Here is a 144,179-nt window from a genome sequence, read left to right on the forward strand (position 1 = left end):
ATTCGGCGGAGAAGTCGGCAGATTCCCTCAAACCGAGCACCTCATTATCAGCAAAGGGGCAGCAGACTCTCACCCGTTGTCTGCTCTTGTTGTCTTGGGCCGTGGCTAAACCTTATTTGTTGTCATTTTACATTCATTGTGTGATACGCAGCCAGTTCGTTTTTCTGCGGAAATTCCAAAGGCTCTAGACTTCCTCTAATCTAAAAAATATTTGAATTCTTAAACATAACTTACAAAGCCTTGAGGGAGATTTATTTTTAATCAAGTCTCACCACTGCTATAAATCCACTTGTATGCTTTGTAAGATGACGTCACAATAAGGCAAAACTTCCAAATAGACCAATAACAGCAAACTTCATATGTTCATGATTATTATTATTATTATTTTAATATTAGTCCCCCCCCTTCCTTTCACCGAAGTCTGCCCACAAATGAGTCCTGCATCGTAATCGATGCACATGTGGTTAAATAAAAAGACATCATTCAACATCTAAAAAGCAAAAAAAAAAAAAGCAGTGATAAGGAGAGTAAAACACTTCAAAACATTCAATCAATAAACAAAACAGACATTTGTGAAGCTTATGAGGCGCTCACGCTTATTAAATATTCCCCTTCTCGCACATAATATCATAAATAGGACATACTTAAGAGCACTCTGATATTATTTTAACATGTGTCATCACTTCCTTTTAGCTTTTACTAATAACAGTGGTCAACTTCTTTTTTTTTTTTTTTTTTTTTCCTTTTGTAGCAGTTAACAATTCTAACGTTTGTCGTCCAAGAACGTCCAGGTGAAGAAGCATGTGGCTCAGTGCCAACTGTTAGATGTGTATGCCCCGTTTCCCAGTCATTGTAAACAGTTGTACGTTTGCTTAGTGAACCTATCCTCCGCTATTTAAGATCGCCATCTTGTGGCATCTTAGAGCATTACTGAAAGCTCAAAGTCTTGGCTAAATAGGAAAGTAGTAATTTGTGTCACAGAAGTATGCACTTCCTAACCGGATGTTAAACAAAAACTGTCTAACTTTTTTTTTTTAGATACGGACAAAATAGGTGCTTAAGTGCAAAATATCTGCTTTTAATATATTTCATTGCTTATAATACATTTCTCAATGCATGTAATAAAAAAATAAAAATAAAAAAAAAGGTCCACCATTCTAAGTTCCTAACCCAACAACAAAGGGTTTGAAGCAAACCACAAAATAACCACGTACTGTGATTTTTTTTTTCACCCCACAGTGCAAAGAAATCTCATGCATAAAATTGACCATTCAAGGCTGAACAACAAACCAACATTTTGACTTTTTTTTTTGTCTCAAACAAGCAATGAAAAAAGTTAAGTGCAAGGACTTTACTTTTTTCCCCCCTCACAAAAATCAACTCACTACTATGTTTGCCCTGCATATCATTCCAAGTCCGCAAAAAAATGATTAGGCCTACTCATGTTGTTGTATAAGACCTGATGTAATTGCAACTAAGCCTTTTCTGCCATCTAGTGGTGCAGGGTGATATTACAACTGAAAACTTCAGTGGACGCCTGTACATTTGTGATTCGTCACCTGCCGTTTCGCAAAATTCTATTTCCCCCTTTTTCAATTTTTTTTTTAAAATGTATTTATTTTTTTCGATTTCCTAGGATATGTCTTATATTTTTTTTAATTTAAATAAATTAATTATTATATTTTCTGTTTCACGTTCTTTGTGGAAAACATATGTTGAATCGTTATCAGTAGGTTTTCGCATAGTTTAAGGGTTTGCAAAAAAAAAAAAAAAAAAAAAGGAGTCAACCAATTGCCTGTCCCTAAAATCAATGCGTTTCCATATCCCCAATCTTCAGGCAACTCACTTGATAACACTTACCCGCCTTGTAATCACAAACCAACAATTGTTTACAAATATTTAGAACAGGGCAATTTAAATTTCTAAAAAAAAAAAAGTTGCTTCCAAGTTAAGATAGTATTTTTATCACTTGAACATCTTTTCACACAATAACAAAAATGTCCCGTAACGTTAAAAACTCTGGAATGCTTGGAAGTCCTTTTTAACACCAAAAAGCGTTGATACCTGAGTGTTAATTTTCACGCTTAATGTGCTGGACATGAACAGGACGACATCACTACATACAGTGGAGCGGTTCGAGTACTTAAATACCAAAGTACAAGGAGTAGTTATGCACTCTATATAAAAATGTGTGCAAAGCGTTGAATAATCCTCAATTTACTTTTGGCTTTTGTACAAAAATGACCATTTGAGCTACCTGATGGAACTTTCCAATGAAATCCGTGTGACCCAAAACCCTGACCACAACTGAGGATACAGATGGTTGTTCGTCTATACGTGGCCTCTGATTGGCTGCGGGCCAATCCAAGGTGTCAGCTGGGAATGCCTCCAGCTCACCCTCAACCCTAACGAGGACACATACTTGGAGAAAATGGATGGGTGAGGTTTTCGTCTGTCTAAAAGTCCGTTTCCGCCTCCTTCGCGTGTGAAAAAATAAACTGGCCTTCATTCTCACCGTCCTTCCTCAGATCGTCTCGCGAACCGTCGTCCACGGGGGCTGTGGAAAAGTTTCAGAAGATGCCGTACTCCCGCAGAGACCTGAGCAGCACCGTGTCCTTCACGTCGCTGAACACCCTGCGGATGTTGTCCGTGTCTGTGGCGCAGGTGTGGTGCGGGTACAAGCTTTTCACGTCCTCTTTGTTGTCCGGGTTGCTGTTCTGCTGCTGGTACAGCTTCTGGATGTATTTTTTGGCATCCTCCGGATCTTGTCTCCTACCTGGATGGAAGAGACTGTAAATTAAATACAACATACTCAAAAAAAAAGGTTATTTGTTAGGGGTGGGAATCTTTGAATGTCTCACGATTCGATTCAATTCCGATTTTTGGGTCTGCGATTCGATTTTTGATTCGGAGCGATTTTTGATTCAAAATGATTTGATTGACAATGATTTTTGCTTCAATCTATAGAAGAGCAAGGAATCGTAATGATCTACTCCGGTCTGACTCGCTAATGCTAATTAGCGCACTACTCAAAAGAACGGCTCCGCGCTGAAAAATCAAACAAACTTTTTGGGGAATAACTTGATCGTGACTTTTTCCTTCTACTCTCTAATGTGGCTACAACTTAAGAGTGTATTAGCCCGCGTGGAACCACACTGCCCCTCAGTGGGCAAACCGGGTACAACATGAACAGCGCTCCAAATAAAGGCACACACAGACAAAGGCAAGACAGTATAAAATAATTTAAATCAAATCGATTTTGGGACATTCAAAATCGATTCTGAATCGTACTAAATGAGAATCGCGATTCTTATGAGGATCGATTTTTGGGCACACCCTTAGTATTTGTGAAATTTCCAGATGAACCAAAAAATCTCAAGCAAAATGAAACTACGCACATTGTAATTGTCGCGCCGGGGCATGTCTGCCTGTTTGTGAACATGGCACACACACTGCGCCTCAGACTCGGTAAAAGCAGGTCTAACTTGTGACGTTGTTGCAAGTAAATTAAAAAAAAAAAAGCTGGCTATTTGTGACAACATTGCTCTTTCATAAATGCATTTTCACTTTCTTTTTTCTCTTCCTACTTTCCTTTCTTTTTCACTTTCATTCTCTTTTCCCCTCTGGCAGTGTAGTGCGACAGTAACGGTTGAACAGTGACTTATGTTCTAAAAACAAAACTGAATAATGACAATTATTACTGCTTTGGCTCCATCGCGTGGATAATGAGCCCCATGCTGCTTCACTGAGTCAAAACAAAGACATTATCATCTGATCATATGTAGCAGAGGTTCTCTCATACTATCTTAAAAAACAACAACAATGAATCGATCCTTTTGTGTGCATGTTGGACATATAGTACAACTGTCGTAACCCCTCCCTGCACACAGAACACACATTAGGGGATTTTTTTTTGGGGGGGGGGGGGGTCTATCTGTCAGCAGTTGCCATGGGCTACAGGAGGAAGAGGGGAAGTGTCAAGGCAGTGCTCTGCATGCAGACGTTGGCACCAGCAACAGAGGCCACATGTGACAAATATGTATGCCCCCCCCCCCCCCCCAAAAAAAAAACACCTGCAGGAAGTGAGTCATTTGAAGGCAAATTATAGAATGGACAAAAGATCTCCTAATTATGGTTCACTTTGGTGATGAAGAAAAGGGAATTGGAGCGTGGCACTTTGAAAATGACTTTTGTGACTGGATGTATGAGTCACACAATGAGGAGAGGGAAAAAAATAATGGATGAGAGTAAATCAACATGACAACCTGTAATATGGCGGCATCTGTCATGAACCCAAACTGAAATGGAAGGACGTAAGATCGGGGGGGGGTTCGACATTAAAAAGTGAAAATGTCCTCAAAGGGACACTTCTACTCAACGGCCTCATGTAGTTTTTAAAAACGGACACTTGGGCCAACTTATTCATAGATAAAATAGTTCAAGAGTATGTAAAAATAGTTCATTAGGAATTTTCAATATCACCTTTTTCAGACCAATACCAGTGCGAGTACCAGCACCAATACCACTTTTGATACCCCACCCCCATCATAATTTTTCCTTAAAAGTGCATGAAATTAGTAGCAATTTTCTATTCTTATAATTTCTCATTTATAGCTCCTGTTTATAAAAGAGCCACAAGAGGGCGGCTGAGTCCTGAGTATACCTTGAAATAAGGCCACATCTCAATACTGGCCCATCCCTAATAATAATAAATATAATAATTTCTTATTTTTTAAATGGCATTACCTATGCATGGTATCAATACGAAATATCCAAGTGCAGATATGACTTTTGTCCCCCTGGCGTTGCTATCGTCACGTTGGACACTGTAGTATCTGTGACTTTGAATGTGTGCTGCTTTAAGCGGCAGGGCCTGGTCTACTTTTTATGCGTGTATACTGTTACCGTTTTTTTCAATGAAGCGATTGAAAGTACACCAATTACTGTTACATTTAAAAAAAATCCTCCAAATGCAATGTAGCGATGGGTGTTCGTATAGAGTTTTTGTGGTAAAAACATTTTGTCTATAAAGCAAATTGTGGCATTAAATTGTCGACCTGAGGTGCTTACCCATGAAACCGGGGAAGTATTTCTTCAGGTCAGAGGTTAATATTTTGTCAGCCAGGATGTCAGTTTTATTGAGGAAGAGTATGATGGAGGTGCTGTGGAACCAGGGCGAATGGATGGTGGTGTAGAACAAAGCCAGGCTCTCCTCCATGCGGTTCTGAGGCACACACGCGCACACACATATGCAGATGAGAGGGAGTTTATGGAGGGAATATGGCTAGTGGATTAATAAGCCACTTCAAATGTGATCAGTTTTGACAAAAAAAAATTTGAATCTGCAGTAAATGACCCTATTTTTTTTTTTTAATCCCAACAGTGCACATGGGGTAGTTTGCGACAGGGAAAGTGTAGTAAATATGTCAATGAAACAGCGACACCTGCTGGCAGATGAGAGAAGTGATGCTCAGAAGAGTACTGAGTGGAGAAAAAAGTGATGAGCGGGCTGGGTGATTTGGAGAGTAGAATTACTTAGTGGTTGGAGATCTTGCAAGATTAGTATAGTTAACGAAAAGAAAAAAAATAATTCAAATTAAAATTGTAATGAAATTAAAATGAAAACGAGTGTTTTTAACAAAACAAACTAATTTAAATTTTAGGATCATAAAGCTAACCATAACTATAATCAAAGCGAAAATGTCTTGTTTGTCAACTAATTTCATACATGAACTTGCAGGGTTTATTTTAATTGTAACTTTTACTTATTTTTTAAATTTATTTTTGCACTCAACAGACAGCATATACTTATATACATAAACAAAAAAAAACCTGAGCATTATGCAAATTATTTTTTTAATAAAAACAAATCTGCTCCAAAAAAAAAAACTTAAAACTAACAGAATTTAAAAACACACACAAAACAAAACAAAAACTAACTACAATAAAAATGCTAACTATTACAGTATAACTATGCTAATGCTAAATCTGTATAAATAATGCTCAGCTGTTTTGGTCATCTCCAGTGCAAAATTGGTGAAGCTGTTAAAAATTGGTCTGCTTGTTCTGCTGCTTGATTCGTCGCCCGCACTTACAATGGTGTCCCTCTCCTCCAGGACCTGGTCGTACTCGCTGAGGGAGGCCAGGAAGATGAGCGAGGTGACGTTCTCGAAGCAGTGGATCCATTTCCGACGCTCCGACTTCTGACCGCCCACGTCCACGATCCTGCGGGTGAGGCACAAGAGGAAGAGACAAAAAAAATGAGGAAAAGCTTACGAGATGACTACTGATTATCCGGACTGAATTGCACAGGTAAAGTGCCTTCCCCCATGGCGGTAAAACACTTCAAATTTCTCCTCAACTCACTTCAACATAGTTCCTTAGACGGCACACAAAAAATAGTAGTTGGGATTAATTCATTAAAAAATCCTTTGCGATAAATATAGACTAATATAACTGCATCTTATTGAGTTAGTTGTGAAACTCTTCTTCTTGTATGTCTCTATGTGAATGTCTCTATTTATTATACTGCCCCCAGGTGGCCAAGGCTCGCATACCAGATGGATCTTTACATTTGATCTAATTACTGTTTGTTAATGTAAAAAACACATGAGACTTTTTAAATAGGTGGCTTGAACGTATTAATGACATTCCCATTCATTTCAAAAGAGAAACACGGTTTTAGATATGAATGTTTTGCATTACGAGCGTTGTCATGGAACGAATTAAACTCGTATCTCAAGGCAACCCTGTAATAGTCAGTGGGAGAACTGCGACTGCAAACCCACCTGAGTGTGATCTTGTTTATGGTGAAGGAATAGTCGTGGATGCCCGTGGTGGGGAATCGGACCCTCAGCACGTCCTGTTCTGTGGGGATGTAGTCTGGTTCTGCGATGCGGTCCAGTTGGCTCATGTAGCTGGAAGCACACAGATGGAAAAAAACAACAACAACATATCAGTAAAACCAGGAAACTGCGGCTACGTTATGGCCTACTTCCTGTGTGTGCAAAACAAACACAAGTGACGGAGGATGTGTGATGAATTAGCCGTGATTAAAAAGACGGGAAGGGAGCCGAGCCACTGTGTACAGACGGTGCCTTTTTATGATCACTGTTGTGGCACACACACACTGCTCGGTAAACAAAGAGACACGGGAGGCTAGTTGTGACTTTGTGTTTGATCAAAATTTCCATTGGAAAACCCCCAAAGTCACGTCATCTTTTCATATTTATATTTTTTTATTTTCATTAGAGACTGAATGTAGGCGGTGAAATGAGTCTGGAAGGAAACTACTTCCCTCTACTGGCCGGATTCCAAAATATGGACAAGCAGATAAATGTGTATATTTATTTTATTATGTGATGAGTCAACAAAATGTTTCGGTAAGATAATAAAATGAGACATACTGGAATTTCCTTTCAATTAAAAAAAAAAAAATAGTGTAAGCAGAGAATATACAGTTGCATTCCAGTAATTTAGAATAGGTACAGTAAGTTTATTTTAGAGCTGAAATAGGGAAATTTGTATCGACTCTTTAAAATACTCTTCAGAAGCGCAATTACTATTTAATTTCTGTTAAAAATTACTTTGATTATTGCTTTTTGTTGTGATGATAATAATGATGATGATTAACATGATTATTATTATTATTATTATTATTAGGGCTGCAGCTAACAATTATTTTAATAATTGATTATTCTGCCAATTAATTAATAATCAGATTTTTAAAAACATGATTAAATATTTTTAATTTCAACCCTTTAAAAACAGGACATTGAAAAAATGCACTACTGGTTTGGTCCATAACATGTCAGGAAAGGGAGAAAAAATGTTTTTACATTTAATGAAAGACATAAAATAAAATAAAATAAAAAATATTGGATTACATTTTCAAGAATGTTACACTAATCTCTCTAAACTCTAAAAAAAAAAAAGAAAAAAGAAGAAGCTGTATAACATAAAAAAATAAAATTAAACTCCATAAATAATGACTATAAAAAAAAACATGCCAGTTTTTTTTTATACTAGGACAATTTTTTGAGAAAATACAACTTTTAGAAATGTTTGCAAATGTTTTATTTTCATTCAACATAACTAAATCTGTCTTTTATTTATATATATATATATATATATATATATATATATATATATATATGTGTGTGTGTGTGTGTGTGCATATGTAACATGTGACTAAAAGTGACTAAAGGTATCCAAATTGCAGTGTTGGAATTTGTTCCTCATAATCGACGTGACAACCACAACCCACAGTTACAATATATCTGATAGTGACTTTTGCAATGCCTTAGTGACTATTTAAAAAAAAAAAAAAGACAATTATAATCAAACATTGCACTCACTACTCTGTGGAATCCAGGAGCTGGTACTCGCAGCGTCGGCTGTAGCAGACCCGCATGCCGGAGTCGGCCCAGAGGCGGCGGATGGCGTCCACGTAGTCTCGTTCCAGCTTGGTGATATGCACCGTGTCGACATTCTGGATCTTATTGGCGTAGAACTGCGGGATCGTGTCATTGAGAAGCGAGCACAAATGCGGCAAACAGTGAAAATCCCCGCCAAAACAGATAGCGGCAAAGCAGCAGATTGATGCCCTTGAGATATGAGTTCAATTTGTTCCATGGCCATGCTTGTGACTCAAAACACGAGCGCACCTCGTTATCTGGGTTGGAGTAGGGAATTCTGAGCGTGGTCATGGCTCCTGTCATGGCCTTGATGGCCGTGAAGATGTTCTGGAAGATGCATTTAGCAAATTCTTTCCTGTCATCCTCTGAGAAGCCCCGTCCGTGGATGATCCTCATCTGGCGGATGAAAGTGGTTTTCCCACTCTCGCCAGTTCCTGAGGAAGCAACAAATATGTGCTAATGTGCATTGTGCCTCATCTCAGATTCAATCTTTGATTAAAACTTTTAGATTTAAAGGGGAAGTCAACCCACTAGTCTAAACACAGCATTCTGGTTAAATCATGAGGAAAATCCAATCATTTTTATCCGGCCATTTTTTTCACTTGTTGCAGACTGATGATGACATCACAGTTGCTCAGGGCTCAGGTAACAACCAACGAGAGCTCACTTGTTTTCTGAGTTTGCTTAATGTGACTTTGGCAAGCTGAGCCATAATTGGTCGTTGCATGTGCCCTGAGCAATAGTGATGTCAGCAAACAAAATGGCCGCCACCTTAAATGTATTCCACTATTCCACAAACACAATATTAATTAGAATAACGTGTTTAGATTTGTGGGGTTACATAGAACATATTATTGTAAAGCAGTTTTTTTTTGGGGGGGGGGGGTTGACTTGACATAAAACAAAATTAAACTACATGAATTAATGATTATTTAAAAAAAAACATTCCTGTGAGAATATTTTTATCATATTAGTACTATTTTTCAAGAAAATACTACTTTTTAGATAAGGAAACCGCATTCTTCTAAAATTACAACTTTTTAAGTAAAAAATACAACTTTATTGTCATATAACTTAAAAAAAATTACTTTATAGCATATATCTTTTGTTATAAAAGTTTGAGCGTTCTAGTATGACTATTCCAGTAATAAACAATTTTATTAAAAAAAAAAATATATATATATTAGTTTTTGAGCAACATATATTTTTTTATTGTTGTTATATTTTGCCAATTTTTCTCAAAATTAAATTTCAGTTTTAGCATAAACAAAAGATTATTTTCATGATAAAAAAAATAATTATTCGCATGATATTGTGGCTAGTTGCTTCAAAAAATATATATAAACATAAAAAATAGATACATTTTTTAGCAAAACAACAACAAAGAAAGATCAAAAACTCAACTGTATTCTCATAAAATTTCCATTTTTACCTTTTTCATCGCCTGAAAATGACATCAATTGCCTGAAGGGCTCAGGTAATAGTAGTAGTCACGGTTCCACTGTTTTATGGGTTTGGTCATGTGATGTCATTTTTAGTAGACAGCAAGTGGCAAAAGGGCCAACCCATAAAATGGATAAAAACAGTTATTATTGTAAAGAAAATGTTTCCCCTTTAATTTATCTGAACAGATACTGTGAAGATAAAATAACCGAAAGTAACTTCAGGTTGCAGCCAGCCGACCAACCCTGGAATGTGTTGTTGCACTTGTGCCAGGGTGTGTCAAATTTCCCCCAAAAAACATGTAGTGTGATGTGTCACTATTAAACAACACGTCTCTCCAAACACGACATCACTATCTTTGTTGTGCACACATTACAAGCATAACTAAGTTGTGCATCAACTTAAATCACTTCAGTGTAAAACATTTTTGCGGATGAACAAGTTGTACAAGTCGGTATTACATCATTCAAAGTTAACCTTTATCAAAACGTTTCCTATTTTCAACATGTGGCAATTTCTCTCCCTCGCAATCGACCTAACAAGCGCCATCTGCAGGGATCTGCTCGTCATTGACTTCATTAACAGGACTAAATTTCACAGACAAGTTGGGCGAGATCTTCCTTCACGTATGCGTAAAAACGTAGTTGAGCAAAAATATTTGTTGGTGGCAGTAAATGGTTGCCTTTCAGTTCACCTTTTATAAACGTCCAGTGAATGAGTTAAATATTATATTTACATACTGACAAAAAAGAACAAGTGGAAGTAGTTGGGTGTTTTTTTTAACATTATCTGTTAAAAAATAAAAATAAAAAAATAAAAAGTCATGTATTTTGTCTATGAGCAAAGTTGAAAAAATCAATTAAAATTGAAAATCGATTTTTTTAAAAAATAAATAAATCCTGCATTGCTCAAGCCTTACTTAAAACAATGCCTGTACAAATCATATGTTTTATGGTGGTGAACAAATTAATTAGCTCATCTGAAGCTGTTAATCATCCACTTGTGCCCACTTGTTTCGTGTGATTATAACAATAAAACTCATTAATCATTCAAGGATCTAATCAACTATACAGTTGATTCTATAATAATGCTCAAGGGCAGACGCCTCGAATGCACAGAAGGTGACCCGCACTGTCATAAAGAGGGATATTTATGGCCAAAGCGGGCAAAGATGCGGCTGTTAATTTGTGCCTTATCTGCCGCCTATAAAGCCGGCAATCAATCTGGAAAGGAGGCCTGTAGGTTTGTGGGACTCTCCCTCTCCAGTCTGGTGACTTTTGCTTCGAAAGCGATCGCTTATCTGGACCATTCTTGACATACTCGCACGTGGACGACATACTTGGCATACTTCCCTTCCCCTGCTGGGCCGCCAAACAGGCCAGGCTACACGGCATGACGCGGGGGTGTTAAAACTCGTTTTCATCACAGGCAACACGGATGCCGGTAAGAAAACGGTGGCGACCGCATAAAAGGATCATTGCTAAGGGTTTGATCGCAAAGTGTATCATTACTGCGAAAATACTGCACGTGCATGTCTATTAAATAACTTTCACTAGCAATCAACTTTTAACTCACAAGAATATTGAACACAGCCATAGAAATGTAGAACAATAAATAAATAGAATAATCACACAATCACCGGAATGGCTGTGCTGCCGATTGAAAGTCGGCCAACGTGGGTTTTCTCACCAGTTTTGAATGGCTGCATCGCTTTGGCTATTAAGTGAGTAATGCTATCCGTGAGGCGTTATAATTGCAAGCTGTCGCTCCATGGCCTGCTGAAGAAGTTGGGTGGGAAAGTCGTGTTTTAAGTCACATTTTTCTTGTTCAATGCGCCGCCACTAGTCTAAACACGGCGTTCTGATTCATAAATTAAGCAGCAAAATCCATCACGGTTTTATCCCTCTCCTCTCAATTGGCGGCCATTTTGACCGACAACATTTCCTAATGTTAAACTCAATTGACTTCATCTTACTTCAACCAGCAATTCGCTTAAGAAAACAACCCAGCATTTTTCAGCGTGCATAAAATAACGCCATAATTTGCCACCTGTGACAGAACGAGTTGGCGTCACTCACCCAACAGGAGGATTTTGACCTGTCGCCGCTCCATCTGCTTCTGCTTCTTGAGTTGACGCGTGATCTCTTTGTTTATGTTGGCGTCCCTCTGCTCCTCCTCTGAGAGGCAGCACATGCAGATTTGCCGCCAAAAACCCCCGTCGCCCGCCATGGCTCCCAACACACCTGATATCAAACCAACCACATCGCAGAATTATTTGCACACACTGACTGAAGATTCATTTTATACATATATATATATATAGATTTTTTTTCTCCATAGGATTGAAAGCAAATTCTATAAAACCTTTATTGACTGTAACCCCCCTCATATTTCAATTAAAGCCGTAAAAATTGGTGTCAAGGAAGTATGTTGAAGTGATACTGCACATCTCGGCTTTCGATATTTGTATCTGTGTTGAAATGATCAAAAGCCTTTGCCGCATGTACTGCACATGAAATTATAATCACCTATAAGCCATTTATTTTCCATTTATTCAAAAGGACAGACTGGGGCGGACTGGCCCTGAAACCCCACCCCCCACCTCGACAAAATTTTCCCAGGCCAGATTTTGTTCCCAGTCCGTCCCTGGGGACAGCATTAACATGGAGGAATGCTAACCAGGGAGCGCTAGCATACCGATTTGGAGAAGCTAATTATTTTTCATCCAGAGAATAGTTTGATGCGCCAGCTACTCAACTCAACTTTATTTGTAAAGCACTTAAAACAATCATTACTGCAAGCACAGTGCTGAGCGTGGAGTAAAAATCAGTCATGCAAATAAAGACAGGATAGCATAAGAAGTTTACAGTAAATAAAATAAATATCAACAAATTGATAACACAACATACAGCAGACATAAAACACTGAAGCAATGTTACAATAATGATTTGTGGTGAACGTGTGGTGTTGGTGTTTAATTAGTCTCCGGCTAATCAGAAAAGAAAAAATCTGTAGGCCTACATGTATGCATTCATTTCAGTTGTTTTCATTAGCCAATTTAGCATTTTTTGTTACTCTGTTGTTCACAGTGAGCACAAAAATAAACCGAGCCAATGACAGCTAACTCTTTGTTTAAAATGTTGTTAAATATACAACATGCAACTTATTTACAGTATGAGAACTAAAAGAGGGAAATTAAACGCTTAAATTATCAAAACGGAAATTGTAATTGTTTAAGTGTCTTTAGCAACTCTACATAAGTACAGTACAGAGTATGAGTAGCCTACTTTTGCCACCCCTGGTGGTGTGTATAAATGACAGTTATATATCATTTTAATTTCGTACTAAACTACATAGGAGTTAAACCAATACATCTACTTTTAACTGAGTCTACCTTTATCTGAGGCTCTTGCTCTTTTCTTATTTAAACAAATATATCACTTCAAGACAGTGAGCATTTTTTTTTTGCCGCCTCTGGTATTGTATATAACCCCCCACCCAAAAAGTTTTTTCTTTCGTACTCCATCCATTCATTTTCTTAACCGCTTCCTCACTAGTATCGCGGCGGGTGCTGGAGCCTATCCCTGCTGGCTTGGGGCAGTAGGCGGGGTAGAGCCCGAACTGTTTGCCAGCTAGTTTATACTAAAACTCTGAAATAAATGAAATGTACTTATTATTGAATCAGTACTTGTAGGCCTACTTTCACCAGAGACTTTCTTTTATTTTAACGCAATCGAGCTTCTGTGAGTACTTTTGCCACCAGTGTGAGTAACATATCTGTTATTAGGGTAAACGAGTAAGTTTGTTATCAGTCAAAGTTACAGCTCAACCGTCACCAGAACGGACGAAACGAAACCCAATCCAATACCTTGAAGTGAGCTCAGTCCGTGCACTGTCCGAGTTCCAACGCTTCCTTCACTCGGTCCATTTCCCGGCAGATGCCCGGTGCGATGCACCTGCGGACAAAGTGCAGCTGAAGCGTCCGAACGGTGTCATTTATTTTGTCACGCACTAACCTGCTGCTCGGATAATAAGTCCACCTCGCACCTCGCCTACACAGGAATGTTCCGTGTCCACGGTCCGCGTAACGACCGGAATGCGCTCCAGGCGACGGCGCGGCAAGAACGCGACAGGAACGCGGCAAGGCGACCGCAGCGGCACCGGAAGACACGAGAGGGAGAGGGGAAGACTTCAAAATAATAGTATTGTTCAAACGCTACAGGAATGAGACTGCTCTTATGAACTTTTTCTCCTGTCCCGTCCCAATCCCGTGATTAAAGGTAAAGTTGGAATTGCGTGGCGGGGATCCTCAATAAAATTTTAAAACATACAGATTGAATGCCTACTTACTGCAAGTAAATCAAAACAATTTATTTGTGACCCTTATATACACAATATTTGTTTTGACAACTTGGCAGAACTAAAGAAATATAAAAATTCTTACAAAATGTGTTCTTTGGCTAACGATAACAATATAACAAAAATATTAATCAGCTAATGATAACAACGGAAGAAATACACTTTGCTGGTAGGTCCTTTTTTCAGATTAGACTGAAAAAAAGTTTTGTCAGAACTCAGAAGCTTGTGGTTTTTGGCATAAAAAATGATCAGAAAAAAAATACTTGATTACAAATGCCTGAAATATCTACTGAAGTACAGTAGTGTATTTGTACTTCTTAACCTCTCAGCACTGGTTGACAGGATGTAAACAAGAATGATTTAAGGGACCCCATTTGTTCTGCATCAACGTTTTCCTGTTGATCTATGAGATGGTTGCCAGTAATTAAATTTTGATCGTTTCCATGGATGGCCTAGAGCGGTGCATGTTTCCCCAAACAATACAGTACAGCTAAGGCACACCACCAAACTAAAAAGTTACAAAACGTGTTTTTACTGAAATAATTAAGATTTTAGTTTACTCACCAATGTATTTACTCAGTGGGAAATCTGAGCCTGTTTAGTTGAACACAAATTATTATTAGATAGATGAACAAAAACAAATAATTTCAACTATCAATTAAACTATCAAGCATGGCAGTACTTGATAGGAAGAACATAGGCAGCCAAGTATTATTTTGAAAGTCACAGAGCAGAAATCTATCACGTGTCTTTTGTCATCATTTTTATAAAATCTGTCTTTTGGATAAATTGTCACTACCTGCCGGAAAGTCTAGAATCTTCTTTGGCTCCGCTCCAGTTTCAAAATAAAGTATGAGGAAAAACGCAGTCACTCAGGGTCTGAATGGGTCACCAGATTTAGTCGTTCTTCACAAAAGTAGAAATATATGAGTATTAACAAGTCTGAGTTTACATCACATGTCAAAATGGCGGTCTAACTCGGTGAAATGACGCTCTACGCTCATTGAAAAGCATTGGACTGGATACTTGTAATTTGATTCGTGAGGATAAACGGTTATAGCATTGCAACATAGTTGCTACTTAGCATTAGCGTTAAGATAGCAGACTAAAATGCTAAGATATGAGTTGTTGGTTTTTGTTGTTATTGTCTTTGTTTTATATTTAATTTGGGATTTCATTTAACAGTTTGAAGCCACTTTTTTAGAGAATCGTTTACAATTCGCCAAAGTGCTGCATATTGTGAAGTGAGCTAAGTCAAAAATCGGCAAATTTTTGCAAACAAATTGAAAGTTGAGTCATTCGCAGCAATGTTAGCCCGTTACTTATTTTTAGTCCGTTATTTCAAACGTCTCATTTGAGGTTAAAAAAAAAATGTGAGGAAACCCTCTGAACTCAAGCGCCCATGCAGAAATCATGATGAAATCGGTGTTCATTTCGTGAGTCATCTGGCACAATGTTTTGAGAGCAGAGCGGGTATTTTGTAACTAGATGTCAATCTTTTTTTTTTTCTTCTTCTTCTTTTCTGGAGAGCTCAGTATTGTTCATTCGGTAATTTTACCGATTTGACATGTCATCATCATTGCTCTCTTTTTTTAATTTTGTATGTGGGTGACTATATGTATGTGCATGTGCGTGTGTGCGTGCGTGTGAGTGTGTATTCATTAGTTCACCTAAAACCTATTAAAAAATCCCATACCGTTCACCTAAACCGAACACTTCAGAACCCAGCCAGAGCCGTGAGGCCGTCAGGAGACCCGAGGAAGGACCAAAGGAAGGAAAGTGAAATCCACCACCCACCACCCACCGGGCCGCCAACCAGAGTCCTTCACCAACCCCAGAAATTCCAACAAATCAGGGAGACATCAAGAGACCAAAGGAGAGACTGAGGAAAGGAAGGAAGGAAGGACAGACGAAGCAGAGTGAGACCCACAGACACCAGCCTCCACCGATTCAACGACCAGAGGAAGAAGCAGATTGTGTCTGAGTTTCGATAGATGCTGGCGTGGTGGATCTGGCAGGCCACGGCAGTGCCAAGGGACAACCACCGGGCCCTGCAGCAAACCCAGGAGCAGGAGCGCCCCCCACCCCAACACGGCCCGCGCCCCCAATCCAACGCAGCAGGACGGGGCACTGCAGGCCCGCCAGCCCCCCCCATCCACCCCCAGCCGCCCCCAAACCCCCGGAACCCCCCCCACCACCAACAACAACCCTGTTACTGAGTTCGACTGACGAACTCTACCCCTACTAGATGTCAATCTTTTGTCGTCTTTGTGCCTGCAAGACCGGTCTGTCCGGGCCTTCGTAGCCTCACGTATACGGAGAACACCTGAGCTCTCGGTTGCCATGGAAACGAGGTTAGGTAACCGTGCAAGAAAGTTAGTAAAAGGGGGGTCAAGTGCATACGGCTGCAACACACAACAGATTGAATTTCTTCACAAAACTGTGACAGACTCACCAAGGGCTAAGGGATCCATTCTGGCACACAACTCATCTTTACAGTATTAAAACAGATGGCTATATTCCTTAATATGAAGACAATTGATGCTTGAAATGAAGTACACATGCCGGAATACGAGGGTGCGGCTTTCATGGCACAGAGAAAAGAAAGTAAAGAGTAAAAAGGGAAGGAAAAATGCAATGGGGAATTACAACACAGTGAGAGGGTGTGAGCTCCACTATAGGAGGAAATGATCCGGCTCATTCTCCCAGCATGCATCGGGGTGGAAGTTGTCTCGAGTTCCACCTGCGATGTGAATGAGCTGACTTTGATTCAGGAGGCTCTCCTCCCTTATCGTTCCCTGATGGATATTTACAGCCGAGCCACAGTGGCCGACAGTAATAAGAGAGGAGACTTTGTCCCCTGTGGGCTGCCTGCTGTGGGAAACAGGCAACGATCAATGATTAAACTGAATGGACTTGTAATATAAAATATCAAGCGCTCCGCTCAGATCTAATTAGTTTTAAAATCACATCTTTTTGACTTGACTCAGTTGAAGTTGTGACTACTCAGACAGATCGCATCGCGCCAATAAAAAATGATTCAATACATGGGGTGCGATAAGATGCGAAAACTGCTGCATCGGTTCAATTCCGCGTTTAAATGAATTCAATTCAAACAAATTGACATCAACGTCGAACTGATTTATTGCGATTGATAACTTTTTCATTGGGTTCAAGCTATATTGAGACCGATACATTACCTTGCATACCAATACTTTACAGGAGTCATTGACGGATAAGTTTGTCCGATGATGCCCTCTAAAAAAAAACAAAAAATTACCACGTGGTGCAACTAAAAACAAATAACCAATTTAGGACTTTTAGTTTGAGTTTGTATCATCCACAAGACAGTCAAGAACACATTACAGTCTCACAACTATGTATAAAAGTTACCCTTTTTAGCAATTGATTGTAGTGGCCACATTTGGACGTTATGACCTGAATTTTTTTTTAATATGATTTCCCGCCCCAACAAATATAATAATAATCATCATCATCATCATCATCATCATCATCATCATCATTTTACTTGTTTGGCTAGCTAGCATATTTTGATTTAAAGCTACTAAGCGAAGAAAATTTTATTTTGAATCACTACTGCCACCTGTGGCCAAAAAATGAAACTGCATTTTTTTCTTCTTCACATCACATACACAATGCGTGCACATGTAGTCACATCCTCAGACAGAGGGCGGGAAATTTGAACCCGAATTATGTCTGAAATCTATTGACCAGAGGCTTGCCGGAGTTCGCATTATAAACGGGGAGTGTTAATCTACTAATCAAAAAATGTTTCAGTCATAAATGGTCAAAAAAGGCTATTGTAAAAATTGTTACAAAGTGAGACCAACCATCATCTGGAATACATGTTAAAATTTGGTAGGAATTACACATTCAAGGTCTGAGGCCAGATCCGGAAACTGTCATATAAAGTCCACTTCATGTTTCTTGCTAAATTGATTTGTTCCTTTAATTTTGGTAGAAAAGCTGTACCAAATTTGTATCCCCCCCAACCCCACACCGCTACCTTTAATGTCTTTTTTTGTTTGTTTATCAAGTCAAGTAAATGTTACTTATGTTTTGCCAATTTACGATTTTTATTTATTTATCTCAAGACACTTAATACATTAAGTAGGACAAGAGCCACACCCCTAACCTGTGTATCCACCTGTTGCCATTCACACTACAGAATAATAAATTTGTGTTCAACTAAACAAACTCAGGATGCAGGAGTAAGTGCATTTTTAGTACAGTAAATCGAGAGATGTTCATTATTTCAGGGTTTGTTATTTTTTGGGTCATTTTTGTTTGGTGGTGTAGAATGATATTTTTCTATTGAAAAATATGTGCTCAATCAAAGTTGGGAAACACAAAAATGCAAATGTATTGTGTATTTCTGCCTTTATATCATCTTCAACACGTTTATAATTGTGAAGCTAAGTGAAGTTAAGTGGTATGTATCATCATGATACCATTGTAGTAATGCGTCATGATAGTATCTTGATTCATGACGTCGTATTGCAATTTGCTGCAGACAGTGCGTAGGAGTCTGAAAAATGACTTGAAGGCGATCATTTGAGTGTGTGACGTCATGGAGGGTGTGTGTCCTAATTGTATTTTTAACAAATGTCCACAAGGTGTCACTTGGGCTCAACAAAAGAATCTCTGTCGGTCTATCTGCTCTGTTTTAAAAAATGGATGGCTGGAATTCAGGTCTGAGATCAAAGCTTTCTTTGCACAATTGAGCATTTCAATGTTGAGATAAATGGCCTTTTTATATACCAGTATACATATTTTTTCACAAGCACCGAATACATTCTGGTCTTTTTTGCAATTATGTCTTTTTGAAGCATTCCTATTCTAACATATTAACATAACAGAGTAACATGTAAATATTTGCGTGTCCCGAACAAGTGTCAGAAAGGACTTTTACTTACTTTACATAGATTTTTAAACGTATTCACTGTCATACCTCAGCGCATTTTTAAAGCTTAACCCAAAACCAGTTAAACTGAACTGAAGTTGCACGAATGTCAGTTTATTCAGCATTGTGTCATCTGGTTTCTCACCTGCTACATTAGAATAGTAAACATAGCACCTTTTTTTTGTATTTATTTATTGCAACGTCACCTTTACTGGAAATGTGAGACACCTTGCCCCAGTCTTGTAATTTGTCACTAAAATAAAGAAAAGCTACTTCAAATATTGACACTAGCTGTCATGTTACCTGCGTATAAGTGTGCAGTCTTCAGTGGAGCATTTCAAAGTTGAACACAATCATTGCAAGTTGTTCTAATGTCAGTTTATTTCCCCCCAAAGTATATAGTGTAATCATGTACAGTAAATTAAACTCATCTAAGGATCAAACTATCAACAACATGACCAAAAGCACAATCCGTTAAATTTAGAGTTTTCAATTAACCTGACATGCATGTTTTGTTTTTAGGATATTGGAAATTGGAGGACGTATCCTAGTATTGACCTACAAGCACGGGAATATCATGCAAACTCCACAGACAAGTTTCGAACGCGCAACCTCAGGCAAACGTGCTTACAATGCATTAACAACTTTTTTTTCAATTAAGGCAATGTTGTCAGGCCTAAGTGTAATCATCCAGAAGAAGAAGCAAGTGTGAGTGCAGTGTGGCACACACCTCCAATAAGGAAGGAGAGGAAAAGGCGTCTTCTCACACAACCTTGCAACGTGACCTTCAACCTTTAATAAAGTCCGGCCTTCTCACGCTCGTGTGCTCTTTTCTCCATTGGCGCAAGGGTCTGTCAATCATTTAAATGACTTGTGACGTCACGGGGAGAGGAGTGGATGACGAGGAGGGGCGCTATTCCAACCAGGAAAAAAAAAACACCACCAGGAACGATGAATTTCCCAATTTGACTGTCAGTATTCAACACTTTGAGGGCTTTTTGGCCCCAGGAGAAAGCGTTTGGACATAGCGCGCTTCCGAGTGATGAAGTTCCTCTCGGCAGTCTGGGCTTTTTTCCCGCTGCAATTCCAGGGATGGCTAGCTCAAGCTAACGTAGCTCGCTAACTGGTTAGCTCATCAATTTAGCCATCCCTACTCCTCCATAACTTAACCCGTTATAATTTAAGTGTTTTATTTGTTTTATGTGCAAGTCGATTGTTTGCAGTAGTGAGCTCGTCGACGTGTACGTGCGGTAGATGGACGGGTTGACGGGCGGCGTTTGCTACCACTGCGCGGGCGTAAAGTGTCGGCGTCGGGGCGGCTAAGCTTGCGGGAGGGCTCCGACAAATGTGGCAGGGGCGGCCAGCAGTGTCCCGCTGTCTCCGGGACACGAGTGTTTAATAAAAATTGGCTTTAATTAGCGTGTGTGTGGTTAAGGTTTCACGACTGAGCAGCGGCGCGCGGAATGATTAAAAAGGTGTTGGCACACTGGGAATCTCATTTATTTTAACACCCCCGCGTTAGCTAGATGCTTCTATTTTTTTGCTACTAAGAAAATGTTCTTTTACACCTTCTAACACGTCGTTTCCCCCCGCGTGTCATTTTTTGGCAAGTCTTTTTTTCTTCTTCTTGCAAACTGCGAATTTGCATACGACTTAAGTCTTAAGCTGTCAAATATTTGTCACTGGCAACGAGTAGAGAAAGTAGCGAGATCCCATTCGACTGAACGGGATTCCATTAACTTGCGCTTGGCCGGCGCGACCCCCCCCCTTCGTCCGCCAGGGAGGGCTTTTCTGGCTCATGCGGTGATGACTCTTGACTCCATGATGGCTTGTTGCCTGAGTGAAGAGGCGAAGGAGTCCAAACGGATCAACTCTGAAATCGAGAAGCAACTGCGGCGGGACAAACGGGACGCCAGGAGGGAGCTAAAGCTGCTTCTGCTGGGTAAGCATAATCGTCTTTACACCGAGTAACAGAAAGATCCAAAATGGTGAAGTTTCATCATGTTGTGTCAGTGCACCTTGTGGTATGCATAACATTGTACCCGCTTGTCAATTTTACATGCTTTTGACTGGATTGTTAAATATGCAAAGTTGTGGAATGCTGTGGTGACACTCGCAACAGGAGATATTACAGCTGCTTGACCCCACATTATGGTCTACTAGTTCACACAGTTTGATCGGACATTTTATGGTTGGTCTCCAGAGTGTGTTGTGTACAATCATGATTGCTAGAAAATTGACAGTTTGAATAAGTACCGTAGTTGCTTATAATCAGACATGTACAATAAAGGAACGGGTTCAAGCCAGCATCGTTCAGACCTAGCTGAGCATGATCTGTGACTCTGAAACAGCTCCTTTTTCAGTTTTAATACCTGGAAATGGGCTGTGTGCTGGAAAAATGGCCTAGCCAAAATGGGGAAATGATTACCTGTGGATTTCGCAGCATGGGTTCTGTTAAAAACAACAACAACAACAAAAAAAAAGTAGTCCTGTCATAATAGAAATATATCTAGATTTTACCAAAGCCTTTGGTTGTCACATGTCAAAAATACTAGGGCTGAAGTTGAATGAATTTGGGTGAAAAATGTAATTGCTTTTGTCACCTGTCAATATGAGATTAATATTTTTCAACATTCTCTTCCCATGTGCGTGTATTTTTTTTTTCAACACAAGCAATACATTGATCTGTACTATTACAATGACAAAATCCGATTGATTATACATTCATTTTATGGTCTTATAGGTTAGGCTTATGCTTAAATAAAGGCAAATAAATAAACAGGGGTGCACGTATGCCGGTACAGTAGAGTACCGTGTAAAACTAAGATGCTTTTGCTTACTAAGCATAATGCACCTCGGTCAGCTCGACTTTGCTCCAGTCAAAATCAAGTCAGCTACCATGATTGCACACTAAAAAAAAAAAAAAAAAACGGCATGTAAGGCACTACTATCCAAGTATTAGTTCAGATTTTATTTTGACGTTGACCCTCGCGGCCCATCACATAGTAGTTTATGAACAACCGTTGTAGAAGGTGACTTATTATTATTTTTTAACCAGAAAGTGACTTGACTGAACTGACTGCCCGCAAAGGACTACCACAGATTTTCATTTGTGATCATTTGTGACTTTTGTTATCGGTTTCTGGTTCAGGTAAGCCATTTTAAGATTAAAAAGAAACACTTGCGCGTCCTAATGATAATAAGACCGTAACACTAACAAGTTTAACAACCTTCCTGCACTCTCCTTGGTATTTAATTATATTCAACACTGAATATAAAGTCCATCTTAGTTGTAAAATCTGCACAAATTGGCTGGATGGAAAAAATGTATAAAACTATTCATCCGGTGTCCTTCTGTCTTCTTTGAACTGTAAACGCATCAATATGTGCAGACGCTAATGAAACAAGACACACATCATAGCCTTCAATTAGCTGTCACTTTGTCTCGTTAAAGTTGGAGGACTAAAGACAGGCTTTGTTTGCGAACATGTGGTCACGCAGAGGATGCAACAGGCCTCTCGCACGCAGAGAAATTTCTGCATCGGTGTCCCAAATTCAAGAAGCGCTGACATTTTACTTTATTCGATCGTCGTCGTCTGTTTGACGTCGAATTCTTGTCACTTTCACTAATCTGCACAAGGCGTACTCAGTTACTGATTTTCATATGGTTGTTTTACATTCATGGCCTAAAAGTTTTTTTTTCGTACAAATATTTTCTGTAATTATGACTTTAGCATAGGTTAGTAATAGACTAGGGCACCTTCCGACTGGAGCGGTTCGCAGCCGAGTGTGAAGCGGTTGGGATGAGGATCAGCACCTCCAAATCCGAGACCATGGTCCTCAGTCGGAAAAGGGTGGAGTGCCCTCTCCGGGTCGGGGAGGAGGTCCTGCCCCAAGTGGAGGAGTTCAAGTATCTTGGGGTCTTGTTCACGAGTGAGGGTAGGTTAGAGCGGGAGATCGACAGGCGGATCGGTGCAGCGTCTGCAGTGATGCGGACGCTGTATCGGTCCATTGTGGTGAAGAAGGAGCTGAGCCGAAAGGCAAAGCTCTCGATTTACCGTTCGATCTACGATCCTACCCTCACCTATGGTCACGAGCTGTGGGTCGTGACCGAAAGAACAAGATCCCGGATACAAGCGGCCGAAATGAGTTTCCTCCGCAGGGTAGCCGGGCTCTCCCTTAGAGATAGGGTGAGAAGCTCGGTCATCTGAGAGGGACTCAGCGTCGAGTCGCTGCTCCTCCACGTTGAGAGGAACCAGTTGAGGTGGCTCGGGCATCTGGTTCGGATGCCTCCTGGACGCCTCCCTGGGGAGGTGTTCCGGGCATGTCCTACCGGCAGGAGGCCCCGGGGACGACCCAGGACACGCTGGAGAGACTATGTCTCTCGGCTGTCCTGGGAACGCCTTGGGGTCCCGTCGGATGAGCTGGCTGAAGTGGCTGGGGAGAGGGAAGTCTGGGCTTCCCTGCTAAAGCTGCTGCCCCCGCGACCCGACCCCGGATAAGCGGAAGAAGACGGACGGACGGACCTTCCGACTTGCGCACAAATTCCAGTTTTGTCGCCGCCATGGCAACGGAGCTCTGTCATTAATGGAAAAGCCCCTGTACTGCTTCAAGGTGTTATGGTAGACCTGGCAGAATTTCGAAAGAAGTTCAATTCCAATTGTTAATTTTACCTGGACAAAGCTATGATTTACAGATTGGTCAATAAGGAATTGTTCAGATCCTGACCTCTAAAGCGAATGAGGTTTGAGGGTGTCTGGATCATTCTAGTGTTTTATAATTGTAGCCTATGAATGAATAATCTGCTCTGTTACCGTTTTAGACTTGGGCTAAAATTATCTACCTGTTGCAGCCAAAATGGTGATGTCACTGTAGATCAGACCAACAGTGAACTGGCATAAAAGACCTTAATAAGTGTCGTCAGCAACTAAAAGGCATTTCACACAGTATGCTCACATGCGCTCTGTGGCTAAGTCTGAGCACGTGTATCATTCATCTTTCATGCACATCGTGTCGCTCAAACAGGTTGGTAGAAGTAGGTTAATGAGTGTTTGTTTTTAGGCAACGCCCAAGCATGTTGCATGAATGGAGCCAACCTGTGCCCATTATGGTCTTAAGTCTTCCAGTCAGCCCAGGAGGACGTATGCCATATTTACTATTTACTAGCATTTGTTTAGTGGGTCTGACAAACCTCCCAAAATTTGTAAGCGTTAGGTTTCATGTTTGGGTTATTTGGTGCCACGTGCTCTATTTGCATTCCCAAAAGTCTGCCGAGCCAGTCGGTCAAAAATGTTGTTTTCACAGCATGGTAAGAGGGTACGTTTGTAGTCGTGCACCGTTTGTCTGGCAGCTCTGTTGGTTGAGCAAACTCTTATTGACACACCCTGACTTTCAGCAAATATGTGTCAGACTGAGAGACCGCTAGCCTCGCTGGCTATTGCTTTTAATTGTATATGTACAGTGGATATTAAAAAAAAAAAAACTTTACAAACCTCTCTTCAAATGCCACTTTGTGATTAAAACAAACTAGACCAAAACAATAAATCGACAACTAATCGATTATCAAATTAATTGCTAATTATTTGTGATAATTGAGTATTTTTTTAGAGCCCTTGATCAAATTAAAATTGTCCGAATCCCCGTACCTTCAGCCTTTCAACAATATAGATTCTCAGATTTCTGTAGTCTCCCATTAAAGCAGGCTGATCATGTTAAAGTACCACTGATTGTCACACCCACCTAAGTGGAGTGAAATTCGTTCTCCGCCTTTGACCCATCCCCTGATGGAGCGGTGAGCAGCAGCAGCAAGGGGCCGCGCTCAGGTATCATTTGGTGATCTAACCCCCCAATTCCAACCCTTAATTCTGAGTGTCAAGCAGGGCGGCAATGGCTCCCATTTTTATAGTCTTTGGTATGACCCGGCCAGGGATTGAACCCACAACCTCCCAGTCTCAGGGCGGACGCTCTACCACTAGGCCAATGAGCTGCTCATCATGTTCGTCTCTCTCTTTGCCTCTGTTTCTCTCTCTCAAAATAAAGCATTTTTGCAACACCTGCTTCTACGTTGGAAAAATCATAATCACAATGAATTCACATTTCTGCACTGCACTCCTGTTTTTTTTTTTTTTTTTAATAAATAAAATGAATTGACAAAATAATCAACAGATTAATCAATTATGGAAATAATTGTTCATTCCAGCTTTTTAAAAAAATCAAGAAAAATCATCAAACAGCTAAGATTTATATGGCAACAATCAGGGGCACTTTGCTGACTCATTTAACTTAATTTAAGGTGATAAATTCATGCTGAACACATTCACATCCCAGGCACACACTTATGCAACCACATTAACTTCTTTATTTTGTGACAGGTTATAGATCACATTAATTGTGGGGGAAATTAATTTATATTGGTCTCTTTTGTTGTATCACAAAAAAACTGGCATTTGAACAGGGGTGTGTAGATTTTTATTTTTTTTTTATGTCCACTGTGGTTCATCCAAACCTCAGTTTATCACTGTGGTCATGGCTGATGACATGTTAGAATACCTTGCAAGTGTACCTTTTTGCACCTTCAAACTTGCACCTCATTGAAGTTGTTGCTCGTTTGAGAGATGTTGGAAATGTCCATAGGGAAACTCGAGTGGCTTTTGGATTAAACTGCAACCAAAATGGGATAAGTAATTTAATTGCAAGTTCTCAAGAAGGAAAAGTATGCAAGGAATTTTTTTTGGTGAAAACTGCATCCTGTGCTGTGCTCTCGCAATTCACACGCTCTGTAGCCTCTTTTACACAGAGATCGCACAAAATTGCCACGTCAGTCGCAGCGGAGGGCTTTTCACCAACTTTGCCTTTTACACAGAAGCCTGCGAAGTGGCACGTTGACACCGAAGTTCAGAATCCTGCAATCTGATAATTAGACAGATGACAAAGTCAGAATCTGGTGTGGCGTGCGTGTCAGAAAACATTTAATCATGATTCCGTTCCAAGTGTGGCAATTGTTGATTGTTTTTGAAAAGTAATGTCGCTAATGGTTGCAAATGTCTTTTTTTTTTTTTTTGGAAAAAAAACCAGACGTAATTAGATCACTCTTCTTTAACGGAGGGCTACCGAAATTTGATAAGATTTACTGTTGAGAGGCTGAAATCCAATGGATTTGGACTATTTGAAGTTTAACATGGTCTCTAAACAAGCAATCAATTATCAGAAAGAATTATCAACTTATTTGATGATTGATTAGTTGTCTATTCAGCAATTAATCCTTTCACCTATAATACAGGCAAGTAATTCCTTTCTTTTTTCCCCCTGCATATTGTCCCATCCTTAATCATTCTTTTTCCACTCTTAATTTATGATAGCCACAGTTCTTTATTTCCTCTTATTGCATCTGTCCCTTAAGGTTTTGTCTCTGCTGTCTTCCCGCCCTGCACGGTGGGAAGAGATTTGGGGGTGGAAAAGTTTCTCTCTTGTTCTTGGTCACGGTAACTTGGAAAATTCATTTGTTCACTCACGCCCCCTTCCTAAGCAAGTGTGAATCAGTAAATCGTTTTATAGTCATTTTTTTGGTGTTATATTCTATAGTCATAAGTTGAAGTGCTTTTTGCTCTGGACATTGTTTCATTCAAACGTTTTTTTTTGTAGATAACATCTTTCATTGTAGATGTAACACTATGGACTCCATACTGCAGACCTTCATTCAAAATTGAAAGGATTATGTCACGACCGGTCATAATGTATCACTTTATTTGCTGAAGTACCCCAAAAGTAGGATTTGTTTTCATTCTTGTCAACGGGGACTGGGGCAAATGTCCATGCTTCATGTAAGCATTGAATAACCAAAGGCAATTTTTGTTACAAAAAAGTTAATGAGTTTCTGGATGATCCTTGCATACTTGTGCTTGGCCTACAGGCTGTACACAAACCTGCCTAAAAAGCACTTTCTAATCCTGAATGTTCTTTTTTTTATTATTATGGTGACTAGTCCTGGATTCCTTCAGGCAGAAAGCAGGTTCACTTCCTAAAAGTGTCTCTGGAAAAGTTCCCGCGGGCAAAAAGGGCCACTTGACAGCCATTTAGTTCCTGTATAGTGAGAAAAGCCCCCAGCCAGGCTTGCTAGCACTGCGCTGGAGTGGATATCACTTCCTGTTCGATGCGCTTGAGGGGGGGAGTGTTAGGGAATCATTTACTCAGGGCAGCATTTTTGTCACATTTTGCACCTCCTCCCTCACCACTCTCTTTACTTTTCAACATGGATCCCTCACGCGGCGCTCCTGGTTATTGGTCCTCATGTAAATCATAACTAAAATGTCGGTTTTGCCCTCCAGCAAGCCCTGCCCAATGAATGGGACCCGTTTCAAGGTTTTCGTTTCCTGCGAGCTAATGCTTATTTCGTTGGCTGAATGAATAATGTAACAGTTGGTGGGAATTTTAAGATGCCAATGGGGATTTACTCAGCTGGATATTTAAAATGTAATTGTGTTGCACCTTATTCATGTTATCTACAGTAGTTTTGTGCTTGATTTTCACAGTGACATAGAGACAGAGACACATTTTTTGCCTTTTGAGCTTATTTAATTGCATGGGAATCAGGTTGTGTTTTTGTACAGTGTAACCTTTTAGGCTCAAACACAATTGGCTTGCTTTTTTGTACTAAAACTGTCACAATCATATAACCTTTTACATTTACTAACACTGTTCACAGGCGCTGTAGAACAAGTAGTCTAAAAACACGATATTCTCATTACTATTGTGTTGGCAGAATAAGAATTAAGCAGATTAATCTACAAATTTAATCAATCTCAGTGGGCTGCCATTTTGACATTATACCGCTCTCTGGTGTCGGCTGAAATTGATGTCAAAGTGCCCTCGGGCACGCATTGCGAACGTTACGGCTCACCTGTTTTCTGGGTTTGGTCACATGACGTTGGCAATGCGAGCCCGAGGGCACTTTGACATCAATTTCAGCCGACACCAGAGGGCGGTATAATGTCAAAATGGCAGTTCACCAAGATCAAAAAGGCATACAGTACATTGTACACTTGGTGACATAATGAATTTATGAATGAGTCTGTACTCTGTTGTCATGTGCATTACACTTTTTGACCTCCGTGTAAGTAAAGTATGGAGAGAAAGAAGAAAAAAAAAAAGCCTCGCATGTTTGCCTTGACTCCATGGAGACATGACGAAGCCCATCATCCAGTGTTGTCTGCCATGTATTTATGAGTCCGGAGCTGGGGTTGCCATGGGAACTAGCATGAACCCTAAGGAGTAGCTCCAGCGACTGTACAGTAGCTTGACCGTGAGAAATGCTTTTGCGGGCTTTTCCACTCGCGCACAGGAACAATGGGATCTGTTGAGCCGAGCTCGTCATGCCTGCAAGAGATTCTGTTTTTTTACGCGTTTGGGGATGGAGCTGCCAGGCAAGCAAGCTAGAAGAGCAACTAACTCTTTGACTGCCAAAAACGTTAAATAACGTTTAGTAAAATCCTATGGAGGAGTGCCAAAGACGTTAAAAGACGTTTTTTTTTCAAAACAGAGGTGAAACTAACCATTTTCTATTGTTGATTACTGAAAAACGGAATAAGGTAGAAACAAACTTTTTTTTCTGATGAAAGATGAGAGTCCAATCTTTCATTTGGTAGTATGTGTGTTTCCATAGTCCAAACACGTAATTTTCTGTGGACCTTGAAAGATCAGTCAAAAATGCTTAAATCGGCTGGCACTGGCGACATCCCGTTTCTGAAAACGTCTGGCAGTCAAAGAGTTAAGAGAAGGTTGATAGATGTTGTGAGGGAAGACGTGAGGGTGGTTGGCTTTTAGAGAGGAGGAAGCAGAAGATGGAAAAGGATGGCGCGCTAAGGCGACCCCTAATGGGATGAAAGGAAAACGTTCAGTTGTATGTTTCGTAGTTGTAGTTGGATGTTGTTTTATATTTACATTATGGGACAACGTTGTGTTTGACCCTTCAGGTTCCACTGTACTACTATGCATATATTTTCTTGTCTTTCCTATAAGTGCTTCATAATAAATAATCGCAGTAAAACAATGGTTATAACACTATTCCAGCAATCATATTAAGTGATAGTTTTTTTTTACAAATAAATGGATGATTTGTCACCTGCAAAATTGCCACGGCTCGGACCACTATGTCACTGTGCAGTCATTTGTGCACCCCATTCAACAAAAGCCACGCTTGACTCTTTTTCTTTCTTTTTTTCCCTGCAATTTCATGCACCCCCGTGGCCCCTCGCCGCACAGCGACCGTACTGTAGATTGTCAGCGTATACCTAAAGGCTCTTCTGTGGATAGATGATTATGTGTGTTATTCGTCTCCCGCCTACTGGTTTGGTTCAACGGGGTCATCAGAAGTAGTCTGAAAATAGTAGCACACGTGTACGCAAAGCTGCAAACATAGGTGATCTCACTTTCGTTGAAGACCATGTGAGAGTCCAAACAAATATTGATTGTTACTGTCATCGTTATTATCTGCACACATGCTCTTACAGGCTTAACCACTTTGGCTGGCCTACTTATCTGCACTTTTCTGTGGTAAATTGGACTGAAGCCTTATTATTAATGCACTATGTTTGTATGGAGCCTTTGTTTGGAGGTCTTTTACACACAATAATACCTACACATTATATCACATGCTTTTGTGCTGAATATTATAAAATCTATTTTTATCCAATTAATCAATGGTATATTACGTAGGCGTAGAGTGATTTTAAAAATATTTGATAGCAGCAGCCCTAGTTTTAATGAAGCAAGACTTAATTTTTTTTAATTTTTAATTTTTATTTTTTTGCTTTTGAGCCAATGTCTGTGGTGTCTAAATTACCCATTCCAGTAGGTTTCACTATTTAAATGTCAAAACAGTCCTTTAAGGAAGCTTGTCGTTTTACTTCGCTGGATGCGGTATCTAAAACAGCTGTAATGTTTTATAGATGCGTTGCTTCAGCAGCTCTCCACCCACAAACTAGCAGTGTAAACTCCAGTTTTATTTTTTTTAAGACTGTGTTACACAGACAGTTTGGCATAGAGGGCTTGGACCACTGCCTGAGGGCGTGATGGTGCAAATTCCTTCACAGTGGTGTGTGTACCCGCGCCAGGATGGAGGTGGGCCGCCGAGGTCAGCCTGTCGCTAAGTATGGCGGCGTTTTAACCGCACAAATTCACATGGCATCAAAAAAGAGAGCAGCTGTCTGACTCGCAGGGTCGGCTTACTTCTCACAGATCTTTATTGACTCAGATTTATATATATATTTCCATGTGTTGGTGTGTTATTTTCACTCATACTTCACAGCAGGAACAGTATTGTCAAAATGTTTCACATACGTAGCCTCCCTCATGGGTCTTGTTTCAGTGGTTTTCTTCTTCATCAGGTACTGGCGAGAGCGGCAAGAGCACGTTTATCAAGCAAATGCGAATCATCCACGGGTCAGGCTACACCGATGAGGACAAGAAGGGCTTCACCAAACTGGTCTACCAGAACATCTTCACGTCCATGCAGTCCATGATCCGTGCCACCGAAACCCTCAAGATTCCATACAAGTTCGACCAGAACAAAGTACGTACTGCGGAAAATTCTCACGTTTACTCGTTTGAAATTGGTGCCGGCCAATTGCAACCGTAGATAAAAGCAGCAAAAGTAGCAAAAAGATGTACTGTAATATGAGAGAAGTCAAAATCTTATAAGAATAATATTTTGAGAAGTTTTTTTACAAGTGAGAAAAGGTGTACAAGAATACTCTAAATTCTATGTATATACTTACCATTTTGTTAACACTATGTTAAAAAAAAGTGTCAATCAAATATTTACATTTTAATTTAGTTTGCATTGAGTCTTCGGTTACTTAATTTAAACCAAGGGCCGGCCACCTTTGTTATTTAATGTGATGTTGATGGTGGACCATAACCGAAGGTCCTCCAATCTAGCTGAGTGGTTCTATTAGAAATACTTGCATGAATAGATTTGTCCCTTTTTACCCCTCAGAACAATGCGCAGCTGGTGCGCGAGGTAGACGTGGAGATGGTAACGACGTTTGATCAGCCGTACATCGGCGCCATCAAGATGCTGTGGGCTGATCCTGGCATCCAGGAGGCCTATGACCGCAGGAGAGAGTACCAGCTCTCGGACTCCACCAAATAGTACGTCTGCTTCTTATAAAAAAACGTCTACTTGACAGGGAACTGAAGCCAAATAGTTTATTTTAAAAATACATTTTATGTGCCAGCTCTAGTCAAAAAGAGAATTAATTTTGCTGTATTTAAAGAAAAAAATGTTAATTAAAATGTATTTATTTATTTTGTGCATTTTTTGGTGCAGTTTATCTCATTAACTCTTTTACTCCCAAAAACGTATAAATATGTTCTATTTTAAATATTATCATGGTCTCAAAAACGTATTTATATGTTTTTTTAATGTTATTTTATGCTAGAGCATGAAGGCTTTGATGCAGCCTCTGAACTAAAGAGAACGCTTGAAGCAATGGTAGTTATTACAAAAACAGTCAGCAGGTGGCAGCAGAATATAAGAGATCAACCAGTGCCATGTTGAAAACGAGCACTTTTCCCCACAGTTTTAAACAGATTTGTGAATAATTATGAAACTTAGCTATATTTTAATGTTAATTGCTGCAAAACGGAAACAGATAGAAATATATTTTTTACCTGATAAATAAGAGACTCTAATCTTTCTATTGGTGGGTTCCATGTTTTTATAGCAATAGAACACAATATTTTGTGGACATTGCAAAATCAGTCAAAATCCAGTAATACAACTGGGAGTGAAGGGGGTTGCTTCAGTGTAAATGGCTGGCAGTGAGTTAAGTGGTATTTTTCTAAATTAAAAAAATAAATAAATTTAATGGTTTATTTCATTTAATAATAGGTTAGTTATAATTAGAACTAATAAAATGAACAAAAAAGGTTGTTTAAAAAAAAAAAAATTCTACATACCCATATTATTTATTTATTTATTTATTTTTTAACTTGGTTTATAAATGACATGTCTCATCAATCGATTTTAAAAATTAAATGTGGTAATTGAGCAGTAAAGTTTGCCCACCCATCCTTGTTTTGGACTGTTGCATGACACTCACCAGGCACTACATTATGTACACCTGTAGAATCTATTGAGCCTCCAACACAAGATCTCAGATCTACTTGAGACCAGATGTGAGAAACGGCTATCTGTGTGGTGCAGTTCAAAGTGCAACAACATTATTGAACATACAGGGTGTCCCAACACTCCAGAAGTATCATTAGGACAGATGCGAGGCCGTCAGCATTTGACAGCTTAAACTTTACAGTTTTTGTATGCAATCATTCCCTTGACCATGGCTTGCTAGATGACATTGTGGCAGTGTTGCAAAATCGCCACCTGGAAAAGTTTTTATGTCCTCGATTGCAGTTTAGCGCCATTTTGAGAAGCTTTATGGTCATCAGACTGCTGCAACGTGTAGTACAATTTACACTATTCATGGCGAGTTCTCAAAACGGGATCCCAGGGATAGAAAAACGTGTTACCAGGCGGCAATTTTTGCAACACTGCTCCAATGTCGATTGAAGGGCTTACAAAAGCGGAAACGTCTAAATCGTCAGATGCTGATGACCTCACAAAATTAGATAGGAAAAAAAAAGAGGTATACCTGATGTCGTGTGTGATGAGTCCGTATCCATGATGTGTGCCTCCTTGTCATATGTTCCTCCCCATCCACAGTTACCTTAGCGATTTAGAACGAATAGCGACGTCGGGGTACGTGCCCACCCAGCAGGATGTGCTGCGGGTTCGAGTGCCCACCACCGGCATCATTGAGTACCCATTTGACCTGGAGAATATAATCTTCAGGTACTGGTGGCCCGAGCGCTGCCCATGACGTCTCCGGTTGGCCTGGTCGTGAACCGCCGACACCGCTATCGCCACGAGCTAGCTTTGGGCTGCACATGAACACATCCCTGATGGTGACCTCCCAAAAGACTACAGCACTATGTAGTAGTAGTAGTATGTTAAGAGCTTGCCATGTTGTGTAGCAAATTGCTCATGTTAAAGTCAAGTAATAGCGTCACAGAATTCGTTAAGAGTGAAATTCTGTCTTTGGGAGCTGCCATCATGGATGAAGCTAAAATTCCTTTGGGGGGTCCTGGCACACAATTTCATCTAATCCCCTTGTGGTGCTCGAGAATGTTTCCTTTGGTTACATCTGAACTGATCCACTGTTTGGAGGGTTTGTGTGCTATATCTGCTCTTATGCTTCACTTTCTCTTTCCTCTCTGTCTTGTCTTTCGCTCTCCATCCTGTCTCCAGCTATCTTAGCGATCTGGATCGTATCGCTGAATCTTCCTATCTACCCACCCAACAGGATGTGCTTAGGGTTCGAATCCCAACCACTGGGATAATAGAATACCCTTTCGACTTGCAAAGCATCATTTTCAGGTAGATGTAAGAATTGCACCGCTTTGACTAACTTCAGCCCGCCCATGTTTCCATTTGATGTTCATACGGCATGTCATTTACACCTAGAGCATGCCTAACGTACCTCCTTAGAAGCCCATTACACTTCTCAATGTACTCTGGTGCCTTGACTTACGAATTGAATTTGTTCCAGGACAACAAAAGCAGTAGGGTGTATATATGCCTTTAAGGGGTGTGGCCTTTGAGTGATGACAGGAACATGGCCGGTCAATATTCTCTCATTTGTGTTCTCTTTATGTACTGTTCTGTTTGACTGTACCTTTCAATGAACGCAAACCAAAAATAATAATGAAGAAAGTGGCTCGTAACTTGCAAAGACTTGTTTGTTGGGGCACTCGTAAATCAAGGTACCACTGTATTGTGTACTTCACAATGTCCAATTTAACACAAGATTTGACAAAAGTCGCTTACACTTTTACCCATCCTTGAATGTTATTTCCTGTCCGGGACAGACCAATTCAATGGCGTTATTTCCTATGGAATTTATTTATTTAAAAAACTTTTTTTTGTTTCGATGAATATTATTTTCTGTCCAGACAAGACCAATTCAATCACATTATTTCCTATGGGATTTATTTATTTATTTATTTTACTTCATCATTACTACATCAAAATTATTGGGGTCGAAAAAAGACATTTCACTTCGTGTAGTGAATTTATGAGTTTCCCTTTTTGAATTGAAATACCGAAATAAATTGTTTCACGATATTCTAATTTATTGAGATGCAGATGTATTTGTTTTCTAAATATTCCCAAGATGTACAAAATGCAGTCATTTTCCACTTCATTTTTGTGCTTCTGTGGTCCACATCCTTTCAAGATTTGGCCCACAAACAGTCCAGCCACCAATCCATAGAACAGCTTCCATTTCTTCTCCTGCAAGAAAAGAGAAGCTAGAAATGGATGTAGCGAACAAGCAAGAGTGATTACAGTAGAGTGCAAATCAATAGGAAGCCATCATGTCAGCCTCCTCCTACGCTTGGCAAGGCTGGAAATAACTGCAATGTGGTTGCACTCGAGCTTCCCGGCCGCTCCGCTGCAGCGAAGCTGAGAGGCTGCACTCGGCCCGGCTGCCGCTGATGGTGACTCACTACACGCTCTCAATGGCTTCGCTTTTAGTGAAGAGGCCAAAAATAAAAACATGATTTGGGGAAGGGTTAGGGTTATGGTTACCTAGCTTAGTTCGGCTGTATTCACTGAAGCGCAATGATTGTTTTAGTTGCGTTAATGTGGAGCGTGTCGCCCGAAACGATAGATAGTAACAAACAAAACACATGTTGTGTACTCCAATGGCGGCCCCCCCGCCAACACTAACAAGGCGGCAGCCTTTCATAAACCGTCGTACTTCCTGCTCTTTTAATTTGCTTTGTAGATGTCATTTCGTTTGGCTCATCCAACATAGGAAGGAGAGTCTATCTTGCAAGTGGGTCACTCATTTCTCGTTAGAGGCTGCTTGCGTTTGCTGCTTCTGATTGATTTCCCTCTTTGTGATTTGTTTTTACCTGTTCAGTGTCAAATGACGATGGGACTCAAGTGAAATTCCCTTCCATGTTTGGTGGTCACAAGTGAGCAGTAGTCTATCCCAGCTGACTGGTCGAGAGGCTGGTTACACCCTGGACTGGTCACCAGCCAATCGCAGGGCACAAATAGACAATCTTTGACGCTTAGTTGGTAGTTAGAAGCCTTCACGTTACAAGCTTCTAACAACGGAAACTTTTTTTTAAATGGCTTACTTACTTTAACTAAAATCCCACCTCGCATTGTGGCCAAAGGTTGATTTGTACCCTTTGGTGCTGTAAATTGTTGTTGTGGCGTAAGGTAGCCTGCTTAACTACCACTACGTCACAACGGTCACACCTTCATTATCATTGACTACTGTTGTTATGCTTCCATTTCTTCTTCCACTTTATTTTTGGTGGTCGGCAACCACGACCACTGGCGGTAATGCATGACTACAACTTTTTTTTCTTCTCCATCTCTTCTTCTTCCTCTTCAGTTTCTCCTTCCATTTCTCCTTCTTCTTCCTCCTCCTCCATATCTTCTTCCATTACTACTACTTCAATATCTTCTTCTACTTCAGTTTCTCCTTCTACAATCTTTTGGTGGTTGCCAAATATGATTGGCAATGCCAGAAAGTCAAAAACAATTAGAAGACAGGGATTTGGGGTGCCAGTCCAAGCTCTAATTTCCAGCCATAAAAAAAAGTGTGACTTGTAGTCCAAAAGAACAGGGTAAGCTTTAAGCTTATCTTAAGGAAGTATTATGGATCAGCTACATTTAGTCATTCTTCAGATCATATACTTTTAGTGGTACCTTCTATTAATTCATAAAAATGGAAGAAACAAAGTGGTTAATATTTTTTTCCATGACTGTACATGGAACTAAAAAATACCAACGCCTTGATTCCGCAGATCTATTTGATTCTTTATGCATTTCTTCATTTATTTTTTTCCTTGTTTTATCTGATCTTAACACAGTAATCATCTACCGCTTGAGCCAAATCTTTTGAAGATGGGATGTCCTTGTGCAACTATCAATTGTCCTGCATGCAAAGCGCATAGCTGTCTTGATTTGACACACATCTTTGCTTGGTGGCTCCGGTGCCTCTTTTCCTCAACATTTTCAGTCAATAACATGTTTAAAACTCATGTGATTTGCTTGATTTGAGCCCTCAAGTTTCCTTTGATTGACAGCCTTCATGGTTTCATCAATGCATGCACTTCTGTATGTCATTACAGTTAAAAGGAACCCCAACTGCAATGCAAGTTTTCTCTTGCAGTTAAATTTTTCAAAAATCATTTCCAGTTTAATACATTTTGTAGAAACTTTATTTGGACGTACGCCGCCATTGTTTTTTACGTCGCAACGCATTCGGTGCGTATTGACGTAGAATGGCGGCTGGCTCTCTGCCGAGAAATGTGAAACGCCGATAAAGAAAGCGACGTAAATAAGAATGGCGGCGTACGTCCAAATAAAGTTTTTACAAAATGTATCAAATTGGAAATGATTTTTGAAAAATGAATTAATGTTAGTACCAACCAAATAAATAATATAGAGCAAACTTGTCATTACAGTCAGGGTTCCTTTGAACATATGTCAGGTATAGGGAAGCTTTCTTAACGTTGTTTTCTGCTGTTTGTTTGACACGTCCCGTTCAGGATGGTGGATGTCGGCGGCCAGCGGTCGGAGAGGAGGAAGTGGATCCACTGCTTTGAGAACGTTACCTCTATCATGTTTCTGGTGGCGCTCAGCGAGTACGACCAAGTTCTGGTGGAGTCGGACAACGAGGTGAGAAATGTCGCATAGACGTTCTAAACACGTACGTGTTGTACAATGCCCTAAAAGTTGTGTAATTTGAGGCCTTACACATCTGGCTTCTCAGCACAATATGAGCAATACAGTATAATTTAATGATTTTTTTCTAGGCAGATGGTGAGCTTTACTTTTTAATTTTTTTATTATACAGTAGTTAACTTCTCGTCAGACTTATATGACTGTTAGGAATATTAAAATTGTGACTTAAAACTTTGCCTGTTACAGAATGAGTAGTGTTCACTTTGTTGTGCCATATTTTCCTTTATACTTTCCTTCACAATTCCGTGACTTATTTGGATTAAAAAAAAATAAAAAAAATTCACATTGGCATTGACACCAGACAATTCTGGTGGTGTTGTTATTAAGGTGTTTCTGAATGACTGGGCAGTGTTTAGGCATCAAAGTGTGCAGGGATTAGCTGACTGTGTTGACAGCCCCGAGACAAAGGCCTCGACCTTTCACACCTGTCAAACCCTGGATGCTTTGGGTTTAAATCTCTTTGATTTAGTCGTATCGCCAGTTCTCATTTTGCAGTTTTGTATTCACATTAGTTACAGTTCTTGTGTGCACAATTATTTTAAATTTCCCAAATAGTTTGGTTTGAGTAAATTCCAAATGTTATTCAGTCCTAAAGTGAGAAACACGCATATTGATTTTGAACAGATTTAGACTCTTAACTGTTTTTTTCCTTGTATTGTGTTGTACTGATGTACTTCAGATGACCAAACACAGCACACCGCATACGATAAATGTGTTACCAAAATTGACCTGTGAAAGGCAACATTCATTACATTGTGGTGAATGACTTGTGCGACACATTATCTAAACACTCAAACAATTTGCTCCTCTTTTTGTGTCCGATAACAAAACCAACCGATTTCACATCCCAATCACGGAATAGGCAGCGAGGCAGACTTAAGTGTTTTTTCACACATGTGAAGAGTACATTTAAATAAATAATGTGTTGTGTGCTATTTTGGGTTCAAGTTAGTATTTTGTAGTTCTCTCACTCTCCAAACCTTTTCTGGGTTTTCAGAACCGCATGGAGGAGAGCAAAGCGCTGTTCAGGACAATCATCACATATCCTTGGTTTCAAAACTCCTCTGTCATCCTCTTCCTCAACAAGAGGGACCTGCTGGAGGAGAAGATCATGTACTCCCACCTGGTGGACTACTTTCCGGAGTTTGACGGTACTGCTTTTTATTTTATTTTTTATTTTTTTATAAAGTTTAAATGGCTGTTTAGTTTTAGGGACATGCCATTTACCTGATTACAGTTATCTGCTATTTTGGCCTGTGTCTGAATTACAAAAGCTAAAAGAATAGAAAAGCTTCCTGGTGACTATGCAGATGAAATTCGTATCCTATAGTGACGCCTTATGGCTAGAAGGGTGAACTACAATGAACTTTAAAAACTTTTTATTCTGTAAAAATGTAAAATATTTTTTTCGTAAGACTTTTGATAAATAAATTTAATTAGCATTTTTTTCAACATCCTCTTTCTATATATATATATATATATATATATATATATATATTTCTAAATTTATCTGTATTACAAAAAATATCACATTTATTATATACAGTATAAATGTTTTGGTCTTATATGTTAAAGTCAAATGAACTGTGTTTTAATATTAAACAGTTGATCTCAGTCAATGGGGTATATGCCACGGAGGTGGCGGGACTTCCGACTACCTGGTTTTCACACGTGAGCTTTGTTTCCGTTTTCTGTTTGCGATGTGTGGGCCGCGTCCCAGTTCACTTCCGCCTTTGTGCCCCTCGGTTGTGCGTTCCCATCGACGGGTGCGAGTGTCTGTCTCAGTTGTCCGAAGCATTTCAGAGAGTTGAGACGACGTCGCGGTGCGGAAGTCGGAAGTCCATGGAATCTACCCCATTAGTTGTTCATTGACAAAATACTTTAACTAGCAATGTTGTAAACATTCACAACGTCACAAAATTCAATTAAAACATGTATGACGTAAATATATAAAAATAAAATATATAGCCAACTAATCAAGTTATCAAGTTGTGGCGTGCTTTTTTTTGTGAGCGTGTTGTTTGTGTTTTTACCAGGCCCTCAGCGTGACCCGCTGGCAGGCCGCGAGTTCATCCTGAAAATGTTTGTGGACTTGAACCCGGACAGCGATAAGATCATCTACTCGCACTTCACGTGTGCCACCGACACCGAGAACATCCGCTTCGTCTTTGCCGCCGTTAAAGACACCATCCTGCAGCTCAACCTCAAAGAGTACAACCTGGTGTGAAGCCCCGTGTGACGCAAAGAGAGGAGAGAGAGAGAGCAAGCCACACAAAAACACACTTACGCGCATTCTATTATCCACTTTTAGAAACATCCACGTCTGCATGGAACACAGTCATCAGCTTCGCTCTACACTCGCTATCTCTTTTTTCGGGTCTCTTGTGTTGCTCATTACAGTGCGCACTCATCACGTGAACCTCCGTTGGGGGGGAATTCATGGTTGAAGCTAGTATATTATTATCAGCAGTGCTTTTGTGTCGCAAAGGTGGTCCATGTCAAAGACTTTCCGGTTCAAAGGGCTCTCTCCCTACTTGTGTACGCCGTGCATGCTGTTACACGACTAGAGTGTGCTCATTTTAAATAATATAATATCTTGTCGGTGTTTTAACAAAAGAATACCCTCCAATTCGGAGCGCACATGCTCTGTTGAATGTAAATAATTTTTTGCTTACACATAGATACTTTTGCCTACTTTGTAATTACAGGGGCTACACTCAAAAGGATTGTAACCCGCCACACACACACACTGCCCCCTTGGCGTTTTAAGTGTTAATACCCCTTTAAGAAGACAGCACTACCATCACCTTTTATTGCAAATCACTCCACTCTTGCATTGCCAAATTGACATCACATGTCCACTTTTCTTGTTGTTGTAAATATAAATATTTTGCCAGTATTCCTTTAGTGCAGGAGTGGGATCCGGTCTGCCATGCGGTTCTCTGGCGCTTGCTTAAATTTAGGAAGTGCGCCTGAGAGAGCAAGGGAGCTGTCGCTTTTATACATTTCTGTAAGTAGTGGTTTACTATGAATCTCAAAGGGTGGGGATTTCAGATGGTTAAATTCTGATCTTGTGGAGTCGATTTATTAGAATTTTAAAAAGTCCTCTGACCACATGCCAACTCAAATTGGGATTGAGATTTGTCTATCCATCAAGTTTTCACGATTTACCACCAAAGCAAATGTCACTAAATACTGATTAGTTGAACGCAAAGCTGATATTCCGTTGTATAAAGGGCAAAATGTTCATTGTATATTGTGCCATCTAGTGGTGAAACATTACATTACCGTGCCCGTGTCACTGTCGGTTGCTAGCCTAAATAGATGAATGTCATTTGTAGAATATAAATTCTGTAAAAAAAAAAATCATAGAATTGGATAATCTCCCTTGGGCATTGCATTGCGCTTGGGAATCACTGGTAAAAAGTATACATGGTTAAAATATAAGCAGTTTGATAAACCCTATAATAGGTTCCCCAATTTAAAGCAAAATAGCAGACTCACGACTTATTGTGAATCACAAACCCTACCTAAATATTTTGGTATGAATTATTGAGAATATACTCATGGTAAACGTGCTTGACAAATGTGCATTTTCACCAGGATATTTTTGCTTATTTAAAAAATAAAATCCAAACATGATGTTAGGTGGGCAAGCCCTCAAAATAGCAATTTGTTTGAATTAATGGTTCAAAACCAACAAACCTTAAGAGGGCCTTTCTTCCACCAACTCAAAACTTCAGAGCAACTATTAATTTAAAAAAAAAAATGCTTTAACTAATAATTTAATATTGCTTTTGCAAACCTTTTTGGGTTTCAATTACTTGTAAATCTTTGATATTCTCTGTCAGGCTCAGTCCCTCCACAAATAGCGGGCTTCACTGTACTCCCAAATCAATGTTTGTGGCATAACAATCTTCCTTTAAAGGGGGAGGTCAAGTCATCTTTTATTATTATTATTATTAGTCTTTTTATACAATATGTTCTATGTGCCCCCACTAGTCTAAACATGGCACTCTGATTAATACTGCATTTGTGGAGTATGAATTAGAACACCTCAACTGTTTTCTGGCTTTGGCCAACATGGCGTTCACAAGCTGAGCCCCTTGGTCACTGTGATGTCATTTTCCAGGGATGTGATTTTTCCGCTAATTCGCGGAATTTCGCTTTTTTTTTTTTTTATCTCCCCCCAAAAAAAAAAAATTCCGATTTTTTTTTTTTTTTTTAGTAGTTCATTGTGTATGCACATGACTCCGACAGATAACATCTTCTGCTATAACAAAGACATTTGTGGTATGCTCTAATATGAGTTACTTTTCATTTGGTCATGATACAATTATTTGTTCATGAAATTTGAACTCTTCAACATTATTTATGTGTTAACTTAGTAATCACATTAGTTAGATGTGATAGTTTTTAAAAGCAAAGGCAGTCCAATGTTTTTGAATGTGACTGATTTTGAGTTGACTAAAACTGCCATTTTATATGGGATAGTTCAATATACATTGGAAATTTATGCTGTTGTTTTGTCTATTTCTTTGTCATGTGAGTGCATTGAAAGTACTTAAAAACACGGAAAACCCATGAGCTCCGGGGCCCTGGACCTAGCTGGGTGCCAGCGGCCCCCAGACCCCCGGCTAAATTTTCAGATAATTTCACTTTGGTCAAATCACATCCCTGCATTTTCAGGCCAACAGCAAGTTGCTGTACATGGCAGCATATTCATAATTCATATTCCACAAACGCAGTATTAATCGGAATACCGTTTTTTAGACTAGTGGAGGTGCATAGAGCGTATTGTGCAGAAAATATTTGAGCTGATTTCCACTTTGACTTGTGATTGGCTTTCTTTGATTCTTCTAAAGGTGGAAGCGGCCTCCCCATGCACATCATTTCAATACATTCATCGGTGGTAGTAGTAGCAGTTCGGTAGTAGTAGTAGTTGTGCTTGTCAATTTTTGCATTCAATCGCATAGTTGTTGTTTTTTTCTGTGTTCAACTGGCACATTTGATCAACTACTATGAAGTGGTTGATTTGTTTTATTTGTCCATATGGGTCATGGATCTGTGGGATCTCCTCGGCGTCGAGCTCAAACGAGGAGACCGGCTTTTATACTGCTGTAAAATATTCAAGCTATTTTAACGGAGAAGACGTGTTTTATCTTTCTAACGTTTAACAGTCACTTTTTGAAAATGCTTGATGGTGGAAAAGGGAGCATTGGCTCCATTTTCGGGTTCACGCTTTATGCAAAAATCAGAAAATGACACAAAAAAAAAATCATAATAATAAATCAAAAACACGTCTAGTGGTTGAATATTTACTGTCAGAGCATTCTTGAACTTTTGTAATTTGAAAGCGGAATATGTTGACTGTTGGTACCAACACCATATCGTGTCTATTCATGTTGTACCCTTTCTTTCGAGCAGGGTTCCCCAAACGGACACTGGGGTCAGATATTTTCTTGCGTGTAATTTCTCGGAAAAGGGCTTTTTGATTCTTTGTGATGAATTCCTGCTCTGGTTCCGTGTACAGTATGTGGCAGTGTTGTATTTTAGTGATTGGGCTGGGAGGAAGCACCTTTCAAATTTGTCTCTTGAGTTGTTCCAGTTGAGGAAGCCCTGCTCTTTAATGCCATTCAGATGAGTTTGTCATCACTTTATCACAAGGGCTACTATTAGCAGCTGTGGTAGGTGACAGTGCTATGCGATTGAGGTGGTTGGGGGTCGGGGGGATGGGGGGGGGGGGGCATCTAAACCACAGATGCCTATACGTGACATTCCTGGTGGCTTTTTGTTGTCTTCACATTTTGCCTTTTTAGCAAGCATCTCAACTCTTTTCCCTTTTCCTCTTGTTCACTTTGCTGACATTTCATCACCGGCCGGCACAGTTGTTTTTGCGAAAGGATTCTCCTTTTAAAGGACTTTAATGCCCTTAGATTAAATCAAAAGAAAGATGCGGTGTCCCTCATTTTGCATAGCAATGTTTCCTCAACCTTTATTGAGCCAAGGCACATTTTACATTAAAAACAAAACAAAACCCAGTACTCGTCCAAATAAAAAATGTCTCAAAAATAAATTTACTGGAATAAATTGTGGTGATAGTAACCAAGCTTTTAATTGTTTTGCCTGTCACAAAGCTGGAATAGATTGTGGTAAATAAATATGGGACCATTTAAGTGAAATTGTTTAATAATTTGCTTTAGGACCGTGGTTGGGAAATCACTGTTGTAGCCTATAGCTAGCATTTCACTCAAATATTTCAAAGTACTTGTAATACGATTCTGATTCTGAACTGGAAGGACTAATCAAGAAAAACGGACATCCGTAGTGTGTTTTCATTTTCAAGCAAACTTTGTCCTGTCCCATTGACGCTTGTTCATTATGCCTTGGGTTTAAAAAATGTTTTTTTTTAAAGTATTGATTGAGATGTGAAGGTACTGATGGTGGCCATCGATATCTTGAAACGAATGAATCTGCTGCCCCTCACCAATTCCCCTTTCTTGATTGGGTTAGAGCACTGAAATGACTTGATGCTTTTTCTCTCTCAAAAGGCTTTTTTGCTTTTGCTTCAGCTCCCTTCTGACTAGCAATCATCATGTCCAATTGTTTTTGTAAGGCAGACACACTTTATCACATGTATATTTTGCAACCACTTAAGATTTTGTTTTTTTTGTTTTTCAATAACTTTTGTGTAGTGGTGTACAAATGGAAAGTAATGTATTTTTTTTAAGTATACCAAATGTAAATTTTGTACCATGAGTGTGCCAATCCCCTTTCTTTGTAAAGCCAGACTCTTGACTTAATACTTAAGTGCCAATGTTGTGAGATGGGGGAGGGAATCAGGGCCCGTGAATTTTCATGGTCCGCTTTTTAAAAAGAAACGCTAAACACTAAATATGTGATTGATTAACAATTGTATTCTTTATTTAAGATGATTGATCTGCTGTTTTTAACTGCATGTGTTTTTTGGGCAGGGAGGGTGACATGCTCATGCCAGCCATGCCCTCACGGGCAGGGTTGCGCTTATTATTGACTTGTTGATTTACAGTATTTTAGCCATATTTCTTCTTTTTTTTTTTTTTTGTATTTCAACCACTGTTGCCTGAACCTCATTTTAACATGAAAACAACTTTCATAGCCTTCTCCTTTTAATGTTTTCAATTGGAATAAAAAATATTCCTATACTCACCTCTATGGATTCCTTTGCTTTTTTTTTATTGTCTCCTCACACGCACTCTCCGATTCCATTCATTTGACCCTTCAAAACTTATACCAAAAAAAGCACAGGGATTATGTTGCATGATAAAATGGCAGCTGCTCAAGTGAAGTTGTACAAAAAAATCCCCCCCTCCCTTTTTTTTAATTGCCTTTGTTCTTGATACAAGAAATGCTATAGGTTTAAAAATATATATTTGTTTGAAATTGCCTACAAATTGTCTTCTCAATAAAATAGTTAGCTGTTTTACGCAATGTAAATTTAAGAAATAAAAATAATATAAAAAAAGGAAGGCAATATTGTTTAAGTGACCTGTATTAACTGCAAATAGTTTATCTGAATACTTGATTTGATGGAACCTTCAGTAGGATACTGAATAGCTGTAGCCCTACATTCAACCTCTCCGTTATATTGTATTTTTATTGTTGTTTTTTTTTAAACATTGCATCAGTTCCCTGTGATTATAACCTGCCAAATAAAATTGCCCCCCCCCCCAAAAAAAGAAGGTATTTATCATGTGATAGAATCTTGTCATTTACTGTAATAGCTATAGCTATTATATAAGCTAGCTATAGCTTATAAAAACTTTGTGTGTATATATATATATATATATATATATTTCACATGCAGCAAAGACAGCAACAGTTAAAAATATATATATATATATATAATTTTGTTGTTAGTTGTTTTTTTGCCCCTCGACATATCCACATGGAGGCGCCATTTGCTCAGACATGCGCAAAAGCAGCGCAGTACGATCGAGCTTTGTCATCATTCTAGATCTATGCTCGGTGTCGCTCTTTGCTTCTCTCCCCGGCTCTTCTAGCCAGTGTAGTTCTATGAGGGGCGTACAAGCACACAGCAGCTCGACGTCGTACGGAGAAGACAGACGCACAAGACTTCACATCCACAGCAAGGAGAGACGATACGACTTTTTGAGCAGCTTTTTCTTGGTCTTTTCTCGAGAAAGTTGTCAGTGGATATTTAGCGACACATCCAGGCAGCACTACTGTATTTTGTGGCTTATTTTCCTCTCGCGAGTTGGGACGTAAAAAACGCGATTGAACTAACCAGCAGACATTTTGTCATTCCCCCCCTCCCCACACACACACACACGTTTTTCACCCTGCAAACTTGTTCGACCTGGATCGTATTCCTAGATAGCCTTTTTGTATTTTGTATCTTATTTTTTTTTTAACTGACACCGAGTGAGTGTAAAGCGTAATTCCAAGTGTCCTCCCGAGCGATGAATCATTTTTGAGTGACAGCTTTTAGGGGAGGAAGAATTAGGGCTAGTTTAGCTTGGATGCTCGCTGGTTAGCTCCAACCACGTCGTCAAGACCAAACCAAAGTCAAAATTTGGATTTTTACTAGGGGGAGGGTGAATGTGTTTTGGAAAGGGGGGTTCTCGCAAGCTAGCTGTGAGCTAGACGCTGGACAGCTCCACTTGAAAGTCTTTTTTTTGGGGGGGTGGACAAAGGAAAAATATCAACACAAGGCTTTTTGGTTTTAGGGGGGAGAAGACAGCAACAAGGGACTGACATGATGTTTCCACAATCAAGACACTCAGTAAGTCATATTTTTTTTTATTTACTTGTGAACCTGCTATTTGGCTTTCTCAACAATGCATAATATTGCTTTTTTTTTTAAATAATCAAGATATAGCCAAACTTTCTATTCTCTAAGCATTGCTGTTGTTTGTGTTAAAATGCATGTGCAGTATATCATTTTATTTGAATGGATTTTTACTATTGGAAGCCCGAAATCTTGCGTTACCATAGTAACAGAGACTCCGTCCATAGCATGCACTCTACCATTGGCCAAGCGTAAGTGGGCTTGTACTATTTTCTCGGGTTGAAAATGAAAATTACACATTGAGGGTGAGGACAATTTTGCTTGAAATTGGGAGGCATGGTGGAATAGTGGTTTTCACTTCTGCCTCACAAGAGGTCCCGGGATTTCAACATTTCACAAGCATGCATGTTATGTTTATTGTCGACTCTAAATTGTCCGGAGCTTTGAATGTTTTTGTGAATTCTCGTTTGTCTACATGTGCCCTGTGATTGGCTGGCAACCAGTTGAAGGGTTACCCCGCATCGCACCTCAGTCGCTCTAGCTCACCTGTGAGTCTGTGACCCGAATGAGGACAAGTGCCACTCAGCATGGTGGACTATGTGTGAACACATCTACCCAGAGGTCCCAGGTTCAAATCTTGGTTCTGGCCATCCCGTTTGTATGTGGGGACCGGTCTTGAGGACAAGTGCTGTAGAAAATGTATGGATGAATATATGGGTTTGAGTGGAGAAGAGGAGGGTCTCCTCAGACAGAAAAAAAAAAAAGTTCGACATCGCTAGACTGGATGGTGGTTGTATTACTCTGCCTGCTAAATGTTATCTTGCTTGACAGTTCAACAGTTGTAAACAAGGCAATACTCTCACCAACTATGCCAACCAATATGTTCTCCGTGCCCATAGACCACATTGATATTGACCTACATTTTACCAGTGTCACTTTGACGTGTTAGTAGCACCACGACAAATATACAGATACACTACATTAGTAATTCAAAATGTAATTCTAAGCATCTAAATTTGTATCTCTGTTTATCGGTAAACCATTTTTTCTCCTACGTTAGGGGGTGAAAAGGTGTTATTTACTAAAAGTCAACCTAAAGAAAAATCCATTTGATTATTTGAGCCACAGGATTAAAAATGAGAGTCAGGAATGAAAAGTGTCGATCTGATCTATTCTAATCTGCCATTGGCCCTCAAAGCACCTGTTAGCGTCACCGTTGGTGTCATTGTCACCCCTGTGTGCATCCTTCTGCCACCTCTCCTCTCACACAGGCTTGTAGATGAGCGGCATGCGTGACATTCATATAGATAAGCGTGTCCAGATAAGTCAGACTTTTTCATACAGGCCAGCCAGGCATCATTTCATCACCTCTTTATGAAACTCTGGCTTTTGGACTGATGTTTATAGGGGAAGAAATGCCTCAAAAGTCACTTGGAGGTCAAATCAAATGAGATGGAAGTCAAGTCACACATTTTCTTTATAATTATATGTTCTATGTGCCTGCACTAGTCATGGTATTCTGATTAATTTTGTGGAATATGAATGAAGCAGAAAAATCCACCTGTTTTTTTCCCCATCTAATGGGGTGGCCATTTTGCCACTTTTGTCTTAACGCTGCATTCAAGGAAGGTGGGAAATCAGATTAACTCTTTGACTGCCAGACGTTTTCAGAAAAGGGATGCCGTGGGTGCCAGCCGATTTAAGCATTTTGACTGATCTTTCAAGGTCCACGGAAAATTATGTGTTTGGACTATGGAAACACACATACTACCAAATGAAAGATTGGACTCTCATCTTTCATCAGAAGAAAAAGTTTGTTTCTACCTTATTCCGTTTTTCAGTAATCAACAATAAAAAATGGTTAGTTTCACCTCTGTTTTGAAACAAACGTCTTTTAACGTCTTTGGCACTCCTCCCTAGGATTTTACTAAACGTTATTTAACGTTTTTGGCAGTCAAAGAGTTTATCCCACTCGGATTATCCGAGTTCCGACCTCAAAGCGTTCCAGGCAAATGTAAACAAAGATGGCTGATTCCGAGGTAGTTTTTTTTCTGGTTAACCCAGTCATTCTAAATCACGTTGTGTTTTCGTGAAGCTATGTCAAATATCTATAGTAACAAGAAATAAATATCTGTTTAAAATCTTGTAAATTATGTTTTGCCATTTTCAATCTGTCTCTCCGTGGGGGTCGCAATTTTCGAGTCTTCCAAGTTCAAAGGCGCGTTCCTGTGCACACTTCACAAGTTGGAAAAGTCCGACTTCCCACTTTCCTCGAATGCAGCTTCAGGGCTCAGCTTGTGAACCTGACCAAACCAAGAAAACAGGTGAGCCATGATTGGCCGTTACCTGAGCCCTTAGACACTGTGACGTCATTTTCAGTAGTTCAGCCAGCATAAAACAAATCAGCTAGCATGGGTTGTTGCTTTTTCTTGAGCTTTTTCTCACACTTATTCCACAAAATGGAGCTCTTCCATTTCAGACGTGTATCCAAAAAGATGGTTATGTCATCATGGATGCAGTCACACAAGATGACAATCCTCTTTTTTTTTTTTTCCTCAATGAATTTAGTTTAGTAATCGGCTCTAGTCGCAGGTTACGGGCACAGTTCATTGGATTAATAGTGGTGAGGATGGAAAAAGCCTCTTTTGATGCCTGACCCACTTGATAGCATTTGGCATATTGTTGGCTTTTTTTTTTTTACTTGATTAATCCTAATGCAGCTTCAACAAAGCTGCTTGTGGCATGCAAGTCAAGTGGGGGAAAAAAAGTGCCAAATTTAAAGGATAGCGAGACAAAATCCACACACTAGAGGTTAAAGGACTAAACTATTTTTGGAGTTGACTACAATCTGTTGACAGTCAAGTCAAAGTCGACGAATCAATGACGTCATTTATATTTTTTTCCACTTGCCGGTCTCTTTTGGTTTCCCATGGCGGGACGGGACGTCAAAGGCAGCCCCCGAAAAACTGCTCACAATTGCCACCAATTTGGTCGCATTTGTGAGCTGTTTTTTAAACACGTGATTGGAGATTAGTCGACTTCTAGCTTTAAACATTGAAGTGGAGTAGTGAAGTTGACACACACACACACACACACACACACACACATGCTCAGGTCTGATGTAGTAGTGGGAGGTTCAGGGGCATTATGAAGCCCACTTGAATTAACAGAGCAGCCCCCCAGCCTTTCCTCTAAAACCTCCGGCTGTGTGTGTGTTGGAGGGGGTCTTAATCCTGGTGGTCCCCTGTCTCGCCCATTAAATAACCCCCCCCCCAACCCTCCCCTCCAAATTTGTGTACAAAGTGTGTGTGCGCAACCCTAGCTGTGTTTATTTGCATCTAGTGGAAATTGATCATTCTTGCAAGGACACACACGCACACACATTTTTAACAGCCTCAAGGGTCTTATCTTCTTTTTGTATGTGTGGGGGGAAATTGAATGCAGGGGGCTTGACACACGCGGGCCAGCAGATGTCTGGGTCATTAAGGTTAGGCCAGCTGATTAGCATGACAAACGTGCACCTCCCCACCCACCGGGGGGGCTTGCTTTTGACTAGCCAAGTTGACGACATGGGTCACAGGTGATGTTGATTTTTGTCGAGGATGGCTTGAATGGGAGGGGCGTCTCCGCTTCGGACTCAATTAGAACAACAACACATGAATGCACACAGAGACACCCGGGCCTCTACTTCTGTAGACGGCGCACGTGCACTCGGCGTAAAAACTCGCGCAGCTTCGTTTTTGTGTTTGGGGCAAGTCTAGTTTACTATGTTTGGGGAATTTGGCAGACTGCGCTGTGCCAGGCGGGTGTTCTGGTGGGCCGAGGGCGTTTTCTTTACACATCGCAGGCACACCTGACAGTTTGGTGACAGAAAATAGACTCGATTTTAGACCAGCTAGGAGCAGGTCTAAATTGTGGCGCAAATGGTGTATTGTGACTTGTTTGATAAAGGAGCGAGCAGACACATTTTGTCATCGCATCTCATTCATCAATAGCTCTCGTTGAACCCTTTGAATCATTGTAGAAATAAATTAATGCTACATCATTATTAGGGATTGAAGAGGTTAAATTTATTCCTCTTTTGCGTGTTCCAAGAATATGAAGACAGATTTTTAATGTAAGAAAAAACACCTTTGCAAGATGATTTATTAAAACAGAGATCTCTGGACATCGTGACAGACTCCGAACATCGCGTAACAGGTGGAATTTCAGAGTGCCGAATGTGTCTCTTCCGCGTTTAAAATGGCTTCTTATAGTTAAACAGACCGCCTCTCTTTCATTTGTAGACAAAACATACTCTCTGGGTACTTTTCCGTGAGCGATGGTGCAAACAGAGTCAGGGGTGTGTGTGTGTGTGTTAGAAGCAGATTCTGTTCTCAAGGACCAAATGTTTTTTTCGCACAGAACACTGAGAAGGAATTTTTTTTAGACCAAACAATATGTTCCATCTTAGTTTAAGGTCAAATTATACTGAGTTCAACACTATTTCACCCACTTTACACATCTACAAAACACTTCAACATGGTTAATATTTAACATTATGTAACGATAATGCCAATATCTATCTATTTACAGAGCAATTAATAATGGCGGTGGTTACACACGGACATGAATGAATGGGGTGGAATGTGGTCTCAAACTTTAAAAAAACAAAACAAAGATAATCATTCTGCTCACATGGAGGACACGAACTTCCAAAGATTTGCCCAATTTTAAATTCAAGTCTTTAACCAATTAACCGATTATCAATTAATTTGATAGTTGATTAGCTGTTGATGAATAATTGCACCTCTAAAATATCAGCATTTTTGTGCGATTAAAGTCCCTTCCTCTTTGCTAATTCACCAAAAGGGCCGTGACTCATAAACAAAAGCAGACACTATCGCCGTTCTCTCGCTTTATGAACGTTTGCGCCGCATGCATTTGCATGTTGATGTCGCGGGAAGGTGGTGAAGCAAATTCATAAGCAATTGGCAGCATTTATATTTGCGCAACGGCCTTTTGTTGTTCATTGCACGGCAAAATGTCCTGAATTTAAACGGTTTATCATTTGCGTTGGCATTCGAGTGCTCATTGAGTGTGTGTTCGTGTGGACCTACTGCATCAGCATTCAGCAGCTTGTTCCCTGTGGCGTAGCGCGGCTGTGTATGTATGTGTGTGTGTGTGTGTGTGTGTGGGGGGGGGGGGGGGGGGTCGAGGGAAGTAGATTGGCGGCGGCGGTGCGTCGAGCTAACCCTTCACCGCTGCAGAACGGTGCGCCGGGCAGGAACAAAGCTCTCCACAGGGGTTGCTTGATTGGCCCAGCTGGGCCTCAACCTCGTCAGAAACACCCCCAGCCCCCCCCCCCCCCGACCTCTGCCTCGGCACAGTACACAAGGCCGTACCCGTACCGCATCGCAGCAGACAAGAGAATTAGCTGCTCTGTTTGTCCGCGCTAAGGCCCCAACTGGAACAATGTGTTGCTTCATCCCCGTGATCCCTTTCAGGCTCCGCCAGGATTCACAGCAAGGCAATGACAAGCCCACTTTTGTTTGTCGACTTCCTGTCTTGGTGTAATTCAGAATACACAATGACGGGTATAGTGTAGGCTGCGACATGTGATCGAATAATAATGTCTTTTGGTGGCTCATTGTTCAGTTATTTTTGCGCACTATGTTCCAAGTAACTATCAATAATTACACAGGAAATAGCCCTCCATCTTGGGTTCCAGGTTCGCAGTCAGGCTAGTTTGCGGATTTTTTTATTTTTTGGGGTACAGATAATAACTTAATTTTTGTCTAACTCTGTTTATTTCCAATGTCTAGCACTAGATAGTGGCACTCCTATTTAGTTTTTGATCACAAAAAAAAAACAGGAAGTACTGTATTTCAGCACAGCCCAGTTTTTGTGGAAAATTATTAAACATGTCATCTGCTGTAATCCTGCTTTTTACACCTACAGAACAAACAGCTGTAGGTCATTTTATGATGTACATCTTTGGCCGTGATTATTGATGTATATTGTGGGATAAGTTTGATAGTTGGCGGGGGGTGGCGTTTTTTTTTGGGGGGGGGGGGGGTTGATTACTGTTAAGGCATTGCCAGTTCATTGATTAGTACACTGTCCCACTCACTGTTTGTACAATTTATATTTTTGTGTTATCCATTACTCTTGGTCTCTCTCAAAAGATTATGTGTTTAAATGTGTTTGTATTATTTTAAAAGTGTGATTTATAACGTAATTACCGGAAATGCTATAGAAACATGTCTAGTGAGTATTTAAATAGTGTACACGTATTTACATACATACGACTGAGAAAGGATTACTGTAATAATTGTGAAAGCAGATGCCATGTTAGTCAGTACTGAAGATCTTGTATACTGCAGTTCATGCATTTGCTTTGTACAATCTCTCCCCTTTCTTGCTAGAACTAAACTTTAAAGACAGCACTTGGTGTTTTACTGCAGTAAAGTGGGGCCTTGAGATACAATTGACCAGATTTAGGAGTTTTTAACCCTGGAGAACCCAATAACCCCTTTCCTCTTTGGAAAATTATGAATTATACATTAAATGACTGCTATAAATTCACTGAACACCAAAATATATGTTTTTTCAATTTTAACCCTTTATTCCCTAATTTAGGATTAGGGCGAAATTTGACCCTTTTGGGATTTAGGGGTATCATTTCAAAAAATCTGAATAACAAAAACTGTCAGTAAACTATTTCGAATTTAAGAAAATAATCAATCAAATACACAGTTACTTTAAACAATATAATTTTTTTTGTTTTATTTGTTGCATTTTAGAACTGGATTTTGAATGTACAAACACACTTTGGCCAATGGAAACAAGAACACAGGGACAAAATCACTGCTGGAAAAAAAAAAGGTCTTTGTCATTTGAGTAGCAGAATTTATAGGGGCCAGATTTGACCCCGTGGGTTCTCCAGGGTTAAAGATGAGTTGTTCAGATGTTTTGGTATTTTTTGCTTCAATTTCGGAGCAATGATTTTGTAAATGATTACTGTATAATGGCAGTGAATTGAACTCACTTTTAACTATTTTAAAAAGAACCAGAATAATAGTTTTTGACTAGCATTGAGTTGAGCACTTCATGGTATTTGTCCAAAAATTGGAAACATTGGTTGACACACACCTGTTGATCTTGGCCAATGCAACCTTGCATAAAGTTTCTGGATCTTAATGAGATTATTCTTGGTTGAATTAAGGTAGAGGATGAAGAGTTTTTATTATGATAAAAGCACACTTTTTTTACAGCCTTTAATGCGTAAATAAGCCGGCATGCTGGATTAGTGATTAAGAAGTCTGCCTCTTAGAACTGTGAAATAAGTGTTTTAGGTTCCTGTGTGAAGTTAATTTGTTATCTGACTGCATGCTTGGTTGGATTTTTCACCCACCCGCGTTCCAAAAACATGCCGTTATTTTCTTGAAGACTTTAAATTGACTATACCGTAGGTGAAAATGTTTGTGTGGATTCTGGTTTTGTCTGAATTGACTGGTGACCAGTGCAGGTTGCACCTGTGACTCTAACAACAACAAAAAAAAACTGACCAATCACTTTCAAGGTCATGGGGTCAGTCTTTGACAGAAATTTGTTGAGGGTGGCTGCCAAGTACGTCAAAACCAAAAGAAACATTAAAGGAGCTGCAAGAATTTCTGGCAAGTACTCTGGCTGTGTTGTGACATCAATCGTGGGGTGGCAAGATAGAAGCCTTCTTATGCAAAAAAAAAAAAAAAGGATCCAACTGCCTATCCATCCATTTATCTATCTATCGTCTTCTCTATCACCACTTTGCTGCAAACTTAGAGACTAATCTTCTGCACCCCCCCCCCCCCCCCCCCCTTGCCTTTCCTCCCCTGCGGGTTGTTGTGAGTAATAACCTTGCTTTTTACAAGCAGACATCAATCATCTGCACAACCATACGGGTGTAATCTTAACCCTTACACCCCCACCCCCACCACCACCAATCCCCCCTCCACGCGTCTGGCTTTAATCTCAGACATGCTCTCCAAACCGTTGGCCCGGTCCTGCCTCACCATTTTACCCCCTCACTTTTGACAAATTGCCCATTTCCCTCGGCTTTGCAAACTCTGCACTCTTTTCCTGTGTGTGTGTGTGTGTGTGTGTGTGTGTGTGTGTATGTGTGTGCAGGTTGAGCTATTAAATGCCTCCCTACAGCCACCTTGTCGCTTCTGTGTGTGCGCGTGTTTGTGTACGTGTATGCGCACACATTTTTTTTTGTGCATCCGTGTCTCCGGGGCAGCATGCCATGAGTGTCATGTTTGTGTGTGTTTTTACCGCACGCTTGGCTGGCCTTGCACGCGGGGTCAAGATAGTTTCGCCGAGCTGTGCCAAGTCTGTGTTTGCAAGGGCACCTCACTCCAAGTGATAAAAGTAGAATAATCCTCTTTAAAGCATCTTAACGAGGTCAACTCTGTCGGGCTGCGAGGGGAGGAGGTGTGTGCGGGGGGAGGGGTGTGTGAAAGGAGGGGGGGGGGGGATTGGGCTAAGCCTTGGCTTGGTCCGTGAGAGATAATAATCAAAATCAAATTCCTGGCCCAAACAGGATTAGGCTCTCTCTGCGCTCCAAAGCCCCTGTCCAGAGCGGCTGAAGACACAATCCTTTACCTCAGCTTTAACGCGCACACACACACACAGACACACACACACACATATTTTCACACAAATACAGGCATACTTGAAGCAGCTGTGTTGACCCGGGTCCTTTGTTCTTTGCTATTTCTATGTTGTGATTAGGCTCCAGCTATTCTGTAGTAGATGGATTTACACTGATGATCTAAGTTAAGTGCCCAATTTGGATTTAGTGTGATTTCAAATCGCCACTTTGTGAACTTCTGAGGTAGTAGCAGAGGCAGAAAAAAAAATACCTTTTCACCCTGCACTTGGTATTCTTGTGTTGTAATGAATGACCGTGCTTAAAGTAGGGCTCTGGACTATGTTTTTGCACTGGTGCACCCAACTTATTTTCTTGAGTACACCATCAGAAAAGTTTGGTGCACCAAAATTTTGGACCGCATCGTATTCAACACCACAGTTTTACAAAAACGTCTATATTTTAGACTGTATTGACTGGTCAATGATTAACAACCTGACCAAACAAAGTATTTTAAGTACAATTCCACAAGACACGTAACTTATTTAAATCCCGTATGCATAAGTGTAGCGTCTCAAAAAAACCTCACAAACAAATACTGAGTGCATTCATTTAAGTCTAAGGCTACGTTCACACTGTAGGCAAATGCGACCCGGATTAAAAAAATCTGCCCAAATGTGACCTTTATATAACTTTTATGTCAGTCTGAACAGCTCAATTTCGAATTTTTTTTCATATCCGACCTGGGGTCACTTTCATATGTGGCTCTAGATCCGATACGTATTCTAATTTTTGCAACGCGATCGCAGTCTGAATGGCCAGGTTGCATATATCCGACCTCTACGTCATCAAAAGTCGAATATGCGTTCCGCGGCGTCCGCGCGATCTGGGACATTATGGGGCTGAGGTTGCAATTAATAGGTAATGTGAACGCTAAAAAAAAATCGAATTTCACCCAAAAATCGGAATTGAGCATTAAGACCTGCAGTGTGAACGTAGCCCAATTTAACTTGCTAGCGGGCTCATTGTTTAAATAAGACATATAAATAAATAAAAAGTTTTATCTAACTGATTGTGACATAATTGAGATGCAAGGCCTGAGGGTCGAAAGCTGCCTAACACGTCAAAGCCGCGGAACTCCTTAATTTCTGTATCTATTCAGTAGTCATGTTTAGGGGTGTTCCATATCATACCTTCTACGATTTTACCGGTGTATTTTCTGGGGTGGTAAAAATGTGAAATATCGCGAAATTAACGTGATGACGTAATACGTAACATCATACGTCGCGTCTATTAGGACGTACATGTGTCGCTCGCTGCTGCATAAAAACAAGTGTCGGAAGCGTGTGAGTTCTGTCTGCTACCTTCGTCGTGTGTTTGTTTGTTTACAAAGAGGTAGCCGGCTGCTAAGCTAACGTGCTCTTGACGAGACGGCGTGCGCGTGGATGTTGCGCAGCGGCGTAAACATGTATAATTGCGTTATTCACACCTGCTAGTAATGTCTACAAGCAATCACGGCATTTTCTCGCTCCCTTATTGACCAATCAGAGACTTTCACGGCAAAATAACGCTCATAGGAGGGTTGCCGGTTATGGCAAAAATAACCACTGCCTAAACAATCGCAGGGGAAAAGATTTTTCAACAATACACTTGCCTGTGATGTACAGAGCATGACGCCAGAGACTGGCTGCTACTCTTTTCTTTTTCTTTTTTTTTTTGCCTCTACAACACAATGCTCAACCACACAGGAGAAAATAATGGACTTTTTTGACTCGTGCAATTTGCAACTGTTTTCTTTGTATTTACTAAGTAAATGTGCTTGATGTGCTTTCATCAGTTAGACCTCGCAGGGTAAACACTACCTTGCCTGTTTTTATTTCTATTTAATTCCATTACGGTTGCTTATATTTGCACTTTGTTTATATTTCAAATGTGGGGAAAAAAGGTGGCTTAAATATTATGCTGCAATAAACGTTCAATTATTCCAAAGTAACAATCACAAATCTATTGTTCAGTAATTATTACCAATACCATCACCGCAGATTTTTTTTTTCTTCTTTTCCAGGAAAGCTTAGTATTGTTCATTCGATTTGACATCATCATTGCTCTCCTTTTTTTTTTTATTAAAAAAAAAATAATAATTTTTTTTTATACATATATATATTTTTTTGTATGTGGGTGAATATGTGCGTGCGTGCGTGCGAGCGTGTGTGTATTCATCAGTTCACCTAAAGCCTATTAAAAAAAATCCCATACTAATAATATAATATAATAATAAATTGCCAAATGCAGAAACATCAATGTAAGTTATCAGTCACCGCAGATTTCTTTCAAATATCGTGATATAAGTTTTAGGCCATATCACCCACCCCTAGTCATGTTTGCAAGTGTTACATCGAGGCAACTGGTTATTTATTTTAACAAAGTTAAACCATACTTTTATTCAGTCAGCGTACAACATGCTACGTTGTGAAAGCAACATTGATGATAACATCGATGGCGAGAGAGATCGCCCACCCCTACTCATGACTAAAATTTACCATTAAAAAAAACTGATTAATTCCAGGAACAGCGCATGCAAGGTAACCCTGGGTAATAAACCACATGCTCCTTCACCTTAAAGACCTTTTTTTCCCTCCTTCCTGATCACATGTTCTGGTGAATTTCCATTGCAATCGTTACCAGTTTAAGTGCGGATTCACTATTTAGTTGGAATAAACACAAATAAAGTTGTCTGACTAATACTAGATTAAACATTGATCTGCTTTGTGATCACTCAAGCAAATACTCTTGGATAAGTATTGTTTTTTTGACCTCTGTATATATTCTGACAGCATGTTTGCCCTCCATCTTCCACATTCAAGTTGGAGTCTTTTGACGGACGCGAGTGGATCGAGCCGAGTCGTCCTTGACTGGACTGTTGCTATGGCGCCCAACAAAACAGCCATGTAGCTCACAAACACAACACGGCGGCCAACTATTAGTCACTCCCGCGTAGATCTTCTGCAGTCCTTTTAAAGAGTGGGAGTGAGATAACATCCAGTCATTAGCCAGGGCTTACAATTCCAACGCTACGTCCCTGCAAAACACGCACACACACACACACACACACACACACACACACACGCCAAGTAAGATGTAAACAGCCAGGCAGTGCTCCAGGAAATACGATCCACACACTCCCACTACCCTTAGGCAGGATTTATACGGAGGAGGATGTTTTCCAATGTATCCTGCTGCTACTCTGCTTGTGTGTGTGCCCTAATCTCCTTCCATTCTCTTTGGTAACTGCTCTGTGGTGTAAAAACAACGTTTCGCAGTAGATTTCACACGGATGAGGCAAGGGTGAAGAGGCAAGGAGAGGGTGTGTGTGTGTGTGTGTGTGTGTGTGTGTGTGTGTGTGTGTGTGTGTGTGTGTTTGTTTGTGTGTGTGTGTCTGCCTTGAGTTGGGGTTCAGGTGGTACGGGAAGGAAGGCGGGGCAGTAATTTCCTGAAACGACGAATCCCATTTATTCGCTGAAGACTGTCTCAATTGCCTCGCCGGCGCACAAAGCTTTTTAATGCTTTAATTACGTCTCAAAGGAGCGGGGCAGAATCGAATTAGAGGTTGTCCTACATTTAAAGTGGTGCGTGCGTGTGTGTGTGTGTGTGTGTGTGTGTGTGTGTGTGTGTGTGTGTGTGTGTGTGTGTGTGTGTGTGTGTGTGTGTGTGTGTGTGTGTGCGCGCGTGCGCGTGTCCACATGCGCTATGCAAATTGAGCATGCAAGGGAGAGGCTGTGTGGGCTGTATGACTCATAGCAATGAATATTTGTGCCTCATACATACATGCATGCCCCCCCCCCTTCCCAAAAAAAACCAACAACACACATCCACACCATGTATCCTTGTCACACATTCACACACAGACCGCTGGATGTTGGCGTCCACGGTGCTCACCATACAAGCCAGCCAGCCACACTCTTTCCCTGCACAAACACAATTTTGGCACCCGACGCATGCAAGCCACCTTTTCGGTCACAGCAGATGGCACATGTCGCTGTACTACGGCAGTCTTTCATTCACATTATGGACGTCCATCTGCTGTTGGGCAACCCATAGAGCACCTTGTTTTGGCCGGTGGCGCCGTGTCACATAGACAGCTTCCAGTGTTTTCTATGACTGCAAGGTGACGGCCAGTTTATTCATCGACCCCTTCGGCTGCCATCTTACAAGTTGACGTCTCATTGATTATTATGGGACTGCTGAAAGCAGCACATATTACTCTCCATCCTAGAAAATCCCCAGATTTTTCCGCAAAAATGCGGCCCGTACCATAGATCGCACCGGGACAAATGAGGTATCAAACGATGCGGCTCGATCTGACTCGGTGCGGCATTACTTTTCTAGGAATTCCGAGTTACCATGGCGACGCAATTCCTAAAAAACTCCCAAAAAAGTCCCATAGGAAATGAATGGAGAAAGGGGGAACAAATTACAGATCAAGCACATTTTTCCAAGACACGCTGCACGCGCATACGTTAACCGACCGATATGAATTTTAGCTCATTTTGTAGCAATTTTTCCCATCTTTAGCTCAGTGTCGAAATTTATTTTAAGGAACGAAAGCTCTCCCCCCAGTGCGGGTTCAAAGACAGTGAGTGAAATAGCCTTCTATTACACTCAGTTGAGCAATTAGACTTAGAGTGGTGGGAACCAAAAAATCTATTTCCAAAAGTCAAAAGTTTCACTTCAACTTGTCACCATGGCCACAATCTTTGCTCACTAGACATCAAATTCTCACATTTTGTAGAGACAAGTCTCTTCTTTCAGACAAACTAACTTTTATTTAGCTAAGGTGTCATTTAGTACCTTTATTTCCACTTTAAGCGAGGAGAATGCGGACTCTCTCGCCTATCTCTTCCATGTTAAATTCAGGCGCCTTTCGCTCTTCATTTCTGATAAATCATAAGTTTTCAACCTTCTCTCATTTGGTCATTTTTCATCCGATTAAAAAAAATGAGAACATGCTCGTGTTCCCCAAACCCTTGCCGTTCTAACCAACCATTTCTTGAATCTGTATCTTGAACCGTTAAGTCGTGAGAGGTTTTTGTTCCAGGTGTGTGTCTCTCATACAATATCAAAGGAATGTGGGTGCGTGACGTCTCCAAGTCAAATGTGTGTGCGTGAAAGTGCATTTTTCTTAAAGGGACAGTGAGATACTTTTAGTTGATGTTGATTATGGTTAACTTCCACATTTCTTGACCGATTCCAGTCGTTTAAATTTTAAACTGTTCAGCTAATTTACAAGAGTCAGCAGTCCCATTCAAAATTTCCGCGGGAATTATTCTAGTTTTAAATAGTATAGTGAAACCCATTCTTTGTTGTTGTTTTTTAGGTCAACCAAATCGCTTTTTTGACGGCTTTTAAAATCCATCCATCCATCATGGTCCTTAGTAGGATCCCGGGGTAATTTGAGTCTATTTCAGATGATTGTAAAGACATTTACATTGCATTCATCCAACGCCGGGTTTACATGTAGCCTTGTATTGTGATTCAAATGAAACCGAAAGACCAAACAGAAAGAAAATGCTCCATAGAAACACCTCTATCGGGAAAAAAAAGGCTGAATCTGAATGGAATTTCATTCAGTGTCATTGGGGTGGATATTCCTTTCGCGGAGCCCAAAAAAAAAGTCATGTCAACATTTCAGTTGAATTAGCCAAGCTGTGTCTGGTCTGCATAGGTTTGGTCTCGATGTAAATGTGTAGTGGCAAAATGGCAGCATTCTACCGGAGTTCTTCTGCAATGGGAGAAATAGTTTTTACTTGTCACCGATTCCAAGTTGTTCTTTTTGTAGTTCCTTCACCACATTTGAACCGCGTACACTAGAAAAATCGTGCTAAATTGTAAAGATTTGGCTTGTTGACTTGACAAGGTCAAATCTGGACCAATCGTTTCACTTGGCAACATGAACATTTACAGGCATGTTGATTATGAGTAGATTTACAAAAGGCACATGAAGCCTGCCATTTTGGTTCGAAGCGGTCATTTTAGTGGCCAATTTGGCCATTTCTGAGGGTCTTTCAAACGCAATCTGATCCTAGAATTTTGAAATTTTGAAACAAAAAAAAATTGCAAGGAAGCATTTTCATATAGTTTGTGGGTGGGGCATGGCAGTGAAAATTCATCAAGGTTATGAAATGTCTACAAAAATGTCCTGATGGTCTCATTCCCTTCAAACTCGGTACGCTCCGTATGTCGGACCTCCCAACATTTGCGTGCAACAGGAAAGTCTACCTGAGGCTGTTGTCTGCAAACACATGGAAAAATGCGGTTGCACACACTGTGCTACACTAGGAGGAAACAAGATCTGGGGCAGCGACTCCAGCCTTGGGCTCCGGGGCCAACCTGTATGCAAGCACACATCACAAACACGCACACACACACACACGCGCTATGCAAAAGCCAAGCGGTGCAGGGAGCAGTTATCGCAGCGTGATGTGCGAGGCTGCCTGCAGCTAAGTGCCTTGTGTTGACACATGCTCAACGTGGCACGGCACCAAATAGCCGCGGTGCTGTTTGATGAGTTTGTTCCTCGCCAGTACGGACCAGAGCGATATTAGAAAAGCTTATTTGGCTTTACAGTCAGCGTCTCTAAGCAACAGCTTGATTTTTTTTTTCTCTGTGTTTGCGAACTGTTATTTCTGTATGTAATGCCAGCTTCTCCTTTGACAGTGAAATGCCTGATGTTGCAGTTGTAGCGTACTACGATTCCAAGTTTAATATATGATCAGATGGCGATATGCGTGTTAATGAGTGTACATGTTAGCTCGTTGTCCAAATTTATCTTTGAATGTGATGTTCCAAGTAGCTGTTAAATGCCACTCCTAGTAGAAGATAACTGCCAAACTAAACAAAACAGAGAATTAAACAAGTGCACAGCTTTGCCTTAAAAAAGTCTGTTTAGCTTAATGCTAACAAAGAATCCAAAATGGCATCAACGGTTTAAAGAACACGCATGTAGACGGATGATATAACAATACTCATACGAATTATTGTTAATATTTTTTTGAGTCAGTTATGAAGCACTGAATTATACTGCCTCCTGGTGGGCATTGTGCACACTTGAAAAGGAGCAACACAATGGCCATTAAATTGAAGCAAGAAATGTGGCAAAAATCGATTAATTCTTGACACTTTGTTTTAATTTTGTAATTAAAAAAACAGGTGCCCTGAGTCAGAAAAGCTTGCATGCTAGCAGCACTACAATTTCCCATCGTCTGTCTCGCAGTGAAATACAAGAAAACCACAACTCTCGACGTTTTCCAGCATTATCACACCATTTTACAGACATATTGAACAACACGACAGCAAGGCTGTTTGTGTACTCGCTGCCTTTTGTGTAAAGTTATTTACCGTATTTAAACGTTTGTCTTGTTGAGGCAAGCAGGGACGTATTTGTGTGACTTGCAGTCATTCTCGCTCCCGTGAAAGCTACGGCGCCCTATTTTCTAAGGGGCCAGAAGACAAGTCAGTCCTAATAGTGGCGTGCCAGTTTTAGTGGGAAAATGTCACCTCCCACGTGAGCCATTACTGCACACTACTGAGGAATAATGAGATTTTGCCCCTTGTTGGGTTTACACAAGCAGGCCATGTACAAAATTGGCTGCGGTGAAAATGCGGACAGATTTACAATGACAACAAACGACATCAGTCAAGCGTGGTGAAAGACTTATTGTTCTTGGTTGCTATATGAGGCTTGAACAAACTGCTTTGGACATGACATGAAGGCTAGCTGGTGCGCGTTTGTATCCAAAGTGGCGCTCGGGGGAACATTTATAGTTAATACAGCTGCCCCCCTGTGTGATTAAGGGTGTATTTGTACTTGCTGTGCCGGATTTAGGGGTGATTCCACCTCCCTTGCCTGCCCCCCAATCACCTGTCAACAGTGCATTTAGATGTGCCGTCACTGTATTAAACAACATTGCAATATGATTTTGGGTTGTTTAACACCTTAAAACAGCTTTCTCAAATCGTATGTCTCCATCTTTTCCAGCCTCCCAATTTTTGTGTGTTTTAATAAGGAAACTTTCATTTTAGTAGGGGTGTTAGAAAAAAAATCGATCCGGCAATATATCGCAATATTACAGCGTGCAATTCTCGAATCGATTCGATATGCGGCCGAATCGATTTTTAAACATACATTTTTTTATGGGAATATTCAACAAAACGTCTTAAGTAGGGTTAGGATTCACACATTAAGCATGGAAGAATGTTATATTAATGGAACATTAAACCTTAATATTTTTAATTCAGTGCTGTTCAAACATGAAACAGACTGCAACCTGTTTGTTAAAGTTATAAGCCTGAATTTTCAGATAAATAAATACATTTTCATACAAATCTTACAGTGTACATGTACAAGTTAACTGATTCGTATTTTCTAAATTTGAGGTAAAAAAATCGCAATAATCAATTTATAGATTCGTATCGGGATTAATCGGTATCGAATCGAATCGTGACCTATGAATGGTGATACGAATCGAATCGGCAGGTACGAGGCAATTCACACCGCTAAATTTTTGTACTTTTAGTTTAGTCTAGTTTAGTCTCTATTTCAACGTGCAACTAAAATGAAAAGATAATGAAAGAAAACACCTTCAGAAGAAAATAAAATACATATGAATATGTGAAGGGAAGGAAAGAAAATGTAAAATGAAAATGTCAATCCATTATCATTATCTCTCATCTAATCGCAGCTGACTCTAAGTGAAAGGCGGGTTACAACCTAAATTGGTCGCCAGCCAATCGCAGGGCACAAGTAGACAAACTATTAATATTTCAAGTTGCTAAGTGCAGTTCTAAACACAATAAGTCCCTTGCTCACGTTTTTGGCAGCATTTTTCTCTATTTATCGCTGCCTGGTCTGTGTGTGCGTCGCAATTCTGTGCTTAAATGTGTAATTGGATGTGGTCCACATTGGCTCGTGCTTTCTTTTGCTGATCACTGGCCTGAAACCTCCAATTGAAAAAGCGCTCTATCTCTCGCTTGTGTTTTTAATTATTTTTTTCCCTCTCGGGCCGTCACTCCCGCCTGCTTTTTCACGCTGCTCTTCCTCCCTTGGCAGGCTTCATCGCAGCAGCTGAAATTCACAACGTCCGACTCCTGTGACAGGATCAAGGACGAGTTCCAGTTCCTCCAAGCACAATACCACAGGTGAGACGACATGAAAACAAGAGTTAAAAGCGGCTACAAATGACCTGGCCTGCTTCTAATTTAATCTGCCGCTATAGTGCCGGCCTATTTCCAAGGCATGGTATCATTGAAATTGCCATGATTGATTGCTTTTCAGAATTGTTACTTATGTGCTGCATTGGGAATGGAATGCCTGTGATAATGTCTTAGTGAAGCAGCATGTGGCTCATTATCCAAGATTGTTTGGCACGCTACGGTCTAACTAACTGATCGCAATTGCATGTTTGTAATTTGGCATTTTATTCCACTATTTTCTGAATGGTTTGTAGTGAAGGGATGGCACAAAGTTGAGCATGTTTAGCAAAAGCTACGGCATACATTTCAAGTCATATGTGTGCTTGCTGCACGGCAATGAGACCTTCCTATCATGTAATCGCAGCTACCTAGCGGCACAACCTGTTATTTTATGTCCAAGGAAGGGAATTTACTATTTGAGGATGCAATATAATTGATTCCTCCCTTTCACCTTTCTTTGAAGTCATGCTACCTTTTCGGTTAACTAATCTCCCCATTACGGTGAAAGAAGTCTCCCCCAGAGCGGCAGTTCTGAAAGATGAGACATGGGCTTTCTCTTTGTGAGGGTTGACGTCCTTCCTGGTTTGTTCTCGTGTATATTTGCATCTAGGAAAGAGAGATGAAAGCCTGGCATATTTCCAGCTTGAAGACGATCCCTTTTTCTTCGTTTGGTTTGCAGAGCTTTGCGACGTATCACTAACATCGTGCATGTTTTTTTTCTACTATTTTTTTTTGTTCATTCCTTCAACGGTGAGCAGCAGAATTTAGCCCCTGTCAGAGAGCCAAAGCACAGTTGAAAGAAAACCGTTTTTTTTTTGTGCCTGTTGACTTGGGAGAGGATTTTAAAATAAGGGAGTCACAGTGGAAGCTTTGTAGTGAGACGCTGTATGTTGTGGAAGCTTTTAAAAGGCAAATGTACAACAGGCGTTCCCCTGGGTATAGTGGCAGCCATTGAATTGTCGCCGTCTTCCTTCTTCCTCCGCCTCCTCCTCCTCCTAATTCCCCTCTCCCTCAGTCCCATGCATAAATAGATCAGGGAATACATCAATCAAAATAAAGATGACAGCGCAAGCGATTTAGAGGCGGAAGAATCGGCAATAAAACTCCATCAAAGTGTCTTTGGAGAGCAGCAGTGCATGCCCGCCGGCTGATGAGCGCCAATCGCAGGAGGCGCACAGCCAATGCCAGGTAGACTGGCAGCAGGGGGGGGGGGGGGGCTTGTTGTCATGACAACGCACCACAAAGCCTACAAATATACACATGGAAAGCAGGAAGTGGATGTGATGCTTCTCAGCCGGAACATGACATTGACGTTTGCTACAACTCTAGAATACAGAGAACGATACCTGGTATCGGTACTCGCTCATCCATAGTTGATGTTCCACAGAGAAATTCATGAATAGGTGAATTTTATGGTTGACTGTGGGATAAACATTATCAAGAAATGATATGAATATGAAGTGACGCTAACTTTGCAACTGGTGGCGAAATAGTAAAAAGTACGGATTTTTTTAATCATAATTAATCACATGACTTCAATAGTTAACTCACGATTAATCGCAAATTTTATATCTGTTCTAAATGTACAATAAGTACTCTTAACATTAAAGTGGAAAAGATGTTAGTTAGAAATATGGCTGCAACTTTTAGTCATTGATACAGTAATTTCATAATAAATCATAACATTGAGTTACAATTTAAAAAGATTGTGAGTGTGATATTGATTTGTGTTAAGGTAATATTTCTGCCACTAGATGGCATAAATGCATTTGTAAGACGTTGGTGACAGCTTACTGTGCATTTTTTTTTTCATATTAGAAGCTATGTAATCGTTAACATGAAGTAACTTGTGAAATTCTGTACATTTTTAAAATGATAAAATACAACTTGACCCCAGTCTCCGCAAATATACAGTATGTATTTTTATTCAATTCATTACTGATAAATTTTGACGTAGACATGTCTTCTGCGTTGCAACTGGAATTCCCCCAGTACAGGTTTTCCAAGTAAGGGGCGGTCATTAAAAAAATTTTGTGGCGTTAAAGGAACTTTAAATCAGGGATCCTTAACCATTGGGCCGTGGCCCAACCTTGGGCCGCAAGCGCCATCTAGTGGGCCGCAAAATAATTTCCGTTTTGTAACTCTGGGCCGCGACGGCCGCAGGCTTCGTTCGTACACATGTAGCAGTTTTTTTTTTTAACCAAATATTTTCTCCAAAAAACAATCTGTAATATTACCCATTAGTATTATACTAAATTCATTCATAATCCTCTTCACGCAATCGACGACGCTGTTCCAAAATTAGAAAGAGCGTCGCGGAACCTCCTTTGAATGAGCTGCTCTTGACGCTCGCAAATATCTTGCATCTAATAACGCCAAAAATATGCAGGGAAGTAATGCTGCACGTCAGAATGTCATGTTTTCCAGGTTTTGTCAAACATTCAGCCCTCGTCATTTTTGTCCAATGGGAGCACAGATTGTCACGCGGGTCGACGTGATTACACAATATAGTGAACCGCACCAAACAAACAAAAAAGAATAGACGAATGGACGCTGCAATTAATTTCTGGTAAAGATGTTAGGCTGCTTTTTTTTTTTTCTAAGAAGTTGATTCCGACGGTGTCAGTGTTTACACAAAAATGACCACATTGTATCATGTTATTTGATAATGATTTTATAAACCTTAACTAGATTGAATTTAGTTATTAAATACAAACGATAATAAGTCAACATAAATCATAATTTCTGAATGGGCCCCGGGGTCACTTTTTACAGGAAGGGTTAGGCCCCAAGGTAAAAAAAGGTTCCACTGCTTTAAATTAACTCAAAATGAACCCACTAATTTCGGCACCCCTAGTAAAAAGTGATGGAGTGCACATGAGAAATGTGACAGCATTAGCTTCGTGTGGCTTTGTGACACAGCCCGTGTTATCTGTCACGCAGCTTTCATTGCCGCAGACAGCATCAATGTACACAGAGCATCAAGCAGGTTTTAGATCTATCTGCCATGTGTCTGTGCATATCTTTACAACATCCCAGTCTTATCCATCCTCGCATGGGATCACACCTTGTCAGACCGGCGTGCCGGCACCGGCTCTTTCAATCAAACGCACGCGGGTGATTTTTCTTTCCCCCTGTCGTGTTCATTTTACCATCTGGCTGACTTGTTGACGTGTCCTCCTTTTTGTCCCGTCGCCTCGCGTGTCATCACGGCTGACGTGATTACAGCTAATGGCCTGTGCTATATTTAGACTTGCCTGCTTTCTGGTTGAGAAGTAGACGTTTTAGCACGGTGGTTTTCCCGCTGGATTCTGCTTGTGATTTCGGGAAGGTCAGGATGAGAACAGTAATGATGGTCAAGATGGCCGACAAGGGGGTGGTGCTGATGAAAATGACAGTGACGAGGGATGAAGTGACCGCTGCTGACTCTGCTCGACTTGTTTCCTCCGCAGCCTGAAGCTCGAATGTGACAAGCTGGCCAGTGAGAAGTCGGAGATGCAGCGTCATTACATCATGGTGAGTAAAGGCGACCCTTTTTTTTTTTTCAAGACGCAGCATGTGTTTGTTATTCAAGGTTATTTTTTAGCACCCTGTTCCAAATAAGTGTAAACTGTAAACGAGGTGGCTCATGTTTTGTATGAATTTGACCAAACTTTATTGACAAAGTTACATGGGTCACGAACCTGCTACCCATGATTTAATATCCACATTAACTCTTTGACTGCCAAAAACGTTAAATAACGTTTAGTAAAATCCTATGGAGGAGTGCCAAAGACGTTAAAAGACGTTTGTTTCAAAACAGAGGTGAAACTAACCATTTCCTATTGTTGATTACTGAAAAACGGAATAAGGTAGAAACAAACTTTTTTTTTCTGATGAAAGATGAGAGTCCAATCTTTCATTTGGTAGTATGTGTGTTTCCATAGTCCAAACACATAATTTTCTGTGGACCTTGAAAGATCAGTCAAAATGCTTAAATCGGCTGGCACCCACGGCATCCCTTTTCTGAAAACGTCTGGCAGTCAAAGAGTTAAACTAAAATAAAGTAAATCCACAATAATTCTCTTTCATATGTGAAAAACAAAAATATTGTCATGTCTAGCCATAACATGGACATATACTGTACATAAACAAATAATCTAGGGCACAGAATACAAACATAATTCAAAAAGCCTCTTGCCAAGATATTGTGTGCGTGATTGATGATCAATAAAATAGACGATGATAGGACACCCAATAAAAGCATTACAGTGTTCAGTTATTACCCATGCTGCCAAGCGCATAACATGTGCCAGGATTAATAGTTAGTATGTAAGCATGAGCAGGGGAAGAAGCGATTAGATTTGCACTTGGCATAAATAAAACGGTGGTTAGCACATCTGCCTCACAGTCAGCAGATAGCTCGTGCTTGTGTGGGATCTCTCCAGGCTTCCTCCCACATTTCAAAAACATGCGTGTTAGGTTTATCAAAGACAGTAAATTGTCCATGTGTTTGTGTGCATTGTCTTGCAAATTACGGGTAACTGCGATATCATTGGCATATTTCTCAAACGATGACGATTTGTGGTTGATTGGGGGGGAAATGTAATTAGCACACATTTGTTCAATACAATGACCTAATTTGTCTTTTTTTTCTTAGATTTTATTTATTAAACTCATTCGCTGCTTACAAAGCAGTTCTCCGCATACTGTATTGCCAGCCATAGAGTATTTTGACTTCGAGACCCACAGACTGTTGTTTTTGAACGTGTCAAAAGATAGGGTGGAATCTCTTCTTTTACTTAAGTTTGTCTACCTTTTTAGTTTTTTTTTTTAGTAATCAGCAATAAAACATGGGTTTGTTCCACCAAAAACGCCATTTTCTGACAAAAAGTGGAAAAAAATGTTGAAAAGAACATAGACTTAACACTAATAGTTTTTGCTTCTGACATCTCAAATTTATAAAAACACAACTTTTGCTAGCATATTTTATTTCCACACGACACATCCTTTCTACGACCTACCATTACAAATGCTCCGTTTTATACTCTACATCTACACTTTTTTTCTTCTATTCAAAAACTGTGCTGAGCTCAAATTCAAAATCGATATAACGCCACCATTTACAGAGATCGTTTGGTCATTAGTATTACAGTGATTTACAAACAGAGGTGGCAAATCCAGGTCCCGAATGTAAAATACCTGGCCAGAATTTGGCTTTAGCCCCTGGCGCTAGCTAGCTAGCTCTCTAGCAGGTAAACAAGCACCACGGGAGCTAGCTAGGGAGCTAGCTAGCTAAGACCTGGGGCTTAGCTAGCTCGGGAGCTAACTTAGTTAGCTAGCTAAGACCTGGGGCTAAAGCCAAACTGTGGCAGGGTTTTTACTTTCTGGACCTGGATTTGCCACCTCTGTTTACAAACCTGAATTTCACAGATAAACTGGGCGAGACCCTCTTTGACGCAGACTCGTTAACAATTTACTTGATGAATATATTTGTTGTTGGCAGGAAATCAGTTGGATTTCAGTCGACAAATATCAACATCCATGACAGTCAATGAGTTAGTTAGAAAGTACAAGGGATCCTCGGTTCAGGTCGGAGAACACGTCATAATCTGCCACTAAAATAGGCTAACGCGGTAGTCAACTCACAGTTAGCATAACACCTCTAAGCCATAAATAATACAACATCCATCGACCACCAATATAACAAGCAATAGCATATCCTAATATAGAAAATGCGTCCCACCCTGAATGGCTCCGACAAAAATGGCGCAGTGTTTGTCCAGCTTGAGCGTGTGTTTTGCCAGTCTAATAATCAGTTGATCCAACGAGCTAATCGCCCAATCCCCCAAAAAACAAGACCTCGGTTGAAATGGAGCACACGATAATCCTATAAATGCTGGCAGCCCTTTGTCTCCTCTGTGCTCCCTAAACAACCCCCCTCCGTCCTTTTTGTCTCCACACATACATGTTCACGCACACACACAAACACGCGCACACGCACACACACACACACACACACACGCCCCACCTCGGGCTAATCTCATTGTTGCTGGCAATGTAGCCCTGTGATGTTTTGCCTCTAATTGATCCTCTGACTGGCTTTAATCTCATCTAATCTATGCCACCACACCGCTCCCTCCATCATGAGACACACACACACACACACACACACACACACACACACACACACACACGCACTTTGAGGCTTTCCTTCTGTCTGCACTCACTGAGCTGTACACACACATAGGAAGTCAAACGCAAAATTATGTAAACACGTGTTATTTAGCAAAAGGTCATGTTTCTTTTTTGGTTTTTGTTTTGCCTAAAGCCAATGTGACTTTTTAATATCACGTGCTTGCCCAAATTAAACTTGACTCAATATGCAACTGGCACTGCAATCACTCACCAACTGCTAATATGCTCTTATCACAATGCATTTGCTTGAGTAAATCCTATTTTTATCACAAAACTGGCATTTATCCAACAATAGTTTATTTATTCATAGTTTTTTTTCTAAATCTTCTCCTTGCGCCCCTAAAATTTGAGGTTAGGTCCTGTCAGTAGTGCCTTATCACCTAAAGGAACATGTTTTGTCTACTCTACATTGTATTCAGCGGAAATGTACAAAATAATGCTTACAGCCTCCTTTTCAATCACTTCTGCTAGCAAGCCTGGCCTTGTATCCACGCACACACACACACGCACACACACGCACACACACAACCTTCTCTAATAGCATATCAGGTTGCCCCCGCTCCCCCGGTCGGCAGCACCTCCATTTCCCAAGCGCTGTAATTACTTTAGGGAGCTTCCACATGTGCTCGTGTGCTACACTGAAAAGCACAGACAAAATGTGGGTGCGTGAGATGTGTATGTGTGTGAGATTGAACAGTACAACTGAGTGTGTGCGTGTGTGTGTGTGTGTGTGTGTGTTTGGTGTGTGTGTATTTGTTTTGGAGTCTCAGAGCCGGTCCCTCCTGCAGACTGAGTGAGTGATTAACTGGGTTTACGCCTAGAGGGTGGCCTTCTCATTAACACTCAACACACACATACACGCACACAAACAAAACACGAGCGCATTGTCTATTGTCGCTCCTTTTCTTTTTCACTTCCTGTTTGCTGTTTGCATCCGCTCGTTTTACCAAATTGTTGCCAGAATGTTGGCTGCTTAAATGATAATGACGTGGACGTTAGTTTAGACGACGTCTCAAAATGGATGTTTTTGCATCGCGTCATCAAGAAAAAATATTTTTTTGCCTCCTCACATATACGCCGGACCAAATGACCTAATTTAAGACTTTTTCAAACTATGAACCACCTCTTGGCCGATTTTTTTTATTTTTTATTTTTTTTGGGGGGGGGGGGGGGAGCAGCACAATGTCCATAGGGTTGAAACATAAATATGAGCTGACACTATTTAATTTTTACATTGTATTTAATTGTGCTTTATTTAATTTTTTCACTCTTGCAATACTATGGATTGCTATTTTTTCTCAATAAAACACATTCAAAAAATGTTGCTAGTGTTTTTTACGGGGCTGGAACATATTAATGTCCTTTCTATTCATTTCAATGATGAAGGATGACTTGAGATCAGCGTGTTTTGAGTTACGTGTGCTCATGGCATGAATTAACCTCATAAGTACCACCGCATTTCAAAATGCGTTTGACGCTATGCTAACAGAAGTGTCTGTCTGTCTCTTCTTATTTCCATCTAGTACTATGAGATGTCCTACGGGCTCAACATTGAGATGCACAAACAGGTGAGCCATTGCTTCTGCTAACATCATCTTGGTTAGTATGCAATGCTGCTTTTGCATACAGATAGATCAGAGTAACCGCTAACAAAGGCGAGACTACCTCCCTCATTTGTATCCAACCACCAACATTGTACACTGACAAAAAAAAAATCATCATACAAGTGTCTACTTGTGCAAGTTTGCTTTATAAGCACAACAGTCACTTTTTTAAGATTTTTTTTTTTTTTTTGGCATATTTCCCCCGCCAAATGTTTCTAAATTGTACAAGCTTTCCAGAAGAGAAAGGCTAAGAAAATCTTTGTAACAGGAAACAGAGGTTTGAGGTGCTGAGCTGATACATCAGCTGTTTTGGCTGAATCTGCGGGAGTCATTCATGCTTTGGCTGCAGGAGGGAGAAGAGCGATCATGGACCTCATCCACTCTCTCAAAACACACACGCACATACACACGCTATTGTGATTGACGACACAAACTGGCAGGCGTGAGGAGAACCATGTAGGCTTTGACTTATGGACACATGCCACGAACCTGATTTAAACCCTTTCACATGCATCCGGGTCGAATGTACAGAGCTGTCAGGCATTATTTTTTATATATCGTCGCTGCCCTGTGAAAAACACTTATGTCCATTTATTTTATTTTATTTTTCACGTTTTTGGTATGTCTGCTTTCACCCCCCCCCCCCCCAAATGTAAAAAAGAAAAAGAAAAAAAGACACAAATGTACATAAGTATTTTTTTCAGGACGACGACGATATGTATCATTTACATAAGGAAATAATCGCATATTAAATCACAATGGAGGGAGGAGGGGGGGAATCAGCATGTCTTGCTGCATACATTTATTTTTGGCTATGTCGTGTATGTGCACATGAGTATATTGCAGATATCGGTGTGTCAGTGTATGCGCGTGTGTGTGATTTCTTTGTGTGAGTGGATGCAGAGAGGCGCTAGTTCCATTAGAGAGTTGAAATGGAAGGGGATGTGTGGAAACGAGCACGGAGGAGCGTTCATGTCGAGGCCCATTGTGCGCCAACACTCCGCACCCCCATCGTCACCTCTGACTCGATTTCCTCTCGTTCGTTCCCTCTTCACCGTCCTCCATTCAAGAAAGGATTCTCTCCTTTCTGGCCGTACGCTCTCGTCTTCCTTTCACGCCTCTGCTTTCTTTTTCCGCTCGTCACAAGGCCAAGTCAAAAGGTTGAGCTGGAAGTGCTCTTACTGTTCCATCCCATTTCTAGAAGATCTACTTGGAAATCTGATTTGTGCCATGACATGAAATGAAAAGCACATGCAATGGGTCACAAACCTTCCATATTTCAAAACAGCCGCTTTTATGAAACAATAGAAATGGAAATATTCAGTTCTAGGTTTTGCGCAATGCACGTGGGTAGGAATGTAACGACAAAGGCGATATCACAATAAAATTGCCATAAAATCATCGTCGTCATGTCACGATATTAAAGCAGCACATCTGTTAAAGAGGCGAGGTTGTATACCATTTGTGCAGCTCTAGCACCCTCTGATGGCTAGTTTATTAGTGCGGTTAAATTTTAATTAGGAATGTTTTGGCCACTGCGGCGATTATCAGTCCTATAAATCAGTCATACTAGCAAATATTTTTCAAAAAATTATTGCTTTTGGCCCTCTTCCGAACACAAAATTGTGAACTACATGAGCCATGATTGCGCCACTGAGCCAGTAGGAGCACATGACAATGACATGGCCAAGCCTATTTCTCAGTCACTGCTGTTATGTACAAAAACACTTTTTCCCACCCCCAATATGACCTTTAAAAAAAAAAAAGTATTTATTTATATGTTGACTTTTTACACCGCATTGTGAGCTTTATTATATCGCCAACCTCCCCACAATATCGTTGCAATGATCATATTGTGAGGTTTGGATATCGTTCCATCCCGACATGTGGGTAGCATGTCAGCCTCACAGTTCTAAGATTCGGTGTTCCAATCTTGGCTCAGGCCTGAAAATGTTGAAATTAGCACACAAAATATTACAGAAGCCTTGACAATGTAAATTGTTAGCCCAATAGCATAATTGACATCAAGTCACAATATGAATACAAATAATACCAATACGCTTATTGAAAATATGTTTTTTCTTTGTGTGTATATTCTCAGTCATCCCTGTCATGGTTAACTGGATTTCTCTTGTTTTTTGTGTGTGTTTTGTCCTTGTCCTTTTAAAAATGATTTATAGCAATTATGCTAATAGGCTAGCAAATTGGCTGGATTATAGAACGGAACAGGCCGTACATAGCCATATATATATATATATATATATATTTCAGTTGATATATGTATATATATCAACTGAAATCAATTCCGTTTTCCACCATATTCAAATTTTTTGAGCTGCACCATCAGTCGTTGCAAGTGCGTGTTGTAGTTAACGTGAATATACTTGAACATGTGTTCATTTTTTATCCCCCTTGTGAACAGCTGCCGACATCTTTACAGTCGGGGCTTGTTTAAATTGGCATAAAAAAGCAGCAAAGGAGTCTCCGAACGGAATTAACAATCCTTGAAGCGACGTGTCCGTCCAGCATTCGACGTCCACTTTTCTTTTTCCCCGACACACACGATATTCCCGCTGTCAGTGAGACGAGGCGCCGAAACAACACTTGAAGTCTGCCAGAGAACAACGAGCAGAGAAAGGGAGGGACGGGAGAACAAAGCTCGGGAAGATGACAGGGAGCGCAGATAAAAGCGGCAGGAAAAGTGGAATATTTGTTAGCGTGCGGCAAGTCCCACAAAGACGTTTTCAAGATGCGTGTGTGTGTGTGAGCCAAGCAGAGCGCCTGATTGGAGACGGGAGTCGTGCTCTGCATGCCTAATGACTGCTACTCTCGCCTCATCTCGCCACCGATTACGCTCTAACACCATTAGCGCTCATTTGCATATCTCGCTCGGATTGGGTGATTAGCAGCCAAATGTGATAATAGACCCGTGTGAGAGGACGATAGCAGGGATTGTGCACAATTAGTGTGTGCGTGCGTGGGTGTGCAAGAGGGAGAGTTTGAGAAGGTCATACCTGCTGTTGCTCATACGAATGAGCATGTCCTTGGAATCACAAAATGGTTGTTTTCGTGTCTCGAGGGTTTAAGGTTAAATCCCGGGATAGCTTCTGTTTTTTTCCCCTGCTTTTCAACACATCCAATGAAAAGACCAACAACAACATTATGGGTTGCTTATACAGAGCGTTTCAGTCTAAAAATGTGTTAAAAGCAATGTGGCTTTGGACAGATAGCACAGTGGACTTGTGGTTAGCACGTCTATCTCGCATTTATGAGGTTCTGGTTCAAATCTCAGTTTTCCACGTGCTTGCGTGTGTTTTCTCCAGGTACTTCATTTTCCAAAAACATGCAGGTTAGGCTCATTAAAGACTCCATATTGTCCATAGGTGTGAGTGGGAATGCTTGTTTATAAGTAAATTATATGTGATCCTGTGATTGACTGGCCACCATTTTACCATGAAAGAAATATGACTTTTCTTTCTAAAACTATAGACCCCTTATTTTGAAAATATGACTTTATCAATTTAAATCTTGAAAAATGTGGTCTTTCATCTGGAAGAAAAAATTGTAATCTGATCTCTTTATCTGGAGAAAAAATCTATCTTGAAAAAAAATGTTCATTTGAAAAAATAAGAATGATCTGAAAACAATATTATGTTTTTTGTCCTGAAAAATATGACCGAAGACAATTATGACAATATTATGATGATTTTATCTAGAAAAATACAGCTTTTTATTTTGGGAAAAACTGAAACTATTTATCTTTCAAAAAAAATTCCAATCTTGAAATATCCATCCATCCATCCATTCTCTGAGCCGCTTATCCACACCAGGGTCGCAGGCATGCTGGAACCTGTCCCAGCTGTTGTTGGGTAAGAGGCGGGGCACACCCTTAACTGGTTGCCAGCCAATCGCAGTGCTCTAAATATTTTGAAAAAATATGTCTTGATGTCTTGAAATAATGCATTTTTTTTTTATCTTGAAAGAATATAACGTTTTTGACAAAAATAAATCTGGCTTATCTTAAAAATAAGACTTCTTGAAAATAAGACTTCTTGAAAAAAAAAATACTTTTTATCTTGAAAAATATAGAACTTTCTATTTTGAAAATGTTTTAGCTTGGGGAAAAAATGTGTTTTTTAATTCCAAATCTCAGGGAAATACGACTTTCCTTGTTGCAAGCAGCTAGCGTGAGAAGCTAGCATAGCAGTCTACTGTCTGTCTACCCCAACACGTGTTTCCTCATGCACGACTCGAGTCCACAGAAAATCCAAATGACATTTCACAAAGACTTGGTCAAGCTGAGGCTCTGTAAGAGGAATAAAATTATTTTGTCCTCTTTGCGTGTTCCAAAAATGAAGATAGATTTAATGTAAGAAAAATACACCTTTGCAAAAATGATTTTTAATCAATCAGAGATCTCTGGACAGATATCAGCCTCTAATTCATCACTTAAACAGGTGGGATTCAGAGCGTCAAATGTAGTTCTTCCGCATGTACAATGGTTTCTTATAGTTAAAAAGACCTCCTCTCTTTCATTTGTAGACAAAACATACTCTCTGGGTATTTTTCCATGAGCTATGGCGAAAACAGAGTCAGGTGTGGGTGTTCAAAACAGATTCTGTTCTCAAGGACCAAATGTGTTTTCGCACAAAACGCTGAGAAGGAACTTTTTTAGACTAAATAGTATGTCCCAGTTTAAGGTCAGATTATACCGAGATCAACACCATCTGCTCTGCACAGGACACAAAACATTTCGACAAGGTTAATATAAAGAATTAAAATGTTAATAGTGTGTAACAATGGTTGATATATGAAATGGAGTATTAAAAATGTTATAATATCTATCAGCTCTCAAGTCAACAGGAATGGGAAGAAAAACAGGAAGTAGAAACGAATGCGATCCGATAAAATGTTTCGGTGAAGCAACATGTGGCTCATTACTCAAGGATATTTTGTCACCAGAGCTCCGAGCATTTGCTCTGTAAAATCTTCTCAAAAACACAATTCTTGGTGTTTCCTTCCTGTATAATATAGTAGAGTGGTTGTCTTTTAACAATAACATCTCCCCTTTTTCTCCACAGGCTGAGATTGTGAAGAGATTAAACGGGATCTGCGCACAAGTCCTCCCATACCTGTCTCAGGAGGTACACGGAAAAACACGCACGCACGCACACACAAATGACCCTCAAGCCGAGACCTTTCATATCCGGGAGTGAGATCACTCTCATTCCCACTTCGTTACTGCTACACCACACTGACCCCTTCCCTCGGTGTTCCCAGTTTCCCACCTCCACCTACCGTACATGTGTGTGTCATAATAAATAACTGTGTGCTTCAGATAAGACGTGTTCTTATCTATGTGGCCACCAGGGGGGGTTGACCATCACCATTACTTCACACCGTGTGTGCGTGTGCGTGTGCGTGTGCGTGCGTGAATAGCTGAAAGGTGTCAGGATCTATGTTTGGAAGGTCGATATTGATCTAACCCGTCCTCCCCTCTTTTCTTTCATTGTGTCTCTCCATTTAACACCCCACCCCACCCCCACCCCCTTGTGCAGCACCAGCAGCAGGTCCTGGCAGCCATCGAGAGGGCCAAGCAGGTCACCCCCCCAGAGATGAACTCCATCATAAGGGTACGATAATCCGGCACGCCCTGTGGCCTTAATGACTGCTTGGTCATTGCTGTGATAGTGCATATTATTGTCATTTGTATTCCAAGTGTTAATTGTTGGTTAAATGTTTGAGGGTGCGATGCCCATTTGGCTTAAAATTTCCTGGCTATTGAACAATTAGGCTTCTATTAAGATTTTTTTTCTCTCGCAAAAATTTGACTGTGTTCTCTCGAGGTAGTCTAATATTACAATTTTTTACAACATATGATTATATAGTTGTAAGGTTAGAGATTTTTCTCGAACCAGTATGACTTGGTTGTTTTTTTAAGACCCTTTCTTACAAAATATCACCTTTTACCTAATGTGTTGTTATATTAACACTTACTTTTTGTCTTGAAAAATTCAACTTTATTCATACCATTCCATTATATCATTCCATCTTTTTTCCCTAAAAATATAAATATAAGTATATACTCAGAATATTTAGACTAACTGCAAATATCTTAATTTTTTTCTCATAATATACTCTCTTTATCTAAAATTTTTATTCCCATTGTGTTCCTGCTTTTTACTTCAAACAATGAATTTATTCACAAATTTTCTTTAAAAAATTAATTAATTAATTAATAATAATAATTATTATTATTATTATTATATATTATTCTAAAAAAATATTTAATGTATTTATTTTGTATTCATTTTATTGCTTTATTTATTTATTTTTTAATATTTATTTTTAATATATTATTTCAATTTCTTTCCTTGGAAGAAAAAAAATCAGACTTCATTAGGCCCATTCGTCTTCTGTGGCTTTTGGTGTCTGCTACACTTTGATGCATTATTTAAGAACGCAACGCGTGCGAGGATTTGCATGCACACACAAATTGTCAGTCAGCATGTATTGGCACTCTGTTCAGATGTTTGTTTGTTTTTCTTCTGCGCAATGTTTTTGACAGGAAGACTGCTTTTTGTTGTAAATCCCGTATCGTATTTTTATAAAAAATATTATTATTAAAAATATGATATACATAATATTTATTATTAGTATTATTAATTAAGCAAGTAATTAATAAAAAATAAAAAACGCCCTATTGCCCTGCCCTGTTCGCAAGCCTTCCTTCTTGTACTATTCTGAATGATCCATTAACGGCGTAGCGTCATGGGAGATGGCGTTCGAGCCCGTTCCTGGGCGTACTGACTGAGTCTAAGTGGCGTGCTTATGTGTTGTGTGTAGCAGCAGCTCCAGGCCCACCAGCTGTCTCAGCTCCAGGGCCTGGCACTGCCCATGACCCCACTGCCGCTGGGCCTGAGCCAGCCCAGCCTTCCCGCCGTCACCACCTCCTCCGGTCTCTTCTCGCTCTCCTCCCTGCTGGCCTCCCAGGCACAGCTGGCCAAGGAGGAGAAGGCCTCGCGCGAGGCCGCCGACAGCCACCGTGAGGAGGACGGCGACAAGTCTGACTAAGCGGTGCACCCCTCAACCCCCTCCGTCCCCGCGCCCAGGCCCCCCTCTATCTATCTATTCCTCTGTCTCTCTCTTGAGGTTTCAATGTGGAGACTCCCGTCTTCCGCTCTTCTTCACGGAGACAAAATGGGCCCCTGAGCTTCTTACCAGACTCCGACTTTCTTCATATTTTCATGTCTCTTTTTTATTGAATGTTTTAATGATGCCGCTTCATGCTCTTTATTCCTCCTTCCTTTTCTTCTTTTCTCCTCCTGCCTCTTTTCTTCTTTCTACCCACTGTTTGTCACGACTGACTGCGTTCAAGGCTGCTGGGAAGTAGGAAATTGCTCCTTTTGAGACATTCCACTGGAAAGTAAATAAACAATGAGCAGGCATTTTAATGGCTTAATCAATCCTTGAATTGATTAATGATGTCTTGAAGTGAGTACAAATGGTATGCACTCTGGATTCCATTCCTAAAACATGCATGTTAGCTTCATTCAAGACTCTAAATTTCATTCTACTACATTGCGATGTCGATTTCAGTTTGCTTAGTTGTTCAAACGTACTTTTCGTGCAGAACAACTTGTGATAAAAGCTAATGTTCATTATAATCAATACATCTCATTCATATAATCAAATTCATGTTTTATCTGTGGTCGGAAATGTGACTTTTCCCCAGTTTGCTTGAACGCAGCGGTCATGGTAAACAACAGTACTTGTTTGTCTGGCCTACCAAACACACTTGCAGTAATTTCTGGACTATAAGCCGCTACTTTTTTCACTTGCACGCGACCCTGCGGCTAATACAAAGGTGCAGCTTATCCATCAGATCACAAGGAGGCGTACTATAAAGGAAGCGCAAGAGCGTCAGGCAGAGCAAAACAAACCAAGTGAGCCCAAATACAGTAGGAGAGACAGAATGAGAGCAGGGACAATTTGCGCCCTCATTATGGAAAAGAAAGTAGCGGGAACCCGGTGTGGTAACATAAAAGCACCTGCGGCTTACAGTCAGGTGCGGCTTTTATGTGTAACAAAGTCGAATATTCCCCAAATTTAGCCAGCGTGGCTTATTGTCAGGTGCGCCTTATAGTCCAGAAATTACTCTTAAGTATCCTATAAACAATTTTTTTTCTGAGAAGATTGCATGTGTCTGCAACATTTGAACTCCATTGGTAACCAAAACAGCAGCACCTACAGAAGCATGTAAACGACCGCGGAGTCAAAATGGGTTGTGTGTGTAACTGTTTCAATTTGTAGACGCTATTGTCCACCCAGACGGACTTTAAAAAGGAAAAGAGTGGGCCTATTTGAAGTTGGTTGCTAATCCAAACAATGGCACCTAGAGTCCAGACCTTAAATTAAAACGTACAAAGGAGTATTAGGGTCACACTGGGGATACGATGAGAATAGCATTTTTTCAACTTAAACTAAATTAAACTTTAAGATTATAGATTTGTTCTCATTTTCATAATATTGCAACTTTTTTTGTACAATTATTATTGGAAAATTGCTTAATTCTTATACTTTTGTGTAAAAAAAAAAATAATAATATACTGTAATTTTGTTCTCATAATACTATCACTTTTTTCTCAAAAAAATATCCAACTTTTTTCGAGAGAATGGCAAACAGCCATTCTCGTAGTTTTATGACTTTTCTCAAACAAAAAAAAGATTTACTGCACTGTCTTAATAATTTAACTTTTTTCTTCAAAAGATCTGATTTATTATCTTGAAATAGCCTACGTCTCTGTTGTCACATAACATAATATACATAATATATATGAAAGACTTTTTTTCTTTAAATTTTTCAACTTTTTACAATAATCTTATCCAAAAAATAACTTTATTCGAATATTTCATCTTTTAAAATAAAATTAGATAATAATTTTTAAAAAGTAATAAAACTTTCTATAAGGAAAAAAAAGCACTTTTTAATCCTCCCTAAAGTATGGCATAACCTGATTTTATTTTTTTTTATCTCTCTCAGAAACAGCCAACAGTTTTTCCCACTTTCCGACATCGCTCTGGTCAGGTGATTTGTTCTTTTCAGTGTGGCCTTAATACCCCTGGGTGGCAACTGAAAGCGCCTCATTAAACCTGTGTGTATGTTGTGTGCGTGTGTTAGACAGCAGGGGGTCTTGTGTGTATTTGCTGCCCAAACCACAAGGCGGCAAGAAGACACGCATACGTTCCCCCTTGTGTGAGCGTGCGTTTATATACGTACAACTATAGCTTATCAGAAGAATCCGTTTGTCTGCTTGTGAATGCAGCGCATCATCCTGCCTCTTTTTCATGCTGTGCTCATTGTAGTGATGCCACACACACACACGTACACACACACACACACACACGCACACACACACACACGCCAATGCATGATTCACAGGGGATGCAAATTTGATTTTTTGATATTTTTTTTTTAAGGGAGCTTTTTTTGTGATTGTTGTTTTTTTCTGTGTTGAATATTCGGTATATTTTAGTGGCGTTACTGCCTGCCATATAATGAAATCAAAACCTCAGCTGTTGTTAAAAAAATGTATCCCACAAATGATGGTCATAAATAATAATAAACATATTTTTTCATACATTTAGTGTGGCTCTCCTGATAGGACAAACCCTGATGTATTAGTTCACATAGCCGGAGGTGATGACCTCAGCGTACACTTGGACATGCATAGAAAGCTTTATGTGTACATACAGTATATTCGGGTTGGTTTCTACTGTTTGGGGTGGGTGACCTTTGCCCCTTTTTCCTTTTCCCTCTTGTTCATCCCGCGACTTTCTAGCTCATAGCGTGAAGCATTGTAAGCTTTGTAAGGTCTTTGTTTGTTTTTTAAAATACTTATTTTGTGTATAATGTAAAACCTGAAAGTGGAAATGTTTTGTGTCCTACATCATATCTACATTTAAACAACAACAACATCAAAAAAAAAAAAAAAACTATCAAAAGTACAGCAGACATTTATGTGAAAAAAATATGAAATGTTGTGCAGTAAGGAAGGACTTCTGGTGCCTTACAAATAAAGTCAATCAAATCATAACCGGACTCGCTTGCGTTTTCTCTCACTTTGACCGGCACATTTCCTCAAATAGAAGCAATTTGAGATAATTTATAGTCATTATGATGTAATGTGATGGTTGATTTGAAGTTGATTAATTAAAGATGTCAATGAGCATTAAGTGCAAATATGTCAGTTCAAAGTCGTTAGAACAACAACATACACGTAACATTTTTTGTTTCACTCAAAAGGCCTGTTTTCTTTCAAATATTAATTGCCAGCACAAATATTATATTTAACAAGTGTGCTATTTTTGTTCAGTATATGTACTACTCCTATTTTGGTTAGTAACAAAACGCATAAATTATTTAAATCTGAAATTACAATACTATGTCATGGGTGTTTTACATCAAGCTCCGTCAACATACTGTATGAATTACTGAAGTGCTTGTTGTTCCCTGTACTTCCACTAGGAGGAGATGTTGTTTCACCTCAAGCGTCCTGAAAGGTAACGCATTCTCACACACATGTCTGCCACTGAAGAAGGCTGCTCTTTTCTCAGCCACGTGTGACCGCACCAACGTGGCCGATTGACCTGTTCACACCCGCTTCTGACGCTCTAGCAGGGTTTATTTACCCTTTTACAATACAGTGTTTTGCTCCACCCCTTTGCAACGTAACTGACAACAAAGTTGTAATGAGGGGAAATTTAAAGAACTGCATTCACGTTTTAACAAGTGTAGAAAAAAAGTCACCACTGTATTAAATAAATGAAAATGTCGTAAATTTAAAAAAAAAAAACTGCATTATTTTGGGCTGATACTGTATTGTACAGAGCAAATGCATAGCTTGCTTTATAGGGCTTTACTGTTGTTCAATTCTATATATATATATATATATATATATATATATATATTCTATCTATAAAAAAAAACTATCTTGAAAAAAAACGGACTTAACATGTCCTTTTTACAAAAAACTTTTTTTTTTATTTCTTAGAGAAAATACTATTCTTTATGGATTAAAATATGACTGTCACCTCAAAATACATCTAAAAAAATTTAAATGTACGAAAACTTTTTATCCTGAAAATATCTGAATTTTTATCAAAGAATACAACTTCTATGTAGAAAAATGCCACTTTTAATTTTATCTTTAAAACGTTTTTGACTATTGTCTTGAAAAAAATTACAGTCTCACAATATGATATTACAACTTGTTTATTTGGATAAACAAAAGGATCTATGAAAAATGACTCCGAATAGAGAAAAAAGAACACTTTTCATCTTGAAAATAAAGGATTTTAAAACACTTTTTAAAGAATTCCACTTTATCTTCGAAAAATGTTGACTGTTATGATCTTTCTATGTGCAAAACTATTGATATATTTTTGTATCTATATTTCTGCCTTATATTTTCTTTTCTTTATTTGTTTGTCTATTTATCTAAAAAGAAAAATATTCTCTCATATTACAATTTTTAAAATGGAAATGTTTATTTGGGGGGAAAAATTCTCTGCGCTGAGAAAAAAAGTGTACTATTTATTTACTAGTAACTATTGTTTTAAAAAAAATCACTCACTACATTACAGCTTTTTTTCTCAGAAATATGAGGGTTTTTTAAATCTGGAAAAATATATATATATTTTAATTTTATTTATGTTTTTTTTTCACTTTTTTGAACAACTGCCTTAAGAAAAATATTCTCATGTTACAATTTTTTTGTTGGAATTTTTTATTTAGAAAAAAATATTATGTGACTTTATCTAAAAATCTTTAAAAAACAACAAAAAGAAAGTTGAGTCTCGACTGCTGTGTAAAAAATTCCCCTATTTTGACAATTTATTTCTTGAAAGGAAATAAAAGCCCAACTATAACTATTGCCATAATATAATCTCTATATCTTAATTATTGCACAACTTATTTTGCTATGGCAGCTGCTGTCAGACTTACTCAACTTAACATGAGCACAACCACCCAATTGTTGACTTGGAACGAAGCGAGTGCCCCAAAAACAACCTTGAGTAACGAACCACTTGCTGCTTCACCACATCTGATCAACCTGTTCATGATTTAAACCGAAAAGAGCACGGAACGAATGCACATGATTTAGTGCACAATGAGAAGCCGAGAGAGCGAGAGAATCGTGTTGATTAATCATGATTGACTCATTCAGCGCGCACTCGTCTTCCATCCCTCCATCCTCGCGCGTTCCTTGATTACCGAGACCCGCTCCATCTCTCCGTCCATCCTTCCATCGTCACTCTCTCGCTCTGTCGCTCACCGCGCTGTGTGACTTTCCTCCCCTGGTGGGTGCGTGTCACTCTCATCCCCTTCATCCATCCATCCATCCATCATCCCTCCATCTCTATATGATGTCATGTAACATCCTTCCTTCTTTCTTTCTTTCTTTCCTGACGGCTTGTCACTCCCTCCCTCACTCCATCACTCGCACATGATTCGTCTTTGTCACCTCATAGCTTCCCTCCGTGCTTTTTTTTTTGCCCTCCCGACGATGCGTTCGAGGCCATCTGTCGTTGTCCATTATCCAGTACGCTTGTGTATGTGTTCTTGTCTTTATATCGAACTCAGCCCTTTTACACGTTTATCGTGTGGACGTTTGTCTTTACATGGACATTTTTAGCTTCTTTCGCCACGTCGGATTTTATTTGTACTCTATGTGCTTGTGTGTGTGTGTGTGTGTGTATCTGTGTACTTGTTTTTATATCTTTGTGTGGCACAAACCTTGACATCTACACGGTCACTGCATGGCCTTTTTTATTTGGTCCACACCAGGAAAATGCGAGGATGAGCTCCTTGTTTGATTGTATGTGCGCGCGTGCGTGCGTGTCGGCCTCAGCTGGAGCAGCAGTCAGTGTTGACACAGCTCGTCTAATGCGGATGCTCCCGCTAATGCATCATGGGAAAGCGTCCTCTTGGCCTGCTTTTCTAATCTCCCAGTCTGTGCTCTCTGTACATATCCCCATAGCAGTGTGTGTGTGTGTGTGTGTGTGAGAGAGTGTGTGAAGCAGCTGCTTCTCTGCAGTGAAATATTTTTCTCTCTCTCTCTCTCTCTCTCTCTCTCTCTCTCTGCCCTCAACCGACCTTCTTCTTCCTCACTCTCGCCCTCCTCCCATTGTCACATTTTCATCTCCTTTAGATCTCTCTCGCAGTAACTCAAATCACTTAACAAGCTTTCTTTATTATTTTTTTGTTCGCAAAGAGAATTACACCATGTGTACTGTGTAGCAACTTAATGCTAATGCTAGCACATAGTGTGAAGCGCCATATGGGATAACGATGAGCATCGACAGTATGTTTGTGATATTTGAACACAGACACACATGTAGACCGGCAAGACAGTCATATATTCTTTATCCTCCAAGAAGAATGGTTACTGTAGGTGGTTTCCCATCCACCTATTTTTATTCGAATTTTCAAGGATTGCGAAAAATAAACTGAATGGAAACGTCAGAAATTCGAAAAAAGGCCCAAAATTCGCATAAAAAGTTTTTACGCTTTGAGGAAAAAAAAGAAAAATAGAAAATGCTCATTTTGGCGATGGGAAAAGGTTTTGCGAATAAGCAACTATAAGACCGGATATACGTCACACGCATTTTCACAAAATTTGCAACTTGTGACTGCTTAGGAATTGTCACGTCTTCCTGTATTTCTATTTTAAACTGCCTCCAGAATGATGGCCAACAATGAGCACCACTGTGAATTATTTTTCGTTTTTATTTAATTGTGTAGTCACTGTATGTTTCTCTTTCCGCCACTGCTTCTAATGGCTGGTGTGTAGCCTGCGTGTTTGCGCGTGGTTTGCCATGTTAGCCAGCAGCCTCTGATACTTCCTGCCTGTCACTTGCAATCCCCGTGACACAGACGCACACAAACACGCACGCACGTGAGCATGCTATTCAATTTTACATCACACAGCCTGCACACTGGACTACTTTCAGTCTATTTAATCAAGCTAAGTTTTTTTTTCTCTTATTTTATCATACTGCGAGTCTTGTTTATTTATTCATGTATTTATGTATGTATTTATTTATTTATCTATTAAAATTTTAAGTCTTATTTTTTCTTGCATATTAAAAACCTTTTTTTTTAATAAAAAAAATAAAGACTTAAGTTTTTTATCGTATTAAAATCTTTTATTTTTAAGATAATATAAAATAGTGTATTTTCCCAATACAAAAATATTTTTACAAGATTAAAAAGCCTTATTTTTTCTTGCCTATTAAAAAAACTATATTTAAAAACAAATAGGAAAGACTTTTAAGTTTTTTTAACTGTACTAAAATATTTTATTTTTAAGATAATATAAAATTGTGTATTTTCCCAATATAAAAATATTTTTACAAGATTAAAAAGCCTTATTTTTTCTTGCCTATTAAAAAAATTATATTTTAAAAAAAATAGGAAAGACTTAAGTTTTTTTACTGTATTAAAATATTTTAGTTTTAAGATAATATAAAATTGTGTATTTTCCCAAGAAAAAAATATTTTTACAAGATTAAAGAGCCTTATTTTTTCTTGCCTTTTAAAAAAAATGATTCCCCTCCCAAAATTAAGAAAGACTAAGGTTTTTTTTACTGTATTAAAATCTTAAATTTTTAAGATAAAATAAAATAGTGTATTTTTCCAAGATATATTTTTTTTACAAGATTAAAAAGCATTTAAAAATAATTTTTTTAACAAAATAAAAAAGTCAATTTATTTTCAAGATTTTTTTTATATTACCAACATAAACAGTGGGGTTTTTTTCAAGATAAAAGTTATCCCCCCCCCCCCCCTCCAAAAAAAAAGGTGGGTATATTTGTCCAGATAAAAGTGCTTTTTTCAAGACAGAAAACATATTTTCCAAGAAAATTGCTTTGTTTTTTTTGTTTTTTCAAGATAAAATCTAATTTTCTTCAATATGTCTTAATTTTTTCCATTTTATTTGATTATTTATTTAATTTTTAAAGTATATTTTTGGGCTCTATAGCCTTTAATTGACACAGACAGCTGAAGAGTTGATAGGAAATTGGAGCGAAAGGAATGACCTGCAGGGAATGACCTGCAGAAAGGATCGAACTACAAATAGTTTCTTTCCCCAACATAACATAAAAGCCTTATTTTTCATGGAAGGCGCTTTGCATTTTTTCAAAAATTTCTGTATTGATATGATTTTTCTGTATTGAGAGAAAACCCATAAATCAACACAGAACCCCAAAATTTTGAGGCAGACATGCAAACCCATAACCTCGCATATTGAGCCATTAAATCCCATTCATATCCGAAATACGCTTTCAAAAAAATCATTTCCGCTGTCAGTGGACTTGGAATGTTACAACCAAAGTGCCACAGACACACACGCTTTGAGGGCTGGTGCTGAGGGTGGCCAAGTTCAGGCCGATTTTCTCCACCAAGGTCAAGGCCCGCCTCTTTTGCAAGACTGAGACCGTGTTGTTTGTGTTTCATCATCACGATGTTCATCACTTATTCATACGCACTGCACGGCCTTAATCCATCATCGTCAGCCCAAGTGTGAAAACACCTCGGGGCGAACAGTCGTAACCAGGCCTCAATCTCCTTGGAGTTACTTATCAACATTTATTCTTTATCCTCTGTGAAGAACACGACATATTTGCGCTGTACCGATAAGCTGAGAGGAGTTGAAACCTCTCAACAGCTGTTTATATATCGGTCTGTCTTATACTGCCCCCAGGTGGTGAAGACTGGAACATATTAATGACATTTCCGTTCAATTTAATGGTCAACTTGTATCTCAAGGCGCTACTATTCCAGATATAAAAGTTTGCATAGTAGACATGAAATAGCCAATTTTCCATCTCCCTCCACGTGCGCCGTTTTGCGGTTTCCGTGCGGCCGCCTCCCACTGACTTTCGGCGAGTTCCGCCTTGCTCGCTTGTCTGTCTGCCGCGTAATTGAGGCGCTCGCCCGCTGTCTCGATAGCGTGATGGAGCACCCGCCGTCATTTATCATCCCGTAATTGCAACGTGCGGAAAGCTTGGTCAGTCATCAAGGCCCCAAATGATGAATGCGATGACTCATGGGAGACTATTAGCGCAGGTGGTGGGGGGTGGGGGGGGGGGGTTGTATATATATTGTTAATACATGCTTGATAGAATTTTTAGATGTGCGATGTTCATCTTTCTGATGACGCGCCGTCCTCAGTGACGCCGATGGAAAAAAGTGACATTGAGTGAGCGACGTCATCGCGCGTGTGTGTGTGTGTTGGTTCATGCGTCGAACTGTTCCTCGGATGTCATCAGGCATCAGCGTGTTCCACACTCAGCGCTACGGAGTGACTTGCTGGCTCGCTCGCCCCGCCCCGCCCGCCTCCATCCATCACTTTACTCACTTTGCACGTTCTTCCTGCGTTTGCTTGCAGCGGTTTGCGACGAATACGTCGGCTTCATCGCGCATCTGAAAACATGCGAGGCGGCTCGTCAGGGAAGTCGCATCTACAATTGGACATTGGTGTGAGTGAGTCCTCCTCTTCCTCCGTCCATCATCCAACCATCCATTCATTCTTTCCATTCATCCATCCATCCGTTCTGTCCAGCAACCGTTCTTTCCATCCTAACCATCATTCTTTCATCATCATCTATCCATCCATTCACACATTATTTCCATCATCCATCCATCATTCATCCATCCGTTCTTTCCTTCATCCATTCTTTCCATCCATTCTTACCATCATCAATCCATCCACCCATTCTTTCCATCCAACTATCATCCATCCATCCATTCTTTCCATCCATCCATCATCCATCCATCCATTCTTTCCATCATCCATCCAACCATCATCCATCCATCCAGTTTCCCATCATCCATCCAACCATGCATCCGTTCTTTCCATCCATCCATTCTTACCATCATCCATTTTTCAAAAAGTATTTCACTCATTCTTTCCATCCATCATCCCTCCATCCATCCATCTGTTTTTTCCATCCATCCTTCCATCCGTTCTTTCCATCCATCCATCCTTACCATCATCCATTTTTCAAAAAGTATTTCATTCATTCTTTTCATACATACATCCCTCCATCCATCCATCCATTTTTTCCATCCATCCTTCCATCCGTTCTTTCCATCCATCCATCCTTACCATCATCCATTTTTCAAAAAGTATTTCATTCATTCTTTTCATACATACATCCCTCCATCCATCCATCCGTTTTTTCCATCCATCCTTCCATCCGTTCTTTTCATCATCCATTCTGTCATCCATCCTACGATCCTTCCATCCATCCATCCTTCGATCCTTCCATCTATCATCCATCCATCCGTTCTTTCCATCATCCATCCATCCTTCCTTACCATCATCCAGACATCCATCTATTTTTCCATCATCCATCCATCCATCCATCCTTACCATCATCCATCATCCTTTTTTTTAATTCTTTCATTCATTCTTTCCATCCATCCATCATCCACCCATCCGTTCTTTCCATCATCCATTCCTTCATCCATCCATCCATCCATCCTTCGATCCTTCCATCTATCATCCATCCATCCGTTCTTTCCATCATCCATCCATCCTTCCTTACCATCATCCAGACATCCATCTATTTTTCCATCATCCATCCATCCATCCTTACCATCATCCATCATCCTTTTTTTTTAAATTCTTTCATTCATTTTTTCCATCCATCCATCATCCACCCATCCGTTCTTTCCATCATCCATTCCTCCATCCATCCTTTGATCCTTCCATCTATCATCCATCCATCCGTTCTTTCCTCCTTTTTTTAAATTCTTTCATTCATTCCTTCCATCCTTCCATCCACCCATCCGTTCTTTCCATCCTTCCATCCTTCCATCTATCATCCATCCATCCGTTCTTTCCATCATCCATCCTTACCATCATCCATCTATCTATTTTTCCATCATCCATCCATCCCATACCATGATCCATCATCCTTTTTTCAAAAAATATTCCATTCATTCTTTCCATCTATCCATCCATCCATCATCAAGGATCTCTATAATGTCCATCACTGTAACCCCCCCCCCCCCCCCTCTTCCTGGTGAACCATCCAATGGACTGGTCCCCAATCAATCATAAAGCACATAGAGTGAGACAGACGACCATTCACACTCACAATCGCACCATTACTGTGCATGAACTGAACCCAACTCAGTTCACTTCATGGACCGTTTCCCTCCCCCTCCCCCTCCCCCTCCCCCTCCCCCTCCTCCTCCCCCTCCCTAAAATAAAAATCAAAGCAACACAAGCGCGGTGAAAGTCTCTGCTGCCGACATCTGCGCTTTCTCTTCAGCATCCCATATTATCGACACACCTTCGAAGTGTGTGTGCGCGTCCCTGCGTGCAGCTGAGCGAGTGTGTGTGGGTGCCCTCACTAAGGCCAGCAGTTGAACATCAACATATCCCCTGATGATTCTCCCAAACATGGCATCATGAATTTTTCAACACTGACATCCGCCATCTGCACCTAGGCCAACACACACACACACACACACACACACACGTGTGCCACGCATGTTCTGGGCATTATTCCTCACGCGCATCTGCTCTGTTTCCGGCGCTCTCACCTCTCTCTCATCCTCTCTCAGCGCACCTGCTTGTAAGAAGCCCTGCTGCTACAGTATTACACTTACATAATGCATTCATTCACCGGGTGTCTTCAAATGGACAATAAGACAGAAATAGAGAGCGGAAAGAAAGCTTTGGGGCAAAAACCTCAACCTGGATATAAACTGTAATTTATCCTAGAGCCGAGACTTGTGCAAAATTGAGCACTGCTCGCAAAAGTTTTCACCACAAGCTTCACTAGTTCATCCATTAAAACCAATGAAATTGCGATTATGGTTCAGTATTGTTGTAAATCACAATATTTCAATACTGCATATGCCGCACTCTAAAAAACAGTTGGGTCAAAAATAACCCAAATTGGGTCAAAAAGGGACTGAGCTAAATGTTTGGGTTAATCATATAAACCAAAAAGTTGGGTCAAATGAATAACACACAAAAAAACAACCCCAAAAATTGGGTCATCCTTTTGACCCACATTTTTGGTTTACATGCATAACCTTAAAACTAGGGTTGGTCTAAAAAAAAAAAAAAGTTGTTTAGAAGGTTATTCATTTGACCAACTTTTTGATTTACTAAATAAATAAATAATCCAAAGCATTAGGTCGACTCCCCTGAAATGGATTTGTTTATGGGTTATTCATTTGACCCAACTTTATATATATATATATATATATATATATATATATATATATATAAATAAATAAACCAAAAATATTGGATATGTCCCTTTTTGACCCAATTTGGGTTATTTTTGACAACATTTATTTTTCTCACGCATAACCAAAAAAAGTTGTGTTAAAAAAAAAAGAAATTGTTTGATAGGTTATTCATTTGAACCGACTTTTAAGTTTTAAATAAATAAACCAAACAATCCCTTTTTGACTCAATTAGGGTTATATTTGACCCAACTGTTTTTAGAGTGTGTATTTTTATGACTTGCTTCATTGTTAAAAGAAATGCTTACAGCTTAAAAAAATTCCAAATTAGACTAACAGTGAAAAATATTGGCCTTTTTAGCACACTGACTAAAAATTCAGTCAGCCTCGTACCTTGACTGTGGCAACCCAATTGAATGTAGCACCTTGCCTGAAACTTCCAAATGACCCTAAAACCGAAATCTAGGCCTTCAAGCCAACCTTGGAACCAAAGTAGCCATGTCAAGAAACCTAGAACCGAGACCCATCGTCACCCCCATCAAACCAGCATGATTACGTTCACCCTCAAAGGTCCCATTGTCGTTTTCCCACTATGTGGAAAAACACTATTGATTAAAGAGGAAAGGCTAATGTATATTTTATTGTAAATGTGTGTGCGTGTAGCTCACTCCCAAGCAGTGAGTGCATTTTCTGCAGCCTTCCTCACTTCCAATTAGTCGCACAACTGCCTTGTGCCAAGTTGGCTGATAACCACTTTGCGTATTCCAAGCCTGGGTGCCCTGCCACACACACAAACACACGCACACACACACACACTACAGCAGTACTTGGTGTACACATGATGTGATATCACTGGTATGTGTGTCATGTTCTCACACCCTTATTTGCATACTGTACGCATGGATACAAATGCATACTTCCAAATCCATCTTTCATGTTGTATACAGTTTACAAAATGGCTGACTATACTCATTTTGCACTGCTAACTCCACATAGGAAGGCCAGAGCCCGGATTCGAACCCCCAACCCCAGACTAACCACTGATAGTTAGCTAAGTTGATGAATTGAGTGGGCTACTCGCTGCGGCCCCACCACTCATCTTTCTTTACATTCCCGCGTGTCGGGGCAGGACAGTGAGTGATGTCGACGTCATTGTGCCGGCTCACCTCATTTCCTCGACTGTCGGATCTTGTTAAAGCTCGTTAATACCGTGACGAAGTCACTGGCACTTCTTTTGACTCACATGAGGACATCAGACAAAACTTCATTCTATTAGCTTTTTATGTTGTGTTAGCACTAGCCTTGATGCAAATGATACTTTTTAGAGTTCTGTAAAAACAATGGAAAATACCAACAGCTGTCTTTGTAGTTTGTGTCGTAGAAGGCGGAGCATGAAAACTTTCAACCAAATCAGTTAATTTCATCTAACAAAAGTCCACTAGCTTAACGTAAAGACAAGCTAATGGAAAATTAGCATAGCTGTTACGGTAAAAAAAGAAAACAACTAAAGACACGTGGCAGCTACCCATATAAACATATTATACAACAGAAAATAATCAAAGATTGTATATTTTAAACAACAACTTCATCTAACGAAAGTCCACTAGCTTAACGTAAAGACAAGCTAATGGAAAATTAGCATAGCTGTTACGGTAAAAAAATTCAAACAACTAAAGACACGTGGCAGCTACCCATACATATTATACAACAGAAAATAATTCAACATTGAATATTTTAAACAACAACTTAATCTAACGAAAGTCCACTAACTTAACGTAAAGACAAGATAATAGAAATGAGCGTAGCTGTTATGTTAAAAATGTTCAAACAACTAAAGACACGTGTCAGCTACCCATACAAACATATTATACAACAAAAAAAGAATTAAACATTATATATTTTAAACAAAAACTTCATCTAACGAAAGTCCACTAGCTTAACGTAAAGACAAGCTAATGGAAATTAGCGTAGCTGTTATGGTAAAAAAAATAAAATAAACAACTAAAAACACGTGGCAGCAACCCATACAAAAATATTATAAAACAGAAAAGAATTAAACATTGTATATTTTAAACAACAACTTCATCTAACGAAAGTCCACTAGCTTAACGTAAAGACAAGCTAATGGAAATTAGCGTAGCTGTTATGGTAAAAAAAAAAATAAACAACTAAAGACAGGTGGCAGCTACCCATACAAACATATTATACAACAGAAAATAATCAAAGATTGTATATTTTAAACATCAACTTCCTTTAACGAAAGTCCACTAACTTAACCTAAAGACAAGCTAATGGAAAATTAGCATAGCTGTTACGGTAAAAAAAGAAAACAACTAAAGACACGTGGCAGCTCCCCATACAAACATATTTTACAACAGAAAATAATCAAACATTGTATATTTTAAACAACAACTTCATCTAACAAAAGTCCACTAGCTTAACGTAAAGACAAGTTAATGGAAATTAGCGTAGCTGTTATGGTAAAAAAAATTAAAAAATCAAACAACTAAAGACAGGTGGCAGCTACCCATACAAACATATTATACAACAGAAAATAATCAAACATTGTATATTTTAAACAACTTCCACTAACGTCCACTAGCCTAATGCTAACCTACAATGTGAAACGTCATTGACGGGCGAAACGGAAACTAGCATAGATGTTACCAATATTCCCTAAAGATAGTCAGCCAAAACACATTCATTCCAGATGATTCCTTGTATCAAAGCTCCAATAGCATTAATAATAAATCCAGCAAACACGTCAGCACATGAATATCATAGGAGTCAAACAATATGAAAATATGTCAATGTCAAACTTAGTGCACGCACACACGCAAGTGACACAGTTCCTTCCTGCTGCCGGGGAGCAGGAAATAAGTTGGATGGAGCTAATTCTGGCACGCCCGTTCCTGCACATGTCCCACATATACGGCGTTCGTGTCAAAACATCACACAAAGAAAAAACACGCAAAGTAAAAACACACACACTCAAGCACACGTCGTTAAAACGTTTGCGCTGCAGGCTTGCGAGATCAGATTTGTTTGTTGGCATGAAGGGAAAGGCAACACCCGTCTCCCGCCTTCATTCAAGACATACCGAAGAAATTGTTGTGGGCACTGTTACGATAAATGACGAAAGTGAAAAACTAGATTGTAAAAAGTTATTTATGATTTCACATATTCATTTTTTTTTTCCATCCACAGCTGTTCACATAACAAAACCACCTGCTTTCTTATTTTTGTGCTTGCTATATGACGCTCTAAGATGTCACAAGATGGCGCCACATGCCTGGCAAATTGACAATTGGTGTCAAGGAAGTATTGTTGAAGTATTACATAAAGCAAAAGTCGTATATGTATACTCCCAAATGTTTAACAAAATGATATAATTTCATCTAACAAAATCCAATAAATTAATGCTAACATATAAAGTGAAAGCCTTAGACAAGCTAATGGAAATTAGCATGCATGGTAAGAGTAATTACAAACCCTCAAAGTGACATAAGAACTTTATGGAGCAGCAACACATACAAGCAGAGTTTACAAGAAAAATGTCATTTTTCTTTTTTCAGTTTTTTTTTTCATTCCCCTACAAGCAATCCTGTTTTTTGTGTTATAATAGTAAACGTAAACGTGCGCCCCCTGCAGGTATGGAGGCTTACAAGACAATATTGCAGCGTTTTTGCGTTACTTGAGAGCCACCGGATCAATTTTGCATCGGTCGGCTGATTGTTGGAGTAAAATGCTGTAATCTATTTTTATTGATCACCAATCAGACACGCCGTTCCTTGACAAATGGCTTTTTGATTGCTATTTGTTGAATTCAATGGATGTAGCGTCTGTGCTGTTTATGGTAGCGCTGCGAAAATCATTTTTATTTTTCGGACTGACGTCATGCGTGTTTTTAAAGTTGAGAAGCGTGCACGATAAATATTTATGTGCGGGCACTTTCTCAACATTACAGTTTGGAAACAATTTCTCATTCAGTAGCAGCAAATAGAAAGTATTATTCTTCTTGCTGCATGTTTTATATTTACCTTGAAAATCCTGGTAACAAACTTTGACAATTTGTTGTGTATTCATCGAAAAGACACAGACAATGGGTACTGATATAATTTTAAAAAATCATTAAATTGCACAATTCCATTATTATCTTTTCTATTATTGTGAAGGGAAGCAAGCAATTATAAATTGCACTTTATTATTATTATTATTACTATTTTTACTGAGCACATGATCTTGAATTTGTTTTATTCAGTATATAGCATCAAAAAATATATAATTTAGGTTCAAGAAATTATAATAATAAACTGACAAAATTGAAAACAACAATTATTTCTTTGATATAAACTAACAAAATGAAAACAATTATTCATTTAGAAAAATTCCCATTATTATCTTTTCAGTTATTGTGAAAGGAAGCAAGTAATTATAAATTTCATTGCACTTTTTTATTATTATTATTATTACTATTTTTTACAGAGCACATGATCTTGAATTTGTTTTATTCAGTACATAGCATAAAAAAAATAAGCTTCAAGAAATTATAATAATAAACTAACAAAATTAAAAACAACAATTATTTATTTAATACAAACTAACAAAATGAAAACAATTATTCATGTAATCAATTATGTAAAACAGCTATATTAGTTGTAAAGTCTGTGATTCAATACGAGTTATTTTTCTTGGCCACTTTTGTCTTAAATCTTTCCAAATATAAACCAAACTGGCAAGGTGTGTTTGCTTACTACCTCTTTATGTGTGCTCTTTAGGGGGTTGAATTTAACGCCGGGATTTAGTGAGCGTTTACGTAGCGTGACTGACAGTCCAGCGTGCTCGTGCGTGTGTTTTGTGCGCGCTCGTTTGCGCGCGCGCTTGTGTGTGAGCGCGCACGAGCAGAATAATTGGAACTTCAATGCCCACAATCCCCACTAGACTCCTCAACCCTCCCCTCCCTTCTCTCTCCCCTCCGCGCAAATTCGACAGCCGTCTCCTCCCTCCCATTGGTCAGTGCCCGATGCGACGTTGGGACCCAACGTGGGGCTCCAGCGAAAATGACTGGCTCAGCTTGGTCCAATCGGCGCGCGAGTAGAGAATCCGGCCGGCTGAGTTTTTAAGGTGGAACCGGGTGATAGACGCAGTCCTGTGAACAGTCGAAATTGAGACGTAAGAGGACTGGAATGAGTCTTCCCGCGCTTTTTGGAGCTTGTTGTTGCTGGATCAGGAAGTGGAAAGCAGTGCTGCGCGCCTCATGACAAATGACCTACTCTAAATGTTATCTTTTCTTTTTCTCGAAGTGAATATGTAGTTATTTACATTTTTTATCAGTAAATATCTGCGGAATACAACCCACCATCATCTCCAAACAGAAGGTGCCCTTTAATATTGAATTTACTAACCACAAACCTATGCTCAAACATTTAATGCAATTGACACTACTCATATAATAGTGACTTTGAAGGATGTTTTTAAGATTAAGACCCTTTTTATTGGCATGTACAAGTTATATTTGAGCTATCACAGCGAATTCATGCAATTAATCAACCACCATTTTGATTGGGGTCCTTTCATGTCAGCTTAATTATAATAAAAAAAAAAAGTAGGGTTTCACATCTGACAATCTGAAAGAAAATTAAAGACTATATGTAAATATATAATATATATATATGTGTATAATTTTACTGTCTGTCTACATGTGATCAACTATCCATTGTTTAAAGGGTTATAATAACAGCATGATACTGATGCTATTTGTTAGCCTGTTGTTGGTGTTTTGCATTGTGTGTTAGCATTAGGCTAAACGGAAGCAAAACTTTTCAATACAAGTCCATTTTTTTTGCAGTATTATTTTTGAGTTGACTTATATGTGTTTGTAAATGTCTTGTGGACAAGTGGTGGGAGGGGTTAGTTTTCTCTAGCTACTCTGACTTACTCCCACATTTCAAAAAACATGCATGGCGGGTTAACTTGAAGACAGAAAATTGTCCACAGGTGTGAAAGTGTGCTCACCACTCTCCTGGGGTATCAGCTGGGATAGTGACCCAAATGACGATAAGCAGTATAAAAAAAAATGAATGGGCGGATGTTTTTGTATTGTATTTGAATTGCATTCCAGTGTATTGTTGTGGAGAAGCATGGGAACTGTTGGGTTAGTGCGATAGTATGTGTGTTTGTGTGTTATCTGGCAAGGAAGTCGGTCTGCAGGCTCAATACAATTTCTATACAAAGTAAGACAGACTGGGGCAGAATGATGTGTTTATTTTCACTGATATCAACGGTAAATCTAATATCTGGTTTATGGGTCAGAGTCTTTCTCAAGGTTCTGCTCATTGTTTTCTTGTCTACTGTCTGACAGATACACAGACGCAACGGGAGGACAAAGTCAACTTTTTTTGCGATTGGGGGTAAGTTAGCATTAAGCTAGCAGACTTTCCTCAGACGGTACACAAAATGTAAATTTTTTTGTCTTATGTTCAGCTGTAGAATAAACAACAACTGGGAGTGTAAATAAACAGCTTGACCCAAGCACTTGAGCACCTTTTTTTTTTTTTACTAATTGTCTGCTTGTTGTGAAGTTCGCTGCCACCGTCACAAGCTAACGCACATTTTTGCTAGCAACAAAAAAATCCAACAAACGATGGCTTATATCTGAAAAATTTTCCAAGTTGAGTCACTTGTAAGATGATGAACTAAAGCAGTTTGCCAAAATAGCATTTAATCCAACATTGTGGTAACCGGGGTTGTGTTGGATAATGAAGGCTTGTTCCATTAACTCATTCACTGCCATTGACGGCTATAGACGTCAAAAATTCATTTGAACTATTTCCATTAGTTTCACATTTTTTCCACTTATTTAAACACGAGTATGAAAACCTAGAAAAAAATTATTGTATATTTAGAACGGATATAAAATGTGTGATTAATTGTGAGTTAACTAGTGAAGTCATGTGATTGATTACAATTACAAATTTTAATCGCCCGATGCCCCTAATTAAAAAAAGAAAAGATTATTAACTCATTCACTGCCACTGACGGCTATAGACGTCAAAAATCATTTGAACTATTTCTATTAGTTTAACATTTTTTTCCACTTTCGTTAACAAGAGTATGAAAATTTCGGGGCGTCAGGCGATTCAAATTTTTTATCGTAATTAATCGCATGACTTCACTAGTTAACTCACAATTAATCCCAAATTTTATATCTGTTCTAAATGTACAATTAAAAAAAAAAAAAGGTTTTCATACTCTTGTTAACAAAAGTATAAAAATAAAAAAAACAAATAAAAATAGTTCAAATGATTTTTTGACGTCTTTAGCCGTCAATGGCAGTGAATGAGTTAAAAATGAGGGGCGTCAGACGATTAACATTTTTAATTATAATTAATCACATGACTTCAATAGTCACTCACAATTAATCACAAATTTGATATCTGTTCTAAATGTACAATAAAACAATTCTAGGTTTTCATACTCTTGTTAACATAAGTGGAGAAAATGTGAAACTAATTGAAATAGTTCAAATGAATTTTTTACGTCTATAGCCGTCAATGGTAAATGAATGAGTTAACTTTGCTCTTAGCAACACAAGAAGTCAAACTTGAATTTAGGGTTGCACAAGGAGGCGTTCCCAAGAGTCGTTTGTTAATGCCCCGCATTGTTTAATGGGACGTCACCATAATTAACACTTTGGGGGCTGCCCTTTGGCTGACCCCTCTTGTTATCAAATGCCTTACTGGAAAGCCCGCGCCCTCATGCCAAGACGGGCTGCGTCCAATTCAACAGTGCGGGATTAATGTCTGTTTGATCAAGTTCAAAGGCAGAGCTGCCCCAGATCAAGTCATTATGGAGCGGGCCAAAAAGACGTCTGGGTCGGCCGGGCTGGTGCTCTCAACATGGAAAGACTTTAAATAACGCGACTTAACGGGCCGTCCTGCAAATAGCTTGTGCAAAGGAGGCAACAGGCGAGCCAGAAACAGAAAGGCAGATGTTTTTTTGAACAGTCCTGGCGTGGGGTATTTGCGGCGTGTTGCCGTGTTAATCCCCTTCGTGTTTGAGGTAGTGATTCTTGACGACGTGTGGGTGGAAGGCTTCGTTGCGTCATATGTGACACCTGCCATAGTTTGATTGCTTGTACTTGATCTGGATTTTTTTTTTTTTTTTAGAGGTATACTTTCTTGCTACTACTTTAGTGCTCTTCTTTGACAATAAAGCACCTAACAAGGTTTCAACCTGTGCCTAACACATGATCTCACTATTTGGTAAAATACTATACTACTACTAATAGAAGAAAGATGAGAAGAGTGTTTTTTTTTTTAAACAAAAAAAATGCACTTGTGAGCCATTTTGGGCAATTGTGACTAAAGCCCTTTTCACACTGCACTCGCTCAGTGTGAAAGAGTACCACGGCAACGCGAAATGAGGCTGCCAGCGTGCCCATATTCGGAAGTGCAACCTACCAGGAAATAAAAAAGGAGATTTTGCCGCTGACTGCACCTTGACTTCATTGTTGGAAAAAAAAAGAAGAAAAAAGTCCAGATATTTGCTCAGTTCCCTCCACCGGCGGCGCCTCTCCAATTGGACGCCGCTCTTGAATAGAACCTTTTTCAATTTGAGGTGCTTTCCCATCAAGTCCTCTTGCTGCCCTGCAATGCTCCACTCTGTGGTCCTGGCCCCTCACCACATACACGATGAATGGGTTTGACGTTGGCGCGCTGCTCCCTGCTAAGTACAGTGTGAAAAGGGCTTTAGACATTTAAACTGGCCTGACCGTCGAGTCACCTTTTACTCATTCACTGCCATTGACGACTAGACGTCAAAAATTAATGTGAACTATTTCTATTAGTTTAACAATTTTTCATTTAATTAAATTTTTTATGAAAACCATTTTTTTTTATTGTACATTAATAACAGATATAAAATTATCATGCGATTAATCACGATTAAACGGCCCTTATTTTTAAATACTTTTTTTTTTGTATTTAATCACAAATTTTATATCTGTTCTAAATTTACAATAAAAAAAATTTTTCCTGGGTTTTCATGCTCTTGTTAGCAAAAGTGGATTTCTTTTTAAACTAATAGAAATAGTTAAAATTAATTTTTGACGTCTATAGCCGTCAATGGCAGTGAATGAGTTCATGTTGGACCCTACTTTATTTTTATTTATTTTTTAATACTTAACCTGCTTCTACAAAGATTCTAGAATGGTGACAGTTTGACTCTAATTGAATTTCTTTCTATGGAAAGTAGGATTCCAATCATGTACTAAATAGTGTCATTTTTCAGAGCCGTGTCCATGTTTCGTGTATGTCACACGAGCAGGTATGCACAACGTTATCTCTACGAGTAACGTTGTGAGTAATAATCCTGATTGATAGCTGTCACGAATCGCGGCATGAATGTCGGAGCGTTTTGTTTGGGGGGGGGGGGAATCTCCATTCCTTATCAGTCCTCGTGCATGACTGATCGCTCTGTATGTGTGTGTGTGTGTGTGTGTCGCTCCCTCTCCTTCTATCTTTTCAGTTCCACCTTAAGAGCAGCTTTAGCAGCCTGTCCTGTTTGTGTTGAAGCCAACAGGCACAATAAATATATTACAGTCTAGGGCTTGCTGCTGAAAAGCCCGCTGGATCCTCCACTGACCTGCTCTTCTTTCCTGTTTTCCCGCTTTCTCTGTTTTTTATTTATTTATTTATTTTCCACCACCCCCCCCACCCATCATATTTAAAAAAAAAAAAAAAAACTCACTTCCTCCTCATCCCTCCTCTTTCTTTCCGCAGCAGCGCGCGAAGCCCAAGCGGAGGAGGAAGATCATCCATCTGCGTGTTTATGTTTCTGTCAGTGGACGGCCGGGTGAAGAAGGGGCACCGGGAGATGTGAGAAGCACGAGGGGGGGAGACCAAAGAAGAAGAAGAAGAAGAAGAAGAAGAAGAGAGGATGTAATTGTCATGTCACTATGTCCGGACCTTGACTGATCACAGCAGGAGGAAGACCGATAAGAGGAGCGCGTGGAAACGAAGTCTTGTGTGTTTTCGCTACAGTGTTGGACGGACCCGCATTGGATTGACTTTGCAAGGAGAAGAAGAAGAAGAAGAAGAAGAAGTGGAGTGTGAGCCAGTGGAGGGCAGAGAAGTGGAGGGCCAGGGGACTAACCTGGCCATCAAACGGACTGGAAGCCTTTCCTCTCCTGGGATCATGTACCCTCAGGGCAGGCATCCGGTAAGTCAATCCCCAATCTTCTGCTTCTCATTTCTTCAACCGCACTTTCGGTTTTGTGTTGGAGAACTCTTGTAAGCGTACGTGCTCCTCACTACTTTGTCTGTCAGGTGGTCTCGTCTCTTATTTAATTGGCGGCTACATCCTCACATATCCAATGTCACTTGTGTAAAAAGCCTGCTATGACATCCTTGGCTTGTCAGGCTGTTTAATTTAATTTAATTTAATTTAATTTAATTTAATTTAATTTAATTTAATTTAATTTAATATTATTACAATTATTATTTTTTGTTTTTTTTGTATTTTTTTGGTATTTTTATTTTATTTATTTTATATTTTTGTTTCATGGAACTGCCAGAGGTTAAACATAAAGTGAGATAAAGGTTAAATATGCAGGGACTAATAATAATAAATATATATTTTTTTTTTTTTTTACTGCCTAGAGGGCTTCAGCTCAGTGCGGCATTTTATTTTTTTTTTCTTCTCATGGCCCGCTTGCTATAATCAGATTTATTTGTCATTCTCCATGTCTGTGCTACAAATAGGTCAGTGGCCACTTTGCTGTGTGAGCCTGCAGACTGACTTCAGCGCCAGATAACACACACACACACACACACACATTCTGACTATCACACGGAATTATGAATGACATTTCACAAGAGTCAGTCATGAGGAATCAATTATGTGCGCACAGAGAATGCTAATAAGAGCCAAAGAGAGAGGAAGTGAAAAAGTAACAAAAGCAGAATGTAAAAGAGAGCAGGAATGAAAATGGAGGGGAGGGCGAGTGGGAGCATCCCTCCTCCTCCTCCAACGCTCGCTCAAGATGACTTTGTGATAAAGTTGGACCCCAACAAATCGGTGGCCGCCGTCTGACCCCCCACACACACACTCCCACGCCACCATCCATCCTCTGCCAGCAAATCTTTATTTCTGGTGCGGCAATGAAATGTGATCCATGACGAGGTGCGAGCGTACCAAACATCACGTGTGCGCTTGTTTTGTGTCTGCACTGCACAAGTTGTGAATAATAGCAGCAAGTAGGAAAAAAAAAAAGCCGAACATCCTTATTTTAGCTTTTATTTTAATTTGTGAACACCGCATATTCAATTTAAATCACACCTTGAAGAAAAAAAAAAAGCTCAGTCTGTTCTAAAAGAAATGAAAATCTTAGTATTTTACTGTAGTGACTAAAATACAGTTTGTGGATGCTGAGCACAGTGGCCTAGTGGTTAGCATTTCTGCCTCACAGTTCTGAGTTTCTGGAGTCGAATCTCAGATCAGGCATTCCTGTATGGAGTTTGCATGTTCTTATCTTGTTTTGATGAAAATGTTTTATTTTCATCAAATATTGTTCTTATGCACAAAAGCGTAAACTTTTTTTTTTTTAACATAGCATGAGTTCACCTTAAATATAATTTTTTTTCCGACCAACACTTTGTCATTAGTGACGTTTTAACAGCCAACTGCTCGTTATTTCAGTTATGTGGTGTCTCATTCTGAACACTAGGGGGCACTATGTAAAAGGAGTTACATAATAAGATTAAGAAGAAATACGAGACGAGTCCTCATCCATTTTGCAAGACGTATTTTGCAGTCTGCAGCATCGGTGCGTGCAATCGAAGCATTTTTTTTTTCCGAGTACAGACATACACGTACGCATCCCTCAAAGTCAATTCCGATAGACTCCCGCTCACCTTTGACCTTAATGAGGCCGATTTGACTAACATTGCTGAAATCTGAAAAATTATTTTATACTGTCTTGCCTTTGTTTGTGTGTGCCTTTATTGGGAGCGCTGTTTATGTTGTACTCGATTTGGCCACTGAGGGGCAGTGTGGTTCCACACGGTCTAGTTGTAGCCACATTAGAGAGTAGAAGGAAAAAGTCACGATCAAGTTATTCCAATAAAAGTAGTTTTTTTTTGCAGCGTGGAGCCAATTTTTGGAGTGATAAAAGTGGCGCGAGTAGCTCGCTAATTAGCATTAGCGAGTCAGACTGGAGGAGATCATTACGATTCCTTGCCCTTCTATAGATTGAAGCAAAAAGTCATTGTCAATCAAATTATTTTGAATAAAAAATCGTCCTTAATCAAAAATCGATTCTGAATCGAATCGCAGACCCAAAAATCGGAATCGAATCGTTAGACATTCAAAGATTCCCACCCCTAGTAAATATATAATCCAACATTTTGAACCGCTTTCCTGTTTGTAAAGGTGTAACACATTTGGTCATATTATTTTCTCCATACTTTGATTCGGAATGTGCATTTATGCAGATGGAAATAAGAGGCGTTTTATAAGGATTTTCAACCCCACTCCCTTTTTCGCAACCCGCTGATATTATTCCGAACACGACTGCAGTTCATCCTGTTTCTTATTTAGCCGATCTTCCTCTCCAAGTGCAGCTGCAATATTCATTTCCTGTTGTTTCCGTCTCATGCAAATGCGCCACCTAAGTGCACGTGCAGGCAAGGTCTGCGAACGACCGCGTTCAACACTGTAAAGTTTGACAATTCAGCAAAAGTTCACTGAAGGCCGGATGGGGTAGGATCCAGTTGACACCCCCCCCCCCCCCCTGACCCTGATGACAGAAAGCACTACAGAAAATGGAGGAATGAATCCATTTTGATTGTAAGACCCTGCGACAGATTCATTCGATTTCAATAGTTTTGGACAGGACAGATTTCGGAAGTTAACCTTGGTGTAAAACAACAGACGACCGTTGTTACAAGTCGGTGCGTCCTTGCATAAAAATCTGCTTCCCCACCAAAGTGGATGTGACTTTTCGGTTGTCCCTGCAGAAGTCATAAAGAATTTCTTTTCTAGATCAAATGGCAAAAGGCAGGATGACTTTTTAATGATTTAATTCAGACTCTATTATATGATAGGCTGCTGGGTGGATATTGATGACGTGTTCGATTTTGCGTAATTGGTTCCACTGGATGTTTGTGTTTCCACACGTGTGCGCGTCTTTTCATGTTTTATGTGTGCCAGTGTCGGACTTATTTTGTGTGTTTTGTCCTTATATGAAAGTGTCGAAGTATGCGTTTCATCACAATAAATGGCGTCACGGCCCGACTTTAATTATCGAGTAGATTTGCTTGTGGCAAGAAAACACACACGCACACACACACACGTGCAACATTAATGAGGAGCAGGCATTCATGAATGTGTGTTGAATTTTGTGAGTTTTATGAACAAGCAAGTGCGCCAGCTGCTTTTTCTTTGGCTTTTTTCTCCATGCAAACACAGAATGATGACAGTGTGGCGATAACCATAGAGCAGGAAATTGGCCTTATTGTGACGTAGGAAAGTTGCTAGTTGCCTGGTATGTTATTACAGGGATGATAAAGTGACTTCATTTTGAAAGAAATTTATAGAAACATACAGTACGGTAGCAAAATTACTGTCAGTATTAGGGACGTTGGATGGACATTTTTTTTTCAGACCGATACTGTGTTTATAGTCACCGATACCAAGTGCCGATACCACCAGTACTTTTTATACAAAAAAATAAATATTTTTGAACTATGAATCCTAATATAGCATTTTCCCCCTTAAAATTATTATTAATAAATTATGATAAAAAAAATTATAAATTAACTCATTCACTGCCATTGACGCCTATAGACATCCAAAATTAATTTGAACTATTTCTATTAGTTTAACATTTTTTTCCCCACTTTTGTTAACAAGAGTATGAAAACCTAGAACATTTTTTTACTGTACATTTAGAACAGATGTAAAATGTGTGATTAATCGTGAGTTAACTAGTGAAGTCATGTGATTAATTACAATTAGAAAAAAAAAATCACCTGATGTCCCTAATAAAAAGAAAAAAGAAGAAAAGATTATTAAAAATTAGGGGTGCCAGACGATTAAATTTTTTAATTGTAATTAATCGCATGACTTTAATAGTTAACTCACAATTAATCACACATTTTTTATTTGTTCTAAAAAAAAGTCTAGGTTTTCATACTCTTGTTAACAAAAGTGGGAACAAAAATGTGAAACTAATAGAAATAGTTCAAATGAATTTTTGATGTCTATAGCCGTCAAATACATTTCCAGACTAGCCCGCTCTGTTCGAACCAACATAACCCAACGTGATCCAACGTTGTGATGAAAGTGCGCCTGAAATTCCAACATATCCGTCCTTCAGTCCAAAAAGCAGCGAGCTGCAGACGCTCAACACTTGCCATTTCTCATCTATTCATGTGTCTTTTGCCACTAAATATTTCATCAGCCAATGATTATTTCATGCTCTATCTGAATGTGTCTCTGCTTGTCTCTGAGACGGCCTCATACAAAATGAAGAGCGAGGGGTAAAGAATGACGGTGTGGAAGGGGAGGAAGATGCCTTCCTGCGCAGGCATGCCCGCTAACACCAGAGGCTAAACGGCGGGAGGGAGGGAAGATGGGAAGACAGATCGAATTATTTCTTACCCAATCACTCGCAGATGAGATGAGCCTCTGTTCCGCACTTGAGCTCGCATTTCTAATGGTGGAAGAAAGAAAAAAACTGATTTGAGCAGAAGTTCAGTGTTACAAAAGACAATGTTTTCAGGCAGAATGTCAGCTACCAGATGGATAATATATATATATATATATATATATATATATATATATATATATATATAATAAATTATTAATTATTTTTTACATATATTTTTTAATAAAATATTTTTAAATGGATTAATGATTAAATTAAAATAAATAAATATAAAAAAAACTGTCAGAATCTAAATGTTTAAATCGTCAGAATAAGACGAAAACGTTGTTTTTTTTTATACCGAGAAATTTCCAAAAAGTGACCATAAAATGTCCAAAAGGGAAGAGGAAAAGCAGAAAATTTGCAGAAAATGTCCATGAAAATACCCCAAAATTTATATATAAATAAATAAAAAAGGCAGAAAAGAAAATGTTCAAAAAGTAGCAATGAAATGTGCAAAATCAAAATAAGAATTCCTGAAAATTACCCATCCCCCCCCAAAAAAAAGCTGAAAATTTATAGCAAAAAGGTATATAAAATGTCTAAAAAAGGACGAAGAGATGCAGAAAATTACCCTAACATGTCCCTAAAATTGCCCAAAATATCAGAGAATTGAATTTAAAAAAAAGGCAGTAAAAAAAAAAAAGGTTCAAAAACAAGAATTCCGGAAAATTATCCTAAAATGTCTACAAAATTTTCAAAAATGTCCGAAAATTGTTAGCAAAAAGGCAGTAAAAAAGTCAAAAATAGCCATAGAATGTCCAAAAAAGGAAGAAGCGATGCAGAAAATGACCCTAATGTGTCCATAAAATTGCCAAAAATCACCAATATTTGACAGTAAGGCAGAAAAGTATGACAAATCATACACACAAAAAACAAAAGCAAAAATCAGCTGACATCAACACTGCGACAGTCCGGCCATTTTCAAAACTTTTTGACTTGCTGTCAGCTTTTTATTTCCAATCAGCCCATTAGCAGTCATATATAACAGCAGAAACAGGTGACAGGTGATATCCATGGCGGGCTCCGAGCTCCGCCTCCATCCTGTTATGTGATGGAGTCAAAACAGGCCTCCACTTCCTCCCCCACCCTCCTCTTGTTTACCTCTCCCCCCTCTCCGCTCGCCATAGATAATCCTCCCTAATTCCCTGCTTTGCTTGTGCCAGCTCGTCCAAATTGTGATTGACTGCTGTCCCGCATGGTGTGTGTACGTGTGTGTGTGTGTGTGTATGGATGGCTGGGTTGGGTGTTAAACCCCTCCCCCTCCCTTCTTTCACATCTACCTCCGAGATTAACAGGATCAGTTTTTGGTATCTGATTCTCTATAATGGCTGCATCTCTCTCTCTCTCTCTCTCTCTCTCTCTCCGCACACACACTCACGTCAGACGAGAGGCTGTTTTTTTTTTTTCCCTCGGCCCTTGGTGACAGCCTATCGAACCCCCAAACAGTCTGCGTGGCCATCTGTCACGGCGCAGGAGAGACCCGACACACTCGCGCGCTCAACTTCAACAACAAATGTTTGCCGTGGCCTACATACGCCGCGGACGCCTCCATTTTTGTCAATGTCGCACATGTTTTCCTTCCCCTCGGGTTCCTTTTAACTCACTTCAACTTTGCTTAAATGACCTCCAGCAAGCATTTTTCGCTGTAGAGACAGAAAATAATGTTTAAAAAAAAAAGCCACAGAGAAATCATTGTGTTCAAGTTTGGCTCACTGAGTGAATGGCAACATAAGATGGCCGCCGTGCATCCCTCACACACACAACAAGTTAGCGTACTTTTTGCCCGCGCTCGGCTCACTTTAGCTGGCTCAGCTCGACTCTGCGGATTAATTACTGGGGGGGAAGCCCGCACATCTCTGACCTCCGCCGTCGGACTAATTGAAATGGAATTGAGTTGTGCTTGTCTAGACTAATGAAGCTCGCCACTGAAACCGCCAATCTTTTCGCGTTGGTTGCGGGCAGCTCTTGCCTTGAGGGCGTAATAAACCCTCGCGTCGTGCCGATGGGTTCGAATGGACGGATTTGTACTTGGTCTTCGCGAGTGATTTGCTTATTTTATGTCAATTCATTTGAAGGGGCATGAAATTAAACTTTTAAAGGTAGATGTATTATCGAGTTGCAAAAGTGTGAACCCTAACCCTAAGTAAGACGTTTTGTTGAATATTCCCATAAAAAATTGATGCTTAAAAATCGATATTGAATCGATTCGAGAATTGCGCGCTGTAATATCGCGATATATTGCCGAATCGTTTTTTTTAACACCCCTAATATTTCTATATATATATATATACATTTTTATTTTCACTTTTAGTCATTTATTTAGTCAGTTATTTATTTAGAATTTTGACAGTTTTGGTCCTCCATATTATATTACATACAATTTGTTAAAATTATTTAAAAACTGTACTTTAATTATGAAAAAAAAACTGTGTTTTTACGAGAAAGTAATTCTCTGTTATTTCACAGTATTTTTCTGGTGCCCAAGCTGCCAGAAAATTATTATTTTTATTACTTTTTTAAATAATTTTTTTTATTACTTTAAAAAAAAAATTGAATACTTTTTAAAAATTTTTTTTTTTTTACTTTTTTTTAATTATTTTTTTTACAGTGTGCACCACGTTATCTATTGCGAACCAGTACAAGAACTGCATCCAAAATGTATCCGTAGTAGTTTACAGTAACTTTCTCAACCGACTTCATTTCCCTATTTCTATATCGGGGCGGGGTTTCTCAGTGGTTGAGTGGTCGTCTCCCATCCGAAAGGTTGTGGGTTCGATCCTCCCCCCTGGTGACCATGTCAAAGTGACACTGAACCCCGATTTGCTCCCAGTGGACCTGGCAAGGCAGCAGTCAACCAGTGTGTGTGAATAGGTGAATGTGAGGCCTAATATAAAATTATTTATTTTGTATCTGACCTTACGCACAAGACGGGAAAAACTGGACAAGGCATTTTAGATGGGCAGTGTGACCCCCCTCGCACCCTCCATCCTCCATGAACGCACAGAATATGGATGCTAATTTTGGGAAACGGCATCTAAAAGACCCCGTGTTGTCGTGACAAATGTGGAGGACGACGGCCGGTCCCCGGAGAGCCGTTTTGTTCTCTTGCTCCTTGTTTAGCTTTTAGCAGGTGCCTTGATTTGCCTGTAAGTTATTCTAATGACGTTACCTCCCGTCGCAGCTCTTTGTAGGCTCGAATACATTAGCGCGCCGCCAAGAAAGTGGGGAGGATGCTAATGCGGGAGAGCGTGAGGGAGGGCAAAGAAGAGGGAAGGAGGAAGGAGTCATTAGCGGAGGACGGCGCTTTATGATGTGTGGGAAGAGGAAGTGACCTTTCCTCACTTTCATCTTGGCGCTCTCCCGCGCGCGCTAACGCACACGCGCCAGAGGGTACGGGCCGCGCACGTACACTTACTGTGTTTTATCGAGTCACACGCGTGCGTGCACAGCTCAACGTCTGTCTGTCATCCTGTCTTCACGTCTGTCCCTTCTCTCCCGTCCGTCAAGGTCCCCTTGCAACCTGGCCAGTCTTTCAAGTTCACCGTCCTGGAAACTCTGGACCGCATCAAGGAGGAATTCCAGTTCCTCCAGGCTCAGTATCACAGGTATGGAAGCATGTGAAAAAAAAATCAACTGCTAAATTATACATGAGGTCGTAGTAAAAAAAATCTAGGTTTTCATATTCTTGTTAACAAAAGTGGGAAAAAAATGTTAAACTAATAGAAATAGTTCAAATGAATTTTTGACGTTTATAGCCGTCAATGGCAGTGAATCATTAAAAAAATAAAATAAAAGATTATTAAAAATTCGGGGGCGTCAGGCAATTAAAGTTTATAATCGTAATGAATCACTTGATTCACTAGTTGACTCGCGATTAATCACAAATTTCATATCTGTTCTAAATGTACAATAAAAAAAATTCTAGGTTTCATACAATTGTTAACAAAAGTGGAAACGATTTTTCAACTAATAGAAATAGTTCAAATGAATTTTTGACGTTTGTAGCCGTCAATGGCAGTGAATGAGTTAAGAGGGATGGTCTTTGGTCTTTCACTTCATCACATTTCTCTACACTCTAAAAACAGTTGGGTCAAAAACAACCCAACTATGGGTCAAAAATGGGCCGATCCTCTACTGACCCAACTTTGAGTCATGAAATGGGTCTTTTCGTGCAAAACAACTCATAAATATTGGTCAGATCATTTACTTGGGTCAAAAAATGGGGTCATTTTGTATGGTCCATAATTGGTCCCGATTCCTCACGAATGTCGGCAGACTGCTATTAACCGTCTCATTTGCATATCCTTGCGTGTCCTTGTTGCAGCCTCAAGCTGGAGTGTGAGAAGCTGGCCAGCGAGAAGACCGAGATGCAGCGGCACTACATCATGGTGAGTCGACTCTTAGGAACGTTCTTACCGCAGTTAAATGCATTACACATGGTGGCTTTAACTGCTCGTCCACTAGATGGCAGAAGGTCCAATGAACCTGTTTGTCTTCGAATTCCCGTTCAGAAAGCAGAATAGCCAAATTTCTGAGTGAACCATTAAAAAAGGTGATCAATGGTTGCCGTGATGAAAAGATCTGAGCTGGCTCCCCCCACCCCCACTGTTTTTTTTTTTCTACTCGTCTAGCAGCCTGAGCTCCTCTTTGTCGGCGTCTATGTGCGACTAAAGGCTCACATGTATTGTAAGCCTTTGTCTGTGGTGCAAAATCCACGCAGAGCCGAGCACAATTTCATATGCGCGGCGTCTGCAAAGCTGCTCGCCTTTCATAAACCTGGGAGGGCAGGCCCGGATCAGGACTTTAAGCTGGATTGATAGATACGCAGATGGAAAGGCAAGAATGGAAGCATGTACAAATAAATGCAGGGTGAGAAACAAATAATCCAGACATAAAAAATATATGGCAGTAAAATCCCTCGGTTTTCTAGAGAGCTTGTCCTCATTATCTCATTTATGGTTATGATACCTTGAAAAAAACGCCTGGTATCAGCCCGATACGATACCTGGTATCGGCACTCTTCCCTATTATTAACTCATTCACTACATTTAGGACAGATATAAAATGTGTGATTAATCGTGAGTTAACTAGTGAAGTCATGCGATGAATTACGATGAAAATTTTTCATCGCCCGACGCCCCTAATTTTTATTAATTTTTTCTCTTTTTTTTAATCGCGTCAGGCGATTACATTTTGTTAATTGTAATTAGTTGCATGACTTCACTAGTTAACTCCCGATTAATCACAAATTTTATATCTGTTCTAAATGGACAATATTTTTTTTCTAGGTTTTCATACTCTTGTTAACAAAAGTGTGGAAAAATGTTAAACTAAGAAATAGTTCAAATTATTTTTTGACATCTATAGCCATCATTGGCAGGGAATGAGTTAATGATGACCACCTTGCACAATAGAAATTTATAAATAAAACTCAGTTTAATGCCAAGAAATTTTAAACAACTTTATAAATATAAATAAGTTTTTGGGACACTTAAAACATTTAAAATAGAACGTATTTTAAAGTTTTTGGGGAGTAAATGAGTTAATTGTCAAAAAATATAAATTTCTCAAAAACTAGAGCCAATTAAAAGAAACAGATGCAACCCAAAATTGATTTTTAACCATTAAAATATTATTTTTAAATAATAAAATTAAATATATATATATATTTTGAACTCATTCACTGCCATTGACTGCTATAGACTATTTCTATTAGTTTAAAAAGAAATCCACTTTTGCTAACAAGAGTATGAAAACCTAGAAAAAAAAATATTGTACATTTAAAGCAGAAATAAAATGTGTGATTAATCATGAGTTAACTATTGAGGCCATGCGATTAATTACAATTAAACATTTTAATCACCTGACGCGACTTAAAAATTATAAAAAATTCGGGGCATGACTTCACTAGTTAACTCACAATTAATCACAAATTTTATACCTGTTCTAAATGTACAATAAAAAAAATCTAGGTTTTCAGACTCTTGTTAACAAAAGTAGAAAAAAATGTTAAAATGATAGAAATAGTTCAAATGAATTTTTGACGTCTATAATTCAATGGCAGTGAATGAGTTAATTATATAAATTAATAAATAAATAAATCATATATATATATATGATTTATTTATTTATTGACTTTATCTTTTTTTGATATATATATTTGTTTTGTTGCCCACATAGGTTAGCCAGGCTGTCTTATTTGTAAAGCGGTCTCACCGTTACGGCTGCCGTGGCGCGATGCTTCCCAGGCAGGGTTCAGAGATGACAGTCAGCGTGAAGAGGAGGGAGGCGGAGGCAGTGGAGGGATATTGAGGCTCAAAGGCAAAGATGGCTTGAGAGAAAAATCGCTCAGTGTCAGACTGGGGAAAAAAAGAGAGTTGCGGATGGGTAGATAGATAGATGGATGAAAAGAAAATGGAGAGAGATAGCGACGTAATGTGTGTGTGCGTATATATGCACAGACACGTAAATAATGTGAAGCAACAACGGACTGGCTGTGCCCACAGAGGAGATAACCCAGAAGGCTATATTTAGCTTGTTAGGCCTGTCATCCACACTGAGGCCCATTTCCATCCGGGGTGTGTGTGTGTGTGTGTGTGTGAGTGTAGTCGGGTTATGTTTTTTTCCCTGCTCTGCTCGCCACGCCGCACTGCTCCTACCATTACTATTCATCACTTTTAGGATCTCTATATACCAGGCTGAGGCGCTGCGAGCAGGATGACATCAGGCATTATTTCGTTGCCGTCGTGTTCGCACGTCACTAAATTTGACTCCTCAAACGGCATCAGCGACGTCTTTATCTTTGACGGGAAACGCAAAGATTTTCTCGTCTGTCTGTATGTTCTTCATTCTCATGCTGATTTGTAGTCTTCCATACGTCTCCCAAATAAACAGTTGCCGCAGGGAAAAATAAACTGCTGCCAAAAAAATTAATTCATTCACTGCCATTGACGGTTATAGACGTCAAAAATAAATTTGAACTATTTCTATTAGTTTGACATTTTTTTTCCACTTTTGTTAACAAGAGTATGAAAACCCTAGCATTTTTTTATTGTACATTTAGAACAGATATAAAATTTGTGATTAATCGTGAGTTAACTCGTGAAGTCATGCAATTAATTACGATAAAAAAATTAATTGCCTGACGCTCCTAATTTTTAATAATCTTTTCTTTTCTTTTTTTTTATCGCGTCAGGCGATTACATTAATCGCATGACTTCAATGGTTAACTCACGATTAATCATACATTTTATATCTGTTCTAAATGTACAATAAAAAAAATTCTAGGTTTTCATACTCTTGTTTACAAAAGTGGAATTTTTTTTAAAAAAAAAAGCCCCTAAAAAACAAGCATCAATAGTTGACAGCTCACAGTGCATAATCTCATTAAGTGTGTGTGTGTGTGTGTAGGAGAGAACCAAAGGCTCTGCAGGGGTCCGCTGTTATTAATCGGCCGTGCTGTGGAGACAAAATAACGTTTCATCAAAATTCAGAAATGAAAATAGCGACTAGATTAAACCGAGTTGCCTTTGCGTGTGTTGTAGAAGGCACCAAACAAATGAGACATAGACCTAATGATCACATAAAAAGTGTTTGGCGTCAAAAAGCTGCTCTCTTGTCTTTGATTCGCTTGTAATTTAGATTCCTGACAAATAGACAGAACGTTTAGTATTTATTTCTGTCTCGGCCTGAAATACATTCATTAAATCAGGGATGTGATTTTTCCGCTAATTCGCGGAATTCCGCTTTTTTTATCCCCCCCCCCCCCCCAAAAAAAAAACCGATTTTTTTTTTTTTTTTTTTTTTTTTAGTAGTTCATTGTGTATGCACATGAGTCCGACAGATAACATCTTCTGCTATAACAAAGACATTTGTGGTATGCTCTAATATGAGTTACTTTTCATTTGGTCATGATATAATTATTTGGTCATGCTTCCCCACCCCCCCTGGCTAAATTTTCCGATAATTTCACTTTGGTCAAATCACATCCCTGTTAAATGTATGGTTCGAATTATACTATCACATTTCTCCCCTGTCAAATTCGGAATGACACACACGGTTAAAGAAATGGTCAGAAACGGCCAGCAGGTGGCACCAGAGCAAAAGAGCTCAACCAGGGCCATGTTGAAAACAAGCTGATTTCCCCAAAGTTCTATGCAGATTTGTGAATAATGATTCAACTTAGCTATATTCTAATGCTAATTGCTGTATAATGGAAAAATGGATAGAAATATACTTTTTTTTTCCTGATGAAAGAAGAGACTCTAATCTTTCTTTTGGTAGGTTCCATGTTTTTATAGCAATAAAGCACAATATTCTGTGGGCCTTCCAAAATCAGTCAAAATCCAGTTCTGACATGAAGAGGTAGCTTAAAGCAATGGTAGTTATTTAATAAAACGGCCAGCAGTTGGCAGCAGAGTATAAGAGATCAGCCAGGGCCATGTTGTAACAAGCTCTTTTTGTCAGTGTTTTCAACAGGAATGTGAATAATGATTAAACTTAGCTATATTCTAATGCTAATTGCTGTATAACGGAAAAACAGATAGAAATATACTTCTTTTTCCCCGATGAAATAAGAGACTATAATCTTTCTTTTGGTAGGTTCGATGCCGGGAGTGAAGGGGGTTGCTTCAGTAAAAATGGCTGAGTGAATGAGTTAAATAATAAAATGTGAATGTACACTATTTTATACGGGACTTTGAGTGTGTGTGGCTTTGTAAGGTGGAACCTGGCCTGGTGAGTGATGTGGGAGTCAGTGAATGAGAATGTGGTTGAGCTCAGCTGCTAAAAGGTTTGCGCAGGCAAAAACGAGCACAAACAATAGCCCGGCTTATAAAACACTGGGGGGGAAATGCTGCTGTCAAATAACATGCTTGCCTAATATGGAAAATATTCGATGGAACAGAATAAAATAATGTCTTCTGCCCTGGAGCAAATATCAAATCAAATAAAAACTGATGACTGATGATGCAAAAGAGCTGAAGGATGGTCGTATAAAACTGCTTCCCAACAGTTTGGAAGAGATTTGTGGGGATTGCTATTCCCTTCCAAGAGTGGGACTTTAAGTTCTCAGGATTTAAGAGGGCCAGATGCAGTGGGGGGGGGGGGGGGGGATTCGTGTTTAAGAGCCTTAAAACAGTCTGACGAGTCTCAAAACAAGGCGGGAATAAAGGATTAAGAAAAAGAAAAAAAAACACAGACTCAGGTCTCCCTTCAAGTTCCCGCTTACCTCCGTGTAGTAGTTGTATTGACTCCGGCTGTGATGAAACGGCCTGCAAGAGGTGCTGATGCAGTCCTCGCTCGCAGCTTGCTAACCTGACCTCCGCTGCGCCGAAGACCAACCCTCTAATAAATGATTTAACATGCTGTCAGTGTCCGTGTGTGTGTGTGTGTGAGTGGGCGGCTAGATGAGCGAGACAAGCACACCCAAGAGACGGCGAAGAACAATGCATTTGCAAAGGCTTTTACACACACGCTTGCCCACACACACACACACACACACACACACACACACACACACACACACACACACACACACACATTGCATTCACACGTGTGTAAACGGCACTCCCACACGCCATGTTTTATGAATCCAGACGTGCCACTAGCACGAGACGTTTGTGGTATACAAACATCAACATCCCCTTTAGATAAACCAACTTAACACTTGGAAAGATTCTTTTAAAGCGCTGACTTTCTTTGCAGAATATATGAAAGCGAGAGATAAAAAGAATTTCCTCAATGCCCTGAGGGTGCGAACTGCTGGACGGGGGACAAATGAGCAAACGCTATTTCCAGACCGCAACAGAAAGGGGGGCTAAATAAACATTGGTCAATTTAATATTGGGATATTAGTGATATTTTCACCACAGGATATTTGGAAAAGCACCACAAGTGCAAAATGAAGTTTGAAGTGATGGAATAGGAAGTGTTAGTGGAAGAGGCATACAAATGTTAATTTCTGAGTTACAGAAAGCAAATCACTGCGCTAATTTAGAAATTTGTGAGTTGAAATGACAAAGCTGAAAGGAGTTTTGCCATAGGTGACACTCTATGGCATGACTCCTTCTTGTGATTGCTCCCAAATCAGCCATTAGATCATCCAAAATCTGAAAAATTACATTGGGAATGAACAAAATGTTGTGAAATGTGTTTTTGGTTGGTATTTTACAAACTGAGTTTTGCCATAGGTGACACTGTATGGCATGACTCCTTCTTGTGATTGCTCCTAAATCAGCCATTAGATCATCCAAAATCTGAAAAATTACATTGGGAATGAACAAAATGTTGTGAAATGTGTTTTTTGTTGGTATTTTACAAACGGCGTTTTGCCATAGGTGACGCTATATGGCATGACTCCTTCTTGTGATTGCTCCCAAATCAGCCATTAGATCATCCAAAATATGAAAAATTACATTTGGAATGAACAAAATTGTGTGAAATGTGTTTTTTGTTGGTATTTAACGAATGGAATTTTGTCATAGGTGACACTGTATGGCATGACTCCTTGTTGTGATTTCTCCTAAATCAGCCATTAGATCATCCAAAATCTAAAAAATTACATTGGGAATGAACAAAATTGTGAAATGTGTTTTTTATTGGTATTTTACAAATGGAGTTTTAGTATAGGTGACACTGTATGGCATGACTCCTTCTTGTGATTGCTCCCAAATCAGCCATTAGATCATTCTGAAGCTGAAAAATTGCATTGTGAATAAACATAATGTTGTGAAATATGTTTTTGTTGGCATTTGACAATGCTTAGATGAGCGGAAAATTCCTTGCCTGCACTAGACTTGCATCACTTAGTATACCAGTCACTCAGGTGTGAGTACCTGGACAGTACCAATTGCTTTCAACACAACAATGAGTGTTAAATGTAAATCTTATCACGTCTGTCCCGGCATTACAGAATCCCTTCACACAGGCAGTGTTGTGCTCCATTACGGCTTCGATACAATCTCTGAAAATTGTCGTCTCACCTTTTGACACCACATTTTGTGTCTGTAACAGGATAGCAACACAAAAAAGGCGGGAAAAAATGTCAATGACGGGCAATGAACGCGGTGTGCTTGTTCACACAGAATCAGATTAATTACATTCATGACATTCCTAAATAAAATGTTAAGAAATTCTGCAAAAATTTTGTATCGGTTGTTAGCATCAAGCTAAGTGGACTGTTATAAGGCAAAGCTACTTTACATTGATAACCAGGAGGCGCACACACACACTCGTCTTTTTGTGTGATCTGTGGGTGGCCAGTATTTGTCGTTCCTACTTAATGATGTCAGCCGGTTGGTTTATTGACCGTCTGCTATGCACACGCACGCGCACACACTAGCTGTGTCAATCGTCTACATAAACACATTCGTGGTAGTACTCTTATGTGGTGCAGAGTGGTGCGAATCACCACGGGGATTATATAATGGGGCGTGATTGGGGGGGGGGGCAGTTAAGTGAGGATAAACCTATTAAAAAAGGCAAAACAACAAACCAAGTAATTATTATATTCAATAGTCCTTTACAATAAATATTAGATACTGTTCATGTACCATCATTAGCAATTTCAAAGGTATGCCTTCTTTTAACCATCCAAATCCTGTTTTTCAGGGTCATGTAACTCAGGTATTCAGGCAAATAAACAAACAGTTTAGGATAAAAATACGCGTCACTTAAGTTTGCCTTGATTTTATCTTTATGAGCGCATCACAGAAGCTTCCGTCCCACAGCTTTTGGAATGCACTGAATGGTATTTTTTAATTAAACAGTTTCAAGGGAATGTGACAGAAGTGAGCTGAGCATCCTTCTTTTCACTCTCTGGGCTTTCAACGTGTGCACGTCTGTCAAGGCTTCTTGAATGTCGCCGCCACCAATCCAAGCACTGCCTTGAACAGAACAGAACGCCAGCTTTGCATTCCTTTGCATATTGTTGCACACTTGTTGTATATATGAAGAAGTGGAAGCTTCTTGCTCAAGATGGCAGTTCAAAAGCAAGTCGTCGTCTCTGTCCACCTGAAAACGCATTTGCAGGCTGTAAATTTGATATTGAATGATAGAATCCTTTTCATTGTCAAAATGGAATCCGCTGCTTGGCAATGAAGTCGCTCTTGTCTTATCTATGTGACGTCAGATATGTGAAGCTGAGCTACATCTATCTTATGGTACAACTATAATCTATATTACTTTGCTCAATACAACATTGGAGTGATTCAGAATATAATACAAGCAAAAACAACTCAATGATTTTTAATGTTCCACCTGTGTGATCAAGGAAGCGTGGCCAAATGCCCATCCTTAGCTTAAGCAACAGATGTAGCTGCAGCTATATTAGCCAAGAAGCTAAGTGGTTTCCAGAATAGATCATTACAATGGCAGATCTTGGAAAAGAGAATTCATACATCCCAAATATTATATTTTAACTAAGGCTGCAACTATCAAATATTTATAAAATTGATTATCCTACCAGTTATCCCAGGGATTAATCAAGTAATGACATCAAAATCTGGTGAGTGATGTGGGTGTCGGTAAATGGAATGGTTAGCGGATGGCTGGTAACTGGCTAACTGGCACAAATGAATCATTTTAGATTAGATCATTGATTATCCTGTCGATTACTCCATCGATTACTTGAGTAATCGCAGCAGTTACCAACATAATTGCAGTTATTGGATTCATCTTTTCAGCCCTAGCTTTGGATATAGAACGCAAGTTGAACGACACTGAGTAAGAGCGTGAACCTCCGCCAAGGCCAAACAATCACTGAAGACGTCCAGCTAGCTTTACAGCCATCCATTTTTATAGCACTTTGTCCTCTTAAAATTTGACCTATAGACAGACAAGCATTCACACACACACATCTTTCACAGTGAATTCTTAGTAGCAGCGCTCAAGCGTCTCCCTTCTAGTTACCTAACATGCAGTTTGCTTAAGAGTAACCCGTGCTCCAAAATAATATTTTCCTATTTTCAGAAAGACACTGGTTCTACTGAGGATAAGCGATACAAAAAAACGGCCGGCCGGATGAAAGCGTGCCTGACAAGATGGCCTGAGTGAGAGTTGAGCGTAGCATAATAGCAGAAGTGAAGAGGCTGACGGAGTAGACACAGAGAGAATTAATAAGCATAGACAGACAGGAATTGAGTTAAAGAGCGAGGTGGCGGTAATGATGGCAAGGTGAAGGAGAGGCTGATGAAAGATGGCGTCGGGGTGAAAGAGATTCGACAAAGTGAGACGTCACACACACGCCTTTTATGTTGACGCGACTCGCCGAGCGATTTAATGGCTTTGAGTTGTCAGGTGCGATGTGCGAAGTGCGTGTTTCCATACGTGAAAGAGATTCCGAGATGCTTTGCATTGGGGGGTTTTTCGCCGACGTGCCTGCGAGAGCGATGGCAAGAGAAGGTTAAGTACGCAACCGCGCTCGCCAAGGATGAGAGAGAACGCATTCAAAGCTAGCAAATTAAACAGAAGATTGGCAGAGATGACAAGGAGTGCCGTCGACTGGAAAACTAAAAACACCTGAGGATGACTCAAGAGACGTACACAACAAAAAAGTGAAAGGATAATTGGCGAGAGGGACAAGGAAATGAAGGAATGCTCGCTAGCTAGCTAGCGCAAGTTTATATGAGAGTTTGTTCTGTTTAACAGCCAATTTTATGTATTGTCTTCTGGAATTGCAACAAAAATGAGCCCTTGCTCTCCTCACAACTGAATGGGAAATAATATAAAAATTCTACACACCCATATTCAAAAGCCAGATTTTGTCATATTGAAAAAGAGGCCAGGATAAATAATGTAAAAAAACTTTCCACAGTTAATGTGACCTATAACCTGTACAAGTCATTTGAAATTTTGAGTAGTTCAGAAAAGCAGTCAATTAGCACAAAACATGGACACTTCCGCCAGATAAACAAAAATGTCACGAAAAGCCTACTAGAACCTCTGAAATCAATTGGGGCAAATCAGAGGGACTTCAGATAGTAGCAGGTGTCTTCTGACTCCCATTTCACATGGGTTTAAATTTGACTTTTTATATCTGAATATAGCCACGTACGTCCTAGCAAGAGGGTGTGCACACTTATGCAACCTCATTATCTCAGTTCTTTAGTTTTGCTTCCTCTCTCAAAAATATTTTTTTTTTGTTTGTGTTAAGTTGTAGGTTACATTAATGACAGAAAAATGTCTTCTTGGTCTCATTTTGTATCAGAAAAACTTTTGAACAGGGGTGTGTTGACTTTTTATATCTGAACATATAATTGCGTTTTAAAGAAAAATCCTCAACTATATTTATTGTAACATTGGCAATGTAGCCTGAGTAGCAGGACGGGAATAAAGAGAGGAGAAGAAACGGAGAGACTCTCATCAGTCACACATGGTTCATCCAGCAGCGGAGGCTGACTTTGTCACGCCGTCGGATCCGCGCTGACGCGCCGTGCACGCGGAGCAGGAGGTATTTAGTCAGCACGCGCAAACCCGGTTACGATTACTGCTATTGACACACGCGCGGTCCTGATGAGCATGAGAGACGCATTTTCTGTTGCAACCAGCATGCAACACTGCAATGACTCAAGTTGGAAATCATATGAGAAGGTTGGAAAAGAAATGTCATTAATGACTATATTGTGGTGATAAATAGCAATCACAAGTAGTTGTTTGTCTTATAGTATGTAGATGAGTTGTTACATTCAAATCAAATAGGAAAAAAACCAAAACAATTTCATTTGTGTTTGTCTTCGCAGTACTACGAAATGTCCTACGGACTCAACATTGAGATGCACAAACAGGTAAGAGTCTAAACTTTTCTTTTTAACTCTTTTGCTCCCAAAAACGTATAAATAAGTTCCATTTTAAATGTTGTATGTGTCCCAAAGACGTATTTATACGTTTTTTAAATTTTATTTATTTATTTTTTCTATGCTAGAGCATACAGAAGTCTTAGACGCAGCCTCTGAACAGAAAACAATGCTTGAAGCAATGGTGGTTATTACAAAAACGGCCAGCAGGTGACAGCATAGTATAAGAGATCAACCAGGGCCATGTGGAAAACAAAGCTGATTTCCCCACAGTTCTAAACAGATTTGTGAATAATGATGAAACTTAGCTATATTCTAATGCTGTCCATGTTTTTATAGCAAAAGAACAAAATATTCTGTGGGCCAAAATCCAGTCAAACAGCCGGGAGCGAAGGGGGTCGCTTCAGTGAAAATGGCTGCCAGTGAATGAGTTAACACTGTTGGGTTGCTAGTGGAGCAGGAAAATTGCTCCCGATCGCTACGTGTGTATTTGTTTGTATGCGTGCATTTACAGAGTAGGCGGGAGGAGGTCATTGTTTTTATTTTACACACTCAAACAAACAAAAGCCACTTTGTCATTTTGTGTGGGCGGGGGGGTTATTTTTGTGATTTTTATTCAACGCCTCCATATATTTAAATGAAGTCGGCAAATTAGCCAACACATTTTTATTATTTTTTTTACCGAATACAGTCAGATGTAATTAGTGCATGATTAGTTTCACCATAAATGAACAAGTAGTCACCTTGCATGTAGTGATTACTTCTGCACCAACGTAACGTTCCAGGATGCTTGACGTTCAAAAAACAGTGTTTGTGAAATTCTAACGCAGTCAAACGAGAGCTCCCACACGCGGCTATCACCCCGTAATCACGGTGTCATTTTTCACTTAAGGTAATTATAGCGCACCAACATCTAAACAGTGACTTTCCGTCTCAATTCTTGCATGAATGCGGCACAACTATCACGGTTTTGAACATACTTAGCTAATATAGTACATAAAACAAGGTACTTTTTTAGACTGATGACTCTTATGATACTTGGCGGAATATGATTCTGATTAATCGGACGATTAATAAAAAAGAACTCAGTGGACACCAGGGTTTCGCACTCTTGAGAGTTACTGGAGGATAATTTACATAAACAAATAAAAAACGTAATGGGAATGCGTAACGGAAAGCGCAATTGATAAATGTTCCACAAGCAATATTGGTCGCGAAAATATGTTTGTAAAAGGATTTGTTATTGAACTGAGGTTCCCAAAGAATAAGAATAGACCGATTATTGGTGCTGATATTCAGCATTTTGACAAATATCGGCTTAAAAAAAATCTGATGGCCGAAAATAGATCAATTTAAAACTGTGTTAACTTGAGGGGAATTTTTATTTACATGTTCAGTTATTTATAAGAGATGCTGCTGACCCCGAGAATTCTGCACCTTCTGTTTTTTTGTGTTTTTCAAGAAAAATGTAACATTTTATATCTTTTTAAATTTTGGAAAACTTAATTTACTGTCGAAAACAATAGGGAGTTATTTGCTAAATTTTCATGTAACTTTTTAAGACAATCTGACCCTTAGAGCTTTTTGCACTTTATGTTAGAATTTTAAAACAAAAATGTCTAAGTCTATTGTTTAAGATTAAAAAATAAATAAATCAACATTTTGCAAATCTGAAAACTTAAAGACACTTCAACAGCAAAAATAACTGTTAATAGTTGGAGTTTGTTTTTCTTTTCTATTCTTTTTATTTTGACATTAATATTTCCTTTTATTTACTTTATAGTAAAAGTAAATACAGTGTTCCCTCGTTTTCCCGCTGGTTCCAAAAAATACCCGCAATAAATGAAATCCGCAAAATAGTGAGCTTTATGTTTTACATTTAATATATTCATTTTTTAAGGCTCTAAAACCCCTCACCACACATATCATACATTTTTCTCATCGAGGCATTTACATTTTCTCACATCTCTTGTTTAAATATTAGCAATGTTCAAACCATCATAAATTTGCTCAAATAGGTACATTACTGTAAAAAAAAAAAAATAAAAATGCATGCAAAATTGCACACCAAAAAAAATCGCAAAAAGTAAATATTGTTTATCGGCCTCCTTTTAGAATCGTATTGGCCCTAAAAATATATATATTGGTCTATCGCTACCCAAAAAATCAACAGCTTTTTATCTTGAAAATCTTGTAAGTCGCGGCATTCACAAGACGAAGTACAGTACCACAGTATTTTTTTTTTTATAAAGTTGGTTTATATGTGTGGCTGGACAAAAAGCGGTAAACCATAAAAATGTTCATGACTTATTTCCGTTTGACTTTGGCTTTTTAAAGCGCTTCACGCTGCGCCGTATTCTCACAAAATCAAGCCTCCTCTCTGGTCTGCAGCCAGAAACACGGGCTATGTTTGACAACAGGACTTTTTATGACGGAATTTTTGCACTTAGCAAAGCACCACACATGCACAATTACGGTGACAGATGGATGACTCGCATTGATTCCAAAAGTTGGACACCAGACACGAGCATTGACAGAGAAACGCAAGGGAACGAGATTCTCCAAAGGGGAGTCGGGAGAGGAAAACCAAACAAGGTCGTAACTTTGGTTTGTAAAACCACATTAAAAAAAAAAAAAAAAACTCTTGAGGGACTAAAACAGTCACATGCTGTATTGCGTTCCTCTTGTTGCCAAGTAGAGTAAGTTATGACCTTTTTTTTTTTAAATCTGGCATTGATTTGTGTGTTTGTAAATTGAAAATAAACCTCCGAAAAGCACCGCAGCTGAAAGGAAACAGCATGTGGTCCCCGTTTTGAGGAATATTACTGCTTCAAAATAAATCACCGTCAAATGAGGAATTTTCACTCGAACAGGCTCGCTGTCACGTGCGCAGCAACTCGAATTTGGGCGATGCGACAGCAGAAATCATATATTAAAAAGACCCCCTCTTAGTCAATTAACTCATTCGCTGCCATTGACGGCTATACACGTCAAAAATTCATTTGAACTATTTCTATTAGTTTAACAATTTTTCCCACTTTTGTTAACAAGAGTATGAAAACCTAGATTTTTTTAAATTGTACATTTAGAACAGATATAAAATGTGTGATTAATCGTGAGTTAACTAGTGAAGCCATGCGATTAATTACAATCAAAAATATTAATCGCCTGTCGCCCCCTAATTTTTAATGATCTTTTTTTTTTTTTATTAATTTATGGCAGTGAATGAGTTTTAATTAATCAGTCAGGGTTATTAGTACATTAGGGCTTCATCGAAAAGAGAGAGAAAAAAATAGCAAACTGGAAGGAATATTACGATGAACAATAAAATTTTCAAGAGAAAAATGTGAAATTTTGCAAAAATTCGGTCTGTGACCAGCAGAGGTTTATGAAATATTTTCCCAAAATTATGACTTCATTTGTGTAAGATTAGAATATTTTTTTTCTTAAACCATTACAACTTTATTTTGTTAAGAGCACACTTTTTGTATTTTCTCTTAAAAAGCCCCCCTTAAAACAGCAAGATTGTTTTGAATAAATAACCTCTTTATTCTCCCAAGATTATTACTTTATTCTGATTTTAAAAAAAATATTTAAAAAATCTGGTGTGATTTGGATCCCTCCCAATCCCTCCCTTAGAATAAATCAATTTCATTCTTGTAAAAGGATGAGGTCATTAAGGGGGAAAAAAAGGTACATTGCAATAAGATTGACTTAAACTGACTTATTTTTTTTTTATATATAAAATGACAATTATATTCTCATGAGATTATAATTTTTTTTTTTTTTTAAAGCTAGTCAACATTTTTTGTTCTTGAAAAATATCATTTTATTCTCACAAGACTGCTTCCTTATTTTCGTATTTCATAGTATTTATTTTGTAACTTAATTTGTATATCTTAGCAACCATTGTATGCGGTTTACGGGTTCTACGGTTTCCAAGTCTAGGTGGGCCTTGAAGGCAACATGAGACTTCTTTTCCGCAAGACTCGCACCGTTAGCATGTTGTTGTGGTATTGCCGTGGTTACGGGCCCGTAACTTTCCAAATTGGCATTGAAGTTGCTGTTAGCTTGCCGCTTAGCCTGAACATTTCCTCAATAATACAATATTGTAAGATTCCGACTTTGTTTTAAAAAGCTTACCATTTTTCTAATGTAACATTCTGCCTTTGTTGTCGAAAGATACATCTTTTTTTTTCCCCTCAAATTTTTTTATTTAATCCTCACAAATAAAAACGTTTGTCTCGTAAAATTTGAAATAGTCATAATATTAGAACTTTCTTAGAAATGTACCACACTTTCTGTCAATATTTACTTTTTCATGTAAAAATCACTCATTCGTGCTAGCGCAGTAGTAAAGTAAGAATTACAGTACTCGTTTTGTAAAAAAACAAAACACTTGTAGGCCACATGTATATAAAACGATCAAATGTAAATACAGCTGACGTATTAGTAACCTCAAAACAATGAATGTGGTGAACACGGTCTCTGTATTTTGGTCCATTTTCTCTTGATGTAAACGTCAGATGTAAAAAAATAAATAAATAAATAAGCAAACCCGACGCATCAGGGGAACTAAAGATGATCCTGAAAAAAATGTATAAAGGATGGAGATAAATTGAAGGGATGAAAGAGGGGAGCGTAAACAGGAAGGACGGAGATTAAGCGGCGATTGATAAAGACCTCTGAGAAGAGATGAAATGAGATGAAGCTGGAAAAGAAAGCAGCGGAGGGTTGCAGGGACGGGAACGGGAACAGGGGGGGGGGGGGTTTGGGGTGCCCGAAGAGAGACATCAAGGAGCTGCGCGGCCAAATAATGAATCATGAATAGATTGAACGCTATATACTCTTATTTCCTCTCCTCCTCCCTTTCTGCCGCTTCCAGCTTCCTCTTAACATCCTGTTATCGCTCTCTGTCTTCCTCATGCTCATCATCATCATCATCATCATCATAATGAGCAGCACGGCCGTTGCATGTTCCAGCATTAATTGAGCTGTAACATCCCCCATCTCTCTCTCTCTCTCACTCGGCTCGCTCTATCTTCTTCTCGTTTTCACAGTCGATTTCAACTCTGGATACAAAAAATCGGCGTGCGTCCTTCCACTCTTCCGACGTCCCCTTCTCCGCTCTCGGACTTTGAGATTCAAACCTACGGTATAGCGCGGCTCACCGACTCGCCCGTTGTCACGCCCTGACGAGTGTGCTGAATGCGTGGATGAGGTGCAAGGCTTTGCTGGATCGACCGGTCCAGAGTGCTCTGAGACTGCTGCAGTGCAGCCTGAAAAAAAGAAAAGAAAAAGAAAGTAGTAAGACAGGGAATGAGATATTTCCTTGCTGTCATCAGAAGCTGCCTTTAAGGGGGCCCATACTGAGTAGGCTGCCCCCAGCTGGCTGGTTGCAGCAATTACCATGCAGATAATACCTAGGATGGAGCCTAGTGGTGTGTAGACCTCCACCAAGGCAGAACAACCCATTTACCTCGCAAGATAACAAATGGATAAAATAATCAAACATTTGAGTTGCTTTTTGTCATTTAAAGGTTAGGTTTTATAAATCCCTTAGTTATCCTGAATGAAATTTTGTAGAAAGAGATGAAATGATGGAATACTGTTATACTACTAAAGTTTCCGCCAGAGAGGAAGAAAATAACGTGAAAAGTGGCAACGCAAGATGGCCGCCGCCGGCTTCACTTCTCGCTTCAGCATGAGTAGCACAGGTTTTTTTTTTTTTAACATCCATATATTCCACACCTCACCTGGCAACTGTCAATCAAATTTAGCTTCTGCAACATGTCAAAATCAATTCTGCTTACTTCGACCAACACTTGTTTGATCCACTAAAAAATAGGCAGTTAAAGTTTGTTGCCACTGTGTTATTGTGTGTTTTTTTTCATTCCGTGACAACGAGGCACTCTAAAGCGGCTGTGCCACTGCAATGCCATTGTGTCAAATCTGACTAAAAAAACAACCAACAAAACATTTTTAAAATATTCACTCCTTGCGCATCTATTTTTCTCTGTGCGGGCACTCACGGTCAACAACGAGGCACTCTTTAGCGTCCACGCCAGCCAAATACCCTAAATTTGGACTTAAAAAAAAAAAAACCTTCCTCCCGTTTTTTCTCTTTGTGATGTTAGTGCACTCATGGTGAACAACGAGACGCTCTAAAGTAGCCATCCTAGCCCGAATAGCACAATACTTGTTAATTGTCGATCATTACGTTGTGCAAGTGGTGATAATGTTGTTTATACACCGCACACACAGCGTATATCATGTACAGCACCACAAGCAGCTGCACGAAAGGCACAGAGCGCTCCAAAGAACAGGACAGAACAGGACAGGACAGTCTGGGTGCTCTGCAGCCAGCCGTTTCCCTCTGTGGACTCGTGAGGACGCACCAAGCATCTGTCTGTCCTTCCTTCCTGCTCGCCACTTTCCCTTTCACCACCACTGCGTGTCTTTGTGTGTCCAAACTCACTCAGCCTTGCCTGCGTTTTGTGCACTTTTTTTCCCCACAATAAAATCAACGCTGTGTGTGTGTGTGTGTTGTACGGAATTTGGCTTGAGCCGTGACCTGAATCCTCATCACGATTCGGAAGGGAGGAGTGACAGAGAGAAAGAGCGAGCGACGAGGAGGAGGAGGGAGCGAGAGATGCCTTCAATTTCAACTCAAGACGTCTCTTTGTAATAGGATTGGACTTTTTCCCGCTCTCCCGCTTTCCACGTTTTTTTCCTCCTCGGTCTCACTTCCTCTCGACTCCCCCGTGTCACTCCCACCGCACAGCCGCTTGATAAGCCCTCGTTTATTTCATTTTTTTGTATTTAAAGAGCAAGATTAGCACTAATGTGTGTATGTGGGTCAAGTAATCTCCGCAGCGGTCAGCTGACGGCGTGCGGTTGTGCCGTTTATTTGCACTGGCTCTGATCACTGAAGTGCGGCGACTCTCGTTGCACATGTTGCAGCGTCTGTGTGCTCTCGTTGTGTGCAGCTTTGATATTTTTTCTCTTCCTCTCTCGCCGTCTGTATTGTGTGTGCGTCGCTGCCTGACACACACGTGCGTGTGAGGGAGCTCATTGGTGAATAATGAGGCGTAGAGAGATGGAGCAGGATGGAAGCCGCTAGAGGTGAGACAAATTAAGCAAAAGCGATGAGAGAAAGGAAAGGGGAAGGGAAAAATGTGATGCGAGAGAAATTAACTGAAGAGAAAACGGAATTCCCGTCGTGCCTGCCTTTTAACATAATGGCCTTGTCACTCTGCGAGAGGAGATTTTGGGTCGGTGTTTTGTCTGCAAGTGTATGTGTCAGAGAGAGAGAGAAAATATGTATTTACTTTTAATTTGTAAAATGTAGCATTTAACTATAAATCAGTAATTCTTCTGTAAACTATATTCGATCACTGTCATAAATTAACAATGTGGTCAATCTGTGATTTTTTTTCCCTTTACATTTTTATTCCTTTTTTTCAATGGGAATTAGCATTACTCAAAATAGAGGAAATGTTTTTATTTTATTTTTTTATTATTATTATTTCTTTAGATTTTTTAATTTTAAATTTAAATTTATTTATTTATTTTTTATTTTTGTGTTATTTTACTTTTGTTTTTTTATTATTGTTTTATTTTTTAAAAATTATAATTATTGTTTTTTTTTATTATAATAATTTTGTAGTTTTTTTGTTTTTATTTATTTATATTTTTGTTTTTTTTTTTTATTTTTATTTTATTTTATTTATTGTTATTTTTTATTATTGTTTTTTTTAATTGCATTGCGTTATGTGATATATTTGGATGATTAGAATGAACATAAAAATACTGTAAGAAGGAAAACTGTGTTACGGACACACATCGCACATCTCATTGTTAGTTATTTAACAATTTAGAAATTCTACTTTGACAGAAAAGTCTAACCCTTAATTTTCGATTGTATGGTATAAGGCCTATTCGTACTCATGACAGCGGCCGATATCAGTGTCGGCTGCCCCCTTTTACGATTAGGAACTTGAAATCGCCATTAATCTCATGCAATTTTAAAGAAAACACTTTATTATTAAATATAATATAATAGCGTGTCCCCGGGGACGACCCAGGACACGCTGGAGAGACTACGTCTCTCGGCTGGCCTGGGAACGCCTTGGGATCCCGTCGGAGGAGCTGGCTGAAGTGGCTGGGGAGAGGGAAGTCTGGGCTTCCCTGCTAAAGCTGCTGCCCCCGCGACCCGACCCCGGATAAGCGGAATTGAAGACGAAACGGAACGGATATAATAAATAAATATCTACATATAAATATGATATATAATATAAAGACCTGGATTGGTTGGCCACCAGTTCAGGGTTTAACCTGCCTACTGCCCGAAGCCAGCTGGGATAGGCTCCAGCACCCCCGCGACCCTTGTGAGGACTAAGCGGTAAAGAAAATGGATGGATGGATAATATAAATAATATAATTAAAAATTATCTGCCATTGTTTTTGGGCAAAATTTTATGTAGTAGCAGTAGTTGATTACTCTTACTGGTATCATTCTGAAAAAAAAAAAGTGGTATTGAACATCTCTATCACAGACAATCATAATTGATATAAACCGAGCAAGAATCCAGGCAACATGAGCAGTAAGCAAGCTTGCTAAAATACATTTTTATTGCAAAGCACTCCCTCCATAACAAATACAGACGTGAACAGCAGCAAGAATAGTCGCCACCATAGTATGTACGATACGTATATGGACATATCTTATACATAAACGCATCTATCTTAATTATGAGCGCAGAACAATGACTGTCATCCAAGCGGAAGCACCAACACCAAAAGACGCATTGAAAATGCTGCATTGTATTTTGATTGCGTTACAGGAGGACGTATGCAGGCTGTCTGTGCAAGCTGGTGCGCTGGCACCGTGCGGCTATGACTAATAGCTGGAGTGAGAGAGAGAGAGGCTTGTTAGACGGCAACCGCTACCGGAGCGCCGCAGCATTTGGGTCTCACACTCGCATGCCCTAGAAAAAATTGCCAGTATGTACAACGCGTGTGTATTTTTAGAGGCGTCTTCAGCTGCGGCCGTTACATGCACGCTCAATGTGGGATTGTCATCGTTCTTACGGGGGGACGCTGCGATGTAATTAATGTACAGTGCTGTATTCCGCCGCTTCCATGATGCAAATATTACATTTTGGTTGAAAGAATGGCTGAATGGAACATCCAATATAATGCATGTGTCTTTTTTTTTTTTTTAGATTTTTTTTGTATATATCATGCTTCCCTCTTGAAATTGCTTTCTTTCTTTGTCGTTGTTGTTCTTCGGCCATTTTGTGGGTACTTCCATGCACAAATACAACATTTTTTAGTCTCCAAAACAAATTTCACTTGGTAACATGCCTTCATACCTGAAGACAAAGATGTCGGCCATTTTAGATGATCTTTCGAACACTTTGACCTGTGAACTGGAGCCTATCAAAGAAATACGGAACTGATATTCAAACTTAGAACGACAAGACGTGGTAACTGCAAGGTCAGTGGTTCTTAACATGGGTTCGATCAAACCCCAGGGGTTCGGTCACTGATCTGAATATATGACCGGATAAGCCCATACACGCCCGTGCAAGCTGTTGAAGCAGACAGGGCGGCCATTTTGCTCCTCCTGTTTCACGAGCAGACCACTGTATAAATTATACGGATTAGACATATACAGCTGACTTAGACTGTTAGTATAGGGCCGGGGGTGGGGGTGGGATGGGGGGGGGGTTGTATTTTGAGGCGGGGTGGTCACTATTTTTTAACAAGTAAAAAAGAAATTTAACAACATTGCTGCTTTGAAGACCCCCCTTTTTCTTTTATCGTTCAGTTCCTTAGACCCCAATATTAGATTTGGCAGAGGCATCTTTTGTTGAATTACAGTTATAATTCTTTAATAAAAAATTTAAAAATACAAGTTTCCTAATCTATCTTCTCCAGTTTCGATACTGTAAATGTATAGGATCGTAAGCCGAGAAACGTTTCTTGGGAGGAGCAATATGGCGGCCTCAAAAGTCTTGTCCTATCGGCTATCCAGTCATATTGTGTTGGGAATAACGACGTTTAAACTAACGGGGTTGGGTAACTTTTTTCATAAATGGAGTAATCGAACTAAAAACATCCTATATAGCCTGGACATCATTTGAATTCCTTGTATAAAAATAAAAAAATAATAATAATAAAAAATTGATATAAGACTTTTTTTTAAAGAAAATAGTTACTTTGCCTGGTAATGAGTTACTTTTATTTTAAAGTAATTCAATTAGTTACTTTTTTTGAGCAAGTAATGACTAATTACTTATCTAAAGTAACATTCCCAACACTGGCTACAGGTGATCATGCTACATTGCTTGGCCTATCTGCGCTGCAGTAAATTTGGTGTGCTCAGTAGTCGGCTTTTGACTGTTGTGATGGTGTGTCGTGTGATTTCGTCATTATTCTAATCACTTCATAATAATTCTGTCGAGCAAATAATATATCAAATATATCATTTAAAACGGAACGCATGGTGTTCCACAGGGTTCAATTCCGGGGCCTCTGTTCTTTCTCCTGTCTGTCTTGTCGTAGTTCTGCTATGAATCGTTGTCTTTCTGTGTACGTGTGTGAGCAGGATGTGTGTGTTTGTGCGTGTCTGTGTCTGTGTGTGCGTGTGCGTTTGTGGCTTTCATGCTGGGAGGCTTTGCTTGCTCTGCACACAGCTCTTTGTACTGTATGTGTGCACTTCTCTGCTCTGTTTGGATTGCTTTTCTGTGCGCGCCCTTCTCGGCTGTGTGTGTGTGTGCGTGCGCCTCGTTTTGTGTGTTTAGCTGTATTTATACGTGCTGTGTGTGTGTGTGAGATAGTTAGTGCTTTGGTGTGTGTGTGTGTGTTTTGGCGCTCGCGTTTTTTTTTTTTTTTTCCTTCTTCCCTATTTCCCTTCTTCTCCCGCCATAACAGCAGGGCCATCAATCAGAGGCAAGGGAGGGTGGTGAGGATGAGGATGAGGATGAGAGGCTGGCGTCATGCCAGGGAAGACGAGCTGGCACGCTGCCCAGAGGAGAGAGGGTAAAACGAGGCTTGGGGGGGGCGGGGGACAAGAAAGAGGGCAGGGAGCGAGAGTAAGGAGCAAGTCCAAGTGTACGGAGGGAAAACAGAGCGAGAGAGGCAAAAAGAGAGAGAGAGCGACTTAAAAAGAAGCAAAGGAATGGAAGGATGAGAGGGAAAGAAAGGAAGAAGGAGCTGATGTCATTGAACTGCTGTGAGCCTCAAACAGCAATCAGTGTCTGATTAGAGCGGCGCTGGCTACAAATATTGACCTTTCGCTATTCACACAGGGCCAATGTGGTCCGGTTTGCAAGCAGGGGGATTAGATAAGATTCACTGTCTGTTTGTAAAGACAGCATTCTCACAACAGTTTAGGGGATATTTACACAACAAGCTCGGGAAAAGGGCCTTGTGTTTTTTTCCCATGTTTTTACATACATGGGAAAAGAAAAAAATGCTGTAATTACATGTATGCCCATCGAATGCAAAAACAGTGCTGATGTCGTGAATAGCAAACAATTTGCTTACAGTTTAGCCATTGACGGCAATAGACGTCAGAAATTCATTTGAACTATTTCTATTAGTTTAACATATTTTTCCCACTTTTGTTACCAAGTGTATGAAAACCTATAATTTTTGTTATTGTACATTCAGAACATATATAAAATTTGCGATTAATCATGAGTTGACTCGTGAAGTCATGCAATTAATTACTATTAAAAAAAATTATCGCTTGACGCTACTAATTTTTATTAATCTTTTCTTTTTATAAATCACAGGCAATTAAATTTTTTAATTGTAATTAATCACATGACTTTAATAGTTAACTCACGATTAATCATACTTTTTTTTTTAATCTTTTCTAGGTTTTAATACTTTTGCTAACAAAAGTGGAAACATGTTAAACTAACTCTTTCACTGCCAAAAACGTTAAATAACGTTTAGTAAAATTCTATGGAGGAGTGCCAAAGACGTTAAAAGACGTTTGTTTCAAAACAGAGGTGAAACTAACCATTTTCTATTGTTGATTACTGAAAAACGGAATAAGGTAGAAACAAACTTTTTTTTCTGATGAAAGATGAGAGTCCAATCTTTCATTTGGTAGTATGTATGTTTCCATAGTCCAAACACATAATTTTCTGTGGACCTTGAAAGATCAGTCAAAATGCTTAAATCGGCTGGCACCCACGGCATCCCTTTTCTGAAAACGTCTGGCAGTCAAAGAGCTAATAGAAATAGTTCAAATAAATTTTTGACGTCAATAACCGTCAATGGCAGTGAATGAATTAATAGTTGAAATAATATTAATAATAATTTCCAATTTAGCTACAACTTTCCCCTCCAATTAGCTTAGCACATACAGTGCGTGCATCTTAGGTTTTGTAGTTTTTCAAAGCATATCTTCCTAAGCATTCCTTTGCCAACGGCTCACCAATTAACATTGTTGCATAATTGAGTTTTGATTTAAAAAAAAAAAAGTTTTATAGCTCTCCAAATCTTTTGCTGAAACAACCTTTTATCGATGCGGAGTTCCAGTACAGCCGTCTGGATAGACTTTCCCTAGCTTTGCGCGAATGCCTGCTCTAGGAGTTCAGTGTTTTCATCAGTGGATCCGATCTTTGCTTGAGAAACTGGCTATGGATGGCGTAAATTGTACTTTGCATTAAAGTGGTGTAATGGCCATAAAGCTTTTCAAACTGGTGCTGAACTTTCGTCAAAAAATTTTGCCAGGCTGCTCCAATGTCAATCATTCATTCTCATATTCACACTCCATTGACAATTTAGCGTCCTAAATGCCAATGAGAGAAACAACAGCCCTTAACAAGACCCCAGACCTTAGAACTGTGAGGCAGATATAGCTAACCACTAGGGCACCGTGCTGCCCAGTTAAAAACAGTCAGTTAATCCTCTTGTTCTTATTTTGGAGTTTTGGGAGATTTTGAGAATGTCTTTAGGATATCATGTTGATAATGGGCAGGCAACCATCACACATATGTAGGCGTGTCATCAGCAAATGCGGACTCTACATGGTCCAGACACCTATGCAAAGATCTCCTCTAAAGATTTTTACTCCTACACACTCCCATCTATTCACACAGGATTTTGAATTCAATTCCTCAGATTGATTTGACATTTTCTGGCATTTATTTGATAGCCCCCCCCCCCCCCTTACATTGCGAGTAAAAGGTAGCCGTCTACAACAAGCCCGGGCTCCTGCAGGGTCAACGGTGTTAGCTGCGGCAGTCGATCACAAGGAGGAGAGCAGCTTGTGGCAGAAATAGACCAGATCTTAGTGATTTTTCAGTCAGCGAGTGGGATGAAACGCTCACCTTTCCTTCCCGCGCACGTTGAGCGAGTGGACGGGCTGTCGTTGGTGGCAGGACCGAAGCCCACTGGGCGCCGAGTTGCTGCCACAAGACGCTAATCACGGTCACTTTGCAAGCTTTATTGGCAAGATGAATGCAAGCGCTGTCATAGCGGAAGGCCAAACACAAAGCTGATCTTTCACAGGAAGTCCCTGGAGTGACACCTTCGAATGGGTCTTCTTCTTATCTGGCTTGTTCTGCATTTCTGCTTCTGGCAATATGTGACTGCTTTGAGTTTATTCAAGCGGGATACACACAAATTTCTCTTTGACTGCCAAAAACGTTAAATAACGTTTAGTAAAATCCTATGGAGGATTGCCAAAGACGTTAAGACGTTTTTTTTTAAACAGAGGTGAAACTAACCATTTTCTATTGTTGATTACTGAAAAACGGAATAAGGTAGAAACAAACCTTTTTTTCTGATGAAAGATGAGAGTCCAATCTTTCATTTGGTAGTATGTGTGTTTCCATAGTCCAAACACATAATTTTCTGTGGACCTTGAAAGATCAGTCAAAATGCTTAAATCGGCTGGCACTGGCGACATCCCATTTCTGAAAACGTCTGGCAGTCAAAGAGATATGCGGATGTTGAACTATTTTTAACTTAGTAGATGACAGCGTGTGTTCGTAAGGCCTTAAAAGTGTACTCACATTATATCTCCATACGCTGTTTGTAATTTCAGGTTTTAATTATATATCCCAATACCGTAGTTTGTCTCAGTGGGTGAACGTCCTACGGCCGCCATCCCACTGTGCTCCGGCAGTCACCATTCGTCTTAGCTGAGCCACCAAAACGAAATATAATCGAAACAACAAAAACACATTAGTGACCACACAGTCGGCTCCAAACGTTTGGCAAGTGTTTTCGGGGAGGAAACATCACTCTTAATCAGGTTTCAAACTCGCAGCAAATGGCCCCCACGTGTTGTTGACTTGTGTTTTTGTTAAGGGTGTCAAAATGAGTTTGTTCATTTTGAGTTCATTTAAAGTTCCTTTAACGTCATTATTTTTTTAATGAATGCCCCTTACTTGGAAGGGCTGTACTGGAGGAATTCCACGTCCACGTCAAAATTTAGCAGTAATAAATGTAATAATGATGCATATATTTGTAGAGGCTGGTGTCAAGTTGTATTTTACAATTTTTAAAATGTGCAGAATTTCACAAAATACTTCATGTTAAATATTATATAGCTCTTAATATGAAAGGAAAAACACACTGAGCTGTCACCAATGTCTTACAAATGGAATGATGCCATCTAGTGGCAGAAAAATGACCTCAACACAAATCAATATCACTCGTTTTTTACAGTACAGCACATCTTCTTAATTTTAAGAATTATTTTGAGATTACTGTATCAATGACTAAAAGAAGCAGGCATATTTTCATTTTTTTTTCAATTTTATGTTAACAAGAATATAAAAACTTAGAAAAGAAAAATCATTGTACATTTTATTGTACATTTAGAACAGATCTAAAGTTTTGCGATTAATCGTGAGCTAACTATTGAAGTCATGCATCGCCAGACACCCCCCTTTTTTTTTTACATCACTTATGGGCTGCCATAACTCAAGCTCATGACAGTTTTCGGCAAAAACATAATTCTGAAGTGACACCGAGTGGAAGGAAAGTATATCCTGTCACCCAGTCTTAGTCATGTCTTTTTCAAAAAAGACAGACGATTTCAAGGAAAACTGGAGACGGAATGTTTTTTTGATGAGCACAGGGGCACCCCGACATTTCTTCTTGAACGCACAGAGGAAGTTGTGGTGCTCAAGAAATGCAAGTAGACATGCTGAGAAGGATTCAAAAATAGCAGCGAGATGAGAGAGAGGACCAGGTCGCCAGTTTTGGATTTTGTTCTGGAGGGCCGTTAATGTTATGAACTGTTGCTAATAAAGATTGAGAAGATTGTACTTTAAAAAAACGTGAATTATTTTTCTTCACTTAACGCTTTCCTTTTATCCTTGTCACCATAAACTATTCATACGTCATTATATGCAGCTGTTGTTTACGTTTTCAACTCGACTCTCAAGTGTATCTTTCCTTCCCACCTGTCTTACTTTTCTTTCCAGCTGTCCAACTTTTCCTAGAATCCATTTTGACAGCCATTGTAAAGCTGACAGGCATGTGTAAAAATTGCACTCTGGGTTTTTTTTTTTTTTTTTTTTTACTACGTGGGCAGAAAGAAATCAGGGGAAGCACGAAAGATAGCAAAGTAAGCTCCAGGGAGATTTTTCATTCTCGGGTTTGATTCTGGTGCACTGGACCTGGCGCTGGTGTGAAAAGAGACTTGTTTGACAAAACCATGGCAATCTGCGGCTGTGCATGACCTTTCAAACAAAGCATAATTGCACGGTGACCAGTGTGGAAAAATCGAGTATGCTTAAGGAAATTGACAAACAGACAATCGTAATTACGATGGGACACTCCGAAAGTGGTGTACATTTAGAATTGAGCCGTCCAGAGAAAAAAAAAAAAAGAAAAAAAAAAGAAAGAATTGAGCCGTCTGTTGTGTTTTTAATTATTCTCATGATATATTTAGCGCTTATTATTTACAAGTGTGTAGGTCTGAAAATGTCCCGAGTGTATTTAAGAGGTAAAAAAAAAAACACTTAAGAGTGAAAGAGAAAAATTTTGCTTAATGTGACACCAGTTTGGACAGGTATATCATATTCAACAGAAAGTCAGCCATTTTGCTTTAAAGCAGCCATTTTGGGTCAATTCCAGGGTTTGTAATGTGAGGAACAAATAGTGAGGAATTCCCGCAAATGTGTTGCGATGAGAAGGAGGCATCCCAGACAAATGGATAATATTAAATTGCCACCAAAAAAAAAAGTTGCCTTCACCATCCTCCGTAGGTTTTTTGATGGCAACAATTTTAGCTTAAAAAAAATAAACAATTGAGCTTTTTTTAAATCAAATCAAAGTGTAATATAACAGTAAAATGACTTCTTTCTCAGAATTGATTAGCTACTTCTCTGCTCTTCTCCGCTTTGTGAAGTACCGTCAGAGTGGAAACAAACTGATGCTAGCCATGCTAGTTAGCATGTTAGCCATAGCGTAGACATGCTGACTCTCGCAGCTGCTTAAAAATACAACAAAAACAACAATATACTTATCTGGGGTGTAGTCCACCTTTTGCATGAAATCATCTGTGATAGGCTCATTCAAATCCCATCATGTGGAAATTGTTTTTGAATTTAGAACAAGTTGGAAGCCAGCCGCCATCACGGAACAGATGTGTTCAACGTAGGAGGTTTCACCGCATTTGAAACTATAATTAAGAGTCGGTACTGAATTTCTGCAGTTTTGTCAACAAACTCAACACACTCACATTTGCTGCATAATTTATATGTAACAAAAAAAAAGAGCAAGGTATTGTATTTTCTACCTTTTCCAGACCAAGGTTGGCAGCAAAAGGCACAACAATCAATCAAATTGTACCGCCAAGGTTGTGTTTTGATGTATTTCAAACAACCCTGAAGTCAACAGCACTGGAAGTTCATTTCGTTTTTTAAGGAGTTGCCACAAAGCACTTGGAAGCTCTTTTTTTTTTTTTTAATTTGCATTGCTGCTGATGTGAATAGTTTGCATTCTTAATGTTGATGAGTCATTTCGCGTGTGTGTGTGTGTACTTGTACATACTACATAGTGAGGACCAAAATACGTCTTTAACCAACAGATTGAGGACATTTTTGTGAAGCGAGGACATTTTGGCCAGTCCTCACAACTCAAGACGAAACGACTCAAGAATAAATTTATTTGTCCTCTTTGCGTGTTCCAAAAATATGAAGACAGATTTAATGTAAGAAAAAACACCTTTGCAAAAATGATTTAATAAAAAAACAGAGATCTCTGGACATCGTGACAGACTCCAAACATCACGTAACAGGTGGAATTTCAGAGTGCCGAATGTGTCTCTTCCGCGGGGAAGATGGCTTCTTATAGTTAAACAGACCCGCCTCTCTTTCATTTGTAGACAAAACATACTCTCCGGGTACTTTTCCGTGAGCGATGGCGCAAACAGAGTCAGGGGTGTGTGTGTGTGTTCGAAGCAGATTCTGTTCTCAAGGACTAAATGTGTTTTCGCACAGAACACTGAGAAGGAATTTTTTTAGACCAAACAATATGTTCCAGCTTAGTTTAAGGTCAAATTATACTGAGTTCAACACTACCTCACATCTACAAAACATTTCGACATGGTTAATATAAAGAATTAAAATGTTAATAATGTATAACAATGGTTAATATATGAAAATAAAGAATTTAAATGTTAATAATATCTAACAGTAAGGGTCAAGACTTGGTTTTAGAGTTTAAGTTTGAATTGGGTTATGGTTGAGGTTAGGGTAAGTAATGAGGGTAGGCAATCATTTTTGATGGTTAGGGGAAGGGGCTAGGAAATGCATTATGTCTATGGATGTCCTCACAATTATATAAGTACAAGTATGTGTGTGTGTGTGTGTGTGTTACCTTTGCACACAGTCTAGGCTGTATTGTTCCGCATTATCAAGACACAGATCATATCAACACCTTGTGGGTGCGGTGATCATTATATCAGTGCGCAAACAAGATAACAAGTGTGAGCGTGCTGTCCGTCCGCCTGTCAGTCATCGTGTGTGTTTCAGGCTGTGGCACGCAAAAATGTACCACAGCCTCAAGAACAGTGTGTCCTTGTCGTGAAGCTAAATCTTGCTTTTGGCCTCACCATCTTATTTCCTTCCTATATGATGACTTTTTTTTTTTTTCTGGAGAGCTCAGTATTGTTCATTCAGTAATTTGACCGATTTGACATGTCATCATCATTGCTCTCTCTCTTTTTTTCTTTTTTTTTTATATATATATATTTTTTAAATAAAGTTTTATTTTGTATGTGGGTGAGTATGTATTCATTAGTTCACCTAAAACCTAAAAAAAAAAAAAAAAAAAAATCCATGTTCTTAACACAAAGGACATTGTTGAATGAAAAGCTGCTGTACTTATTGTTTCCTCACTTTCTGAAAATCTCAAATGGACTTCTAGCTTGTCTCTCTCTCGCTCTCTGCGGTTGGCAGCTTATCTGCCCTCAGGTGTTTATCGACCCCCCCCCCCCCCTGTCTTTCTCTTCTTTGTATCTGTTCCTACCTCCATCCGCTCATCCCTCCATCCGTCCAGCCTGCGCCAGCACTCCCTGGTGGCCGTGCTTTGGCATGCCCGCGGATGGGCATCTCTCTGCATGTTTGTGACACCTGGCTTGGTGCACACTGGCTTGCAGACGAGCCCACTTTTATTATAGTGCAAAGCCCCCGCTGGGTTTTTGGCAGCTTTCACTTTGGCACTGCTCCTCCAAAATTCATGCCCAACCCTGACCAAAAAAAAAAAAAAGAAAGAAAGTTTTTTTTGTATCTGTTGCTGCTATGATTGCCTCAATTATAACGTTAGATAGCTTTTTGACTTGTATGGTGCAGTAGTGCATGGGATGTAACGATATCCAAACATGACGATATGATAAATATCACGATATGAACCTCACGGTACAATAATTATCACAATATTGTGGGAAGGTTGGCGATAGAAAATAAAAAAAAGCCCACGGTAATGTGTAAAAAGTCCTAATATTGTAAAATAAAATAGATAAAAAAGAAACGTATATTGTTTTTAAAGTAATGTTTTTTTTTAATGAACAAATTGAAAAATATTTGCTGATATGACTGATTTATAGGAATGATAACCACCAAAGGGGCCGAAACATTCCTGTTCAAAATTAAACTGCATTAATGATCTAACCACCAGAGGGTGCTAGAAATGCACAAATGGAATACAAGCTCGCCTTTTTTAACGGATGTGCTGCTTTTAATATCGCGACATAACGACGACGATATTGTGGCACTTTTAATAACACGATATTGCTGTGTTTTATTTTCTCATTGTCTTGAACAAAAATCTTGTGTATTTAGTGGTTTTGGTTTGACAGAAATTAAGGAACTGGCGAGTATAGCCTGACTGATTTTTTTTTTTTTTTAATTGTCCAGAAATTGGCCATTTTTTTTTAATTTTGTTTACTCATTTAAGCATTACAACATACCTCCACCCCCCAAAACAGGCTGGGGGGAAAAAATCGGCCAATTTTTGATGATTTTTATCACTACTGTAATGTCTACTAAAGGACAAATTATTGTAAGTTAACAGTTCTTGATTTGATTTGAACTATTTCTATTAACATTTTTTTCCTCTTTTGTTAACAAGAGTATGAAAAGCTAGAATTTTTAGAACAGATATGAAATTTGTGATTAATCGTGAGTTAACTTGTGAAGTCATGCAATTAGTTACGATTTAAATTAGATTAGATAATTAGACGCCCCAAATTTTTAATAATCTTTTCTTTTCTTTTTATTCATTCACTGCCATTGACGGCTAAAAACGTCAAAAAATCATTTGAACTATTTCTATTAGTTTAACATTTTTTTCCCCACTTTTGTTAACAAGAGTATGAAAAGCTAGAATTTTTTTTCATTGTACATTTAGAACAGATATCAAATTTGCGATTAATTGGGAGTTAACTAGTGAAGTCTCATTGTATCAAAGTTTTTTCTGTAAAATATATCCATTTCAATTGTCGTTTCAATGTTTACAATATGTACCGCATGTTTATGGAATGGGACTAAACTGCAAATAAGTATCCCCTCAACAATCCGTTTTCCATTTGACTTCAAGATTACTTCTACATTTAAGTAAAGCTCATAAAAAGACCTCAGTGTATTTAATGCTGCGTATAAACAAAAGTGCCTTGACTTTGCCAACGCTAAAGTCTTCACAGTTGCTAACATGACGTCGCTCCAGCCCCATTATTGTGTCTTCAATCAAAGTTTGGCAAGTGGCTTGATTGAATTGTTTCCAGATTACGAGAGCGTTTGCCAAATCGCAGAAGGCTCGCTCGTTCGCAGATGTTGTTGATTCCAACACACGCGCTCTTTGTTAGCCTCTGTTCAGATGATTATCAAGAGCAAAACTACGTGGACCGAACACACTCGCATTCTCGCCAGCCAGCGAGTCCCTCGTGCCTCGGTTCATTTCCTGCCGTCGTGTAGTCAAAACAGACCAAAGGAGTTGCCTCAAAAGCACAAAGAGGCGATCTGACAGTTTAATTTTCACATCCCCGAACGCTTCTTCACACATCAAGCGTGGATCCGCCCTGACGTGATCCATTTTTTTTGATGATGTGATGGCGCCCGCACAATGCACGTTGCAGGATAAACTCACCGGCCGCCATGTTTGCTGTTTTGGCTGCTATCACATTTTTTAGCCAAATCCCGATTAGGAATGTAGTGTTTGTTCTCGTTTGGGTGAGCTTGAGACTTCGGCGAAAGACCGACCAGCCAATCACAGGCCCCGTTTTCGACAAGCGTTCACACTGACATTTAAAGAGATGGATGGTCTAGACTTGTCTAATATAATAATATAACTAATATTAAAAGACACATGAAATCTGTCATTTTGGTTTGACGTGGCCATTTTGTGGGTCATTTTGACCCTTTGCACTCCTAGTGATTTTTATTATACTGTATTAAATTGGTAGTATGTCAACTCGACAGGTGGATGAGGTTGAATTGAGAAAAAATATATTTCATATCCTTTAAAGACAAACATTTATCGCTATAATAATCCAGTCGACTTTTTTGTTTTTATTTTATTTTAATTTTTATAGTGTTTTTACACAACATAATAGGAATTTGTCTTTAAAAGCACGTAACCTAAAAATTTAGTGGTGTTTTTGGATTGTGTAAATTCATTTTAATGAGGAATATTGATTTGATATACTCCTTTGTGAGTTCCAGATTTGTGGTGTTGATATTTCACATATTGTTTGTCCTGTTATAGTTCAATTTTGTTCTTGCTTGCTGTTTATTTTAAGTGTAATTCCACTATTGGCCACTAGGCGTTGACACAATATTTTTTTAACACTGTAAAACTTAAAGAAGAAGAGCAATAACAGGAAGTAGGCTTATTTCATGCTATGTTTGGATTTTGCTGATGATTATTGAATGTTAAATCCTCTTTAATCATAATTTAATAAAGTGACAGCTGTAGGTTAGTTTAAAATGTTTATTTATTGATGTATACTGTGAGATTATTTGTTCATTTGGAAAATTGTGTTTACTCTAAATAGAAGGATTTTACACTTTATATATATAAAATATTTTTTAAATGTAATGTATTATTAACTCATTGACGGCTAAAAACGTCAACAATTCATTTGAACTATTTCTATTAGTTAAACATTTTTTTCCTCTTTTTCTAACAAGAGTATGAAAAGCTAGAATTTTTTTTCATTGTACATTTAGAACAGATATGAAATTTGTGATTAATCCTGAGTTGTCCTAGTGAAGTCATACGATTAATTACCATTAAAAAATGTAGTTGCATGTCGCCCTCAATTTTTAATATATATATATTTTTTAAGTAATTTATGGCAGTGAATGAGTTAAAAAAGTGTATTTCAAGCCCTTAAAGTGGCACAAATGAGCATTTGTTTTTTGTTGATTATGGCGGCACCTTTGGACAAAAGCGGTATTGTTTTCCCTTTAATTTCCCTTGAAAGAACCACATTTCCCATGAGGCCATAACGCTTCTCAAGCATGTTAACAGCAGACGGTGGTTGTGAGCTTACTTTCTTTATTGTACACGCAAACGGCTGCGCTCAAATCGTATTTAGTGTAGCTTTAAAATAATAATAAATGCTCTAAAAAGGAGTATTTAAATAAGAATATTTCTATACCACAGATGTCACTTAAGTAAACTGCATTATGTGCTTGGTTAGAAATCGAGGGGAAAAAGCAAACTTGTCACGTATCAAAAAATATATAAAACCCAGTCAGGTTGCTAAATATTGCATTTACTCATGCACGAATCCCTATCAGTACTCTACACACACAAACAGGCAAAAAAAAATGTATGATGTAATTAGGCTGCGTCCTTGCAACTGCGTGCGATGGCGGCGGCGATTGCGCCGGCTGTGACTGACAGGCCGGCTCATCATCCAGATGAGCGTGTTTGCGTGGCGAGGATTTGTTTCCAACCTCAGCTCGCTGCTCTTTATCGCCACCTTTTCATGTCTGCGCTCCTCCGCTCGTCATCCCCCAGTGGCGGGAAGTCGACGGATCGAGAAAATAAAAGCGACAAAGTAATGAGGGGAGAGAGGCCGATAATGGAGGAATGAAAAAGGAGAGCAGCAAAAGAGGAGGGGAGGGGGCAAAATAGAGAGAGATGAGTGAAACATAGGCAGCGGCAGGCGAGGGAGGGGCGAGCAGTGAGGAAGAGGAGGCTGAATGGCGTCATAATGGCTCGGTGTGAGAGCTGTTGTAGGAAAAGAGGGAACGGCTGAGTGAGGAAGGGAACAAAATGAGGCTGAGGGCACTCAGACAGATAGAATTAGACACACGGCACAGGCTTTGTGCGCGTGTGTGCGCGCGCGCGGCTGGATGCTAACGAGGTTGGTGAATGTGCACAAACGCAATGTTCAAATGTTTTTAGGCCAACGCAGTGCATGCTTTCATAGATAGATTGTAGTCTACTGACAGCCAGGTGGCAGGCATTTGATTCGGGGAACTTGCATAAGTCTACACACCCCCTGTTCAAATACCAGGTTTTTGTGGTGTAAATTTCAAAACGTTTTGTCACCGACTGTATAGTCTCTACAATTCAAATGTACATGTGTATATATATATTATTTTTTTATTATTATTTTTTAACATAAATGAAGGGTGGGGGGGGGGGGGAACCACCTAAAATAATGTAGTTGCGTAAGTGTGCACACCCTTTTATTTTGGGGGGTGTGGCTGTGGTCACAATTGTCCAGTCACAGTCAAACGCATGTTTAATGTGAGTCCTCACACAGCTCCCACAATTTAAAGTGCCTATGATTAACCACATACTGTATATTTTCAGATGTTCTAGTAGGCTTTTTAAATAATACAATATTAATGCTATAGCATAATATTATATATTATAATTATATAATAATAATAATAATAATATAAAAATAATAAATATATAATAATAATAATAAATTAATTATATTAAAAATAATATTTTTTTATATTATTTAATATTAAATATATATGTTTTTAATTTACAATAATTCAACTAAACAACAGGATGAATGCAAAAAAACAAACAATAAATAAATACAATTGAATTATCTCAATGCAACAACAACACGCACATGACTTGTGGTGTGCCGGCTTGAAATATACTTTGCCCACCCCTTGCTTTACAGTGCATGTGCAGGTGTACCTAATGAAGTGTCCAGCCATTGGATAAGGGGCCAAGACTGAGCGTAATATGATGAGTGAAGTTGGTGCACGAGTATGGTGACCAAAAAAAGAGCGATGTTGCTCTCAGGCTGCGTTTGTTCCAGCGTGCACGTTCCTTCCTTCGACGCAACCTCATTAGAAGTGTGTTCCTTTGATGCGGCGAAGGCTTAATGTGCTGTAAATGCGGATCATATGCTCTGTGTTCATTGTGCACTTTGCCATATGCAACGTGATGAAGTAGCCTCTCTCGCTCGCTCGCTCGCTCACCCACTCTCTCTCTCTCTCTCTACTTCCTCCCAT

General features: G+C 39.4%; 4 protein-coding genes across 11 annotated transcripts in view; 3 read left to right on the plus strand and 1 right to left on the minus strand.

Moving 5' to 3' along the window:
* Positions 1-230: 230 nt before the first annotated feature.
* Positions 231-14,802, minus strand: LOC144062380 (guanine nucleotide-binding protein subunit alpha-14-like). 3 transcript variants are annotated; one of them, XM_077583725.1, is made up of 10 exons: positions 14,784-14,802; positions 13,877-13,912; positions 13,729-13,816; positions 11,939-12,103; positions 8,667-8,851; positions 8,358-8,512; positions 6,789-6,917; positions 6,096-6,225; positions 5,071-5,224; positions 231-2,776 (listed from the first exon to the last, which is right to left on the minus strand). In XM_077583725.1, exons 4-10 carry the CDS (start codon positions 12,087-12,089, stop codon positions 2,571-2,573), a joined length of 1,110 nt encoding a protein of 369 aa, XP_077439851.1. In that variant the 5' UTR covers positions 12,090-12,103; positions 13,729-13,816; positions 13,877-13,912; positions 14,784-14,802; the 3' UTR covers positions 231-2,570. The 3 variants fall into 3 exon arrangements, with proteins under 3 accessions (XP_077439851.1, XP_077439852.1, XP_077439849.1); XM_077583726.1 differs by lacking the exon at positions 14,784-14,802 and having other exon boundaries at positions 13,908-14,761; XM_077583723.1 differs by lacking the exon at positions 14,784-14,802 and having other exon boundaries at positions 13,877-14,761.
* Positions 14,803-20,039: 5,237 nt separating this feature from the next.
* LOC144062222 (guanine nucleotide-binding protein subunit alpha-11) lies at positions 20,040-44,158 on the plus strand. 2 transcript variants are annotated; one of them, XM_077583348.1, is made up of 7 exons: positions 20,040-21,085; positions 30,525-30,709; positions 31,136-31,290; positions 32,864-32,992; positions 36,775-36,904; positions 37,968-38,121; positions 39,007-44,158. In XM_077583348.1, exons 1-7 carry the CDS (start codon positions 20,950-20,952, stop codon positions 39,195-39,197), a joined length of 1,080 nt encoding a protein of 359 aa, XP_077439474.1. In that variant the 5' UTR covers positions 20,040-20,949; the 3' UTR covers positions 39,198-44,158. The 2 variants fall into 2 exon arrangements, with proteins under 2 accessions (XP_077439474.1, XP_077439473.1); XM_077583347.1 differs by lacking the exon at positions 32,864-32,992 and adding an exon at positions 33,449-33,577.
* Positions 44,159-45,033: 875 nt separating this feature from the next.
* Positions 45,034-81,502, plus strand: tle5 (TLE family member 5, transcriptional modulator). 2 transcript variants are annotated; one of them, XM_077584604.1, is made up of 7 exons: positions 45,034-45,755; positions 63,482-63,570; positions 67,077-67,140; positions 71,325-71,369; positions 76,487-76,549; positions 76,964-77,038; positions 78,252-81,502. In XM_077584604.1, exons 1-7 carry the CDS (start codon positions 45,729-45,731, stop codon positions 78,477-78,479), a joined length of 591 nt encoding a protein of 196 aa, XP_077440730.1. In that variant the 5' UTR covers positions 45,034-45,728; the 3' UTR covers positions 78,480-81,502. The 2 variants fall into 2 exon arrangements, with proteins under 2 accessions (XP_077440730.1, XP_077440731.1); XM_077584605.1 differs by having other exon boundaries at positions 78,255-81,502.
* Positions 81,503-97,076: 15,574 nt separating this feature from the next.
* tle2b (TLE family member 2, transcriptional corepressor b) overlaps positions 97,077-144,179 on the plus strand; it is a 71,454-nt gene continuing 24,351 nt past the window's right edge. For 2 of the 4 annotated variants that reach the window (XM_077583566.1, XM_077583565.1), the window contains exons 1-4: positions 100,269-100,908; positions 108,908-109,005; positions 109,725-109,788; positions 120,139-120,183. In XM_077583566.1, coding sequence (XP_077439692.1) covers positions 100,885-100,908; positions 108,908-109,005; positions 109,725-109,788; positions 120,139-120,183 — 231 coding nt within the window. In that variant the 5' untranslated portion in view covers positions 100,269-100,884. Of the gene's footprint in view, positions 97,098-100,268; positions 100,909-108,907; positions 109,006-109,724; positions 109,789-120,138; positions 120,184-144,179 lie in introns of those variants that run through there. The other 2 variants (XM_077583562.1, XM_077583563.1) reach the window with 2 other exon arrangements.

Source organism: Vanacampus margaritifer, chromosome 13, assembly GCF_051991255.1.
Source record: "Vanacampus margaritifer isolate UIUO_Vmar chromosome 13, RoL_Vmar_1.0, whole genome shotgun sequence".
NCBI lineage: Eukaryota > Metazoa > Chordata > Actinopteri > Syngnathiformes > Syngnathidae > Vanacampus > Vanacampus margaritifer.

Bases quoted from the DNA above. Each gene is read 5' to 3' on its own strand.
- LOC144062380 (XM_077583725.1), bottom strand. From the start codon at position 12,089: ATGGCGGGCGACGGGGGTTTTTGGCGGCAAATCTGCATGTGCTGCCTC. The intron at 6,918-8,357 runs GTGAGTGCAATG...GTGTGCTTCCAG, and splicing joins CTCCTGGATTCCACAGAGTA to CTACATGAGCCAACTGGACC. The intron at 5,225-6,095 runs GTAAGTGCGGGC...TGTGTGCCTCAG, and splicing joins TGGAGGAGAGGGACACCATT to AACCGCATGGAGGAGAGCCT.
- LOC144062222 (XM_077583348.1), top strand. From the start codon at position 20,950: ATGACTCTTGACTCCATGATGGCTTGTTGCCTGAGTGAAGAGGCGAAG. The intron at 32,993-36,774 runs GTACTGGTGGCC...CGTCCCGTTCAG, and splicing joins CTGGAGAATATAATCTTCAG to GATGGTGGATGTCGGCGGCC. The intron at 36,905-37,967 runs GTGAGAAATGTC...CTGGGTTTTCAG, and splicing joins TGGTGGAGTCGGACAACGAG to AACCGCATGGAGGAGAGCAA.
- tle5 (XM_077584604.1), top strand. From the start codon at position 45,729: ATGATGTTTCCACAATCAAGACACTCA. The intron at 63,571-67,076 runs GTGAGACGACAT...TTTCCTCCGCAG, and splicing joins CTCCAAGCACAATACCACAG to CCTGAAGCTCGAATGTGACA. The intron at 77,039-78,251 runs GTACGATAATCC...TGTTGTGTGTAG, and splicing joins AGATGAACTCCATCATAAGG to CAGCAGCTCCAGGCCCACCA.